Here is a 106,471-nt window from a genome sequence, read left to right as displayed (position 1 = left end):
TTCAGAATCTCTTTAAAACCAAACTGAGGGAGAAAAAGAGATTCAGAAACAGGAGCTGATGAAGAGGACCATGGAGGTACAGAGACAGCCTGAATCCACAGAGAGATCTGCAAGCAAGGACTGAAGTCAAGACTGATGACTCTCCTGATCCTGAGATTGAACACTATGATGATTACTCAGGTTTACAAGGAAGTCTTCATGTTGACTTTTATTTAATGAACAATAATAAATGATACTTAGAAAAAAATACATTGGGTATGTACGTTTATGAGTAAATTAAAAAATAGGTTCACCTGTAGGCTGCCATTTTTGTGCAATGCATTTTGGGTCGTAATGTTATCTTGCTGCACTGTTCTTCCTGCATCTTTTTCAAATGTACTCACAGTCTTCTCTTTGCTAAAACAACAGTTTCAAAATTATACAGACTTTTTGAATGAAACTTCATAGAAAGAAAAACAGCACAGCCATATCACTGTACTACATTTCTTTTGCAGTGTTATCCTGAAGAACTTTTAAAATTTCAAACTCGAGTGCAGTTTTAGTTAAGAGTAAAATGTGGAAGGAATTAAGAAAAGAAGAGAACTATTTTACTGAGTATCTTAATTTAAAAAATAATAATAATAATAATAATTGTTATAATAATATTGGTGTACTTATGGATCTGAACACTTGGAGATTTTTAAAATATACTGGCATATTATCATGGTAGAGGAAGATTTCTTAAATTGTCATCAAACTTTTTAAATTTTCATTGAAAGAGACAGAAAAAAAATCCCTTTTATTTTATTTTGATATCTAATTTAGAATACTATGACTCTGTTTTGACTTTTCCCCACTTCCAAGGGATTCAGAAGGCAGTTAATTGATTTTAGGCATGTTTCTTGAAAACTTTTGTCAAAGAACAATGGTGTTTGATCACTTAAAAGTGAATTGACTGCCTTTGAAGTCTGGACTTTCTATCTTTAGGAGTAAATGCATCTAAAGACACACCTGTGCTAAGCAGTCTCTGTATTTTTTTTTTTTTTTTTTGATCTCTTATTAAATGATTAAATGTGAAAATGTTTGTCTCTCATTAAACAGCATCTCTTTATTTTTATTATTTTTATTTTTTATTTTTTTGCCAAATAGATATGCTGTAGGACAGTAAATTAAACAGAGTTTACATGTGTATCTTCAAGGAAGTGTGTCACTCTGCAGAAACTTCCAGCAGCAGTCAGTTCAGTTTCTGTTCAGTGTGGCTGAGAGAGGTTTTATTTTCACTGTGTGAACCAATCATACTTGCTACAAAGATATTTTCCCTTACACTGGTAAACTGCTGCATGTTCCACCTGGACTCTTTTAATGGTCAGAGTGAAGTCAGAGTCTGATCCACTGCCTGAAAATGATGTGGAATCCCTGATACTCAAATGTTAGCAAAGTAAAGGAGAAGTTTAGGACTTCCTCCATCTTCCTGTTGGTACCAGTCCACATTGTGATAAATGCCTCCTGACTAAATATTGACGGTAGTCCTACAGGAGATGGTGACAATGGCTCCCAGAGCAGACCTCACTGCTGCAGGCTGAGTCACTGTGACCTGCTGTGTGAGGACATGGAGACTTAAACACAAAGTAGCGTCATGGTTTTTAAATTCTATGTAAAATGTCAAAGAGCCTGATAAATGGCAGGGCGTCATATTGCTGCTCTGTGTGGTAAAATATTACATACAAAATGGTCTTACCTGTCATTTAACAAATTCACACAGGAAAAAGCCCCTATGACTACATGTAAAATGGCAAATTATTTAATAATCAAAGTCATGTGAGGAGACACATAAACTGTAAGCCTCTGAAGCTTTGTTGAAGCATCTCTAACTTGTGTCTTTTCCACTAGAGACACAAAGAAACACAAAATGCAGCAGTGGTGAGAGGAAAAGGGAAATTACATTTCAAGGGACATGAGACATTCTTTGCATCACAGCATCTATTAGAGATGCCGTGACAGCTGATCATCAATCAGCTGTTAGACAGCTCTGCGCTGACTCTCTGGCATTCTCCCACCACTATTAAAATTTAGGAACCCTTGAAATAGTAACCACATCTTTTCACTTGTCGAAACACAAACATTTGAGTTAGCCAGATTTGTATGCTAGCATCTCACTGATGAGTAGACAGAAGAGGATGTGCACATGCTGTTGTAGTTTTATCACACTTACTGCCAACTTCTGACCTTGCACCTAGTTAACAACATTTAAATCATTTTTGCTGTTCTGTGTTTACACTGCAGATGTTGTTAAATTCTCTAATATGAACAAAGATCCTTTCTGAAGGAAGAGGAGAAAAATTATTCCACTTTCACTGAGTCATTTTCGTGCAGATGTGGCCTTATTTAATATTCAGTGATCTACTGTACCAGACTACTTTAACTCCGAACATTTGGGGTAAAAAGTTAGTTCAACTGCAGATAATTCTCCTCCCACAGATGGCAGAAACATTTTTTTAAAGATGTTTTGGCATCTAAGTTTTTTAAAGTTCTAAATAACTGTTGAAATACAACCTCAAGGATTTATGGATTTTTTTTTTTTTTATAACAGAGTGTGATCAGTATGCATGACAACTTTATGACATGGAGTGTGAGATGATGCTGATGTATTTTCTTCTATCTTGAAGTTGTGTTTTTTTTTTTTTTTTTTTGGAGTGTATGTTTATATCTCTTTAAATGTATTAGAAATATTTTGTTTAATTTTTACACAACAGACTGTTTTTGTTTTTACTTAGACATTCAAGGAATCCAGAGGGCTGTTTCTATGACCTTTGACCTGAAAACAGCTCAACACTCATGATAATGACAAAGACATTTATGAATACTTGAAAGAGACGGTTCACTTGAGGTTTGTCTTTTAGAAAAGATGCATTTTTGATAACCTTTCAATGTATTTACCTGATTCAGTCATTTCAGTATGTTGAACAAGTCAACCTTACATTTAAAGAAGCACATAATCTCTTAACCTACAGGACATAGTACCCCCCCCCCCCCATCTCTCTTTGCTGTGAGTCAAGTGAGGCCCAGCCTTACAGAGCTGTCCCACATCACAGACTAGAGCTTCACTTCCAACGGGGGTTTCTCTCCTTTAATGACACACTTTATCATAAACTCAGGGATAATATCGTGTTTAGTGTTTTATTGTGAAGGCCAGACGAGTACAGGAAGTGATGTTATTTTGTTTCCGGGTTTTGAACGCTCACTCCTTTTGAGTAAAGTGGATAATACAACGATCCGCAGGATTAGTTTAATCATAGAAACGTGTTCGAAGGTGACTTTTCTTGACATGCTCTGACTCTTGGATGTTTGTAAAATGTCCGTGTTTCAGGATTTCTCAGGTTTGTTTTCTTCCTTCTTCTATAAATGTGTTTACTGTAAATGTTCCAGAGTTTAGCCTGTAGCTAAGGTTTGCATCCACACACAGCACAGTGTTAATTGCAGCTAGATCCAGATTAAAGTATAACTTTGTTTTCTGGACTCGAGAACACTGTGCTCAGGGCTGTGTGATTATTTTTTTCGGAATTCTCATTTTTGTGAAAATAACCGTTAAATAATTTACCTTAAGAAAATGAGAGATATTCATATCACGCCAGTAGCTCTAGTTAGCCTTCTGCTCTGATTTGGCTCTGATCCAGGGCTTATCATTGTTGGAACAAAAAAACGAGGTGTGTGAAGTTGTGCAGCAGTCCTTACTGAAGTTGATACATAAAATCACAGGCTCTTTGAACTTGTCATGACTGATGGTATCATCCCTGAAAGGATCCCAGCCAAAACATTTCTGTGGATCAGGCCTCATCAACTAATATTTAACAAAGTCTGCTTCAAGAAAATGTCCTCAGGGGAATGTCTGGAGCATCATAATGTCAAACTTGGGACAAGTTTCATTCTAGTTCCTAGTTAACATTTGTTTATTTAATGTTTATTTGTATAGGGATAAGTATGAAGCAAGTGACCCACTGCCACTGTGCCCTAGTGATTTTTGTGGCTAAAAGTCAACTATGAGATGGTATAATTGTTTAAAACAAGGGATACACAGATTAGCCCTTTTTCATGACCTTTGACCTTCATCATAAATCAATGTCTGTAGCAGATATAACTGTGATGAAGATCACTCTCTTACATCGTCATATTGTTTCCCACAGTGCACATCCCTAGCCTCCCGCTCTGTTCAAGTTTCAGAATAGCAGTGAAATCCACAGCACCAACCCCTGCAGGCTAGTGAAAGCTGAAAAATTGGTCATATTTTAATGCAACAGAAGAGTTTCTAAAACTCTGTGTTTTTCAACAGTTTTTTAAGCATCACTAGTATTCATGGTTGACAAAATGTTTGAACCGTAACAGACGCTTTTTCCTGTTTTTCCATTTCTATCATCTTCTTCTCTTCCATTTCTGATAGCTTTGAACATTTGAGATCTGGGAAAAGGTTTGCCCCCTTACATCCTATTGCTTCTGCAACTCTTGTGACCACCTGCACATCTGCATGAAAAGTACAGTTTGACTATCAGTTGAATACAGTCTCTGTTTTAAGATAAAAGTTAGTTCGTAATGTGTGCTTCTGTATTTTAGTTTTTCCTGAGGAGGTTCAGCAGCTTTCAGTGAGTAAAGAAGAGGTTTCCCCTGAGCAACAGGAGAGGAGCTCCAATCTGAATCAGGACATTACTGAGCCTGCACACATTAAAGAGGAACTGTGGAGCAGTCAGGAGGGAGATCAGCCTCAAGGTCTGGAGGAAGCTGGTGTCAGCATTTTCACATTTTTTCCTGTCCATGTGAAAATTGACGATGATGAAGAAAAACCTCAGTACTCACAGCTTTGTCAAAGACAAACTGAACTAGAGACCGAGGTCAAGAACCAAGACTCCTCTGATGCTGAGACTGATGACAGTGCTGATTGGAAGGAGATGACAGAACAACAGCCAGAGTTAAACTCTGTGGAAAGCATCGAGACTAAGAGACCAATGAAAGATAAAAAACCACATAGCTGCTCTGAGTGCGGTAAAAGATTCAACCAAAAGAAACATCTTAGAGATCATATTAGAATTCACACAGGGGAGAAACCCTTCAGCTGTTCTGTGTGTGAGAAAAGATTTAACAGAAAACATAATTTGACACAACACATGAGACGGCACACAGGGGAGAAACCTTTCAGCTGCTCTGAGTGTGGGAAAAGATGTGGCCGTAAACATGAACTTACAGGACATATGAGAATGCACATGGGGGAGAAACCCTTCAGCTGTTCTGAGTGCGGAAGAGCATTTACCCGTAAAAATGATCTGAAAAAACATATGAGGATACACACGGGAGAGAAACCCTTTAACTGCAGTATGTGTGGTAGAAAATTTAGTGATAAAGGAAGTATGACTAGACACATGACAACTCATTCTGCAGAGAAGCCCTTTGGCTGCTCTAATTGTGATAAAAGATTTAATAACAAATCTAATCTGACAACTCATATGGCTCTTCACACAGGAGAGAAACCCTTCTGCTGCTCTGAGTGTGGTAAAACATTCATCCATAAACATGTCCTGACTAACCATATGAGAATACACACGGGTGAGCAACACACCTGTACTGAGTGTGATAAAAGATTTAACCAAAAAGATCATCTGACAAAACATATGAGAACACACACAGGAGAGAAACCGTTTAGCTGTATTACATGTGGTAGAAAATTTAGTGATAAATCAAGTATGACCAGACACATGACAATTCACTCTAGAGAGAAACTCTTTGGCTGCTCTAACTACAATAAAAGATTTAATAAGAAGTCTATCAGTTAAAAATTCACAAGTGTGCAGGGGATCAGGCTTAAGAGCCTCTTCAAAGCCAAACTGAGGGAAAAAAGAGAGACAAAAGTACAAGCAGAGTGAAGGGACTGTGGATGATCAGAACCTTTGAGGAACTGAGATCCAGAGAGAGATTTACAACCAGAGACTGAGATGAAGACTGAGGACTTTTCTGAACATGGTACTAATGATTGGATGGAGGCTGGAGACGCCTCAGAAATTGGGGAAACGTGTTATTCTGTGTGTGTGCATGTTTTTCTTTATTTCTTGTTCTTTTTTTAAAAAATTAAACCCACTTTCAAAAATTCTGTCCACTTTTTGTTCTTTTTTCCAATTCTATTATTTTGTGCTCTTGTTTTAATGATAGACTTGAGACAAAGGAAATCGTGTGACCCAATGGGAAAGGTGAACATTTCAAAACAAAAGCCCTCATGCTAAAATTTTTGCCTACATAGTCGTTCACTGTGTTTTACAGTATAGCAATAGGCCTGTTTGCTCTACACATTGTATTAAAAATGTTACTGGAAGAATGACTGGTTATTTAATGGACTAAATTAATATCAGGATGAAAAAAATTATCATAAACAAATAAGCATGGAGTTATTGATATGTTTATCCATGTACATGGCAGGTATCAAATTTTCAATTAATTATTGTATTGTTTGCTGGAAAGGCTTATTTATTATTGCGTGTTAAAAATAAATAAGTAAATAAATGAATAAGTGCATGATCTGAGAGAAAATGGGAAATCTGTGTACATGGATAAAAACAGCCCAAGTTTATTGTTTCATGTTAGAGTTTTTTCTCCTAAAAATAATTTAGTCCATTAAATCAATAGTACTCTTCCCACTTACCTTTTGAATATAATATATAGAGCACACAGGCATATAATTAGACTAAAACAGAGTGGATGACAATGTAGCCTAAAATTTTGACGTCAGGGCTTTTATTTTGAAGTGTTCACCTTTCCCATTGGGTCACATGTTTTTCTTTGACTCAGTCTATCATTAAAACAAGAAAACAAATCAGTGGAATTAACACACACACACACACACACACACACACACACACACCCAACCACACACACACACACACACAAGGCACTCCCCAGTTATGTTTTGTTAATGGTAACAAGGTATGTGTGTTGGATCAATAGCATTGGTGCTAGCATATATCCTGGCTAGGTATTATTGGGTTCTGATGTTGAAATTATGTATTTTTGCTACTTTTTACCCCTTTAAAGTAAAGACCCAATTAAAGCAGCTCTTGCCTGAAAAAAACAAACACACACAAAAAAAAAAAAAAAAAACACACCAAAAATAAATAAATAAATAAAAACTTTTTGCCGGTGTGTTAAATCATTCATTTAAGAAAACCAAAGAAACTAGACTGGTCCAGAGAATTCATTTTCTTTTCTTTTCTTTTCTTTTCTTTTCTTTTCTTTTCTTTTCTTTTCTTTTCGTAGTTGCTCTGATGCACCCTCCAGTACATCAGGTGGCGTTGTTACGTCTGACTGCTTTGCTCCCTTCCGCCATTGACCATAATGACCCGGAAGTGGTTGTATCTCCCAGCGCTAATCACAGACAGGTGCTGAAATGCAGTCCGCTTTCGTTCTACCTAACCGTAGTGGATTATAAAGCTCGTTTGTTTGCTCAGACTTGTTAGTGTGAATTTTTTACTTTCAGTCGTTCGTCTGAGAGCTGTTGGCTTTGTTTAAAAGCGTTAAACGTCTGAGCTGCGGCGTAACAGGAAGCTAATGCAGTTAGCTTTAGCGCTTGTTTGAACGGATTTTGTCTGAAATAAAAGTTTCTGGAACATTTAGCAAAGATGTCTCAAGTTCAAATGCTGAGATCGGAAGAGGAAAACGACCGACAGCAGAAACGACGGGACGCTGACGTCCAGTTACACAAAGCAGGTTAGTTCACTTTGTTATTTATTTACCACCATAATGAACTCCTAAAGTACAATAAATCCTCTGTCTGCTGTTTTAAAAGTGTAGAATAAACTGTTACGTCAGACCAACTAAAGGCACCCCTTGGTTAAAGCTTTTTCAAAACCTCTGAGATTTCTCATGAATATGGCATGAAGCTTAAGATGTTTAAAACTATTGGGTATTTAACTGTAGCATTTTCACATAGCTGATGGTCAGTGGTATCAGTTGATGAATTCAATGATGAAATCTTACTTTGAAATTCCCTCATGTATGTACAGATCCGTTTTAGTAACAGTGATATTAGTAAATATTCAGGAGTTTTGAACATTTCTGCCAACATTTAAAGCCTATATATTGGCAGTATATTTCATATAAAAGGCTTAATTATTGAGAAAAAAAATACAAATGAACCATAACATATAGGTAGTTGTCTAGGACATTGGTTCCCTAAGTGGAGTTTGGGAACTCCTGGAGGGTTGTGCTGTTCCGAAAACATTTTTGAAGGATTTCAAATTGCATATTTTACCCATTATTACAAAAAAAATGCATACATTTAGAAGAAAGTATAATTCTAAATAAAAAAAGAGTCAACAGGTGAGACTTAACCTGAAACAAAATAAATGTTTAAAACTTCCTTATAATGTAAGCCAGCACACGACTAGGTTGCATATTTGCTTTTGCAGATATCAGATATATTCTGGTATTTATAAATTAAGCCAATACAGATATCAACACCAAATATTGATTTAGTAAAGATCTCAAACTTCAGTTCTTAAAGAATGCAATTTAAAGTTTGAGCATTGACACATTTCAGTCCTTAAAAAAAAAAAAAAAAGGAAAAAAAAAAAACTTTAAAAGTGTAAGGAATGATGAATAAAGAAAAAGACTTCAGCTGATATAGGTCTGTTTGTCCAGCCTAGAACTCCACTAACTTTTGTGTTTGTATGGCCAATATTTGCAGTTAATATAGGCTGATTTTTTGTTAAAATATTGGTTATAAATATCATCAGAAATGTCTTTATCTGCAGATACTGATGTTATGCCAATTTTTATTTTACTTTAATAACTGCTGTATGAAAGCAGCACCACTCTCTGATGTTGCTAAGATTAGGCTACACACTCATATGGTCCCTCTCCTGTGATACTTAATTAAAACATTTTTTCAAAATAACATATCTGGTCTTGGTTTGATAAATGACTGTTAATTGTTGGCTTTAATGTGTTTCAGGTTTTTGCTACAAGAGCTGTTGGTATCATTAAGAGTCCTCACATTTCTCTCTTGGTTTAAATAAATAGATAGGTGATAAATAGATAGGTGATAAATACATTTATTTGTTGTAATAACTGACAGCAAAGTATGATATGTGCTATCAACAACTTCAGGTTTTCACTGTTCTTTTTTTTTGTTTTGTTTTTGTTTAACATTTATCTCCAGATGTCCAGCAGCTGGTGGTGAAAGAAGAAGAGGTTCTCCCTGAGCAGTTGGAGAGAAGCTCCAGTTGGAACCAGGAGGAGCCACTAGAACCAGCACACATTAAAGAGGAACAGGAGGAACTGTGGATTAATCAGGAGAGAGAGCACCTTCAAGGAGCAGAGGAGAGTGATATCATCGCGTTCACATTTAATCCTGCCTCTGTAAAGAGTGAAGAGGAAGATGGAGAGAAACCTCAGTCTTCACAACTTCATGAAATCCAAAGTGAAGAGAACAGAGATCCAGGGTACTTGAAAACAGAATCTGTTGGAGAGGACTGTGGAGGATCAGAAGCAGACAGAGACTTTAATCCAGACTATCATTTACAGGCAGTCACTCTTGACAAGACCTCACACCTCTCTGGATCTGATACTGATGACAGCGCTGATTGGGAGGAGAGTTATGAACCCCAGGAAGGTTTAACCCAAGTACAAAGCAAAGACAGAGCTGTGAGTGATGAGAAATGTGAAACTGGAGATACATCAGTTAGCTCCTCTGACTGTGCTTCAAGCTTTGGACATAAGAAATGCCAGAAAAAGCACAAAGGAGATAAACCATTCAGATGTTCTGTTTGTGGTAAAAGATACCCTCTTGAAAAAAATTTACGACAACACATGCGACGTCATTCGGTAGAAAAACCTTTCACCTGCTCAGTTTGTTCGAAAAGTTTTCTCTGGAGAGCAGAGATGGTGGCACACATGAGAGTCCACACAGGAGAGAAACCATTCAGCTGTTCAGTCTGTGGTAAAACATTCAAGCAAGTTGGATCACTTAAAAAACACTCTGTGGTCCATACAGGGGAGAAACCGTTTAGTTGTTCAGTCTGTGGTGAAAGTTTTTCTAATCGAATTAATCTGATAAAACATTCTTTTGGCCACACAGGAGAGGAACCTTTCAAAGGATTCCTGCAGATCCTTGAAAAGTCTTAAATTTGACATTGGACATTTAAGGCCATAAAAAGACTTTAAAACTCTGATTTTTGCAAGTGAGAGATCTTTAAGTTTAGAAGACATATTAACTAAGATATGTCTTTGTTCACTCTTCGTTTTCTAGACAACCTTCTACATTTTAATCATTCTTTTTTGTATGTAATGTTTGTCTACATAACATTCAACAGCATTTAGAGCACTGCTGCTGGTACATAACCTGTGTGTGAGCGGTTCCCAGTAAGAATCTTTCAGTGTTAGAGAGATATTACTGAACTAGTTAAAGAAAAGAAGAACGTTGTCAAGTTCTCTGTCCATATGTTCATACTCGCTCCCTCATGTCAGCATCTCTTTCCCTCACTATGTAGAATAATGAGTCGAGATATCCTGTTTGAATTGATATTTAGCAATATCTCATACTATTAATTAGCAATGATCTCATACTGGCTAATCAGCATTTTAGCGCATCATATGAAAATCCTGATGTTTTACCAGATGTTTTACCACCATTATGGACAAATTAATTAGCAAAAAAGCCTATGCTGGTAATAGAACAGCAGAAACAAGACAAATTATCTTTGAAGCTATAGTACTAGTCACGGATGCAGGTAGAGAAAGTGAGTATAAAAGAGTTAGCATGCTACAGTCAGTTTTTAAGGTTTTCAAACTGTTAGAGTGTATCAATTAAAGGGTGTATGCATTTAAAGTCTTTCTGTGCAACATTAACAAGTCAATCCCTGTTTGGGGGAAAATGGTACATTACACCATTTCATTTTTGGCATCATGCATTCTAGCTTTGGATAGTTTTTATTTTTTAGGTGTGAAAGCAGGAAACAGACCTCTCATGATTTGTGTTTTATATGAAACTACTCGATTTTAAAATGAAAATGCTTAAAAATGACAAATTCAAGTTATCTGGAATGTTAGCGTTATAAAAGATTGATCTTTTTTGATTGATAATCAGTTTTGTATTTCTTACTGAATTTCTTTCCACAAATTGTTGGATAAATATTCTCCAGAATTCTGTGAATTCAGTGTTGGGTGCTCCGCCAGACCCTTCTCATTTTATAGCACTCACCATGATTAAGATTTTAAGAATACACCGCTTTCCACATTATTAAGCAAATGACATTTTTCTCTTATTTTCCGAAATCTTAATGCAAATGACAGTCAGAGTATTTTTCAAGTCATCAGCCATTAGAGCATAATTCAAATGTTTTTGAACAAACTTCATGATAACCATTACTTTTTTAGAAATAGAAACCGCAAAATGCACTTTTCCACATTATTATGCCCAACAGAGTTTTAAAACATTTTTTTGGTTGAAAATGGTCATTTGTTTAATTTGCAGCATTAGGAGGTCATATTTACTGAAATCAAAGCTATTTCAATCAAAAGAATCTTAACAGGCCAAGTTCCATGTTAACATAGGAGCCCTTCTTTGATATCACCTTCACTATTCTTGCATCCATTGAACTTGTGAGTTTGCTTGAATGCTAGATGTCACAATATCCTCCCAGAGCTGCTGTTTTGATGTGAACTGTCTCCCACCCTCATAGATCTTTAGCTTGAGGATGCTCCAAAGGTTCTCAATAGCGTTGAGGTCAGGGGAGGATGGGGGCCACACCATGAGTTTCTCTCCTTTTATGCCCGTAGCAGCCAATGGCACAGAGGTATTCTTTGCAGCATGAGATGGTGCATTGTCATGCATGAAGATCATTTTGCTACAGAAGGCACAGTTCTTCTTTTTGTATCGTGGAAGAAAGCGGTCAGTCAGAAACTCTAGATATGTTGCCGAGGTCATTTTCACACCTTCAGGGACCCTATAGGGGCCTACCAGCTCTCTCCTCATGAATCTGGCCCAGAACATGACTCCGCCACCTCCTTGCTGACATCATAGCCTTGCTGGGACATGGTGGCCATCCACCAACCATCCACTACTCCTCCATCTGAACCATCCAGGGTTGCACGCCACTCATCAGTCAACAAGACTGTTTGAAAATGAGTCTTCATGTATTTCTGGGCCCACTGCAACTGTTTCTGCTTGTGAACATTGGTTAGGTGGAGCTGAATAGTAGGTTTATGCACGACTGCAAGCCTGTGGAGGATCCTACACCTTGAGGTTGGTGGGACTCCAGAGGCACCAGCAGCTTCAAATACCTGTTTGATGCTTTGTAATAGCATTTTAGCATCTGCTCTCTTAATCTGATGAATTTGTCTGTCAGAAACCTTCCTCGTTATGCCTTTATCTGTACGAACCCATCTGTGCTCTGAATCAGCCACAAATTTCTTCATAGTAAGATGATCATGATTAAATTTTCATGAAATATCTAATGTTTTCATTCCTTGTCCTAGGCATTACACTATTTGACACTTTTCAGCAGTAGGTATCCTTTTTCTTTCCTATATTGCTTGAAACCTGTGGCCTGCTTAATAATGTGGAACAGTGCATTTTGAGGTTTTTATTTAGAAAGAATAATAGTTATCATTATGAATTTTGTTCAAAAACATTTGAATTATGCTCTAATGGCTAATGACTTGAAAAATACTCTGTCATTTGCATTAATATTTTGGAAAATAAGAGAAAAATGTAATTTGCTTAATAATGTGGAAAGCAGGGTAGAGGCATTAAATGTGTCAGAAGTAGTCAAATTTAGGCATTTATGATTTTTTTTGCCCTAAATAATGTGACATCTCATAAACAGTACATTAATTCATTAAGTGCAGCCATGGTTCCATATACCAAGAAATGTTACATGCCTTTCATTTTTGACACTCAAAAAGTGGCATTTATTTTCTCAGTTCAGGTCTTAAAGAGTCTTGAACGTGTTTAGGAGCCTTGCTTTCAGTTGTTGACTCTTTTGCAAAAGGTTTTCTTATGAAACAAACCTGAGGCGACACCTGATCATCCCCATGAGGGAGAAACCATTTAGTTGCTCAGTTTGGGGTAAAAGATTCACACAAAGTGGATCTCTAAGGGTGCACTCTTTTATCCAAACAGGGGAGAAACCATTTAGTTGCAATGTTTGTATTAAAAGTTTCACTGAGGCAGTGTGTGTTAAAAAAAAACAAACAAAAAAAAAACGTCCATGTAAGAGCCGTAAAAATAAATGAATGAATGAATAAATAAAGCCTTAACATAATAATGAGATATAAAATATTAACCACACTGGCATAGTCCAACATTTGTTGATTTGGTTTTGAAATGTGGTTTGAAAACTTAACAACTGGACATTTTTTGATACTCCAAATTACTGGATTGTGTTCTCTGACTTTTTAATATTTTCTCATGTAAACATCTGATTTAAGTGATTGGCACATATCTGTATTAATATGTTTTATGTTTGTTGACAGAGTTTTTGATTTTTTATAAGTCTTGAAGTTGCCATCTTTTAGTTGTGTGGTTTGTCTGAAGGTCTAATGCTAGCTTTTGGTATATCAATAAACATTCACTTAACTTAATAAGATATGTCTTTCCTTACCTCTTGGCTTTATTCATTAGTGAAGGTACTCTAAAATCAGTTAAATTTAAAAATTGGATTTCTAGTAATATGTCAGAGATAAAATTTGAAATACAGAAGTTTTCATCAAACATTTACTTATGTGTTTGTTAAAAGTGTCAGTGTAAGAGGTTAAAAATTGTGTATGAAAGTAATACACAGACATTTAGTGTTAAATTACAAATGAAGGTTAAAATGTTATCAATACAAGAATTGGAAAAATTCAATAATATGTATTTTTTAAGTGATCAAAATTGTAAAAAGTTAAAAATTTGAATGAGAATCAAATATATTTATTATTTTACTTCTACATTTTAAATAGCGAGTAAAAGTTAGATTTCAGTCTCCTCCTCGTCAGCATGGTTTGTCCTTTATGGTTAGAGTGTTGTCAATCTTTTCAGTAAATGCTGGATATTAATGTTTTGCATTTATATGTAGAAGTATAGATACGTTTGTCTTGGACGCTCTCATTTTATTGTGAAGACTGGCTGTGTTGACAGGAAATGAGATTTTTGTTTCCGGGTCCTTGAGGCGCTTCCCCGTTTGGCACAGTTAGTATGTGTAGATGATGCAGCGTCCTTTTGGAGCAGAGTAGTCCTATAAAATGGGTTCAGAGTTGACTTTGGGCTACCCATTTTGACCCTTGGATATGTGTAAAATGTCCGGGTTTCAGGATCTTAAAGATTTATCCAAACGGCGGCTGACAGAGCTGTCAGGGCAAACAACAACATGTGAACACGAAGAAGAGCTTCACCGACAAGGAAAACATCTGGGTGTGATTTTAACATCTGAAATGAAGCTGCAGAGAGCAGGTTTGTTTTCTTTTCTTTAAATTTAAACTCGTTTTTTGTCAGTACTGCTGGGAGCTGAGCCTTTAGCTAACGTTCACATCCATACACAGCTCAGTGTTAGCCACAGCTAGCTCCTGATTACATCTTAAGTTTGTTTCTCCGACGTAAAAAATCTCTCCTGGCTGTGGTTGGTGGTTAAGTGTATGTTATAAAACTTAAAACCGGTGAAATTGCGTTTAGAATTTATACATATTTGAGGGAAGTGTATGTTATCACAGCAGGCCTGTTCTGTTTTAGCACTCTTCTTCAACTCAGAGGTGAATATTAAACTGTTCTCTCCACTGCCTTTTTCAAACATATTTAACTGAAACAGTTTTTTAAAAGTTAGGGCAGGTGGATTTTGTAAGAAAGTGGTTCTCACAGGACTTACATGATTTCATTTCAATCCTGAGGGACACACTGAGGGACAACCCTCATTTTCAACGCTGCCTAGATGTACAACAGAGAAGACACAGAAAAAGTGTGTTACAAACTAACTAAGATTGAATAAAATAAAGTCTTTAATGGCAGCTTACTGACTGGCAAGCCTGGAGAGTGTAGAATTGTCTGAGTTGATGGAAGAAGACTTCACATAATGTTAGGTGTTGAGTTATATTCAAATACAGAATTTGAATAAATCCAATAAAACTAAAGAGTGGTCTGTTTATATATATTTGGAAAAAAATACATGATGCTTTATTTTTCTGTTCCTTTTGGGTCTTATCCCTGAAAAAAAGAAAAAAAAACTAACTCTAAAACTAAAAAACCTAAACTAAAACAAAACATTTTTACTAAATAAAAACTAAACTAACACACCAACTAATCTTAACTAAACAAAATCTAAAAATAAGTTAAAACTTAATATAGATTTTAAAAAAAAACCTGATAAAAAACCCCAGTCTATTCTAACTTTGGTGCACACTGATATCCTGTACTATAAGTCAAACCTTGTAGGTCTGGAGAAGACATTTTCAAGACTAAAGCAGTGTTGTTTTTGTTGACTAAAAGCATGACTAAAAATGTTAGTCTAATACCCTTTATTCCACTAGAAAGACTAGACCAAGACTAGCTAGAAAATAGATCTTTGTTGATTTAAAAACTCTGACATTTTTTTTGTCAAGGAGACTAAATATTAGTGCTGGAGGTTGGATGCTCAAAATCTATGATACGTCCCCTCCGTATTTGAATAACATACCAGTGTTATTTCAGTATATTTTAAATGTATCAAAGCATTGATAATCTATTGATTTGAGAGTTTAACATTTATATTAATTTTACAGCTTGACTCATTAGATTCGTATGAAAAACATAAAAGCCTTTACTGAAAGTAACTAAAATGTGAGTTTTTGTGACTAAATCTGGACCACAATGTTTTTGAGTTTAGTCATCTAAAGTTATAAAAGTTAAAACAAATAAGCTAAATGTGACACAAAAAAACTGCACAAGGACAGGATCCAGTCACAGCCCAGACAGGCAGGTCGTTTATTTCAGTCCAAAGGTTTGGTACACAAAAAGGCAGAGCAGTAGGACAAACAAATCCAGAGGGGTAAGGCTAGAGGTAGAGTCCAAAAAACACAAGCAGGTCATGCATTAGAGAGCTAACACAAGAAATAAGGCTGGAACAAGGTGCAGGTAATTGGGGAAGGAGCAGACACATTAGGCGGGAAACATGAAAGGCAGGATCTAAAAGACAGACACAAGGGTAAATAACTTCAAAATAAAACAGGAAATAACCAAAAACACATGGAAAATAATCAAATGACCTTAGGTAAATTGACCAACTGTGTCAGAAATACAGGAAGTAAGTCACAAACTTGGAAAAAAAAATGTTTTTTGTATTTTCCATAAGAATAAATATGAGTTACATAACAGACAACAATTGTGGTTGATTTTGAAGACGAGGAGAAGTGTTGTCTCTGTCACATACAGGTGCTTTGAGTTTGATTCATCTCAGAAAGAAATAGTTGCATGAAGAGCCCAAAAAAGAAAATGCAAATTGCAACTGTCCTTAAATGTGATCCAATGCATGCTGTAGGGTTTTTGTAGAATAAAATGCATTTATTTCAAATGGCCAATATATATATTTGAAAGTCTTTTTAATTTTTTAAAACTATTTTCTATGAAAATTAAAGATAAATAAAATTTATTTGAACACTATTTAAAAAAACCATAATCATGAAATAGCTGTCCATTCAAGGCTATATGATATATTTGCCATATCAACCCCCAGCCTCCTGCTGTATCTCACTATATAAATCAGGGCACCATGCAGCATCACTTCCTTTAGGCTGATGAAAGCTGAAACTTGAACCACATTTGAAGGTAACAGAAGAGTTTGTTGACAGTCATAGTTGCCCAGCCTCTCCTGCTCATCATTGTCTTTCATTTCTGGTGGTTTTGATCATTTTGATATTTGGCTAAGCATTTTACAGTCTGCCATCTTGTTACTTCTGCACTGCTTCTTAACCAGGCAGCTTCCAAACTATAATACAGAGATCTGATGGTCACCAGAGTACAGTCTTGACCTGCTCTTTTTGTCGGATGTAAATTTTTTTGACAGGAGGTTTACTTTTTTGGGTAAACTTTAAGACTGATAATGTCATGTATTACTATTCCATGTTCTTTTTAAATATAAATCAATTACTCAAACTATATGCTTCTGTGTTTTAGTTTTTCCTGTTGAGGTCCAGCAGCTTTCAGTAAGTAAAGAAGAGGTTCTCCCTGAGAAGCAGGAGAGGAGCTTCAGTCTGAATCAGGAAATTACCATCAAAGAGGAACCGGAGGAACTGTGGAGCAGTCAGGAGGGAGATCAGCTTCAGGGGCCAGAGGAGGATGAAATCATCGAGTTCACTTTTATTCCTGTCCATATGGAGAGCGAAGAGGATGAAGAAAATCCTCAGTCCTCACGGACTCATCACAGACAAACTGAACACATGGAAACAGGAGCTGATGAAGACGGCTACAGAGGAGCAGAGGGAGTCAGGTATTTTGATCCAGAGAGCAATTTACATCCAGAGATTGAGGTAAAGACTGAAGACTCCTCTGAAGCTGAGACTGATGACAGTGCTGATTGGAGGGAGACAACAGAAGACCAGGCAGATTTAAACTCAGTGGAAAACATAAAGAAAATGGGAAGAAAGACTGATAAGAGAAAGAAAACATATACTTGCTCTGAGTGTGGTAGAATATTTAACTTCAAAAGTTATCTAACGTACCATATGAGGACTCACACTGGAGATGAGCCATTCAGCTGCTCTGAGTGTGGGAAAAGATTTAACAAAAAACATCGTCTCACGGATCATGTGAGAATTCACACAGGAGAGAAACCCTTCAGCTGTACTGAGTGTGATAAAAAATTTAGCCTTAAAGAAAATCTGACAAGACATATGAGAACTCACACAGCAGAGAAACCCTTCAGCTGCTCTGAGTGTGGTAAAAGATTTACCCATCAAAGATGTATGAAACAGCACATGAAAACCCACTCAGGGGAAAAACCGTTCAGCTGTTCTGTATGTGGTAAAAGTTTTAGCATCAAATGTTATCTGTCACAGCATATGAAAATTCACACAGGAAAGAAGCCTAACAGTTAGGGTTGCATGACTACATAATTTTTAAATTCAATAGTTATGTGATTAAAGTCAAATAATGATGATTAGTAAAGCAACAGAAGAAAGGGAGTACATAGCAACAAGCAACAATATGTATTTGCAAAACATAATCCATTTGCTGCTGACCGTGGACAGCTTGCTCTCATTTTCAAGAGAACAAACAACATCAATAATGTGAGCTTCAGCTCCCATTCAAGCACAACAGCAAAAAATATCAACATTTAGGGAAGCAAAAAAGTACTGCTCTGTCACAGTTTATGATTTATAATTCTAGTTTGTATGTTAGAAGCAATCGACATCAGTGTGAGCTTGCTGAAGGTTCACTTGGTGTTATGTCGTTCTGTAGATGGCCACAGAAAAAAAAATCTTGCTCATGATTACCAACTTGTACTAGTGGCAGAAACGGCCAAGGACCTTCTGCAACTCTTTTCTAATTGAACAAATCTGTCCTGATTGTGTGTCTACCATTTCAGAGTTCCTACTCCAAGGTGGGAGAATGCAGTGGTAACTAACAGTCACAGATTTCTCTGACTGCTGTGGAGTGCTTGTACTGGAGGGCTTTTGTTGGGTTGAAAGATGCATTTACATATTTTGAAAGTTACAGTAGTAGTGTTTTTCTGGTAACACATTCTATGAAGCCTTACTCTATAATACATTATGACACATTTTAAGCATACTTATCATGCATTATTATGCTCTCATAGGTGCTCATGGCTATTTATAATATGAGTGTGAAGCAGTCGGGTGAGGATCAGCACCTCCTAGTTCAAGGCCATGGTTCTCAGCCACTAAACGGTGGCAGTGCATCTTTTTCCCAAGTGAAGGAGTTCAAGTATCTCAGGGTCTTGATCACAAATGAGGGAAGAATGGACTGTGAGGTTGACGGGCGGATTAGTGTGTTGGCAGTTCTGCAGATGTTGTACCAGACCATTGTGGTAATTAAGGAGCTGAGCTGGAAAGCAAAGCTTTCTGTTTACTGGTTGATCTTTCTTCCAACCATCACCTATGGTCATGGACTCTGGGTAATGACTGAAAGAATCATGGGTTCAAGCAGTCTTAGCAATAGGGTGAGGAGCTTTGACATGCCGAGAGAGCTTGAAGTAGAACTGCTGCTCCTTCAATTTGAAAGGAGCCAGTTGAAGGTGTATGGGCATCTGCTCAGGATGCTTTCTGGACGCCTCCCTGGGGAGGTTTTTTTTTTGTTTTTTTTTGGCTGCGTCCAGCTGGGTGTAGACCCTTGGATAAACCCTGGACTCACTGGAGGGATTATATATCTAATCCAGCCTGGAAATGCCATTAAATGTTGATAGGGAAAGCTTTATCTGGACTGACATGCTTAGCCTGCTTCCACCATGACCTGGCCCCAGATAAATGGAATAAAATAAATGGATGGCATGTAATGGTGTGCATGTAGTTATAAACATTCATATTTAATCAGAATGCTTTATAAAAATGGTTATTTCACACTGTAAGATATTTTATTATGACTTGAAAGGTTGGATATCAGTGCAACATATTTGCTGGCCAATTGCTTTTTTTTGCAAAGAAGAGTGTATTAAGATTAAGAACTAGTTTTTTAAATATTGAATATAAAAAAGCCATCCTTAAATTGGCAACTGTCTTTTCTGGAATGATTTAAAGGAGACCTTAAAAACTTTAATGTTTAAAGAGTATTGTCTGTAGCTTTGATTAATAAGTGTGTAAAATTTCATCATCAGAAAGTTTAAATGCATGCTGAAATAAACAGCGTCTTTATCGTTATTGCATCAACATAATCTTAATATTTTTTACTTTACTTCAATTATACAATGGCTATTTACAGTGACATAAAACCAGGTTATTATGGATTAATGTGGGATTTCCTCTTGTGAAACCAATAAAGGAATATCGTATCTTATTTATAATACAGGGATTACATGACTCTACTAAGAGCAACTAAAGACCACTTACAGGGACTTATTATTATCTATTACAATAGTTATTATATCATGCTATAGAATGATTTTAATTTGTTGTAAGTGTGAGCGTCTTGATACAGTTATCTTTAGAACTACAGCAAATTTTGCACTGACACTCAGCCTTAATAAAATTCCTTATGGATTGTGATAATTATTGTTATAAACATTGTGAATATTTATGAACGCTTACAACTCCATGCACACAGGAAAAGTGTGTTGATAGTCCATAATAGACACTTGTGTTATAATGATCACTGTTATAAATCATTGTTATTATTCAAGAGTGTTTATAACTATGGTTAAACAGCATCATATGTGCATTATAATGCCTATAAGCATATATATGATGTTTTATAGGGGTAGGCTTCATAGAAAGTATTACCCTCTCTTTATAGTACAAAGTCACGTCGACTAGTTGACTCAGCTTTACAGCCCATACCCCCATCTGCTAAGTGTTGCAATATATTTGGTGCATGGTAAAGAAACCCCCCAGAACATGTCCAAAATGTTCACATCCCATGTAAACCAGATGTCTTATATGAAGCAAATGTTCCTACTTTGGGCCACAGAGTTAAACAGCTAATATTAAGAAATATTTTTGTCCACTCTCAATTTCATCAATAGCTTTGAATTCTGTAGTAATACAAAGTAGTGATTGTAGTGCGCCTTGTTGACTTGAAACATAGCATTTTTGGTCTAAAGATGTTATGATGCCTTAAATAATTGTTGAATGTTGTGTGCACTGAATGACTATTTCCCTTTCCTTTTGAATATGATGTGCATGTTTAATTTGCTTGTATTTTACACACATAAGGTTGTTTTGGATTTGGATTGTTAAACCAGTCTACTGGAAGAATGACTTTTCAAATGAACCCATGAATCATGATTTACGTTAATGTTCTGTCATTTTTTTTCTTCTTCATGTTTCTACATGCAGCCATAGTGTCATAGTGAGACAACACCTCCCTCTCTCTCAGTTCTGTTATCTATCTATTTTTTTTTCAATATAAGTTTAAACAATTTTTTTTTTCCAATTTTCCTTTGTCTTAACATTTTTGACTGCTGGGTTTTTCTCTGTTTAAATAATTTACTGTTATTCTTTAACTTGTACCCGAAAGTGACTTTTTGAATTAATGTAGACTGGCTATCAAAATTCATTTATTTATTTCTACAAGCATAAAGCTCTGAGATCCATCAGAGCTCAGCTGTCCCCCACAGAAATCTGCCTGCAGCAGCCGCCATCCTCCAAAGAGACCCACAGGGCTGACTGCCCACAGTTAGCTCTACTAGTGTTATGGTAATTTTTCTCTGCTGCTGGTCAGAAATGAAATACAGACTTCTGCCAGCCGACAAAGCTTTTATTTCTTTGCAAAGAAAGGTCAATCATCACACAAGCGGTCAGAATGAAAAAAGACCCTGAACATGGGGAGACTTAAACATTTATACCTGAGGAGTGCCCCCTAAGGTATGCCTCCCACCCCCTCTGTCTGCTGTAGGAATCCACACCAGGACAGGGCTTTGTATCCAGGCGGGGGGTTTAAGAGGTCTAGAAATCACACAAAAGGACCTTTTGATTCAGTCATGGCCCCAGGTTTTACGCCTACACAGGAACTGGCACAGTCACCTTTGCTGCTTCGTAGAATAGAAGAGCAACAGTGGGGGGTGTTGGGGAAGGAGATGAGACAAAGAAGCTAAAATTCCATTACACTAGCAAAAGTGAAACCAGTCAGCTGCAGTCTCTGAATGCCCAGCTGATTCCACTAGTCCAATTATATCACTATTATGTATATACATAAGGGACCCATTTTAGAGTCCCCAATCAGAATTAATTCTCACCTTCAGCTTCATCACTGTGGTATTACCGTCTCATATTATCTCACTGTCATTCATTCTTTAAGGATCTCATTATCTTACTTTCATTATTTGTCATCATTTTCATTTCAGCTGTCCACTATTTACTGATGTTATTATTTTCACTATTATTACTTGTCATTTTATCACCTGCTATCTCATGTATTTGGAATAATTATTCACATTAAAGGCAATGTTTTGTTTGTATAGTTCTGTTAAGAGTTTAAATGATCCCCGATGGAGAATTCACTGACTTTGTTCTGAGATAGAGTAATAATAAGCATTGAATTGTTTAGTTTCCTTCAGAAATGAAGGTTTTGCCCCTGATATCTACATGAGGAAACATTAAAAAGTATTATATTCTTGGACAAATAACTTTAAAACACTACAACCGATTACATTGTTTTAAAACAACTTTCTTAATTTAATAATGCTAAATTATCTCACTAAAAGTTGTAATATATTTCAATATATTTCACTAACACTCTGAGTTAAACTTTTATTAAACATGCAGCTCAGTTCTGTGAGAATAGACAGATTAAAAAAAGTGAGACATTTAGAAGCAGTTTCGTCACATCAGGCAAATCAACAAGCTGTATAAGCCTACTCTTATTGTGAAGGCCAAATGTGTGCACAGGAAAAGATGTTTGTGTTTCCGGGTCTTTAACGTTCTGAGCACAGTTAGCATGTTTGGACGATGCGGCGTCTTTTGAGAGCAGAGTGATCATAGAAAAGTATTCAGAGCTGACTTTCGTTTCCTTCCTTGACTCTTGGATGTTTGTGAAATGTCCCAGCTGGATCTTTCAGGTTTGTTTTCTTTCTTTTTGTTGTTTACTGTAAATGTTTCAGAGAGCTGAGCCTTTAGCAAACGTTCACATCCACACAGGGTTAGCCATAGCTAGCTCCTGGTTTGTTTTTGTGGACCTTATTGATGTTGTATGATGGCTTAGAATATATTTTATTCAAACTAACAGTGAAAATGCGTTAATTTTCACAACAATTTGAAGCACTTGATTAATTCCAGTAGCTTCACTGAGCCCCACGTGTCTGAGTTTGGCAGTGAACCAGGGCCTTGTGTTGTTGTTACTAACTAAGCTGATTTATAACATCACAGCCTATTGAAACTTGTCCAGACAGATATCAGTCCTGAAAGGATCCCAGTCTGTACACCAAACTGGCCCCTGTTTTACAAAGTTGTTTCAGTTCTTTGACTTGAGTACAGCATTTCGGAATTTTGAATTACTATACTTCCAGAACCACTAATAGCATCAGGAGCATCAGTAATATCTGCAATAACTTGTTTGGGAATTTGGGATAAATTCATGAACCTTATAATATCAAACATGTGATATTACTCAGTAGAGCTGGGCAATTAATCGCAAATGAGATTAAATCATAATATGTCCTGCTGCAATTTTGAAATTGAAGAGGGTGCAATATTTCTTTAACCTGAAATTTGGGTCAAAATACCAGTTTAGAACTTTTCTTGCATGAAAGATGTTATGCATTACTCATCATGCAAACACTCTAGTGCCGTATTTTTAGAATAGTGCACAAAAAAATCATATTTTCTTCATTTCTGTATGTTTTTTCTTATTAAATATGAGAATTATAAATAAAAAAAAGACAATCCCCTTTGTTACAACAGTTCATATCAAATGTAAAAAATGAGCAAAAAATCATCACAATTTGATATTTTTTGAAAATTGTTCTGCCCCAGTTCAATCTAATATTGTGTTGGTTACAATATACAATGAATTATTGCTTGTTTTTGTTGTAAAATGCATGGGATAAAGAACTTAAGAAGTAATTGGTTATTAAGTTGCAATTGCAATATTTGGGAGAAAAATCGCAATTACTAGATTATTTTCCCAAATCGTTCAGCCCTATTACTTAGTCCAGCTCATAATACACATTTGATTACAGCAATTTTTACAATGGATTTTATTCTTGTAATAGAATGTTATTGATAAAGTAGTAGGGATACAACTGCAACAGGTTTGATTGTTTTCCAGGCCTGTGTTTGATATCTAAATATTTTCTGGACACTTCTTTGAAACAATTAAGGCTACGGTGAAATTTAGATAAAGTTCCTCCTTCACAGCATCACCTTGTGTTACAGAAATTCATAACATTCTTGATCCTGTCCAAATTAGCACATTTTCAATTCTTATGCATTTTTAAAGAAATCTAAAGTAAATCCAACAATGTCACTCACATGTACAAATGAACTACACACCTGTATCTTAAAGGAACAACTATCACAGTTGTGCACAGCTACAATGGTGCCAACTCTGGAAATGCACAAATCCAACTTTTAAAGTTCTGATCCAGTGCACATGGTGAATTTACAGCCAGTGTTCCCCACTGTGCATATGGGACTGGAAAACATTTATGTGTAGAATCAAGTTTTCCTAACATAGTAAAACAACATTAAATAAATACTGAAGTAGGTACGTTGTCATCTAAATCTGTCCCACAATTTGTCTGCTATCTGAACTAATTAAGCCAGTACTCAACTAAAAGACTGGAGATTTTTGCAGCATAATAAATTAGCTTTAACCTTATTATGAGATATTACTCTGAGCCAACCGGTTTGCACATACCTATGCAGTATCCATATGATTTTCATGGTCACAGCACAGTAAGTATTTAGAATTGAACACAAAAAAATCTCAGATAGACCCACTTGGTTCATCTTGTCCTGTGCAAGAGAACATCATAGCATAACTACTTTTGAGACAACATGATTTATAGAGGTCTCCCGAAAATCAATCTATGGGTCCAGATAAGGACAGGCTCTCAGGGTTCATGAGACTTTGCTGTCTCTCTTCTGCTTTCTATTTCTCTGTATCAAACATTAACAGGGCCAAGAAAAAAAATATAGAGGAAGGTGACAACAAAGGATAAACAGTTAACTTGTGTAACATTTTTGCACTTGTTACACCAGTAATCTCTGTAGCTAGAAGCATTTTTATGTGTAGCTAATGTCTTGACAGGTAGGGATAGAACAGCAGCTTTAAACAATGAAGGCAGACAAAAAAAAAAAAAATGAATTAAAGCCTTTTGCTTAGTTTGCTGTATTGCAGAGATGGGAGAATCTTTGAGATTGTACAGCCTGCCAGGCAGATGCTCTACCTTGCTCTGTGACTAAAAAGGCTGTTAAGAAATTATTATAAGCAAAATAATGGATGAAGGGTGTTGTTTCAGTATAAAATCATTGTCCCTTATTGTCCTTACAGAGGAACCACAGGAACTGTGGAGCAGTCAAAATGAGGAGCACCTTGAAGGTCCAGGGAAGTCTGATATCATCAAGTTCACTTTTGCTCCTGCCCCTGTAAAGAGTGAAGCTAATGCAGAGAATCCTGAGTCATCACAGCTTCATCAACGACAAAATGAACAGATGGAAACAGGAGCTCACGAAGAAGAGTGTGGAGGACCAGATGCAGCCAGGCAATTTGATCCAGAGAGAGATTTACTATCAGAGATTGAGGTCAAGATTGAAGACTCCTCTGAACCTGATACTGATGACAGCACTGACTGGGGGGAGATGACAGAGCACCAGTCGGGTTTAAACTCAGTGGAAAACGTCAACAATAAAAGATCGAAGACTGATAAGAAATCCCACAGCTGCTCTGAGTGTGGTAAAGTGTTTTACCAAAAAAGTCATCTTAGAGATCACATGAGAATTCACACTGGAGAGAAACCCTTCAGCTGCCCTGAATGTGGTAAAAGATTTATACAACAGGGAAGTATGACTGTCCACATGAGAACTCACTCAGGAGAGAAACCATTTTGCTGCTCTGAGTGTGGTAAATGTTTTAGATACAAAGATTATTTGACACAACATATGAGAACTCACACAGGAGAAAAACCTTTCAGCTGCCCTGAGTGTGATAAAAGCTTTTTCCAAAAGGTTTATTTGACAGAACATATGAACACTCACACAGGAGAGAAACCCTTCAGCTGCCCTGTGTGTGGCAAAACATTTACCCATAAAGGAAGTAAGTTCAAACACATGAGAATTCACTCAGAAGACAAACCCTTTGGTTGCGCTGTGTGTGGTAAAAAATTTACCCAAAAAGGAACTATGATAAGTCACGTGAGAACTCACACAGGAGAAAAACCCTTCGGCTGCACTGAGTGCAGTAAACGATTCAACAAAAAAGACCATCTAACAAGACATTTGAGAACTCACACTGAAGAGAAACAAACAGTCGAAAAAAAAAACCTTCATCTGTACTGTTTGTGACCAAAGGTTTCCTTGGTTTTATCACTTAAGAGTTCACAAGTGTGTTGGTGGTGCTCCAGAGTCACTTCACAACCAAACTGAGGAGAAAAGAGGCACAGAAACTGGAGCTGATGCAGAGGACTGTGGAGGAGCAGAAGCAGGAACATAGGTATAAAGAGTAATTTAAAACCTGACAGCTTTTCTGAACCTGAGGCCAAAGACTGAGACGTTTCAGCCCAGCTCATTGTCTTAAACTTTGAACCTATACTGTATGTCATAGTTGACCATATAAAAAGATACAAAACCAATCAAGCAAACAGCCCTCCTTTTAGCCATGGTGTGCAACAGCTTTTCTATAGTAATATAAAATGGGAACTGTAGTGACTTTATAATTCATGCTAAGTCAATCACTGCATTTCTGGTCTTTAAAAAGTTAAGATGCCTTAAATAATTTATAAATGTGGTGTGTGCTATGAAATTATTTCCCTTTTTTAATAAGATGCATGTTTAATTTAATTTAATTGTATGTATTTAAGGTTGTTTTGTAATCATTCAATAGTCAAACAATATGAAGAATATCTTTATAAATGAACAAATGGGTAAAACGTATGATTTAAACTTCTGCTCTTTTCTGTCAATTATTCCTACATTGTTTGACCTTCAAAGTATTACATCAAGCCACAGTATCATAGTGAAACCATATGAACATTTTTGTGAGATGCCAAAGTCTCTCAGCTTTGTGAAAAGAATCAAATTGATGTCTCCAATCAAAGGAGAGGTAAATCCCCCCAGCCACACATGATGCATTCCCTCTCCAAGAAGATGAAGGTACCGGCACAGATCCACCACCTTAGTCTTCATTACTGTCTTATGTCAGCTTCCCTTAATGTGTGTTGTTTTCTGTCTCATGTGTCTCAAGATCTTCGCATGCAAACATGTTTGTCTTAGGGGTTTTTGCCTTTACCATTTTAAACAATTTGTCCAACTTTTGCACTTTAGGTGACCCTTTCAGTTAACATAAATTGACCTGTGGAATTGACTTTAAAGAAGTCTTTTGGCGGTCATTATGCTCTGAGATCCATCAGATCTGTCTCATCAACCCTTCAGATCCTGACTCTCACCTGTCCTCAGAGATAACCTCCATCTTCACATGAGACTCAATGGACCTCACAGAGCCAACACTCTCTCTAACTGCCTACAGTGAGCTTAACCTGTAAGAGTGAGGAGTAAACCAGACTGCAGGAGTCTAGGGTCTCTGAGATGAGACACTCATCTGCTGCCACTGCAATGAAAAATCACTGTGTTGTAATTAGGTTGCAGCTGTGATTGTCCAGCTCCCTGCTAAATATAAACAAACAAAACCTATGCTGAACCATTATCCAATCATATGATTCAAATTGTTTGTAATTATAATTTGTGTTTTTAATTTTGTAAATGTCATGACTATTTTTCCCTTGATTTCTCTTACTTTGAATTATCAAGTCAAAAACATTTGCAAGATGACATTCAATATGTAAAATCATCAGAACTACAAAGAAGAGGGAGTACATTTAAGCATGTTACTTCAAAATTAAATGCCTGATCTTTTACTGTCATTTTAAACGATTCGTTTTACAAAATGTATCCACCGCAGAGCATTTTAAGTTCTACTTTTATTGTGAAAGCCAGTTGAATGAACAGGACGCAGCGTTTGTATTTCCGGGTCTTAAGGACGCTTTCATCAGAGCTCATCGTCTCGCAGGAACAGAGTAGTCCTAGAAGTTATACATCGACTTTTTTCTCCTCCTTTGATTCTTGGATGTTTGTGAAATGTCCGCGTTTCAGGATCTTTCAGGTTTGTTTTCTTCTTTCTTTAAATTGTCCCCCCCCCACCCTATTTATCAATCTAACGTCCACACAAAGAGTGCAGCGTGAAACTTAGCTAGCTCCCGATTACCAAATAGCGTTATACTCTGAGCTTAAACCCTCTTTGCTAACTTCTGTTTTTTGGTAAAATGCGTCTTATTGAACTCTTTATTGTGAGAGGAAATCCGTGGTATAAATACAAATCTAATACGAACTGGAGGAACTTGTATCACAGTAGGCCTACTAGGCTTTATCTCATTTCTACTTTTCTTCCGCTTCATCTCAGAGGTTAACATTTAATTCTGGTATTCGCTCCTTTACCTTTATCAGACTTCTTAACCTGAAACATGCTACTTTTATGAGAACGTGATGAGCAGATTTTAAACAGAAACATCAACAGTATATCACGATGTTCTGACTATTGGTTTCCAAACTGTGTCCCAAGACACTGAAGAGATTCTTGGTGCAACCAAACTTTATAACTAAAGCTTTACAAAACTAAACATACTGTAACATATATTAAAAAGCTATTTTGTATGGATATGTTTACGGTGTTCTGTAGAAATTTGTCTTAATATGAGGCGTACCTTGGGCAAAAGTAAAGTTTTTAAGCCACTTCCATAGACTATCATGCATATTAGATATTTATTTTTTTATATATGTAATTTTATTTTCATTTTTCAAGCAACAAAAATTACACAGATGAGAATAGAGATATATAATTATCATAAAGACAACCCAAACAAGAAGAGGAAAAAACAGAACCAAACAAAAACAAAACTAAATAAATATACAACATAGAAATACAACAGACCCACATGGAAACAAACAAGCTAAGCCTCCTTACTTTCATGTCCTTTATCATAACTATAATGCCTATAATACAGCAAATTAAATATACTCATGTCTCTAACAATCCATGATGTTCCATATTTCAGGCATTGCTATTTATTCAACCTACTGAAAAAAAAACCTTCATCATCAACACAGATAATTCATACACAAACAACAGAGAGTACCAGAATGCTATACCAGTAAGATTAATTATTTGTTAAATGTATAACTTTATGAGCTCAGCACTTGTATTACTTTTCCTCATATGTTTTCAAATTGAGTCACTTTGGTTTTTTTTTGGTTTGTTTTTTTTTTTGTCAATGGCAATAAGCTTTTCCATATTCAAATAATAAGACAATTCATTTTTCCAGTGATTAAGGGAAGGAGGATATGTAGATTTCCAGTGTTTTAAAATAAGTCTCATTGATATGAATGAGGAAAAGAGAATGATCCATTTTTGTGGAAATTGCACACTATTGTTTGAAACATCTTGTAAAATACAAAGCGATGAATGGAAATTAAGCTTTGTCTCTAATATTGGATATATTCTAATAATTGCTCTTTTGTAATAAATTTATTAGATCAAATATAAAAATGCATAATCTCTAATGCTCTTTAATGGTTATACATGCAACATATGGGGGGAAATCTTGAGATGTTGATGCATTTGAAGTGTATTCCACAGCTGTGGAGTCTTTTCATGAGAACTGAGAGCAAAAACTGATCTGCAGAGCTGAGAGATTGAGGAACAGTGGAAGGGGTAAGAAGAGTGGTGAATTAGGCAAGTTTATTAAGTGATTTTAAAACAACTGGTAAATTTTAAAATCAGTTCTCAATGCCATCAGTTGTCAGTGCATTGAGGTGAGATTTGGGGACATTTTCCATGAGTAGGAGGTGCTTGATTGATTTCTGCAGTTGTCTGTGAAATAATAAATTACAGAAGTCTACAGGGCTGAAGTCTGTAACTGTGTTTAAGGGAATAAGACTGAAACAAGTTCAAAATATGCTGGTCATTCATGAACAATATTGTGCAGAGGAATCAAATAAAAGGTTAAGTTAGGTTTTTTCTTTTTTACCCTTCATTTAAAATTAATTCATTTTTTAAATAAACAGCCTCACACATTAAATATTTAACAGCTTAATCACCTACTTTGCTTTTCTCCTCCTTAACTCTCACACTCTCACTCTTGTATAGTTAGAGAAATGATCCTCAGTAACCGTGCAAAGCAAATGGATTGTCCAGATTTTGTTTGTCATCGAACAACTTGGAAAAGCTCTAATCTGAAAAAAACGTAAAGGCGATAAAAGCTGTATTTTTTTTAAAGTCAGACTACCATTGAAAAGCCTTAAAGCTGCACTGTTTAAGATGGAAACATTGCAGTTAGCATGTTTACATTATTGTTGTTTTTATGTTTCTATTTTTGTGATTTATTTCTTGACTTCACACACAGAAAAGGAACCACATGTTAGAAACCCTGGCTGTCTGTATCAAGGTCGACAACCTCTGTACACTGCAAATGCAAACTAACGTTAGGCCATTGACATCCCAGCATGTTCAAGAGGGTTGGTCTTAATTGTGTTGACCCTGGCCCCAGTAACAGGCCTGTCCACTGAAGGAGTGCTGTTAGGAGTGTAACTGTACTTGTGTTTGATTTGAACCACCATGGGCAGTGCGGTCATGTGACAAATACATCTGAGAGTAGGAAAAAAGTAAACAGCAGTTTCCACACCCCAGTCCCGCTCGCTATCACATTTAAACAACAGATGAAAAAGAAAAAGAGGAAGACGTACACAGCACAGCTAGTAGATCCATCAGCCTCTTCAGATTGGTTTTGCAGGGAAACTTCAGGTTCCCTGTGCATTTTTCATTAGAAACAGGTCAAACATGCTAATAAATAGGTGGCATCACTTGGATGTGCCAGTCACCAGAGCCCGACTGAAGATACCAATGTCAAAGAGCTCATCCTGCTGTTTTTAAAAAGCAGGGAGAGAGTCAAAGACACTAGAAGCTAACAGGCCACATTTAAAGACCACGCACAAATAGACTCAGACAAGTTTTCCACCACAGTTAGATCTCTCAACTGAGTGATAACCATAGCTTGACTGTGCATGTAAAATTTACTGACTGTAGCAGTAATTTGATATCTCACAGTGACTACACATTTCATCAATTCAAATGATCATTATGAGTCATTAATAGGTGCGTCATATTCTCACAATTTAGTAAAACTATTAAACATAACTCCAAAAGGCACTTGTTTTATTGTCTTATACTTGTACATGTATTTAATTTTGAAAAGTTTGGAGATTTTGATTATTTCAGTGTTTTTTTCTTCTTCTTAATTTTCAGAAATTTGTTTTGTTTTCCTCTTATTTCTGTTTCACATTTAATACACTAGAACAGTGTTACTCAACCCTGCTCAGCCAAAGAGCCAAATTGTTAAAAAATAAATTAGCAAGAGCCACAATCTAAAGTGGTGAATAGCAGAAATTAAAATAAGTCAAAGGTGGCAAAATGGTTAAAAAGCGGCAAACACTGGGAGAAAAGTGTCCAAAATGGGTGGGAAGTGACCAAATAATGAGTTAAAAGTGGCAAAAACGTTGCAAAAAAAGAGTGAAAAGTGACTTAAAAAAGGGGGAAAAAAATCAGAAAAAAGGTGGCATTTAATTGTAAAAGGCAGCTTAAATTGGCAAGAAGTGGCAAAAAAAATTGCAAAAAGCAGGATAAAAAAGGGGAGAAAATGACAAAAAGAAGTTGCAAAAAAGGGCAGAAAGTGGAAGAAATGGGTGAAAAGTGGCAAAAAAAAAAATGAGTTACAGGTCGCAAAAAATGGTCCAAAAGTGGCAAAAACTGGAGAAAAAAGAGTGAAAAATTACTAGAATGGGAAAAAAATCAGAAAAAAGGTGGGCAAATGGGCAAAAAGCATGAAAGAGTGGCAAAATGGGAAAGTAGTGGCATTTAATTACAAAAGGCAGCTTAAATGGGTGAGAAGTGTCAAAAATGGGCTAAAAGCAGTAAAATGGAATTAGCAAAAAATTGCAAATAAGGGCAATGGAAATATGCAGACAAAATAAAGCCTACTGCCTACTGTGTAAATGTGGGAAACAAACTGATTAATGTTACTTCCGATGGATAATTTAGGAGGTAATTTTTTCCTTTTTAAGGTTTTCTTGGGGAGTAATATTTCAAATTAAGACATAATAGAGCCACAAATAATCACAAAAGAGCCACATGTGGCTCCAGAGCCACACGTTGAGTATCACTGCACTAGACTAACAATGAAAACAATCACACCCATTTTTAGATAACAAAATGTGATACAAACTGTAATGTGCACAATTGTCATTTAGAAATAAAGAAAAATAGAGAATATGGATATTTTCTGGTTGAACAACATTGATACTGAACTGTGACCTCTGAACCATTACACCTCTCCTTTTTATGATGTAGGATTCACACACAGTAGAACAACATTTGTTGCACATTATTTAAAGAAGTGGTTGGATCATCTACAATACTCAGACTGCGACCTCGTACCTACTATGGATTAGTCAGAGCACTGATTATGTTCAGCATAACTCTTCCTTTCCTGTGATATTATTATTACTACTATTGAAGAAAAAACATCTAACACAGCTGATATTTCAGTTAAAAGTGACCCTGTTAAATGTGTTAAGGTCAATGCATCTGTGATGGTTGCTATTATAACTTTTATTTGTCATCACAATCTTCTTTTAGTTTTGTTTTGTTAAAGCAACTCTGATGAATTTATTTAAACCACACAACTGATGTAAAAATTAGTGATATGTGCTAACAGTAAGTTTTGCAAGGGTTTAAGGGTTTTCAAATGTATTTCTGTTTCATTTCTGTCCACAGATGTCCAGCAGGTGTTGATTAAAGAAGAAGAGGTTTTCCCTGAGTTTCAGGAGAGGAGCTCCAGTCTGAGCCAGGAGGAGCCACCAGCACACGTTAAAGAGGAACCAGAAGAACCATGGATCAGTCAGGAGAGAGAGCAGCTTCAAGGAACAGAAGAGGATGAAAACACATTTACATACACTCTTGTCACTGTGAAGAGTGAGGATGAGGATGAAGAAGGTCCTTTGTCCTCTCTGCTTTATGAAGAAGAAACTGAAGAGAACAGAGACACAGAGAAATTGAAAACAGAATCTGATGGAGAGGACTGTGGAGGACCAGAAGCAGACAAAGACTTTAGCACAGACAATTTTCCACAGCCACTTACTCCTGACAAGATTTCACATCTTTCTGGATCTGAGACTGATGACAGTGGTGATTGGGAGGAGACTGATGAACCTCAGGAAGGTTTGAATCCTCTGCGAAACAAACATGTAGCTGTAAGTAATATGACATGTAACACTGAAATCACATTGCTTAACTCCTCTGAGTGTGCTTTGAGCTCTGAACAAAAGACACAACAACAGAAGCACATGGGAATCCACACAGAGAAACCATTTAGTTGCTCAGTTTGTGGTAAAAAATACCCAAGAAGAAAAAATTTAAATCTTCACATGCTTCGTCATTCGGTAGAAAAACCTTTTAGCTGCTCAGTTTGTAAGAAAACATTTCTAACTAGAGCAGAGATGGTGAGACACATGAGAGTCCACACAGGTGAGAAACCTTTTGGTTGTTCACTTTGTGGTAAGAGATTTTCTCAACAAGGACATCTGACACTACATTCAACTGTCCACACAGGGGAGGAACCATTTATTTGCTCAGTTTGTGGTAAAAGATTCCCATGTAAGAAAAATTTTAATGACCACATGCTTCGCCATTCAGAAGAAAAACCCTTTAACTGCTCAGTTTGTAAGAAAAGTTTTATCTGGAGAGCAGAGATGGTTACACACATGAGAGTTCACACAGGAGAAAAACCATTCAGCTGTTCAGTTTGTGGAAAAAGATTTTCCCAACTTGCACATCAAATGCGACACTCAAGTATCCACACAGGGGAGAAACCATACAGTTGCTCAGTTTGTGGTAAAAGATTTGCAGAAAGTGGAAATCTTAAAAAGCATTATGTGGTTCACACGGGAGAGAAACCTTTCAGTTGTTCACTTTGTGATAAAAAATTCACCCAAAGTGGTGATCTGAAAAAGCATACTGTTGCCCACACAGGCGAAAAACCGTATAGTTGCAGCGTTTGTGATAAAAGATTCAGTCGACTTAACACTGTCAAAACACACAAGTGTGTTAGTAAGAGCAGTAAAAATAATGAGACTTTATAGTCCCTGTAAGAAAAAAAGATAAGTCTGGTGTGTGACAGAGCAAACTTCTGTAATAAAAAAAAAAAACTCTCAGAAGTATGACATTAAATTTAAAACTACATGAAAAATTTGGCAGTAATATCTGTTCTGGGGTGTTCTAGAAATGTCTGTTGAATGTATTGAAATCAGTCATGAGAAAGATGACCCCCTTCATATTTAACAAAAGTTTTATTATGTCATGTTGTCATGTTTATTTAAACGTGTATGCCTCCTAACATTTCAGTTTCTAAGTGTATGAATAATGGGAAGCCAGGACTCTATATTAATTTATATGAGATGTCTGAGTTTTTAACTTGCTGCTGAAGAAACTCTATTTCTTGATAGTGCTCTGTCAAAATAAAGGACTTTTATACATTTGAAACATGATCTTTTGTTGTGTGTGATTTGGTGGAAATGCAAAGTGTCTGGTATTCGACACACTGAGCTGAACTGATGCAACACTTTCCAGAAACAGGGAGTAACAGCTGCTGCTTTTAGAGAGCAACAGTCTTTAAAGTGAGATATCAGTTTGTTTGTTCCTTCTTTGCTGAGTAAATCTGCCTTGAGATAAACATTTACAACATCAGGTAGGGTGAGCATAATCCTCCTGAAATTGAACATTAACTCCTACATTTGATTTGCAGTTACTTTCAACTATGGAATGATGGCATAGTTATCAAACTGAACAAAAGACTGTTTCTATTAGTTTATTTAAGAGCTGAAGTTTTGAATACTTAGCTGCAGTCGTTTGAGCTCAGCAGCTTGTATTAATTATTATGTCATTCACCAAATCAAAATACTTTTCTTTATGTCAGTTTTCAAATTTTAGTTCAATATTCATAACGAACTCTGATAACATTTTTGTACTATATGATTTAATGTTCATGTCCATAATGCTGATGATGCATTTGCTATGAGATTTTTACATATTTTGTCGTCTTTTGGTCTTGTGCAACTTGTACAAAGGGCGACCCACCCACCATGGGAATAAGTTAGACATAGGGGGTCTAAAATCATCAAGGGTACTGAAAATCATATTTCCTATTTTGGAAACCTTATTTTAACTCGAAGGATATTCTATATAAATTTCAGTCTGGCTATTGATCCAACCATAGCACTAAAACTGCTTTATAGAAGGTGGCTAATATCAGTATTAAATTATTAAGAATAAAATAGAAAGATACTCCCTTTACTATTGAATGCCTTTCTGATTTCATCTTTCAAAATAAGACTTTTAAAAATTCACTAAGGTTACAAGACAAGTATTGTAAACTTGTCATCAACTTTATTCAACTTTATAACACCTGCAATTTATTAACAGTTAAATGTTGAAACGCTTCATACTTTTAATAAAATATGTCATTTTTTTCATGCCATATCAATCTACAAACTTTAATGAGTATGAATCAGAAAATGTGTGTCAGAAAACCTGAATCTGAAGAATAATTTGTTTTTGATTTGCACCATAATGGAGACACCAGGACAGTGGTTCAACTAATTTGCCTCTGTCACTTCAAGATGGTGGTCAGTGTTTCAGTGAATGGGGCCAACTGACCTCAGTTTAGAAAAACTGACTCTCAAAGTGTAAAGCACCAGTGAAGAACCAGGAGCCCCAAACTGCATAAAGGATTTGTTAAGTATTTATATTGTTTACACTTACATTATGTTTTCCAACTTTAATTTAAGCAGCAATGCATGTGATAGCACATTGGCCATCAGGTTTTGAGTAAATCTATACAAGGATTTGAAACAGTCGAACATGTAATGTGTCATTTCTAGCAGTATTTTTAAAAACAGAGAAAAGGCTATTGAGGGGTAGACGAAGCCCATGGATTTGTTAAAGGCATTGATCTAATCTGAGTTATGAACGTTGATATGTTTCATTTTTAATTTTTTTTTTTTTTTTAATTCGAAAAGTAGTCCGAGCTGCATTCCAGCACAGTAGATGGCGGTATGGCTGCCGAAACTGTAGCTGTCATCCTCCATTAAAACGAACAACAACAAAAACCGGAAGCGATTGAAACGTCGCGATGCTAACATGCTATCTGCTCCTGGTTCTACAATAGACAACCAAAGCCAACTAAAAAACCTGTTCGTTCACATTAACCTCTTAATATGAATATAATATTTCCACTTAACCATCTTTGTACCGCTAGCATTGCTTTAAGAGGTTTAACGTTGAAGTGAAAGCGGCGTAATACAAAGCTAATGTGAGCTGTAGCCTTTTGTTAGCTGTCAAAGCACTTGCGAAGCTGAAGACGAGTTATAAGAGACTCTCTCTGAAAGAAAGGTTTCCTGGACATTTAGTTAATATGTCTAGAGTCCAAGTGTTGAGATCTTTGGTGGACCAGAGGCTGACTGCTGCTGTTGAAGAGGTATTCGCGCTGTTTGAAAGAACCATAGCAGAATACGAGGAGCAACTTAGGAGATCAAAAGAGGAAAACCATCGACAACAAAAACTGCTGGATGCTGTTTTAAACCCTGAAGTCCAGCTACACAGAACGGGTTTGTGCTCTTAGTTGTCTATTAACCAAAATTTGGTACGTTTGAGAAACAATAAAAACCCATTTTTTTATGTTGAAATGTTTTGAAACTGTCTGTTGAGATGAAGTTAGAGTACAACATCACTGGTACTTTTCACTACATGTATCACTCCGCCTCCAGCTGTACCATGAAGTGAATTCAGAAGGTAACCTGGTCTGTTGAGTCTTAAACCAGAGTTTGGATAAAGCTGGCTCTCATTTAACCTGGCTAGACCTCCATGATAACTTAACTCATTACCTGGTCTGTTGGAGGTTATGTTCTGATCACCTGTAAAGTGTTGTTGTTTTTTTTACTTTAAGTCTTAAGTCCAAAGAATAAAGTTTGTGGAAACTTCTGGAATCATGTCTTATGCTTTAATGCCACAGAACAAGGCTATTCACATATTAACATACAGTCCCACTGTATGAAGCCTTCCTTGTTGAACTATTTCTATTCACGTTTAATTTTAGTAGGACGTCTCTACAATGGAAGATGAAAATGAAGGCACAACATCGTCAAAACTAAAGTTTTAAGGCTTGGTCAAAATATCCTGAAATGTCTGTTTAACATAACAAAAACATGGCTGATAGCACTGATGATTTGTCACCTATGGGCCTTAGTCTAAATTCATTCATCAATCTCATCTCAAGGTGATATTGTAAGGAAGGGGCAGGACAAGATAAGCTTCATTCCCCTTCTCAAACACTTCATTCATGCGTGTCTATATGCTGGTGGTATGATGCATCGACTGTGGAAGTTATATTGCACTTTTTGTTAATTTTTCTTTTTTATATTTGATTTGTACCAGATAAATAAAAGTTAAATAATGTATAACATCTAGTGCTGCACAAGTTATCTAATCACAACTGCCTGCAGAGAGGCCTTTCAGTTTACCGTAGCACCAGAATTAAACTTTGTAGAAGTATCTTATTTTCAGAAAAGAAAAAAAAGAGAAGTATTAAATTATTTTGAAAGCAGTACTGCAAAAACTTCAGGTTTTGCATTTTTATACTGCTTGATATGTGTTTGTTTTTGAGTGTAAAAATGCACACTTCAAAATTCTCATTATTCTCTGCATTTTCCTTCATAACCAAGCAAGTAGAATCTTGATACCATTTATGTATTTTATCGTGATCGCAATTGCAAATAACAATATTGTCCAATATAATCGGAATCACACATTCATGTAATCAGTTCAATAAATTAATTTGACTGATACTTACTAAAATATAAAAATTATTTCCATTTTTCATGGCATGAAGGCTATTCAGACTAATTACAATTCCTGATTATGATGCTGTTGAAATCATGCAAACTTTTTTAAAAGTTTGAGTGATAAAATGTGAAGTTGTTTCAACAGAAATAATTTCAGAAGTACATGCAGCTTTTTGAATGACATAAATGGTTGGTTGATTAATTAATATACAAATTTCTGCAATGTGTCTCCTTCAGAGAAGCAGCATCTTTAAAAAAATCTGCAATAACATTCATGTAATCATCGTTATTGTAATCTGAATGAATCAGATAGCTAGTAATACTTCTGTTATGTTTAAAACAAGCATCAAATGACATGCTTAATCTCCATTTCAATGTGAGCATGTTCTCAGCCTGAAGAAGGAATAGTTAACAAAGTTCATAACCAGCTTCATGAAAATGGAAATATTTAACCCCTTAAAGCCTGTTATATCCTGTTTGATACATACTTTCATTTACCAGTGTTAATTTTGGCAGCTATTTTTTAAATTTTAGTCTTAGTTTTAGTCTTTAAATGAAATGTTTTTTAGTTTCATTCACGTTTTAGTAATTTCTACAGTTTTTAGTTTTAGTCTAGTTTTAGTCGATGAAAACTCAAAACATTTTTTTTTTACTTTTAGTCCAAGCATTTATTTTCTTGCCTTAATCTGGTACCAAATCATGGTAGTGTGTTCTCTGCACTCTGCCAAACCTGGGGTCCCTGCTTTCTACAGCTGAGAGGCTGAATAGCTACAGATGCATTACATTTTGACAGATTTACCCACAGTGGAGAAATATCACAAATTTTAGATGTCTGACAAAAACTACATTACATTTTAGTCTAGTTTTAGTTGTCTTGATGAAAATTAAACTTAGTTTTTGTCAGTTTTAGTCATCACAGATATATTTTTGTTAGTCTTAGTCTAGTTTTTGTCATGAAACAAAAGGCTGTCGACGAATAGTTTTAGTCATAGTTTTAGTTGACAAAATCAATACTGTATGATACCTCTGTCTAATCAATATGATCAATAAATTACTAAATAGAAAAATCTGAATACAATCTAATAAATGATAAAAATGCCCTCAACTAGATTATCAGTTACCAAAAACACCTAATGTATCAAATGAGATACAAAAAATGTGTGTTAGATTTCATGGAAACTTGTTTTTTTTGTTTGTTTGTTTGTTTGTTTGTTTTGTTTTTGGATTTCAGTAAAAAGTGAAATAAACATTTCAGTTCCAAAAAATGAGAATTTTATAGCTATGATTTGTGTATTCAGGCTTTAAAGGGTTAAATGAGCCCAGATCTTTATTAAGCCTGCTTGCACAAACCTGTGAAGGTCGAATGTTTTTCATGGTTACCACCAGCCAGACATTCTGGTTACAGTTAATAGAATTTATGACAGGAAAGTTTCATCTTGTAATCAGTCTGAAGCCTCTGAATCATAGGTCAATAGAGAGATTGTGTTAACTGAAAGTAGTATCACACTCTGGGTTGTGATGTTGTACAGAATATCAACACTACTATGATCTTCTGTGATGATAAACACATGTAACCACAACATCTTGACAACAGTGCTGATCTTCAACATGACATTACTCCCTTCTTTATGCTCCTTCTCATTAAACCTCTAGAAAAGGAAACATTTGGTTGTGTTTCAGTTTAACAAGTGACCCTATCACAGGTGTTGCAAAAAGCCAAATACAGCTGGTTTTTTTTTTTTTTTTTTGGGGTTTGTTTGTTTGTTTGTTTGTTTTGTTATGAAAACTAAGGACAGTGTTAAAATCCTCACGATTCTCTCTTTGTTATGTTTCATAAAAACATACCTGGCTATTATATTTTGGAATTATACCATGCATAAAATTTTGTGAAAATCTTTGCTTACATCAAATTTGGGTTTTCAAAAGTATTTTTTGTTTTGATACTGTCCACAGATGTCCAGCAAGTGATGGTGAGAGAGGATGAAGTTCTCCTTCAGCAGCAGGAGAGAAGCTTTAGCCTGAATCTGGAGAAGCCACCAGAGCCAGCACACATTAAAGAGGAACCGGAGGACCTATGGAGCAGAGAGCATCTTCAAGGAGCAGAGGAGGCTAAAATCGATATGTTCACTTTCCCTCCCGTTCCTGTTGATAGTGAAGAGGAAGATGGCAAGAAACCTCTGACCTTACAGCTTCATGAAGACCAAAGTCAAGAGACCAGAGACACAGAGCATTTGAAAAAGGAAGCTAATGGAGAGGACTGTGGAGGATCAGAAGCAGACAGGGACAATAATCCATACAGTCATTTACAGGCAGTTACTCATGACAAGACTTTACTTTTCTCTGGATGTGATACTGATGACAGTGGTGATTGGGAGGAGAGTGATGGACCTCAGGAAGGTTTAAACCCCCAGCAAATCAAATATGTAGCTGTAGGTGATATGACGTATAGCCCTGGGAACACATCAGTCAACTCCTCTGAATGTGCTCCGAACTTTGGGCAGGAAAAACAAAAAAAGACACCCAGATTAACCTATACAAGAAAGAAACTATTTAGTTGCTCGGTATGCAGGAAAAGTTTTCCTTGGAGAAAAGCATTGGTGATGCACATGAGAATCCACACAGGCGAGAAACCATTTAGCTGTTCAATTTGTCATAAAAGTTTTTCTCAGCAAGGAAATCTGAAACAACACTTCACCGTTCACACAGGGGAGAAACCATTTAGTTGCTCTGTTTGTGGAAAGCGATTCACAAGAAGTGGAGGTGTAAAAAGGCACTCCATTGTCCACACAGGGGTGAAACCATTTAGTTGCTCAGCTTGTGGTAAAAGATTTTTGAGTAAGAACAACTTAGATGAACATGTGCAACGCCATTCGTTAGATAAACCTTTCAGCTGCTCAATTTGTAAGAAAGGTTTTATCAAGAAAGCAGAGGTTGTGACACACATGAGAATCCACACAGGAGAGAAACCATTTAGCTGCTCAGTTTGTGGGGTAAGATTTTCTCAGCCTGGAAGCCTGAAGCAACACCTGACTGTTCACACAGGGGAGAAACCGTATAATTGCTCAATCTGTGGAAAAAGGTTTACAAGAAGTGGAGGTGTTAAAAGACATGCTTACCTCCATGCAGAGGAGAAACCATTAAGTTGTTGTGTTTGTGATAAAAGATTCACACGGCTAGAGCATTTCAAAAATCACCAATGTGTTGGCGAGAGCAGTGGAAATCCAAATTAAGCCGTCCTTTTATTTCAATGGTCCATCTAAGATGAAGCCAATTAATCAATTAAATTATTTATTTGTGTTTTTATTGTTGTTATTTCTGTCGGTTTAAAGCAGATTTTCTGTTATGCTGCAACTGTGCTAAATAATGCTTAGTGCTTTGCTTATGGTGAAAGAATGTTAGATCTTTATAAATAATATAAAAAAGCATAAAATCAGCATTTACACTTTCTGTAAAGGCTCTCAGAATAAAATGTGCTATGACTTGGGGCTATACAAGTAAAGACTAGTTGGTTGTTTTATCTACCTTAATAATTATTCTCTTCGGTTTCACAGTTTGTATTTGTTTAAAAATGTTTTGAATAGACATAACATGTTTTTATCACCTACGCAAAATCTTGGTTGCTATTTTTTTGAGAAATTTTAAATGCTACTCATGAGTTACTTAACCTACCGCTAAGTTGCGACAGCATTGTCACCCTCCACAGAGCCAGTTTCCATACATGCATGCTGATGCTACACACCTGACCACATGGTCCCTCTCAGGTCTCTCAACCCAACTATGTACACTGATAATTAGTCCTGCAACGCCTCTAGCTTGCCAGACAGTGAACCCCAGGATCACCCCCTTCCATGCGAACACAGAGACATTCTTTATCTTACCTACCTTCCCACTGTCGATCACAGCTGTTCAGCTTCTGCCCCTAAATTTGCACATCAAAGATTTTTCCTGTCATATACTTCTTCCACAGCATCCTACCAAGGTACCATCAGTTCTATGAAATAAACAATTTGCTGACTGGCAGACCATAATACTATGTCAAGCCTTAGATTTGAGCAAGCTATTTCCTGAGACAAGAAAGTTTTTTTTTCTTAAATCTACCTACATCTCTCAATAAAGCACCCTTTAACTGGCCTTCCTACAAATCCTTCTTTGACTTTCTCTCCCGATCAAACTGAACAACTAACTCTCTTTTTTGTTGCATCCCCAATTTCACCTTCTGCTTTCTGTACCTGTTGATGAAATTTTCAAAACCTGGTCATGATGCCATATATACCTACCTTGTGGCAAACTGATCTTACACCTTACTACTTCCTCCTGTCGACTTACCTGCTCCGCTGCCAGCTTTCGTCTATCTTTTGGACCTCCTCACTAACCAAACAAAAGGAAGTGAAACATCTGAAAGCAGTTTAACCTTTTCTGAAAAAGACCAGCTGACGCTGTAACTTGCAGCAGTGGTTCTCAACGATGGGGTCGGGACCCCCATGGAGGTCGCGAGACACTGAGAGGGGGTCGCAAGATGCCCTAAAAAAACTAAGAACATTTTTGAAATTACACTGTTGCCACTTTACACCAATTTTGCAAAATTTTAACCAGTTTTTAACACTTTTCCCACCAATTTTGACACATTTTTGCCACTTAAGACTCAGTTTTCCCATTTCAAACCCTTTCCAACACTTTTTTCTGCCTGTTTTTGCCACTTCTAAACCAAGTCTTACCACTGTGCACCTATTGTGGCCTCTGTTGACCCTTAATTGTTGCCTCTAGTAACCACTTTTTACCACATTTTAATCCCATTTCAACCACATGTCACTATTTAATATACTCATTTTTGCAAGCTTAACCCATTTCTGCCAATTTCTGCCTGTTTTTCTGTCATAGTTAACCCTTTTTGCCATTTTATATCAAATTTTCATCCCATTTCACCAAAATTTCACCTATTTTTGCCAATTTAAAGTCATTTCAGCCCCTTTTTGATTCCCCTTACCACTATCTATGCCCATTTTTGGCGCTTTAACTACTTTTTTGCCATTTTTTGCTTATGTTTTGCCAATTTATGACATTTTTGCCACTTCTAACCAATTTCTGCTACTTTTAAAATCCAATTTCACCACCCTTTCCACCATTTTTGCCATTTGTTTAACCCACTTTATTTATTTATTTTAACAAAAGGGATTTAAATCCATTTTAAGAAGGCTATCTACCACACAAATAAATAAAAAATATATACTATCTTCTTTGGTAAGAGTGGTTATTTTTCAAATTAAAGCTCTCCCCTTCGTCCCCCCTTACAGCCAGCCTTGTCTGCACAAGATTCCAGATTGTGCATGGCTGTGTTCAACCACCTTCAGGTACAGTGGGGGTCCCTCTTGCACCTTTATTTTTGGGGTCCTGGGCTGAAAAGGTTGAGAAGCACTGACTTACAGGACACTGAACAGTTCACCTCCATAAACTTTATTAATCTCTAGTCTAGTCTAGTCTGCGTCTAGTGAAGCCCAGTCTGGCAGTGCTGTCCCACTCCAAATCAAGAGCTTCACACACAACCAGAGTTTTTTCTCTTCACATGACACTTTCATTCATCAATTTTGGGATTTTTTTTACCTCTAGTTACTAGTTTGCTTTTTGAGTGTATTCTGATTGAGTCTTTTATGAGTACCCTTTTAAAAAGAGAAAAACTGGTTCTTTAAATATGGATTAAAAAATTGTTTTAATTGAGAGTATGACCTATGCTATAATCAAACGTTAGAGAGCTGAAGCTTAACTTTTATTGTGAAGGCCAGATGAATGAACAGGAAGTGTTTTTGTTTCCGGGTCCCGAATGCTACAACCTGCTAATCACAGCTAGCGTGTTTGGATGATACGGCGTTCTGTAGGAGAAGAGAAATCCTCGGAACGTGTTCAGAGTTGACTTTTCTCTTTCCTCGTTGACTCTTGGATGTTTGTAAAATGTCCGGGGTTCAGGAACTTTCAGGTTTGTTTTTTTCTCCTTTTATAAACTTGCGTACTGTAAATGAGAGCTGACGTTTGCATTAGCCACAGCTAGCTCCTGATAACAGCACAACGTTGCTTTTCCGAACCGTAAAAAAATCGTTTACTGACTCGTGCATCCTACAAAACGTCGTATTATCAGTGAAAACATTCATTTATTATCATTTAAAATATATATATATATATATATGTTTTATTGAAATACAAAGACATACAATTGTTAACAGACACAAACATACAAAACAATAAATGCAGACAAATAATAAATATGTAAATCGTAAAAGAGAAAATAATCATAAGAAACAAAACAAATATTTCCAAGGGGAAGGCAGTATCAACTTAGGGAGACAAGGCACTAAACTTAACTGTTACAAAATTTATGATATGAACAATATAGCTCGTGAAATTTTAAGTATTTCTTCATTCCTGCACACTCACATTGTGTAAATGTGTTTGTCTTATTTGCATGGTCTTTAATGCTTTGGTCATTTCTGACAACTTAATGGAGGCCATCTAGTTTCTGAGTTCTGATATGAAAGCCGGTAAGAAAGGTTTTGAGCCACTGAATTTACTTTTATAGATGTGATATTTGCCAGTAAAATTAAAAGATTTATAATAAAAGGTTTGTTTCGGTCCTTGTCTGTAAATCAAAATCACCAAAAACAATATCTTTACAACAAAAGGAGAAGTCTGGAATTAAATGTGTGTTAAAGAGAGTCATCATTTGTGACCAGAGTTCCTCTGTAAATGAACAAGTCCACCAAAAGGTGTGAGGTGGTCTCAAGTGAGTCGTTGCAAAATGAGCAGTTTATGTAAATGTCATGTTTATATTTCTGAAGGAACACTTTAGCGGGGTAAAATCTTTGGATGCGTTTGTATGTGATTTCTCTGACCTGATGAGAGTGAGCAGCCAAGGGAAGTCTGTGTTTCTCAGCAGGAAAACAGCTCCAGGGGGACAACTTCAAAAACAATTAAATATTCCTTTGCAGTCACAGGGATCTGGTACTTTTCCAAAAATTCAGCCTATCCATATAACTTACTGTTTTGATGAAGTAACTGGCTGACAAGCATCATATTATTGTCAATCCAGTTTTCAAAAAAACAATGATTTACTTTTGTAGAGAATATATTTTTTATTCCAGATAGAAAATTTATGGGGTTGAAAAGTTGTGTTTGAAAATTAGAGACCAGGCTAAGAGCATCTGTTTATGAAAGTTTGATTGTAATTTTATTGCTGTTAAAGTTACATAATAAGAAGAAATCTGGAGAATTGCTTATGTCTGTCTGTAACTTTGACTGTTCTGCTGCCTATCTTGGCCAGGGCACTCTTGAAAAGGAGATTTTCAAGCTCAGTGAGGTTTTCTCCTGGTTAAATGAAGGTTAGATAAAAATAATAAAAATTCCTGAGATGATGTTGTCAGTTAGGCAGCTGGAAATTAACAAAAAGTCAATTCTTGATTTTCTTGAGCCATTATAACTGGACCATGTTGCTGGTCATTCAGAAACAGCTTCCTCCACACATCAACAAGATGAAAATTTTCCATCAAACACTGTAGGATGGGATTCATGGAAATTAAGTTTCTTGGTGGCCATTGTTCTAATATAATGTTGATTGCTACGTTGAATTTAACCCTATAGAACCCATTGTAGCGCTGGCACTACGATTAGCATATTTATTTTCAATGGTGATGTATTTGGAACCAGCTAAGGTAGATCGACCATTCTTTTTGCATAAAAAATCTGAGGAGTTACGCTAACATTTCACACATTCACAATGTTTCAGAGCGCTTTTTCGTCGCAGTGATGGGTTTGTAAAAATACATAATAAAGTGCGCATAACAAAAATCTTTATAAACTAGACCATTGGTATTTGCTGCACTTCCTACATTGAAATAAACATCATCACATTGTGGGCATGATTCTAATGCCCCCCCCCCCCCCCACAACAGGTTGTCTTTTCAGTGGAATACACCAAAGAACTTAGCCTGCACACATACTCGCCCTCGCTCTCGTTTTACCCCTACTTTTTTTACAAAAACACTCAGACACACACCAGACATCCATCACACACACCTTTGACACACTTCACCACATATGTAGTTATGGAGCCGCAAAAACCTGGTCACGCCTAACGGTTTTACAGCTAGCGCAAAGCTTTCAAACTAATTACAGTATCAGATGAAGAGTCCAACTACTCATCTGGCTCGGGTTTTTTTTACAGGTTACAAAACTGACTATATCTCAAAAAGCAAGTTACGTACAGACTCCAAATACTTTTCTTGTGGTTCCAAAGGATATTGTGCAACTTTTTTACATTTACAGATTTGAGGGATACAGCTGTGCAATTTCTGTATTTTGAAATATATGTGAAAAAACAAAAATGATTTTTTTTTTGTTTGTTTTTTTAGGTTTATTGCACTTTTAAGCAGTTTATTGTAGTAGTTAAGATGTAAGTCAAGACATATTATTAAAACTTGGGATATTAGGGTTATATTGATGTAAAGCAAATAAAAATACTCCCAAAAATTGCACTACAGTATGTAAAAATGTAAGAATATGTCCTGGCGGACTTGCACAATGGTAGGTTTAAAGGGTTAATTTTTGTTTCTTATCCTTTTTTTCTGGAAACTTAAAAAGAACAAATAATGTCATATATCACTATTCCATATCTGTTTTAATGTGAAAACAGTTTTACTTATTGTGTGATTTTTTGTTTTAGTTTTTCCTGTGGAGGTCCAGCAGCTTTTAGTGAGTAAAGAAGAGGTTTCCACTGAGCAGCAGGAGAGTGACTCCAGTCTGAACCAGGAGATTACTGAGCCTCCACAGATTAAAGATGAACCAGAGGAATTGTGGAGCAGTCAGGAGGAAGAGCAGCATCACAGGCCAGAGAATGCTGATATTATCAAGTTCACTTTTGTTCCTGTCTCAGTGAAAATTGAAGAAGATGAAGAGAAACCTCTATTCTCACAGCTTCATGAAAGACAAACTGAACAGGGGGAAGGAGGATCTGATGGAGGGGACTGTGGAGGAGCAGGAGCAGTCAGGCTCTATGATGCAGAGAGAGATTTACAACTGGAGACTGTGGTCAAGACTGAAGACACTTCTGAAGCTGAGACTGATGACAGTGCTGATTGGATGGAGACAACAGATCACCATTCAGGTTTAAAGTCAGCAGAAAAGCCTAAAAATACGATAAAAACGATGGATAAGAAACCACATCACTGCTCTGAGTGTGGTAAAAGCTTTAAATTTGCAGGTCAACTAAGAGAACATATTAGAATTCACACAGGAGAGAAACCCTTTGACTGCTCTGAGTGTGGTAAAAGATTTTCGCGGCAGGAAATTTTGACCAAACATAAGAGAATTCACCTTCAAGAGAAAAACTGTGGCCAGTCTGATTGCAGTAAAATACTTCAAGAGACCAAAGACGTGTTACTTCACACTATACAGAAACCCTTTAGCTGTTCTGAGTGTGGTAAAACGTTTCACCATAAAAGTAATCTGAACAAACATAAGAGAACTCATTTAGGAAGGAAACCTTTCAACTGCTTTGAGTGTGGAATAAGTTTTACACGCAAGGGAAATCTGACCAGACACATGTCTATTCACACTAAGGAGAAACTCTTGGACTCCAGTTTGAGCTGCTCAGAGTGTGGAAAACGGTGTAAACACAAACACAATCTAACTGAACATATGTTGGTTCACAATAGACAGGAGCTCCTCAGCTGTTTTGAATGTGATAAAAGATTTAGTCTTAAACATCATTTGATAAGACATATGAGAACACACTCTGGGGAGAAACCCTTCAGCTGCTCTGAGTGCAGTCAAAGATTTACCCAACAGGGTACTCTGACCAGACACATGCTAGTTCACACTAGAAAGAAACCCTTCAGCTGCTCTGAGTGTGGTGAAAGATTTAGTCACAAAACGACTTTGACCAGACACAGGAGAACCCATACTGGCGAGAAACCCTTTGACTGCTCGGAGTGTGGTAAACGATTTAGCCAAAAAGTTTCTCTGACAAAACATATATTAGTTCACACTGGACAGAAACCCATAAGATGTTTAGAGTGTGGTAGAAGGTTTATCCGACAAGATTCTCTAACCAAACATATGTTAGTTCACACTCAAAAGAAGGACGAATCTCTTTGACTGATCTCCATGTGTTTGAAGATTCTCTAAAAAGTCTTATCAGGTATTTGAAAGGGCTTAGAAACTATAGGCTGGTTTAGACCAAAGGTTTCCTTCAATATATCAGTGAAGGATTCACTAGTTTGATAATATCAGACTTAAGAGGCTCTTCAAAACCAACTGAGGAGAAAATTGAGAAATAAACAGGAGCTGATGGGAGAGAACAGTGGGAGATCAGAACCAGTTAGGAAATTCTATCCAGAGAGACATTTACAACCAGAAATTGAGGTCTATTATGACTACTATGAGACTGAGACTAAAGACTTTGATGATGATTGTACATCTGTGCTACAGTTATATATCTTTAAATATTAAGCAAAAATGGGTTATCCACTGTTAATATCATCAATGGTCTGAAGTAAATGGTACTACAATCTGATAACTGTGGTGGTTTGAGTATTAACAATTAATTGAAACATGATATTTCTGGTCTTTCCAGAGTTTTGATGCCTTTAAAGAAATGCTGAAAGTTGTGTATGCTGTGAGATTATTTCTGTTTTCTCATGAAAGAGGTATGATGTTTAATTTTCTTTCACTTTCCATTACGTATATATTCCGGTCAGAATCTGGTGTTGGCTCTTAGAGCAAGTTGAATCCATGAAATTCCTACATGAGAAGTTTGATGCCTGCCTCACTTTTTCTCCGCATGCTAAATCTGTCCAGAAGAAGCGCTACAGCGCCTCCACCTGCTGAGATAAGGAAGGATTTTTATTGTTAGCAAACACTTTTTAAAACACATGGTTAACCATTCACAAATTGAATCCATTCTCACCTTCAACATCTCATCCTGGTTCAACTCCCTCACCATTAATGATAGAGCAAAACTATCCAACAAAATCACTGGTTCACCCCAAACTCTTCTCTCTGAAATGTACACCCGTTCTGTTATCCAGAGAACCACCCTGATTTCAAAGGACTCCTCTCACTCCAGTGCAACTCTTTCCAGCTACTGGCTCCAGCCACGTGAGTTAAAAATACAAGGTTTCATGACCCAGAAAAAAAAAAAAATCCTTCATCCTTTCTACAATAACCATCCCAAGCAATATAAAATAGACTCTCCCACCCATAACTCCCCTGTTAAATAAGGAATTAACTGATTAACCACTTTTGTGGACTGCTGAGTTCCATTTTACTTACTGCTCCCAGGCCTGATTACTGCCAGTTTGTTGAATCCAGAAATTATTTAAATATAATCAAAGAGCCATTATCCACCGATGGAGAAAACTTGAAGCAGTGTTGAACCTTCCAAGGAGTGCTCAGTCTACCAAAACTACACCAAGAGAGCATCAACGACTTGTCACAAAAGAACCCAGAACAACATTTAAAAACCTGCAGGCTTCGCTTGACTCAGTTAAGATCAGTGTTTAAGACTCAACAATAAGAAAGAGACTGGGAAAAAATAACATTCATGGGAGTTTTAAGGCCTAAACCACATGTCAAAAAAAATTTTCTCTCTCTTTTTTTTAAAGTTTTTCAATCAGTCTATTTAATTAACTCCCGCTCAAGGTTCCCTGATGTCTGCTCAGCTGAGACCTGCTGACTGATGCATAAATACAGTATATCAGTAAAAATGTTTACTTTAACATGGAAGTCAAATAGAAAACATCTTGAAAAGGAAATGTAAGATATTGTTAAACCATTAAGACAACCAAGAAAGTAGATTTAATTTAACAGAAAAACATTTTAAAACATTTCTCTGTATTATGCTTACAGATTTTTTCATCTATTGGAGAATATAATCTACTTGACCATAACATAGGTCCAGAAGTTATTATTATTGTTTTTATATTTTTGTAATTTGTGTTTTGGTATTACTTTATTATTTTTATTAAAGAAAAAAATCTTCACGAAAAAATTTTTTTTTTATTTCTTTGCAATTAAAAAACATGATCTTTAAAAAAAAAGGGTTAACAAAAGGGTTAACTGTAAACTATCAAGTCAAATAAACAATTGTAAATCTGTTTTCCAATGCTACTCCACTCTTTGTGTAGTATATACTGTGGTTTTAACAAGTATCCTTATAATGGGAACACGTATATTTGAAAGATGGAAAGATGTTTAACTGTTTTTATTAGAGTATAATAGAACGTTACATATCCCAACCACCCCTTTTATTGTGAAGGCCGGATGACTTCACAGGAAGCGGTGTTTTTGTTTCCGGGTCTTGAATGCGTTTCCTACCACGTTCATTTAGTGTGTTTGGATGATCCAGCGTTATGTCGGAGATGAGATATCCTTGAAATGTGTTCAGAACTGACTTCTCTCGTCCTTCTTTGACTCTTGGATGTTTGTAAAATGTCCGGGTTTCAGGATCTCTCAGGTTTGTTTTCTTCCTCCTTTTATGAACTTGCTCGCTGTAAATGAGAGCTTAGCCTTTAGCTAACGTTATCGCAACAGTGTTAGCTGCAGCTACTTCCTGAAAACAGTACAACTTTTCTTTCTGAACAAAGTCTTATTGTGAGTGAAAAGACTCATTTATTCCTTTGAAAATGTGCTGCATGTCTTATTCCCGTACATCCAGTTAGCGCCACGTGTCTGTGAGTGTGAAGCAGGGCTTTTTACCGTTTTAACTAACAGGTGTGTGATGTTGCGCAGCAGTCCCATTTCCGCATCACAGTTAGAGGCTCTCTAACTGTAGATGTATGATGCCAACAATAACATTTAGGTAAGAATGATGAGTGTCTACCTAAAAAAAAAAACATCTTTTTTAATCCAGTATCATTCTGTAAAATCTAAGTGTTCTCCAACTCTCCACATCCTTCTAAAATCATAGTACATTATGTTGAAGATGACTAATTTCATGTCTGCTTCCTAAAAAGAGGGGAAACGTCTGATGGGTGTTTTTTTTTTTTACAGCTGAATTTCATGGACAGGATATGGAGTATGTGTAAAACTTTACCACAGAAAGTGTTGTTTTTTTTAGGGATTCAAACAAACTGGGGAAAAGTGATTACAGATATATTTCAAGAGCAGTTTTTGAGGAGACTCGCCCTGATTTCTCTGCAAGAAATACCACCGTGGAAGCTGCATTGGTCATGAAATTGCTGCGGGTCCAACAGGGTTTCATCTTACCTATCCGTACCAAAAAAGTGGAGCTACACACACAACAACAGGGGGTTGTACTGACGTCACGTTAGCGCGCGACACGGCTGCTCAGCTGCTCGTCTCCGGGCTGCAAAACAGGAAGTCTGCTCTGTGAGGAGCGGGCGAAAACGGGAGAAAAACGGACTAATGTCTGCGAGATATTTGGACTCGACGGAGATCCAAACTGCTTCCTAGTCTATTTTGATATCTGGCCACATCTCAAGTTTCCTGACGTTTATCTGGACCTGATTTTAAGAACACAAAGCAGAGCCCAAAGGCTCTCACCAGTCTGGTCTATCCGTGATGGATGTGAAAATAAATTCATGCTGAAGTTTTGTGAATACTAAGCCTTAGAACAGTCGATTCTCTGTAGTGCAACTGGTTATTAATCTACTTCTTACTCTAGGTAAGCTGTGAAAAAATCACTCTGTGGTTGTTGAACATGCTCGTAAAACTTCGGACTGAAGCCTATTTTAAAACGTACCGAAGAGTATTAGGGCCACTGAAAACTTTGAGACGATTTTGTTTTTTCACTTATGAGAAAAAAATCAGAATCCTGAGATTTAAGTTAAAATTCTTAGAAAAAAGTCAGAAGTCTAAAAAAAAAAAAAAAAAAAAATTGAGACGATTTTTTTTCACTTGTGAGAAAAAAGTCAGATTTCTGAGATTAAAGTCATAATTCTGACTTTTTTTTCTCAGAATTCAGATTCTAAAAAAAATTTTGAGATGATTTTTTTTTACTTGTGAGAAAAAGGAGTTCTGAGTTTAAAGTAAAAAAAAAAAAACAGAATTCTAAAAAAGATTTTGAGACCATTTTTTTCACTTATGAGAAAAAAGTCAAAATTCTGAGTTTTTTCTCAAAATTTTGACTTTAAATTCAGAATTATGACTTTTTTCTCAAGTGTAAAAATAAATTTCATCTCAAATTTTATTATAATCTGAATTCAGAGAAAAAAGTCAGAATTCTGACTTTAACCTCAGAGTTCTGACTTTTTTCCTCAGGATTCAAGATTCTAAAAAAAAATTAAAGATTTTTTTTTTTTTGCTTGTGAGAAAGAATTCTGAGTTTAAAGTCAAAATTCTGAAAAAAAAATCAGAATTCAGAATTCTAAAAAAGATTTTGAGACGAAATGTATTTTTTTTCACTTGTGAGAAAAAAGTCAGAATTCTGAGTTTAAAGTCAGAATTCTGACCTTTTTCTCAGAATTCTGACTTTTTTCTCTAAAGTGAAAAAAAAATTGTCTAAATTTTTTTCAGTGGCCCTAATACTCTTTTGTAAAAATGAAATCAGTGCACTCAGGATTTGAATTAATCAAGTTTGATTTTAACACCAGCTAAACTTTTACCTTATATTTAATGTGGCAAATTCTCACAGAACAGCTCTGAACTTTCATATTTTGTCGTATAAATTGTTCCAGACTAGACATATTCACTTATTAACGTGCAGTCACGACCCAAACCATCTCTGTACACGTATTCCATCAGCTGAGGAGCTGCACTGACAGTGGTTAACATAATTAAAATGTAGTTAATTTTTAAAAAGCCTTTTCAGCTGAAATAAAGCTGTTTAATGCTCATTTACTACTTATTCCTGTCACTCATCCTTTCTGTAACTCTGCGGCTGGACCAGCAGACTCACGCTGACTGACTTCATATGCATGCTTTTACCGCCTGCCCACCAAGTGAGGGCACGGGTGTCTGTGGAAACACAAACTATTTTGGGGTTTAGCATACCAAACTATACCAAACTGTACTGAATCAAACCAGACCCCCTGATAGAAACACAGCTATAATAAGGCTAGAGCTGACTGTGATGGAATCAATCAAATGTTAGGGAACAAAGGATTGATATTGTTCTTTTACAATATAAAGACTTAGAAAGGTAAGTCTGATAGGTGGATACATTTTAATTCATAAATAAGAGAGTATGTGATATTAAAATAAGTAGAAATATGTGGAAAATAAAACGTTCTGATATACAGTGCAACAAACATTTATTTGGTACACCTGGATGTGATGATGCACTTGCTCCATGCATCCCGATCAAAGTGTATTGTCTGTCTGCTTCACCGCAGACAAACAGTGTGACATTTTGTAAAAGCTCCATTAAAGGATTGCATGCACATAAACTGCATAAGAGTCAAGAAGTCACAGTCTTATTTATAAAACACAAGAGCATTAATGTTGACCTTATTGTGTCACTGGCCTATGAACATCTACACTGGTGTGATGCTGTGCACACAGAGACACTGAGCCATTATGCTGTCATTTGAGCAAAGAAATCACCCCCTTTCCACACAAACTAGAAACCTTGCAAAATGTTTTTATTTAATAGACAAGGACAGTGACGTTTGTACTCAAGAGCTGGTGGGAATGCACAGCAGTTTTTATGACACTTGCAAACACAAGAGTAATCAGGACAACAATTCCACCCCTCTGATAAAAGGTAGATCTGTAAAGCTTATACCTCCACTTTGATAGAAATTCAAAGTTGAAGGGATGGTTTTTTTACTGTGAACTTTTGGAGCTCCTCAGCTCTGGAAGCAGCCAAGCACATTTCCAGTTCAATGTTTTCTTTTGTAAAACTGTAAATATTAACAGTCTCAAACATCAAGTCCCCATCCACATGGAGACAAAAATGATATATTGCTGTTTTGTTTTGAAAAAGTTTTCCGCAAAGACGGGATTGTTTCAGGATATATCCGCACAAGGACGGAACCACTGAAAACGCTGTAGTGCATATGCCTGTGCATGGCGCTGTATTGCTGCCACGGAAATGCACCAAAAGAGAGAAGAAAATCACAGAAAACTGACAAAGTTTCTTCTAGTTGCCTTTCTGGTTGTTCTCTGCAGTATTTAAGAACATATGGTGTGTGCGTTTCTCGGTGGTGGCAAAGAAGCATCATATTTTGCTGTAAAGCCATAACAAGCTCAGTAGCTTCTGCAGCATGAACACAACCCTGTAGCCTGCCATTGTTGTTTTGGCTGGACCTGTGCAGGTGTCTTAAGAGAGCTACGCTATGTGTGACATAATCATTTCAAGAAACGGTAGTCGTTTACGGATTTGTGCACTCTGGGGCCCGTTTTCAAAAAGTATCTTTTACAGTCACCCAAAAAACGGTTTTTGTGTGGATGAAACTCCAATACGACAAAAAAATTCTGCATATGCTCCTGAATTCGTGTGGACGGGGCTCTAGAAATGGTGATAAAAAATTTCATGTTGAACAGAGTCTAGACTTCACCTAAAAGTAAACTTTCCTAACATGTCTTTTTTTTTAAATTTGGCATTACATGAATAAAAATTTCATTGATTGAAGGAAAATGTTCTTTTTGCAACAAACATGTACAACCTATAATTTCAAATATCACTTTTCAATGGTCTTGATATATACTGAGTTTCACTAAAAATATGCTTCTTTATTTTAGTTTTTCCTGTGGAGGGGGATCAGCTTTCAGGAAGTAAAGAAGAGGTTTCCCCTGAGCAGCAGGAGGGGGATTCCGCTCTGATCCAGAAGATTATTGAGCCTCAACAGATTAAAGATGAACCAGAGGAATTGTGGAGCAGTCAGGAGGAAGAGCAGCATCACAGGCCAGAGAATGCTGATATTATCAAGTTCACTTTTGTTCCTGTCTCAGTGAAAATCGAAGAAGATGAAGAGAAACCTCTATTCTCACAGCTTCATGAAAGACAAACTGAACAGGGGGAAGGAGGATCTGATGGAGGGGACTGTGGAGGAGCAGGAGCAGTCAAGTACTTTGATCCGGAGCCAGATTTACAGCCAGAGTCCGAGATCAAGAGTGAAGTCTCCTCTGAGGCTGAGACTGATGACAGTGCTGATTGGATGGAGACAGCTAGACACCCTTTAGGTTTAACTGCAGAAGAAAACATCAAAAATAAGAGGGTGAAGACTTCTAAAAAACCACATCACTGCTCTGAGTGTGATAAAAGCTTTAAATTTGCATGGCGACTAAGAGAACATATGAGAATTCACACTGGAGAGAAACCCTTTGTCTGCTCCCAGTGTGGTAAAAGATTTTCACGGCAGGAACTTTTGACCAAACACATGAAAATTCACACAAGACGGAAACCTTTTGACCACTCTGAGCATGGTGAAAATTTTAAACTGACTAAACACGTGTCAGTTCACACTAGACAGAAATCCTTTAGCTGCTCTGAGTGTGGTAAAACATTCAGCCGTAAAGGTAATCTCACCACACACAGGAGAGCCCATTCAGGAGAGAAACCATTTAGATGTTCTGATTGTGGTAAAATGTTTAACCATAAGAGTAATTTCACCAAACACAGAAGAGTTCATTCTGGAGAGAAACCCTTTAGCTGCTCTGTGTGTGGTAAGAATTTTAAACAGCAACACCATGTTACATTTCATATGAGAATTCACACAGAAGAGAAACCCTTTAACTGCTATGAGTGTGGCAAAAGTTTTCGCAGCAATGGAAATTTGACCAGACACATGTTTTGTCACACTAGAAAGAAAGTCTTCAACTCCACTGAGTGCAGGAAGGGATTGAGCCCTAAAGATCAAATGAGAAAACAGAAGAAACCTCACAAAGCAGAGAAGCAATTCAGCTGCTCTGACTGTGGAAAAAGTTTTAAACACAAATTAATTCTCAAAAGACATATGTTAGTTCACACTGGACAGAAGCGCTTCAGCTGTTTTGAGTGTGGTAAAAAATTTAGCCATAAACATCACGTGACAAGACATATGCTAACGCACTCTGGGGAGAAACCTTACAGCTGCTCTGAGTGTGATCAGAGATTTTCTCAACAAGGTTCTCTGAGTAGACACATGCTGGTTCACACTAAAAAGAAACACTTTAGATGTTCTGAGTGTGGTCAGAGATTTAGTCACAAAACAACTTTGACCAGACACAGGAGAACACATACAGGAGAAAAACCGTTTGACTGCTCAGACTGTGGTAAAAGATTCACCCAAAAGAATTCCCTAAAATTACACGTGTTAGTTCACAGTGGACTGAAACCTGCTAGATGCCCTGACTGCGGTAAACGATTTATTGAACAAGATTCTCTGATCAAACATAGGTTAGCTCACACTCAAAAGAAAAGTGAAACTCTTCAACTGTCCTGTGCTAAAAGATAGTCAGAAATGTCCTATCTAGCATTTGTGCAGATTTTTTTTTTTTTTTTTTGCCATTTTTTTTTTTTTTTTTTTTTTTGCCATTTTTGACCAAAGGTGTCCATCAGTTAATGTTTCACAAGTGCAATGACGGTCATGCTTCAGAGGCTCTTCAAACCAAACTGAGGAGAAAATGTATTTTCTTTTTTGCTTAGAGTAGTAAGATAGGCTTTTGTTTCTTTGCTTTTGCTAAAAAACTCAGTAAGTTGTAAACTCTAGGTTAGAGTCTCTTTGTGTTCTCCTTTTCCACTTTTGCACAGCACTCATTTAGTCCTTAGTTGCCTCAACTTTGTCATAGTTAAAAATCTTCCTTTTGGCAATAAATAACTTTAATTTAACCCCTTAATGTCTGTGCTTTAAGTTACTTCCCTTTCTTCTGACTAGCTGGTCGAAACATATGGTCAGTGTTGATGATTCAACAGAGACTGGGCAAAAATGGCATCCATAGGAGAGTTCCATAACCAAAACCACTGCTGACCAAAAAGAACAAAAGGTCTCATCTCACATTTGCCAAAAAACATCCTGATGATCCCCAAGACTTTTTGGTAAATATTCTGTGGACTGACGAAACAAATGTTGAACATGTCAAAGAAAAATGTCCTTCACTTCTTGAATAGTTTATTGATCTACGAAGACATATTGACTGACGCATGAATATAGTATAACAGTAACAATGCTTACTTAAAAAATTAGGTCAAATGGACAATGTCTATAAAATAAAATCTAAGATATTTTTTAACCAGTAAATCCACAGCGAATAAAAAGTAAATTTCATTAAACATAAAACTACAAGTATTCAATACAAGTACAATTATTTATAGAAATTAGGAAATAATTTTGTTCTCAACATTTCTACTCAAACATATACGTATAATAATATTATTAAACCATGCTTCATGAACAATGTACACTTGATGTGCTTTTTCTGAGTGATATGCATTTTTTAAACTTGTTTATGTACTTTCTATCTTTAGAATATGTTTGATTTCATGCATTTTCATTCTTTATATGCTCGACGTCATTGTAAATGAGGGCTCGCCCTCAATGATTTTAAGTCTAAATAAAGAATAACAAAAAGATGAATAAAATAAACAAATAATTGTACATCTTTTTTTGTTACTTGTCAACGTTGTGAATGGAATATGGCTGTCTATTAAGAGAATCCTTAAAATGGGAAAACGAGTACATGAAAATTGAACTTTTGTTGATTTGTTCTTTTAAAGAGTATAATAAAAATGTCGGATATATGGAACTCCGCTTTTATTCTGAAGGCCAAATGAGTGTACAGGAAATGGTATTTTTTTATTTCCGGGCCTTGACGGCTCTCTTGCTTAGCACAGTTAAGGTTTTTGGGCGATCAAGCGTTTCGTAGGAGAAAAGAAATTCATGACAGAGTTCAGTTGACTTTTCTCTTTCTTCTTTGACTCTTGGATGTTTTTAAAATGTCCGGGTTTCAGGATCTTTCAGGTTTGTTTTATTCCTCCTCCTATAAACTCGTTTACTGTAAATGTTTCAGAGAGCCGTAGCTAACTGTTCACATAACAGCTCGGTGTTAGCCGCAGCTAGCTCCTAAACATCAGACATGCTGACTATGATGGAATTAAACTCATGTTGAGGAACAGAAGATGATTGTTTGTTTACAATACAACGAGGCGAGTCTGATGGTGAATGGGTTTTTATTCTGAAATAAGAGATTACGTGAAATTAATGGAAATAAACTGTCTTCTTGAAACACGAGATACTGATCTCAGTGTTGCACTCGAGTCAAGGACTCGGTCTCGAGTCCGACTCCAGTTTTGATTTGGAGAATTCGTGACTTGTTTTGGGCCCGAGTGCTGATGACTCGGTCTTGGACTCGAGCTTTAACAGGACTCGAGGAGGAAGAGGAGGACTCGAACCTTTTTTTTAAGACTTTTTAATTCCGTAATATTTGTTGTTTTTTGTTTGAGAAAATCTCTAATAACTGATCAGTGTTCATGCAGCGCCCAGCACGTGCGTTCGCCTGAATGCGCGTTCACGTGAGTCTAACCTGCTGTCTGTTAAAACACCCAGAGGAGAGAAGGCAGGAGTAGCGGGCGAGCCTGGGTCTGTGAAGCAGCATCATGGGCGTAGCCCAGGGGGGGAAAGGGTGCTTATTCCCCGGGCCCAAAGTAGGGAGGGGCCCTTGAGATTACTGTATGGAAGCCCATTTGGGTCAAATAAAAAAGAAAAAAAAGTGAACGTACTGCAATTCTTGAAAAAAAAAAAAAAATTGTCATAATTATGAAATAAAAGGTCATAATTGAAAGATAAAAAAGTCATGATGATGAGATAAAAAGTCAGAGTTAGAGGAAAAAAGTAATGATAATGAGATACAAAGTCAAGATTATGAATTAAAAAGTCAGAATTATGACATGTAAAGTTATAATTGACTAAATGACATATTATCTCATAATTTCGACTTTGTATTTTTTAATTTGATTTTTTTTTTTATCTCATAATTTTAAATTTTTAATCTCATGATTGTGACTTTGGATTTCTTTTTATATTTCCGTACTTCCACATTTTTCTTTTTTAAGTGGTGGAAACGGGCTTCAATATGCCTACAATGAAAAGTGTGTTATTTAATTTTTTTTAAAAATTAGTGTCATTATTGTACCAAAAATGACCAAATGAATTAGTCAACAGACTGAAATTTGTATCAAAGGGAGAAAAATACAATTCTGGGGTGCCCCTGTCTTGAAAATGTCCAAATAGTGTCCAGCACTACAAAATAATGCAAGTAAATTTACCCTAATTTAGCCAGAGTAAAAAAATGCTCTTAAATTGGGAAATCATGGTCAAAAATACACCAAAATGCATATATATATATATATATATTTGTGAAATGATTCAACATTTGTTGCTTCACTAGCTGGCTAAGGGGAGCCCTTTGTAATATTCTTTCAAGGGGTCCTAAATCCCTAGTGATGCCCCTGAGCAGCATGACAGAGAGAAGAGCTGATTACTTGATAAGTATCTTCAACCTGTGGCTCTTCTCTGTATTCCCACTGTAATCTTTACAAGAAATTAAAATGAAATGCAGTTGGCCTACCTTTGAATTGCAGAAAATCTCCATCAGCTTCTGAATAGCTTAGACTCCTGATATTTGCTGCCTTTTGCTGCCATACAGTAATCCTCCTCAGTCTTGGACAGGGTGATATAAACCATGTAGTGAGTCCCTTTAGTTAAAAATATCAATCCAGAGTTGAAATCTGCATTTACTTCGGCGAGATAACACTGATTAGTGAGCTAAACAAGGTGGCATAAAGTAGAATTATGATGTGTTTAAAGACAGCTCAGACTTTAGAGCATTAAAGGGGGATGAAGTTAAGACCGTTTATGATGGGATCAAATGTCACACTGAGAAAATCAGAATTTTAGTTCTTAGCAAGAAATCTGAATAAATCCAGTCTTTTTAAGGAGAAATATTTACTTAATTAGCAGTTTAAGATAGATGTAAAGCATGAGTTCAGTTAAAAACATGTCTCATTTTTCCACCCTAAATACACAAATAATCTTTTTAATATAATATTATTGATGAAGAGTGTGATCATTAATGAGTGTTAATACAAGAGGATAAAAACAGTTTTAATAAAAGTGTGCTTCTGTATTTTAGATTCTCCTGAGGAGGCCCAAAAGCTTGCAATAACCAAAGAAGAGGTTTCTCCTAAGCAAAAGGACAGCGGCTACAGTCTGAACCAGCCGATTACGGAGCCTTCACACATTAAAGAGGAACCAGAAGAACTGTGGAGCAGTCAGGGGGGAGAACATCTTCACTGGCCAGAGAATGCTGCTATTATCAAGTTCACTTTGGTTCCTGTCCCTGTGAAGATTGAAGAAGATGAAGAGAAACCTCAGTCCTCACAGCTTCATCACAGACAAACTGAACAGATGGAAACAGGAGCTGATGGAGAGGACTCCTCTGGGGCTGAGACTGATGACAGTGCTGATTGGACACAGACAACTAGACACCTGTCAAGTTTAACTGCAGAAGAAAACATCAAAAATAAGAGAAGAAAGACGAAATCACATTGCTGCTCTGTGTGCGGTAAAATATGTAAACAGAAAGGGCATCTAATGGAACACATGAGGATTCACACAGGAGAGAAACCCTTTGGCTGCTCTGAGTGTGGTAAAAGATTTTCCTGGCAAGGAGTTTTGACCCAACACATGAGAATTCACACAGGGGAGAAACCCTTCAGCTGTTCTAAGTGTGGTAAAAGGTTCTCCCGACAGGGATTTGTGTCCACACACATGAGAACTCACACAAAAGAGAAAATCTCTGGTTGCTCTGAGTCTGATGAAAGATTTACCCAGACCAACAACATGTTAGGTCACACAACAGAGAAGCCCTTTCAATGCTCTGATTGTGGTAAGGGTTTTAGTCATAAAGACAATCTGATCAAACACAGGAAAACTCATTCAGAAGAGAAACCCTTTAGCTGCTCTGAGTGTGGTAAGAAATTTAAGCTTAGACATCATGTCACATACCATATGAGATGTCACACAGGAGAGAAACCCTTTAGTTGCTCCGAGTGTGGAAAAAGTTTTAATCGCAATGAAAATCTGACCAAGCACATGTTTTTTCACACGAGAGATAAACTACTTTCCTCCACTGAGTATAGGGAAGGATTTAGCCTTAAAGATCAAGTGATTAAACCAATGAAAACTCAAAAAACAGCAAAACTCTTCAGCTGTTCTGAGTGTGGAAAAAGTTTTCACCGCAAAAATAATCTGTCCAGACATATGTTTGTTCACACTAGACAGAAGCCCTTCAGCTGCTCTGAGTGTGATAAAAAGTTTAGCCTAAAAACTACTTTGACCAGACACAGGAGAACGCATACGGGAGAGAAACCCTTTGACTGTTCTGAGTGTGGTAAAAGATTTACCCTTAAACATCATCTGACGGTTCATTTGGTAACACACTCGGGAGTCAAAGCCTTCAGCTGCTCAGAGTGTGGTCAAAGATTTACCTTACAAAGTTCTCTCTCCAGACATATGCTGGTTCACACTGGACAAATGAGAGAGGCTCTTTAACCACTCTATGTGTGTTAAAGGACTTTCTGAAAAGTCTCATCAACACTTGACAGAACTTACAAATAATTTTGCAGCAATGTTTTCCTTGGATACATCAGTGAGCAATGCACAAGTGTTATGACAGTCAAACTTCAGAGGCTCTTCAAAACCTAATCTAGGAGGAAATGGAATCAGAAACAAGAGCTGATGGAGAGGACTGTGGTAGATCAGAACCAGAGAAAAAGGCCAAGACTGACAGATCTTCTGAACCTGATATCCAAGACTGTGAAGATGACTGTAAGGAGATCAGAGAACATCAGTAAATTTAAACTTTGAGAAATTATGAATGCCCCTTGGTGATATGAGCTGGTACACTGTTGAGACACCACTCTTGAGTATCGTGTAGATAACCCATATCAACATTAAATGTTATATCTGTTGCCAATGATTATAACTGTTTTACACTTGTCTGATTTTTGACACAAAACATTCACTGTTTAAAGCTTTTACTGAAAAAAGCACTTTAATGCCCAAACTCTAACAAGAGGGCCATCTCTCCACAAAACCTCAGTTTTGCCCCCAAACTTGCAGACATGATGCATATTCTGCCCCTTTCATTTTTTTCTTATTCTTCCAACTTTTTTTTAATATGTGTATTGAATGAATTTAACAACAGGGTTCAAACATTAAAGATTTAAAAAATTAAATGTAAGAAATCAGAGTTGTTGTGCTTTATTTAAAACAGGTTTACCTACTTTAGTCATAGAACAAACAGATCAACCCAACACAACCCCAAATTACCCTCCCATTCTCAAACAAACAATTGTAATGATAAGAAGAAAAATAATAAAAAATGAAAAAGATATACCAAACCAACAAAAAACAGAAAGGTGGGTGAGGCGGGACTCTTCAAATTAAGGTGTCTATCTGGGTTAGAAATTTGATATAAGAAAAAAAGGGCTCCCAAATGTTATGGAATGTTTTGGCAGAATCTCCTGCAGAGAATTTGTTTGTTTGTTTGTTTGTTTGTTTTTAATGGGTTTGGAATTGCATTCTTCCAACCTTACTGGATCTGTGTCTATACCGGCAAACCTTTAAACAGATTCTGCATCGGGTGTTGACATGGATCTATTTAGCCTGGAAAGATTGTTTTCACTCACACCACAGCAGAGTTAATTTTGGCAGCTATTTTTATTTTAGTCTTGGTTTTAGTCTTTAAATTAAGTGCAATTTAGTTTTAATCACATTTTAGTCATTTGTGTTCATTAAAGTTTTAGTCTAGTTTTAGTTGATGGAAATTCAAAACATTTTAGTCTAGATTTAGTCCTTAAAAATCCTCATATTTTAGTAGTATTAATCATGGTAGTGTGTTCTCTGCATTCTGCCAAACCTGGGGTCCCTGCTTTCTACAGCCGAGAGGCAGAATAGCTACAGCTGCATTGTTTTTTTGTTTTTTTTTTTTGGACAGATTTACCCACAGTGGAGAAAAAATGTCTGACGAAAACTACATTACATTTTAGTCTAGTTTTAGTCATCTTGACAAAAACTAAACTTAGTTTTTGTCACTTTTAGTCATCACAGATCTATTTTGGGTAATTTTAGTCTAATTTTTGTCATGAAAAAAGGCTGTTGACAAACATTTTCAGTCATAGTTTTAGTCAACAAAATTAACACTGCACCACAGGGCAGAAAACCTCCCAATTTTGAGAGATGCTGTAAATACCGAGCCTTTTAGGCCTGGGTTTCAGAGGATCCTACCACAGTTACAGAACAGTATGAAATGGACATATTTTCCATTAACACATTGGCAAATTGTATTCCTTGAGTCACTATGAGCTGATAGATGAACGTATGAATGGATTATAAAACCCTGTATAAGCCAAATATCATTTCTAGAGCAAGCTTGCTTATTTGAGCCACAGTGTACTGTAGTTAGTTTTAAGCAAATGTGTTATCTACTCTTAATGTCATCAGTAGGTCTGAAGTAAATAGTAATTCAAAGTACTAACTGTAGTGGTTTTAGTGTTAATACTTAACTGAAACACAGTCTGGTCTTTTGAGTGTTGTGATGTTTTATAATAATGATAACTTTATTTATATAGCACCTTTAAAAACAAATGTTTACAACATGCTTTAACAGACATAGCAAAAGCAAGAACTCAGGGATTCACAAGATAAACAAATCACTAATAAACCAAACAAAGTCATGATAATCAAACAGAAAGTCAGAACAAACTGAGACACAGATGTCTATGATATTAGCATAATTGAAAGGAAAGGGAAAGACATAGATGGTCTTGAAGGCAGTTAAAGTAGTAAAAGATGAAAATATTTAGGGAAAGACAGTATGATGTTATATGAAAGTAAAATCATGAACACACAGATAAGAAGATGGCATCACATCATTAGCAATAAAACACAAAAAAGATGATTAATAGCAGATAAAAAGTGAAGGAACAGGTACAAAAAAAAAAAAAAAACGAAATAAATAAAACTAAATAAAATTTGAATTTGATCAGATGTTAATAAGATGGCCACGGAAGGAAAGGTCAAGGTTATTTGCAGTGAAAGCAACAAAATGAATAAAAGAGTGATAATGAAATAAGTTAAAGAAAGCGTCACATAAAGGCAAGTCTTATATTAATGACAAATTTTGTATTTGCTATAATATTACCTACTTTTTCTGCTGACTGAGACATGACTGTTTAATTTACTTGTATATTTTGTTTGTATATCACTAAGCATCTGGTGTCAATTTTTGGAGCAGGTTGAGTTTTTCAAATCCCCATTGACTGGAAACTATCAAATCAAGTAAATAATTAAATTTAAATTTAAATATTTTTATGTATCTATTTATGTATTTATTTAATTTTGGTGTCTGATCAGCTCCTTGAGTGGATTCTGACTGTCAGTGACAGTCCAATCCAAAGATGGATTTTGTTGCTTTGTTTTGATTTAAAAAGAGTATAATCAGAAGTTGTGTAGTAAAAGATGTTTTATTATGAAGGCCAGATGTGTGTATAGGAAGTGGTGTTTTTATTTCCGGGTTTTGGCGGACCTTTTCCGCCGGGTTCGGTTTATGTGTTTGGACGATTCAGCATCTTGTAGGAGAAGAGAAATACTCAGAGAAATGTTCAGAGTTGACTTTTCTTTTACTTCCTTGCCTCTTGTATGTCCGTAAAATGTCCGAGATTCGGGATCTTTCAGGTTTGTTTTCATTCTTTTTCTTTACACTTTTTATTTACCTTAAATGTAGCCTTTAGCTAACGTTCACATCTACATAGTACAGCGTTAGCCACAGCTAGCTCCTGATAACTTAGATTTATCGAGAGTAAATTACGAGTTAAAACTAGCAGTGTGATCAAAGTGGTTATCAAAGAATAACTATCATCTGTAGATTTTTTGATGCGCTTCATTTTGAGATTTCAAAGACTTCACGGTCTCTTGAATCCATCTCCTGGATTTTGATGTAAGCTTTTTTCTGGGCCCCAAAAATACATGTAGACTGGTTTTACAAACTCACATGAACCATAAAAGAAGACCCGAGTCGTGAAGCTCACGTATAGAGCTAGTCCTCTGTCCCACAGCAAAGGAGTCTGCTTCCTCTGTCCCAAATCTGGAATCTGGCCTGCCTCGTTGGGATCAGCTGCAGCAGGTAGTGATGCACAAACAGGTTTTTTTCAACCAATAATTTCCTACTTCTGATGACTAAAATAACCAGTATTTTCTTAGGTAAACTTTCTCCAGTGTTCAAATGCCTTCGGAATCAGCCATAGGATGGAGACCCATCAGGTCCCTGTATTACCAAAGCAAGAGCTGTGTGTGCATCCTAAGCACAAAGTCGGACATGTTTCTGGTACATGTCGGCCTCCGCCAGGGCTGCTCCTTCATGGACAGGATCTCAGGTCGCATTTGAGGGGAGGAGGGTTTTTGGTTTGGGGACCTCAGAATTTCATCTCTGCTTTTTGCAGATGATGTGGACCTGTTGGCTTCTTCTGCTGCAGACCTTCAGCAGACACTGGAGAGGTTTGTAGCTGAGTGCAAAGAAGTTGGGATGAGGGTGAGCACCTCAAAATCTGAGGCCACGGTTCTCTGCCAAAAACGATGGATTGCTTCCTCCAGGTAGGGAGTGAGTCCTTGCCTCAGGTGTAGAAAGTCAGGTATCTTGGGGTTTCGTTCACAAGTGAGGGTAGAGTGGAACATGAGATCGACTGGCTGATGGTGCAGTGTCAGCAGTTCTGCAGATGTTGTAACGGACTGTTGTGATGCAGAGGGATCTGGACCGGAAGGTAAATGTCTCAATTTACTGGTCGATCCTTGTTCTAACATGGTCATGAACTTTGTGTAAAGACCAAAAGAATGAGATCGTGAGTTCACTTGGTCAAAATGAGATTTCCTAGGAGGGTGGCTGGCCTCAGCCTTAGAGATATGGTGAGGAGCTTGGCCATTCAGAGAAACTGTTCCTTTGTGCCAAAATAACCAGTTGAGGTGGTTCAGGCATCTGATTAGGACTCTTCCTGACCACCTCCCACTGGAGGTCTCTAGGCACGCCCAATTAGGAGTAGACCCCAGGGTAGAGCCAGAACATGTTTGAGGGGTTATTTATATCTCATCTGGCCTGGGAAGGCCTTGTAATCTCCAAGGAAGTGCTGGAAAATGTCGACGGGGAGAGATGTCTGGGTTGACTTGCTTAGCCTGCTTCCACTGTGACCCGGCTTTGGATAAGCAGAAGATAATAGTTGGATGGAGCAGTGGTTCTCAACCTTTTCAGCCCACGACCCCCAAAATAAAGGTTCCAGAGACCGGGGACCCCACTGTACCTGAAGATGGTTAAACAGTCATGCACATTCAAGAATAGTCATGTGCAGATAAGGCCGTCCATTAGGGAGATAAAGGGGAGAGCTTTCTGGCACCCAACCCAACTGGGGGCCCATGGAGGCCAGCAAAATGTTACGATGTCATTTTAGCAGACACTTTAATCCAAAGTGACAAATGTTTGAGAGCAAGAAAAAAAAATTATGGTCAATTGTAAAGTTAAGCCGTGATATTCATATTTTATATTTAACCTGAAAAAATAACCTCTCCTATTAAAGAAACAATCTTTTTTGATCATTTGTTAATTAAAAAGCCTCTGAAAAATATAAATCGCTTTGTTAAAAAATAACTAAAATGGATTAAAAATGCTGAAATGGTTAAAAATGGCCAAAAAAAAAAAAAAATTAAAAAATGGTGGAAAAGGTGGTGAAACTGGATTTTAAAATTAGCACAAATGGGTTAGAAGTGGCAAAAACAGGCATAACTAGTGGTAAAATTGAGTTTTAAAAGTGGCTGTTATGGCTTTAAATTGGCAAAAATGGGTGGAAATTTGGTGAAATGCGATGAAAAAACTATATAAACTTGCAATAAAAGGTTACTGATAAAGGAAAAAAAATAGGCAGACAATGGCAGAAATTAGTTAAACTAACAAAAATTGGCATGTCATTCAGTGAAATGTGATTAAAATGGGAAAATTGGGTGTAAAAAGTGTAAAAGGGGGTTAGTAGTGGGTCAATCATTGGTCGTAAGAGTCAAGAATTGGTTCAGAAGGCAAAAATAGGCAGAAAAAAAGGAGGTCCTGACCCCAAGGTGGAGAACCCCTGGGATGGAGGATGAAGACCCTGCTGTATTTTTGTGGAACATGTTTACAAGTCCAATCATGTTATCCTCCTCAAAAACACTGATAAACATTTACACTACTGAGGCAATGTTTTATATGTTGTTACCTCTTCTTCTACTTCACATACCACCTTGCAAAACATGTAGTCCTAGTCACGTGAGGATTTAAATGCAAAGTCCTCCAACAGCCAGGTTTTTACCTCTATAACTACCAACGAATTGGTGCTTCTCACACTGGGCAACCCCAGAAATGTTAGAATAAGTCATTGATGATCATTTAAAAATTTGCATTAGTGCATTAATCACTGAGGAAGCTGACAAACTATGGTAAAAGATTGCATGGTAAAAAGAGAGGGCCCTGGATTTCCCTTTTAAGTAAAATTTCCTGATATAACTTTTGTTTAGGTTAGGTTAGGTTAGGTTAGGTTAGGTTAGGTTAGGCACAATATCAATAAAAATTGATCATGGATCAAAGAGAAATGTCCTTTGTGGGAAACTTGTTAAACTAATGCCATCAATCATAACATTTATGTTTTCATTTTAGTTTAAAAACAAAACAGTTTTACTAAATGTGTGCTTTTGTATTTTAGTTTTTCCTGTGGAGTTCCAACAGCTTTCAGCGATTAAAGAAGAGGTGTCCCTTTATCAGCATGACAGAGGCTCCAGTCTGAACCAGGATATTACCAATTATCCACAGATTAAAGATGAACCAGAGGAATTGTGGGGTAGTCAGGAGGGAGAGCAGAATCACTGCTCAGAGAATGCTGATATAATCAAGTTCACTTTTGTTCCTGTCCCTGTGAAGCTTGAAGAAGATGAAGCGAAACCTCAGTCCTCACATTTTCATGAAACAGGTGCTGATAGGGAGGACTGTGGAGGAGCAGGAGCAGCCAGGTACTTTGATCCAGAGAGAGATTTACAACCAGAAACTGTGGTCAAGACTGAGTACTCATCTGGGAATGAGACTGATGACAGCACCAATTGGAAGGAGCCAACAGAGCATCAGTCAGGTTCAAACACAGTGGAAAACATTAAAAAGAAGAGAGGAAGGACTAATAAGAAATCATATCGCTGCTCCGAGTGTGGAAAAATATGTAAACAGAAATGGCATCTAATAGAACATAGGAGAATGCACACGGGTGAGAAACCATTTTGCTGCACAGAGTGTGGTAGAAGATTTTCCTGGCAAGGTGTTTTGAACAAACACATGAGAACTCACACAGGGGAGAGACCCTTCAGCTGTTCTAAGTGTGGTAAAAGATTTTCCAGACGGGGAATTTTAGCCACACATGTGAGAATTCACTCTGGAGAGAAACCCTTCAGCTGTTCTATATGTGGTAAACGATTGTCACGGCGGGGAGCTTTGACTAAACACATGAGAATACACTTAGAAGAAAAACTTTCTGGCTGCCCTGAGTCTGGTGAAAGATTTAACCAGACCAAACACATGTTGGTACACACAGTACAGAAACTCTTTCAATGCTCTGACTGTGGGAAAAGGTTTAGTCATAAAGGTTATCTGACCAAACACAGGAAAACTCATTCAGGAGAGAAACCCTTTAGCTGCTCTGAGTGTGGCAAACAATTTAAGCATAAACATCTTGTCACATATCATATGCGAAGTCATACAGGAGAGAAACCCTTTGACTGCTCTGAGTGTGGAAAGACTTTTAATCGTAATGGAAATCTGACCAGACATGTGTTTGTCCACACGAAAAAGAAACTCTTCAACTCTAAAGAGTGCAGGAAAGAATTTAGCCCTGAAAATCAAGGGGCAAAACAGATAAAGACTCGCACAGGAGAGAAACACTTCAGCTGCTCTCAGTGTGAAAAAAGTTTTAACCGTAAAACGAATCTGTCCAGACACATGTTAGTTCATACTAGACAGAAGCTCTTCAGCTGCTCTGAGTGTGATAAAAAATTTAGCCTTAAAACTACTTTGACCAGACACCAGAGAACTCATACAGGAGAGAAACCATTTGACTGCTCAGAGTGTGGTAAAAGATTTGCTTCTAAACCTAATTTGAAAAGACACATGAGAACTCACTCTGGGGACAAACCCTTCATATGCTCTGAGTGTGGTCAGAGATTTACCCAAAAAGTTTCTTTGGCCAACCATATGACAATTCACAATAGACAGAAACCTTTTAGCTGCTCTGAGTGTGGTAAAAATTTTACCCTCAAGCATCATCTCACAAAACATATGAGAACTCACTCTGGAGACAAACCCTTCAGCTGCTCTGAGTGTGATCAGAGATTTGCCCAAAAAGTTTCTTTGGCCAACCATATGACAATTCACAATAGACAGAAACCTTTTAGCTGCTCTGTGTGTGGTAAAAATTTTACCCTCGAACATCACCTGACAGTGCACATGATAACACACTCAGGAGACAAACACTTCAGCTGCTCTGAGTGTGGTCAGAGATTTGCCCTACAAGGTTCTTTGACCAGACATATGTTAGTCCACACTGAACAAAGGAGAGAAACTCTTTAACCGCTCTTACTTTGTTAAGGGACCCTCTGAAAAAGTCTTATTGAGCACTTGACAGGTTGTCTGTTTTTGAACAAAGGGTTCCTTCGCTATATCGCTAACTAATGAACAAACATAGTGATGGTCAGGTTTCAGAGCCTCTTCAAAACCAAACATAGGAGGAAATGGAGGGAGCTCATGGAGATGACGGTGGACGATCAGAACCAGATAGGAAATCTGCTCCAGAGAGACATTTATAATCAGGGACTGGGGTCAAGACTGAAGATTCTTCTGAACCTGTGATCGAAGACTATACTGACGATTGTAAGGAGACCAGATATCATGATGTCATGTATATCCCTTTGTGATATGAGACGTAATGCTGTTGAGTTTCCACTCTGTGTATCAGAGAGACACACCATATTACAAATAGAATACTTCATCATTTGCAAAGAAGTTGCAGATGGTTTCAAAATATCTCGTCTGATGTTTGACCCAAATCATTCAATGGTTTGAAGCTTTTAAAGTATCAAAGCACATTCATGTCCAACCACCTCCCCACAAACCCTTCTTTTTTGCCCCCACATCAGCAGACTTACATGATTTAATCTTATTTTAATTCTTCCAACCCAAATAGAGTGTGTCTGTATTTTATGTTTCTTTTGAAACCGTCTAAAGCAGTGATACTCAACGTGTGGCTCCAGAGCCACATGTGGCTCTTTTGTGATGATTTGTGGCTCTTTTATCTCTTAACTTGAAACATTGTTCCCATTTTTGACACTTCTTTTTTGACACTTTTATCCTGCTTTTTGCAAATTTTTGCCCCCTTTTGCCTATTTTTGCCACTTCTCACCAATTAAGCTGCCTTTTGCAGTTAAATTCCACTTAATTCCTGTTTTTTCACCTTTTTTTCTGATTTTTTTTTTTGCCCATTTTAGTCACTTTTCACTCATTTTTTGCCATCTTTTTGCCACTTTTGGACCATTTTATGTCACCTGGAACTCATTTTTTTTGGCCATTTCTCATCCTTTTTTGCCACTTTTAGCCAATTCAAGCTGCCTTTTGCAATTAAGTGCAACTCGTAGCCCATTTTCCCTTCTTTTCTCAGATTTTTGCCACTTTTTGACAGTTTTTTTGCCAGCTTGAACTCATTTTTTGGCCATTTCCCACCCATTTTTGCCACATTCTGCCCTTTTTTGCCATGTTTCTCACAGTTTTTGCTGCTCTGATCACTTTTGCCACCTTTAACTTATTTTGATTGCCACTTTACACCACTTAGATTATGGCTCTTGCAAATATATTTTTCAACAATTTGGCTCTTGGTTGAGCAGGGTTGAGTAACACTGATCTAAAGCGACATTTAAGCCTGATTTTGCAACCCCTGAAACAGATTCTGAATCTATTGTTTGCATGATTAATGCTCTTTTTTTTATTATAATAGAGTATAGTCTTCATTATAATATTAGAGTAACACTGCTTTATTATAGGCCATAGCGAACAACGATTGATTGATTGATGATCCCTTTAAGCATGGAACAACTGTTTTCACTCATAGTACAGATCTGAGAAATGTTGTAAATACTTGAGCCTCTATGCCTTTGTTTATTAAGACAAACCCACCACATAATTGCAGAATGGTTTCAAATGGAAACAAATACCATATATTCATTACCGAATTGTATTTCTTGAGTTGTAACTCTGGGTTCTCTTTGAGTATACATGTATGAGGAATAAACCATGTCTTTGACAATGGATTTTTTTTTGCTTGTTTTCCCGTGATGAAGAATTTAACAATCATACGTTAGGTATGTAAAGCCGTACTTTTATTGTGAAAGCCCAGTGAGTGTGCGGGAAGTGGTGTTTTTGTTTCCGGGTTGTAATGTTGCTAATTACAGTTAGCGTGTTTGTATGATTCAACATATTTTCAGACAACAGAAATTCTTTAAAACGTTCAGAGTCGAATCTTCTTTTCCTTCTTTGACTCTTGGATGTTTGTAAAATGCCCGGGGTTAAGGATCTTTCAGGTTTGTTTCCTTTCTTCTCCTATAAACGTGTTTACTGTAAATGTTTCAGAGGGCTATACCTTTAGCTAACTGTTCGCGTCTACGCATTGATAGCCGCAGCTAGCTGCCAATAACACAGCTGTGTCTTGTGTTAGGCTGTGATCCAGGTCCTTTTATTGTTCTAACTGTGGTGTGTGATGTTGTGCAGGAAGCTCCCGGAAGCTGATCTAACATCACAGCCTTTTATAACGTGTCCAGTCCAGTAACACAGTCTCACATTATTGCAGAACTACTGCTAGCAGTAGTAGCAGTAAGGCAAGGCAAGGCAAGTTTATTTGTATAGCACATTTCAGCAACAAGGCAATTCAAAGTGCTTCACACAGGACATTAAAATACAATGACAAAGGGAAAAAGTAGTCAGATAAATAATCACTGTGGTTCCCAGATGGTCTCAGAAGGCTATTGATTTGAAATGTTGTGGATCAGATAATGAATCTTGTTCTTATTCCATATTTCCTCCAAAAACAGCTGTTGCATTGTACTTCAGGTTGGGTCACACCCTATAATAAGCAAGGTCCATATTGGGGGCCCAAGCACTGACTTCGGAGCGTGGACCCTATTGTATCCGTGGGCTTTCTTAGATATTTGTTTTCTGACACTTTCTAACTTGTTTTGGGGGTCTTGACATGACCCTCCAGAAAATGGTTCCATAGGGGAAAATTTTTGTTGTTTTTATTTTTTTGTTAACATGGAACTTTGCCTGTTAAGATGTTTTTGATTGAAATAGCTTTTAATTTCAGTAAATATGACCTCCTAATGCTGCAAATTCAATGAATGACCATTTTCAGTTCTTTACAACTTATAAAATCTTTTAAAACTCTGTTTTGCATAATAATGTGGAACAGTGCATTTTGAGGTTTTTATTTTTTTGAAAAAATAATGGTTATCATTATGAAGTTTGTTCAAAAACATTTGAATTATGCTCTAATGGCTAATGACTTGAAAAAAAAAATTGACTGTCTTTTGCATTAATATTTAGGAAAATAAGAGAAAATGTCATTTGCATAATAATGTGGAAAGCGGTGTAGAGACGTAACTAGTCGACTGCAACTCCCACAATGTACTGTGGTAAACAACATGGCAATGCCCTGGGCAAAATGCCAAAGTAAGTCATCGATAATGATTACAAATGGATAAAATGACGATCCAATGATGTGGATTCAATCTGAAAAGACCCAGAAAAATCACAGAAGTTCTGGGCTTGCTAGAACGGCGTCCTTCAGGGCTGCAGAGTCATCAAGAGTAGCAAACCAATGACAAGAAAGTCGGCTTCAGAGGAACAAAAAGAGTGTCTATGACTGATGGTTCAAAAGTTATCACCGATAAAATTACAAACGTGTCTCTTCTTGTTATTTACGAGAACACCATCCTCAGAGACCCCGGAACGTCTGACAGGTTCAGGGCTCACTAGAAAATGTTCTGTAAGAGCTTCAAATGCATGGAGAACATAACCAGAAAGGCACAATGGAGAGGTTTCAGATTAAAAAAAGCAATTTAGTGTCTACAACCTATGGTTCAAATGTTACAAAGTGATTTATAAAGGGATGTGCCTGGGGCATGAATCCGTGTCGCGTGAGCTCTAAGGGTTAAACAACCAAAAGATTATATTTTAGGAATTTAAACAAGTATTTACAGAGAAATACAACACAAACTACATTAAACCATGAGATCAACAAAAAAGACTAAATACCAGAACAGATAAATAAGCTGTAAGCTCCTGATGATAATCAAACCCTTTCCTCATCCCTGTACCTGGTGTAAATCACTGCTTTATACCGCTTTTTAAACTGATTTATGTTTGGACATTTCTTTGGCTCCACATTCAAACTGTTCTATTGTGTCTCACCACAAGCAGATACACAAAAACTTTTTCTCGTTGTGCACACACTCCTTGTTTTAAAATGAAATTTTCCCCTTAAAATGTTCTTGTGTTACAAATACACTCTGGATCAAAATCTTAAGACCAGTTATAAAATTGCAAGAATTTACATTTTGCACTGTTGGATCTTAAGAAGGTTCTCAGTAGAGCTTCAAAATGCAAAAAGAAGAAATAGGAGTGAGACCATTTTTTTTTTTTTTTTTTTGAGTAAGCAATTTATTGAAAACAACAATTAAACTGAAATAGGCTGCTCATCAGCTGATCAAAAGTTTAAGACTACAGCTCAAAAAACCCAGAAAACACCCTCAAAACACAAATTAAAGTTTCAAAAAAGGACTCAGTGATGAGTAGCTCCACCGTTCTTGTTGATCACTTCAAAAATTCAATTCGACATGCTTGATGTGAGTGTTTCCAGGAGGCTAGTGGGAATGTTGCTCCAAGTGGTGAAGATGGCTTCACGAAGGCATCCACTGTCTGGAACTGATTTCCATTTTTGTAAACTTCCTTTGCCATCCATCCCCAAATGTTCTCAGTTGGATTTAGATCAGGGGAACATGCTGGATGGTTCTAAAGAGTGATGTTATTCTCCTGGAAGAAGTCCTTTGTCAGGCGGGCGTTGTGAACTGCAGCGTTGTCCTGCTAAAAAACCACACAGACGAGGGCCCTTAGTCATGAGGGATGCCCTCTGCAACATCACTCCACATAGCCAGCCGCCATTTGACGTCCTTGCACAACCTGAAGCTCCATTGTTCCACTGAAGGAAAAAGCGCCCCAGGTCATGATGGCGCCTCCACCACTGTGCTGCGTAGCAAACATCTCAAGTGAGATCTCCTTGTCATGCCAGTTACGTTGAAGCAATCAGGACTGTCAAGGTCACATTTTTCTCATCAGAGAATAAAACTTTCTTTCACCTTTCAATGTCCCATGTTTAGTGCTCCCTTGCAAAGTCCAAACAGACAATTTTGTGGCATTGAAGGAGACAAGGCCTTTGAAGATGTTTCTAGATTTTTAAGCCCTTCCCTCACAGATGTTGTCTGATGGTTATTCGGCTGCAGTCAGTACCAGTAACGGCCTTAATTTGGGTCAAGGATCATCCCGTGTCTTGACAGACAGCCAGTCGGATCCTCCGGCTCAGTACTGGTAAAAATTTTTTGGGTCTACCACTTGACTTTTTTGTTCCATAACCCTTGGGATCTTTGAAGAAATTCAAACTGCGTCCAACCTCAGCAGTGATGGTGCGTTGCGAGAGGCCTTGCTTATGCAACTCAACAATCTGACCACGTCAAAGACGGAAAGCTTTTTTGCCTTTGCCATCAGGAGGTTATGACAGTGTGAATACCTGAGAGAAAATGACATTGAATCCACATTTTTGCACAGATTTTGGCTTTTAAAGGCTCCAGGCTAAAGGCTTTTAAATTCCAGTTTAATTGTTGTTTTCAGTAAATTGCTTACTCAATTCTTTTTTTTTTTGTCTCACTCCCATTTTTTCTTTTTGCATTTTGAAGCTCTACTTAGAACCTTTGTAAGATCCAACAGTGCAAAATGTAAATTCTTGCAATTTTTCAAGTGATCTTAAGATTTTGATCAGGAGTGTACATGGGCCAGACGTGGCCATCAAACAGGTCAGGTGGATCAGCCACCATGTAGTTCCTAGAGCAGGAGAATGCAGAACTTTGCTAACTGATGGTTTTTGCAACATCATAGAGCCTATGGGTCATCTTAGAAACACTGAGGGTCTGAGGAAGTCCTGCTTTTAAACCTGCAGGTAGTGATGCACACCAAGTGTTTTGTGACATTGTGTATTCTGACACGTCCAGAAAAGTTAGAATAAGTCAGTGATGATAGTTTTGGTCATTTTAAAATGTTACCAAATCTAATAAAGTCTGCTATCAAGTTGCTTCTACATTGATCACTGAGACAACTCAGAAGCATAATATTTCATAGTGAACAAAGAAGATTCTAGATGTCCTTTTTATGTAAACCTTTCCGACAAAGCTTTTTAGATTTGGCACTGTATGGATAAAAAATAAGCACTGATTGAAGAGAAATGGCTAAAAATTATCACTGCATGCATCTTTGCATGTTTGTTTTATTTAAAAAAACAAAACAAACATTTTAATGAATGTATGTTTTTGTGTTCTAGTTTTTCCTGAGGAGGTCCAACAGCTTTCAGTGAGTGAAGAAGAGATGTCCACTGATCTGCAGGAGAGGAACTCCTGTCTGAACCAGGAGATTACCGAGGCCCCACATTTGAAAGAGGAACCGGAGGAATTGTTGAGCAGTCAGGAAGGAAAGCAGTATCACTGGCTAGAGAATGCTGATATAATCAAGTTCACATTTGTTCCTGTCCCTGTCAAAAATGAAAAAGATGAAGAGAAACTTCACTCACAGCTTCAGCAAAGACCTACTGAACTGATGGAAACACCAGCTGATGAGGAAAACTGTGCAGAAGCAGCAGCTTGGTATGATGATCCAGAGGGACATTTACAACCAGAGACTGAGGTGAGGAGTGAGGACTCTTCTGAAGCTGAAACTGATGACAGTGCTGATTGGAGGGAGACAACAGAACATCAGCCAGGTATAAACACAGTGGAAAACATCAAGAATAAGAGAAGTGAAACTTCTTGGAAGAAGAAACGATATCACTGCTCTGAGTGTGGTAGAATATATAAAATGAAAAAGCAGCTAATGAAACATATGATACTTCACTCAGGAGAGAAACCTGTCAGCTGTTCTAAATGTGGTAAAATGTTTTCTCGACGAGGGTATTTGACCAAACACATGAGAGAACACTTAGAAGAGAAACCTGGTCAGTCTGAGTGTGGCAAAGAAATTGACCGAACCAATCACATGTTAGTTCACACAAGACAGAAATTCTTCAGCTGTACTGTGTGTGGTAAAACATTCATCTGTAAAGCTTCCCTGGCCAGACACCGGAGAACTCATTCAGGAGGGAAACGCTTCGGATGCTCGATTTGTGGTAAAACATTTGACAGTATGGGTGAGCTGGACAAGCACAGGAGAACTCATTCAAGAAAGAAGCCTTTTAGATGCTCTGAGTGTGGTAAGAAATTTAAGAGTCTGGATTCTGTTGTTACACATCATAAGAGATGTCATGCAGGAGAAAAAAAGCCATTCAACTGCTTAGAGTGTGGGAAACATTTTAGTTCCAATTGTTATCTGAAAAAACACATGGATATCCACTCTAGAGAGAAACTCTTTAACTCCACTGAGTGCAAGAGAGAATTTAGTCTTAAAGATCAGGTGATGAAACAGATGGAGACCCACAGAGCAGAGAAACGCTTCAGCTGCTCTAAGTGTGGAAAAAGTTTTAAGAGTTCAACTAATCTGTCTAACCATAAGTTACTTCACACTAAAACGAAAACCTTTACATGCTCTGAGTGTGGTAAGCGATATCATCGAAGCAGTTCTTTGACCAAACACATGAGAACTCATACAGGAGAGAAACCCTTTGTCTGCTCTGAATGTGGTAAAAGATTTGCTGAAAAAATGCGTGTGATAATACACATGAGAATTCACTCTGGAGAACGGCCCTTCAGCTGCTCTGAATGTGGTAAAACATTTATTCAAAAACCTGGACTGACCAGACACATGTTAATTCACACTAAACAGAAATCCTTTAGCTGCTCAGAGTGTGGTAAAAAATTTACACTTGGACATCATCTCACACAACATATGATAACACACTCGGGAGAAAAACCCTTCAGCTGCTCTGAATGTGGCCAAAAATTTACACGACAAGGTTATCTGAAGGTCCACAAGTCAATTCACCTTAGAAAGAGTTGAAACTCAATGGATGAATACATGAACTCAAACAGGAGGGAGAAAGCCCTCAGCTGCTCTGACTGTGGTAAAAGATTTAAGAAGATTCTCTGACCAGACATGTTAGTTCACACTTTACAGGAGAGAGAAACTCTTTAACTGCTCTTTCTTTGTTAAGGGGTCTTCTGAAAAAAAAAAAAAAAAAGTTGTTTTTTTTCTTGCCCCTTTGGCTGTTTTTGATCGTTATGCCTTCATCACTTTAATGCTTTTATCACTTTTATTGCTTCTCTTTTGTGTACCTGTGCTGTTATATTTGATTTATTAATTGTTTGCCCCCTTTATCTAAATCTGACTACCCTTTACTGTTTTATCTTCTCTTTTTGCTTCTATTCCTCCTTGTTTCTATTTTAATTTCTCACATCTTAAATTTTGGTTCTCTTGATCTCAGCCTGTGTAGCTGAGTTCCCACTGCTTCCTGGTTCTTATGATGTCATAGTGATACTTGCATTCTGCTGAGATGCATGATGTCTTAGTTTTGTAATTAATTGATCTTATGGTGTAAATAGCTGAGTATTGATACTTCACTGAAACAGGGCATTTCTGGTCTGTTGATAGTTCCTATGCCTTAAATAAATACTGAATGCTGTTTGTACTATAAAATTATTTCCCCCCCTTTTTTTTTAAAGGTATAGATGTTTAAATTACAATTACTTTTATATTATCTCTATCTAACACTCAGCATGTGGTGCCAGCTTGTAGAGTTGTTGAGTTAGATACCTTTCTCACCTGTTTTTTTCAGCATGCCAACTTGATCCAAAGAAAGCACTTCCACCTGTTGAGGAAACAAAACACATTTTACCTGTGTTTGGTTTACTATTAAGAAACTAAATCATAGTTCCACCAACCCACAAAATCATCACTTAAAAATTTCTCCATTCTTTCTACTATAACCACCTTGAAAAATTTAAAATATGTAAAATATGCGCAAATACTTTCATCACTTGTTGCTTTTAATATTCTCCCCTTTATATGCCTGCACTTGGCATTTAATGTCTTAATACTAGTTTTATTTTTTTTTTGTTTGAAGAAAATCTTAGATATTGTCAAACCATTAAGTCCATGATGAATAAGTTGTACATTTAATTTATAGCAAAAAAATGCACATTGAGTTTAAAGTATACAAGTTAAATTATTTGTAAAAATGTTCTTTTTCGGTTCCAAAATTTTTACCCAAACATGTATAACTCAGGTTTTTCATTCCAGTAGAGACATAAATAAACTTGTCTGTGAAGAGCAAACACTAGCTTCAATCCTCTCATAAAGGTTCAGACCTCCCTTACTTCCTACTCTTTCAGAGAAAGACCCTCCATGTCTGCTTTTCACATATGATTTTATTAGAATTAACTATTTAAAACTTTCTCTGTCTTATCCTTTTATCCTGTGGAAAACAAACTCTTTTTCAGTCTTAGTTTCATTATTGTTGTTAAAAGTACGTCATTAGAAATTTCAGATATTTTTGATTTTTATATGCTTTGTGAAGAAAGTTTACCAGAAGCAATCCCGTCAAATGAACAATTTTCCACCGTTTGTTTTGTTACATGTCAGCTTTTTAAAAGGGTTATGACTGTGTTTGACGAATATGATTGTAATGGGAAAACAGGTTTGTGAAAGATGTTTATTTATTTATCATCAATATTTTAAAAACCGTCAAAGCTTTATGATTATTGTGAAGGTCGGATGTGTGTACAGGAAGTGGTGTTTTTGTTTCCGGGTCTTAACGGCTTTTACCCGCTGAGTTCTGTTCGCGTGCTTTGATGATCCAGCGTCCTTTAGGAGACGAAAAATCCTATCAAATTGCTCAGAGTTCCCTTTTCTCTTTGTCTCCTGGATGTTTCAACAATGTCCGGGTTTTCAGGTTTGTTTTCTCTCTTCTCCTCTAAACGTGTTTACTGGAAATGTTTCAGAGAGCTGAGCCTTTAGCTAACGTTCATACCCACACAGAGCAGTGTTGGCAGCAGCTAGCTCCTAAAAACACTGTTACTTTAATATTCATTATGGCCCTAAAGCCATTTTGGCACCCTAGGCGAAATTTCCCCAGCATCAGACCTCAGGAGGCGGGGAGGACAGATAAAGAAGTACCACAAATTGCCAGAAGAGATTGTAAAAAGTGGTTAAAGGTGGCAGGGCAGCTAAAACGGGCTAAAAGCGCCAAAATAAACTGTTAAAATGGGTTCAAAAGACCAAAAGAGGTGGCAAAATGAGCTGAAAGTGGCCAAATAGTGGCAAAAAACGGGTGGAAAGTGTGAAGGAAAGGAAAAACTACCCTAGAAAGTGGCAAAAGAAGTGCATAAAAAGTATGTCCTTAATAAAAAAAAAAAAATCTCTTCCAAGAATATATTTTATTTTAAATATTTATATAAGCCTTTGATATACATTCTAACAGTACTGATTTTACTGATTAAGTGTGGATAAACACAACAGCTACTCTGTTTTGATCTACATTTGATGGTGTTTTTTTCTGTAAAATACATCTCATTAAGTGCTTTACTTTTTAAAGAAAAATTAACAACTACATTTTTAGGAAAAGTATGTACTTAATGAAAACCTCTTCCAAGAATATATTCTGTTTTTCATTTATATAAACCTTTGATGTAAATTCTTACCATATTGAAACAGTTGATTAAGTGATAAACACAAGTTTATACACTTCAGAAACAGCTACTCTGTTTTGATCTACATTTGATGGTGTTTATTTCTGTAAAATACGTCTCATTAAGTGCTTTACTTTTTAAAGAAAAAATTGACAACTACATTTAAGCTTCAAAGAAGTCTCCAAAAGAGTAAATTTTTTCATGTTGCATATCAACACTTTAGTTTTTTTCAGTAGAGTCCAGCTTGTAGCCTACTTCACTCTGTCTGACAGCTTCTATTGAAGGGATTTGTTGATCCAACAAATCTGGCAAAAATCAGGCCCGGGTGTGGCCAGTAAAATTAAACTCAGCTTTCCGTGAACCAATCACAGTTAACTCATGGTTAAATGATGTGGGGTAATTACTTTTTCACACAGGGCCAGAAAGGTTTGGATTTTTTTCCCTTAATAAATAAAATCCTCATTTAGAAACTGCATTTTGTATTTACATGGGTTGTCTTTGTGAGATATTAAAATTGGTTTGATGATCTGAAACATTTAAATGTAATAAATATGCAAAAAAAAAACAGGAATCAGAAAGTTTCAAATAGTACATAGTGATAGTTCATATAGTCCATAGTCCATTTTCAAATTTTACTACGATAAAAACTTCAGGCAAAAATCAGTCAGAAGGGAAATGTTTATTTTTGTGAGGAAACTTAGACATCTTATCATTTTAAAAAAAATACCTTTTTTGTTTTAGTGTAGAATAAGCGGGGATGCATGATATTTGATTTTTAACGATATCGGATATGCAGATGTTTATAGATTCATTTTAGCCGATACCGACATTTAAATATGTTATAACTAAAAATTCTGTCTTTTTAACATAATTTTAGGTTTGAGGATGAAAAAAGAAAAATTTTTTGTCTTAAAACATACTTTAACCAATTAAAGCCTGAAAATACATAATATGGCCAGAAAATTCTGATTTTTTTTGGAACTGAAACGTTCATTTCACTTTCTACTGAAATCCCAAAAAATCTAAATTTCCTTAAAACTTTAAAAGTTTTTTTTTTTTCTTTTTTTTTTTTTTTTTTATCTGACTTGATATATAAGGTGTTTTTGGTAACTGATAATCCACTTGAGGGTTTTTTTTTTAATCATTTTTCAGATTGTATTCAGAGGTTGTTTTTTTTAGTAATTTATCATCATCTTTATTAGCAGACATAGAAGTCCATAAAAAAACAAATATTTATTTTAAATTTGAAAATTTGTAAAATATATGATCATATTAATTAGATAGAGGTATCATAAAAGTATGTATCAAATATGATACAACAGGATTTAAGGGGTTGATGTTTAAAGAATGAGAATGAATAAGGAAAAATATCTCAACTTACATAGGTCTGTTGGTTCAGCCTAAAACTCCACTAATTTATTAGTATATATGGCAGATATGCACGGCCAAAATATTAGATGTAAATATTGGCAAAAATTGTGATATCTGCCAATACCGATATCTGGCCGATAATATTGTGCATCCCTAAGAATAAGTTTAACTAAATGTGCACTTCTGTATTTTAGTCTTTCCTGTGGAGGTCCATCAGCTTTTTGAGAAAAAAGAAGAGGTGTTGCTTGATCAGCAGGAGAGAGACGCTATTCGAAACCAGGATATTATCAAGTCTCCATATATTAAAGATGAACCAGAGGAATTGTGGGACAGTCAGAAGGGTGAGCAACTTCACAAACCAGAAAACACTCATATCATCAAGTTCACTTTTGTTCCTGCCCCTATGAAGAGTGAAGAAGAGGAGGACAAACCTCAGTCTACACATCTTCTTCAAATAAAAACTGAACAGATGGAAAATGGATGTGATGGAGAGGACTTTGGAGAACCGAGTGCAACCACGTACCTTGATCCAGAGAGAATTCTACAAACAGAGACTGAGATCAAGAGTGAGGACTCCTCTGGGATTGAGACTGATGACAGCGCTGATTGGATGGAGACAACTGAACAGCAGTCAGGTTCAAAGCCAGTGGGAAAAGTAAAAAATAATGGTAGAAAAAGGGATAAGAGAGCACATCGCTGCACTGAGTGTGGGAAAAGATTTAAACGTAAAGGTCATCTTAATTATCACATGACAGTTCACTCATCAGAGAAACCCTTCAGCTGCTCAGAGTGTGGTAAAGGTTTTAAAATCCAGTGGTCTCTTAAGGAGCATATGAGAACTCACACAGGAGAGAAACCCTTTGACTGCTCTGAATGTGGTAAAAGATTTGCATCAAAACCCAATTTGAAAAGACATATGAGAACTCACTCTGGGGACAAACCCTTCATATGCTCTGAGTGTGGTCAAAGATTTGCACAAAACATTTCTTTGGCCAACCATATGACTATTCACAATAGACAGAAACCTTTTAGCTGCTCTGAGTGCGGTAAAAATTTTACCCTCAAGCATCATCTCACAAAACATATGATAACACACTCGGGAGACAAACCCTTCAGCTGCTCTGAGTGTGGCCAAAAATTTACCCTTAAACATCATCTTAGAGTGCATATGGTAACACACTCAGGAGACAAACACTTCAGCTGCTCAGAGTGTGGTCAGAGATTTGCCCACCAAAGTTCTCTGACCAGACATATCATGTTAGTTCACGCTAAACAAAAGAGAAAAAACTCTTTGACCCAGTGTTACTCTGCCCAGCGCAACCAAAGAGCCAAATCGTTGAAAAATAGCTTTGCAAGAGCCACAGTCTAAGTGATAAAAAGTGGCAAAAATGGCTTAAGTAGCACTAAAAATAAATTAAAGGTGGCAGAAATATTTAAAAAGTATCAAAAATGTGTGTAAAGGGGCAGAAATGGGGAGGAAGAGTGGAAGAAGGGTCCAAAAATAACAAAAATGGTTAAGAAGTGACAAAAAATGAGTTACAGGTGACAAAAATTGTCCAACACTGGCAAAAACGTGGCAAAAAAAATGAGTGAACATTCACTAAAATGGACACAAAGCAGTCAAGAGTGGCAAAAATTGGCAAAACATAGGAAACAAACAGTATTTAATGGCAAAAATTAGCTTAAGTGGGCAAAAATGGTAAGAACTGGAAAAAAAATTGAATAAAAGTGACAAAAATTGGATGAAAGTAGCAAAAATTTGAAAAAAGTTGCAAAAAAAGGCAAAAAAGGGAAACTAATATTTAGTGGCAAAGGGTAGCTCTAATGGGTGAAAAGTGGCAATGAATTGTGAAAAAAGGGCAAAAAGGTTTCTCTTAAAGGTTTCTGGGGGGATAATTAAAATTGAAGAAATCAAAGAGCCACAAATAGTCACAAATGAGCCACGTGTAGCTCCAGAGCCACACGTTAAGTATCACTGCTTTAACCGCTCTTACTTTGTGAAGAGACCCTCTGAAAAAGTCTTATTGAGCACTTGACAGATTGTTTTTGAACAAAGGGTTCCTTTGCTATATCACTTACTAATGAACAAACAGTGATGGTCAGGTTTCAGAGCTTCTTCAAAACCAAACATAGGAGGAAATGGAGGGAGCTCATGGAGAGGACGGTGGACGATCAGAACCAGACAGGAAATCTGCTCCAGAGAGACATTTACAATCAGGGACTGAGGTCTAGAGTGAAGACTCTTCTGAACCTGTGATCGAAGACTATGCTGATGATTGTAAGGAGACCAGAGAACATCAGCAATGTTCAACTCTGAGATATCATGTATATCCCTTGGTAATATGAGACATAACGCTGTTGAGTCTCCACTCTGTGTATCAGAGAGAGACACAATATTACAAATAGAATACTTCATCATTTGAAAAGAAGTTGCAGATAGTTTCAAGATATCTCGTCTGATGTTTGACAGAAATCATTCAATGTTTGAAGCTTTTAAAGTATCAAAGCACATTCATGTCCAACCACCTCCCCACAAACCCTTCTTTCTTGCCCCCACATCAGCAGACTTACATGGTTTAATCTTATTTTAATTCTTCCAACCCAAATAGAGTGTGTCTGTATTTTACGTTTCTTTTGAAACGCTTAAAGCAGTGATACTCAACGTGTGGCTCTAGAGTAACTTTGGTCTGTTACAGGCAATAGCAGAGAGTACGGTCTACACCTGGCTTCTTTGTTTAGTGTCATGAGATAACTTCAGTTATGAATGGGCGCTGTAAAAACAATGATTGATTGATAGATGATCCCATTAATCATGGAACAACTGTTTTCACTCATAATACAGATCTGAGAAATGTTGTAAATACTTGAGCCTCTATGCCTTTGTTTATTTAAGACAAACCCACCGCATAATTGCGGAGCTGTTTTAAATGGACACAAATACCAGATATTCATTGATAAATTGTATTTCTTGAGTTGTAACGTTGGGTTCTCTTTGAGTATACATGTATAAGGAATAAACCATGTCTTTGAAAATGGAATTTGTTGCTTCTTTTTCAGTTATGAAGAGTCAAACAATCAACGTCAGCTATGTAAAGCCGTACTTTTGTTGTGAAGGCCCAGTGTGTGTGTGCAGGGAGTGGTGTTTTTGTTTCCAGGTGTTAACGTTTTCCTGCTGATTACAGTTGGCGTGTTTGGATGATTCAACGAACTTTCGGGGACCGGAAATCCTTTGTAAACGCCCAGATTTTACTCTTCTTTGACTCTTGGATGTTTGTAAAATGTCTAGGATTCAGGATATTTCAGGTTTGTTGTCTTTCTTCCATAAACGTGTTTACCGTAAACGCTTTCGAGAGCGAAGACGTTTGCTAATGTTCACATCTACGTACTGATAGCCACAGCTAGCTGCTGAGTAAAAAATGATTTCAGTAAAAAATCCGGTTATAAGTGAAAACGTTCATCTTTTCTCTGTAAAACAAGAGTTGCTAGTCTTTTTCGTGTACCCCCAGTTAGTTCAACATACCTGTCCTTGGCATGCTACAGGTGTGGGTGAGAGCAGATGACAGAAACTTCAGGAGTGAGGGAAATGGTTTAGGATTCATGCGTGATTGGGGGAGGACTTTTTCTATCCCACGGTCCAGAATGTTCGGAGCTTTGCCATTTGATGTTATCGGCTGTTTTAAGGCTATAAAAATTGTCATTATCTAAGTCCCCATGATTCTTTGCGTGAAATATGGGCGCAACTTCCGGTCCCTTCTATCTAAATGGGACTTTGCATTGAATACGAGATGTGAAACTTGATTTTTTTAGAGCAGGTTGGACATTAAAATATGTGACTTTCGACTGCTTCACCTCAAACGGGACAATATTATTATTTCTCCGCCCTATACTAAAGAGTACAAAGTGACGACATTACCTCGGACAAACTAGGCAAGCATATTTAGCTAACTTTATTAGCTTCGTATCAGTTTAGTAACGATCACGTTTTGTTAACTGAGTTTGTACACCACCTTCAGATAACATTTCTAGTGTGGGGGGTTGCTGAAATACTTATTCCACCACTGTTGAGGCTAAATCACTTCAGTAAACCCTTGGAAGAATCGCGTTTTGCTATTATTGTTTCTGTACGAGAAGTTTCAACCACATTTATAGCAGTAGACCCCCCAGGATTAATGTGGTATCCACCTTATTTACTTACTTACAGCTTACAAAACAATGTGAACGCGTGATTACAAAAATATATTAATATTTAACAAATTCGCGGTGAATTCCTGTCAACAACTGTCGTTCGTAATTAGCATCTATCGTTAGCTGCTGTATTAACAAACATGTGTTTATGTATTTCCGCCTTAGCACCGGAAGTTTCGCCTATATTCAGATTTACAGTAGCGGCCCCAGGAGTAAGGTGGATAAAGGGGGGAACCTTTTTGTTTCTTTTGTTGACTTCCTGCAGGGCCCCAATGCCCACTGGATAATCGGCTCAGTTTTTAATATATAGCCAATAGGTGATGTTTTGTCAACATTTTTCAAATTTGAATTCATGTACACGCAGGACTCTTGCCATGGAGGAGAGACGAGGCTTGTTTGTGAGAGATGGTAAAACTTCTTGACACTATCAGTGTGCCACTGACACACATTACAGGAGCAACAATGATGACAGGCTTTATTTGGGAAATGCTGCTTCATCTAATTGAAGTTACATACTTCTAGAAGATGGATAGAGTGACCAAAGTGGTGATATTAAAATGTACTATTATTTGTAGATTTTTTATGTAAATGTCAGTCATTTTGAGTTTTTTAAGACTTCATGGCTTCTCAAGCACTTACATCTATCCCCAGAACATGATTTAAGCATTCTCCAGGTCCCCCAAAAACATGCTGATTGGTTGAACAAATTCCTGTGAAACCCAAAGAAGCCCTGGGCAGAGAAGCACAGGTAGAGAGTCTTTTGTCCCACAGCAAAGGAGTCCACATGGTTTGTCCTGAATTAGAGGTCCAACAGGAAGAGGTGAAGAGGAGGAGGATGGGGAACTTCGCTAACTTATGTTTTTTTTGTAACATCATAGAGCCTATGGGTCATCTTAGAAACACTGAGGGTCTGAGGAAGTCCTGCTTTTAAACCTGCAGGCAGTGAGGCACACCAAGTATTTTGTGAATCTAAACTGATAACAGATAATCTCATGCTCCTGATAACCAGTACCAATAAAGCACTCCAGAGGTGTAGGTACCACTCACTGGCATCAGCCGTCTCCTGGTGCCAATGCTAGCAGCAGCGCTTGTAGCACATGTGGCACGTACTGTACAGCCTTGTCACGTCCAGAAAAGTTACAATGAGTCAATGATGATAGTTTTGGTCATTTTAAAATGTTACCAAATCAAATAAAGCCTGCTATTAAGTTGCTCCTACATCGATCACTGAGACAGCTCAGAAGCTACAATAAAATATTTCATAGTGAATAAAAGACTCTAGATGTCCTTTTTATGTAAACCTCTCTGACTAAGTTTTTAGATTTGGCACTGTATGAATGAAAAATAAGCACTGATTGAAGGGAAATTACATTTTTGTGGGAAACATAGAATTAATGCTGTCAAGTATCACTGTATGATTATTTGCTATATTTAATTAAAAAAAAATAATGAATGTATGTTTTTGTGTTTTAGTTTGTCCTAAAGAGGCCCAACAGCTTTGAGTGAGTGAAGAAGAGATGTCCACTGATCTGCAGGAGAGGAACTCCTGTCTGAACCAGGAGATTACCAAGGCCCCACATTTTAAAGAGTCACCGGAGGAATTGTTGAGCAGTCAGGAAGGAAAGCAGTATCACTGGCTAGAGAATGCTGATAAAATCAAGTTCACTTTTGTTCCTGTCCCTGTCAAGAATGAAAAAGATGAAGAGAAACCCCACTCACAGCTTCACCAAAGACCTACTGAACTGATGGAAACACCAGCTGATGAGGAAAACTGTGCAGAAGCAGCAGCTTGGTATGATGATCCAGAGGGAGATTTACAACTAGAGACTGTGGTGAAGAGTGAGGACTCTTCTGAAGCTGACACTGATGACAGTGCTGATTGGAGGGAGACTACAGAACATCAGCCTGGTATAAACACAGTAGAAAACATCAAAAATAAGAGAAGCGAAACTTCTTGGAAGAAGAAACGATATCACTGCTCTGAGTGTGGTAGAATATATAAAATGAAAAGGCAGCTAATGAAACATATGATACTTCACACAGGAGAAAAACCTGTCAGCTGTTCTAAATGTGGTAAAATGTTTTCTCAACGGAGGTTTTTGGCCCAACACATGAAAAAACACTTAGAAGAGAAACCTGGTCAGCCTGAGTGTGGCAAAGAAATTGACCAAACCAATCACATGTTAGTTCACACAAGACAGAAATTCTTCAGCTGTACTGTGTGTGGTAAAACATTCATCTGTAAAGCTTCCCTGGCCAGACACCGGAGAACTCATTCAGGAGGGAAACGCTTTGGATGCTCAAATTGTGGTAAAACATTTGACAATATGAGTGATCTGGACAAACACAGGAGAACTCATTCAAGAAAGAAGCCTTTTAGATGCTCTGAGTGTGGTAAGAAATTTAAGAGTCTGGATTCTGTTGTTACACATCATAAGAGATGTCATGCAGGAGAAAAAAAGCCATTCAACTGCTTAGAGTGTGGGAAACATTTTAATTCCAATTGTCATCTGAAAAAGCACATGGATATCCACTCTAGAGAGAAACTCTTTAACTCCACTGAGTGCAAGAAAGAATTAAGTCTTAAAGATTTGGTGATGAAACAGATGGAGACCCACACAGCAGAGAAACGCTTCAGCTGCTTTAAGTGTGGAAAAAGTTTTAAGAGTTCAACTAATCTGTCTAACCATAAGTTAGTTCACACTAAAACGAAAACCTTTACATGCTCTGAGTGTGGTAAGCGATATCGTCGAAGCAGTTCTTTGACCAAACACATGAGAACTCATACAGGAGAGAAACCCTTTGTCTGCTCTGAATGTGGTAAAAGATTTGCTGAAAAAATTCATGTGGTAGTACACATGAGAACTCACTCTGGAGAACAGCCCTTCAGCTGCTCTGAATGTGGTAAAACATTTATCTACAAAGCTGGTCTGACCAGACACATGTTAGTTCACACTAAACAGAAATCCTTTATCTGCTCAGAGTGTGGCAAAAACTTTACACTCAGACAACATCTCACACAACATATGATAACACACTCGGGAGAAAAACCCTTCAGCTGCTCTGAATGTGGCAAAAAATTTACACGACAAGGTTATCTGAAGGTCCACAAGTCAATTCACATTAGAGAGAAAGTTGAAACTCAAGGGATGAATACATGAGCTCTAACAGGAGGGAGAAAGCCCTCAGCTGCTCTGACTGTGGTAAAAGATTTGAGAAGATTCTCTGACCAGACATGTTAGTTCACACTTTACAGGAGAGAGAAACTCTTTAACCCTTAGAGCTCACGTGGCACGAATCCATGCCACAGGCACACCCCCTTTGTAAATTGCTTGATAACTTGTGAACCTTAAGTCATAGACCCTAACTTGTTTATTTCCTGTAAGAGCTATATGTTGTGCCTTTCTAAATATGTTCTTCATGCATTCATAGCTCTTCCAGAACATTTTGTAATAAGCCTGGAACTTGGCTGACTTTCCAGGGTCTCTGCAGCATTGTCGAATACAACAGGAAGTGACACATTTTGTAAAAATGTTGATAACTTTTGAACCATAAGTCAGACACTTACTCTTTTTTTCCTCTTAAAGCTGACCATTTCACTGTTGGTTTGCTACCCTCGATGTCTCCGTAGCCCTAAAGAACGCCGTTCTAGCGAGCCTGGAACTTTGGTGACTTTTCAGGGTCTTTATGGATTAAATCCACATTGTTAGATCAATAATAAGCATCTTTTTGTCCATTTTTAATCAATTTTTGATCATTTACGTAGGCTTTCTTCGGTGGGTAGTGCCATATTTGTTGAGGGCAATGTTACATGCAATGCACTGAGTGAGAGACTGTCCTCCAATAGCAAGATGTTGCGTCTCTACTGCTTAAAGGAATGGCACAAATGAATCTAACTGCAAAAAAAAAAAAAAACGCATGGGCTTTTTTGTATATATGTAGGTCTTTTGAAAACCATTAGTCACAGAATATTTATCTTTTCACTGTTTTGTCCCCATGAGATGGGAGAAAAAGTCGGTGAAAAGAAAATGCTTGGTCACTGTTGTTTACTGTGTGTTATCAATACGAATCTTTGAGTTTTAAAATCTGATTTGTTTTTCCTTTGTCTTTAGAATCCTATAAATTTTTTAAAATTCAAGTGAAATTACTGTAGTAGATATATACTACACTGAAAAAGGATGTTTAGAGATTGACTGTGCAACACAGGGTTGATGATTTACAAGCTTTTTAAGAAGAAAGGTCAGGTGAGACTTGATGCCTGCACTCTGATAGATGCCTTGCGATGCCCTAGTTTTCATGGCATCATATAATGTCTGAGTTACTTTTTTTGTTTGTTTGTTTTTGGGGGGCATTTTTGTGCCTTTATTAGATAGAGGGGGACAGTGGATAGAGTCAGAAACAGGGTCAAGAGTGGGGGAGAGACATGCGGTAAAGGGCGAATCCAGGCCACACACGTACATGGGGAGCGCCTTAAACCACTAGGCCACCTGCTCCCCAGTGTCTGAGATCTTGATGTCTCCTAATGTTGTTGAATTATTATCTTCATCATATCTTTGATTTGATTATTCAAGTGTTTTGGATTCTGCTGCTACTGTTGGTGTCATTTTCTCTGTCTTCTTTTTGTTGGGGTTTTGTTGCTTTGTTCCGCTGTTTGCTTCTGCACATATCAAAGCGCTTTGTAATTCATTGTTTTTAAAAGTACAATACAAATAAAGTTTTTACATCGACAAAGTAGTTTCTTGCCCAACTTTGGACGACCGAGGATCTCTCCACAAAACCTCAGTTCTTGCCCCCACATTAGCAGACATCCACATTCTTGCCACTTTCATTTGTTTTATTTCTTCAAACCCTAATGGATGATGTCTGTAAATTACTTTTCATATAGAAACCCTCATTTATCGAGAATGCAACATTTCAGCCCACTTTTCCTAGTTCAGCCTAGTCCCACCAACCCACAAAATCATCAATTTAAAAAAAATTCTCCATTCTTTCTACAATAACCACCTTGAACTATATAAAATATGTAAAATATACTCTATTGAACACTTTAATCCCTTGTTACTTTTAATATTCTCCCCTTTATATGCCTGCACTTGGTGCATTTAATGTCTTAATACTAGTTTTATTTTTTTGTTTGAAGAAAATCTAAGATAATGTCAAACCATTTATTCCATATAGAATAAATTGTACATTTTATGTAGCAAAAAATACAAATCGAGTTTAAAGTATACAAGTGAAATTGTTTATAAAAATGTTCTTTTGGGTTCCAAAATGTTGACCCAAATATAACTCAGTCGTTTCATTCCAGTAGAAACATAAATAAACATAAATGTGAAGAGCAAACACTAGCTTCAATCCTCTCATAAAAGGTTCAGACCTCCCTTACTTCCTACTCTTTCAGAGAAAAACCCTCTATGTCTGCTTTTCACATTTGATTTTACTAAAATAAACTATTTTAAACTTTCTCTCTGTTATCCTGTGAAAATCAATCTCTACTTCAGTCGTTTAGTTTCATTATTTTTGTTAAAAAAAATACGTTGTAAAAAAAAATTCATATATCTTAAATTTTTATATGCTTTGTGAAGAAAGTTTACCAGAAGCAATCACCCCGAATGAACAATTTTCGACCATTTGTTTTGTTACATGTCAGCTTTTTAAAAGGGTTATGACTGTTTGACGAATATGCTTGTAATGGGAAAACAGGTTTGTGAAAGATTTTTATTTTGTATTTTTAAATTCCGTCAAAGCCTTATGACTATTGTGAAGACCGGATGTGTTATAAATCAGGCAGCAAAGGAAATGTGGCAGAACTCATGGGATAAGGAAAGCAAAGGCAGGGTATTTTATAATATACAAAAAAGCGTAGGGGGAAGGAAAAACTGCTTTGGGTGCAGCAGGAGGGATGCTGTAGTCATCACCAGAATAAGACTCGGACACTGTGGTCTTAGAAGTGGGCTGGCTCTGATTGGGAAACACCCCGATGGACAATGTGAATGTGGAGAGACAGAGACTGTGACACATGTAATGTTACACTGCAAGAGATACTCATCTCAAAGGAGGAAACTTTTCAGGAATCTGGGTGCAGCTGGAGAGACTGTTTTCAGCATGCACACACTGCTGAATCTGGAAGACTGGAACAATATGAAGAAGCTTCTGCAGTATCTGCACTCCATTGGAATATACAACAGAATATGATTAAGTATTAACAGAAATCGCATGGAAACAGTAGAGGGCAGCAATACGCCTTGGATGCGTCTAGTCTGCCAAAACCAAAGAAGAAGAAGAAGACCGGATGTGTGAACAGGAAGTGGTGTTTTTGTTTCCGGGTCTTAACGGCTTTTTTCCGCTGAGTTCTGTTCGCGTGTTTTGATCAGCCAGCGTCCTTTAGGAGACGAGAAATCCTATCAAATTGCTCAGAGTTCCCTTTTCTCTTTGTCTCCTGGATGTTTCAACAATGTCCGGGTTTCAGGGCCTTTCAGGTTTGTTTTCTTTCTTCTCCTCTAAACGTGTGTAATGGAAATGTTTCAGAGAGCTGAGCCTTGAGCTAACGGTCATATCCACACAGAGCAGTATTGGCAGCAGCTAGCTCCTAAAAACACTGTTACTTTAATATTCATTATGGCCCTAAAGCCATTTTGGCACCCTAGGCGAAATTTCCCCAGCATCAGACCTCAGGAGGCGGGGAGGACAGATAAAGAAGTACCACAAATTGCCAGAAGAGATTGTAAAAAGTGGTTAAAGGTGGCAGGGCAGCTAAAACGGGCTAAAAGCGCCTGAATAAAAGGTTAAAATGGGTTCAAAAGACCAAAAGAGGTGGCAAAATGAGCTGAAAGTGACCAAGTAGTGGCCAAAAACGGATGGAAAGTGGCAAGGAAATGAAAAACTACCCTAAAAAGTGGCAAAAGAAGTGCATAAAAAGTATGTCCTTAAAAAAAAAAAACTCTTCCAAGAATATATTCTATTTTAAATATTTATAGAAGCCATTGATATACATTCTAACAGTACTGAATTTACTGATTAAGTGTGGATAAACACAACAGCTACTCTGTTTTGATCTACATTTGATGGTGTTTTTTTCTGTAAAATACATCTCATTAAGTGCTTTACTTTTTAAAGAAAAATTAACAACTACATTTTTAGGAAAAGTATGTACTTAATGAAAACCTCTTCCAAGAATATATTCTGTTTTTCATTTATATAAACCTTTGATGTAAATTCTTACCATATTCAATTAACTGATTAAGGGATAAACACAAGTTTATACACTTCAGAAACAGCTACTCTGTTTTGATCTACATTTGATGGTGTTTATTTCTGTAAAATACACTCATACAAATACATCTCATTAGGTAGTGCCTTACGTTTTAAAGAAAAGAATTAACAACTACATTTTAATGACTAAATATTTACTGTTAGTATACAAGTTTTACAGAAGTCTCCAAAAGATAAAATTTTTCATGTTGCATATTAACGCATGTTAGGTTTTTTCAGTAGAGTCCAGGTTTTATGATTTCAACTTTGTACAATGTGCAAAGATAAGAAGATGTGATTATTTGACCTATTAAGGCACAGCCCAAAACTATACAGGGGGTTCCCCCCCAGCAATTCTTTGATTTAAAAGCCCTATTTTAATGCTATATTTGCCATGTGTTCTTGAATTTATTTGGATCATGTCATGATAAGTGGGCCAGATAGGTTTGGGTTTTTTTTTCCCTTAATAAATAAAATCCTCATTTTGTATATACCTGGGTGGTCTTTGTGAGATAATAAAATTAGTTTGATGATCTGAAACATTTGAATGTGATAAATAAAGCACAGACCAATTTTTTTGTAGTTTGTGAAACATATACTGTCCCTGTAAGTTCTTCCAACTCCAGGGTTTTACCTTGAAAACTACCAATGCCTTGTCCATTTTCAAATTTTACCATAATAAAAACTTGAGGCAAAAATCAGTCAGAAGGGAAATGTATTTTTTGTGAGGAAACTTAGACATCTTATAATTTTAACTATTCCTTTATTTATTTATTTATTTATTTAGTATAGAACAAGTTTAACTAAATGTGTGTTATTGTATTTTAGTCTTTCCTGTGGAGGTCCATCAGCTTTTAGAGGGAAAAGAAGAGGTGTTGCTTGATCAGCAGGAGAGAGACTCCAGTCGAAACCAGGATATTATCAAGTCTCCATATGTTAAAGATGAACCGGAGGAATTGTTGAACAGTCAGAATGGTGAGCAACTTCACAAACCAGAGAACACTAATATCATCAAGTTCACTTTTGTTCCTGCCCCTATGAAGAGTGAAGAAGAGGAGGACAAACTTCAGTCTACACATCTTCTTCAAATAAAAACTGAACAGATGGAAAATGGATGTGATGGAGAGGACTTTGGAGAACCGAGTGCAACCACATACCTTGATCCAGAGAGAATTTTACAGACAGAGACTGAGATCAAGATTGAAGACTCCTCTGGGATTGAGACTGATGACAGTGCTGATTGGATGGAGACAACAGAACAGCAGTCAGGTTCAAAGCCAGTGGGAAAACTCAAGAATAATGGTAGAAAAAGGGATAAGAGAGCACATCGCTGCACTGAGTGTGGGAAAAGATTTAAACGTAAAGGTCATCTTAATTATCACATGAAAATTCACTCATCAGAGAAACCCTTCAGCTGCTCAGAGTGTGGTAAATGTTTTAAAATCCAAGGGTCTCTTAAGGAGCATATGAGAGTTCACACAGGAGAGAAACCCTTTGACTGCTCTGAGTGTGATAAAGGGTTTTCACGACAGAGATATTTGAACTTACACATGAGAACACACTTGGAAGAGAAACCCTCTGATTGTGGTAAAAGAGTTAACGAGGCCAGTCACATGTTAGTTCCCACAAGACGGAAACGTTTTACGTGCTCTGATTGTGGTAAAAGATTTAGCCAAAAATGTAATCTGAAAACACACAGCAGAATTCATTCAGGAGAGAAGCCTTATAGCTGCTCTGAGTGTGGTAAGAAATTTATGCATAAACATCTTGTCACAAATCATATGAGAGGTCACACAGGAGATAAACCCTTTAACTGTTCTGTGTGTGGAAAAAAATTTAACCAACAGTATGATCTTACATGCCATATGAGATGTCACACAGGAGAGAAACCCTTCAAATGCTCTCAGTGTGGAAAAAGATTTAGTCGCAATGAAAATCTGACCAGACACATGCTTATTCACACTAGAGAGAAACTCTCCCCCACTGAGTACGGGAAAGAATTAATCCCTAAAGAGCAACTGATGAAAAAGACCCATGCAGCAGAGAAACGTCTTAGCTGCTCTGAGTGTGGTAAGAAATTTGATTATAAATATGAACTCATAAATCATATGAGAAGTCACACAAAAGAGAAACCCTTCAGCTGCTCTGAATGTGACCAAAGATTTAGCCTTAGATGTAATTTGACCAGACACAGGAGAAGAACTCACACAAGAGAGAAACTCTTGAACTGCTCAAAATGTGTTAAACGATTTGTCCGACAAGATTCTCTGACCAAACATATGTTAGTTCACACTCAACAGGAAAGAGAAAGTCTTGAACTGCTCCTACCGTGTTAAAAATCTCTGAAAAGTCTTGTCTAGCATTTAACAGAGCTTAGAGACCAATTCACTGCAATGATTTTACTAAAGGTTACCTTGGCCTCATGAATATATTCACAACTGGGATGATGGTCAGAATCAGAGGCTCTTCAAAACCAAATCAGGGAGAAAATGGAGTCAGAATCAGGAGCTGATGGAGAGGATTGTGGAAGATCAGAACCAGTCAGGAAATCTGATCCGGAGAGACATTTACAAGCAGAGACTGAGGCCTTCTCTGAACCTGAGATCAAAAACAGCAATGATGATTGTAAGCAGACCAGGGATTATCAGTAATGTTTAAACTTGGAGATATGAGTCTCACAGAGAGAAAGCATCTAAACAATAAAATACCTCATCTTTTGAAATGAAGATGCCACTGATGTAAAACTATTTTGCACTGGTTTGACTTTTTTTAAAGGTTTTACAGCAACAAAGCCCCTAAATGTTTAACCCTTAGAACTCACACAGCACAAATCTGTGCTGCAGGCACATACCTTTATAAATCATTTGGTAACGTCTAAACCGTAGGTTTTAGACTCTTAATTGTTTTTTTTTTTTAACTGAAAGCTCTTTGTTGTGCCCTTCTGATTATCTTCTCCATGCATTCGTAGGTCTTACAGAACATATTCTAGTGAGCCCTGAACTTGGCTGACTTTCCAGGGTCTCTGAGGACAGTGTTGTAATAAATAACAAGAAGTGACAAGTTCATAAAAAACTTTGAACCTTAAGTGATAGACACTGTTTTTTCCTATGAAAGCTGACTTTCTTTTCCTCCGTTTGCTACTCTCAATGTCTCGGTAGCTCTAAAGGACGCCGTTCTAGCAAGCCCGGAACTTCGGTGACTTTTCAGGGTCTTTACAGATTGAATCCACATAGTTCCAATAATAAGCGTCTTTTTGATTGATTTTTAATCAATTTTTGAATACTTACTTCAGCTTTGTACCCAGGGCATCACCATGTTGTTTACTGCAATGCATTGTGGGAGTTGAAGTTGACCAGTTGCTATACTGGCACAAATACTGTCACAAATGAATCTAACTGTAAATACAGGGCATGGACTTTTCTTTGTATCTTTGTAAATATTTTGAAAACAGTCAAAAAATGTTTACTTTTTCACCATTGGGTCCCCAAGAGACGCGAGAACAAGTTTGTGGAAAGAAAAGGCTTAGTCATTGATGTTTTTTGTGTGTTATCAATAAAAATCTCTGAGTTTCAAATTCCAGTTTGTTTTTTTTTTTTTTTTTGTTGTTTTTTTTTTTTTTTACCAAAGACTATGCTGATGATTGTAAGGAGACCAGAGAACATCAGCAATGTTAAACTCTGAGATGTCATGTATATCCCTTGGTTATATGAGATGTAATGCTGTTAAGTCTCCACTCTGTGCGTCAGAGAGAGACACAATATTAGCCAATAGAATACTTCATCATTTGAAAAGAAGTTGCAGATGGTTTCAAAATATGTTGTCTGATGTTTGACGCAAATCATTCAATGTTTGAAGCCTTTAAAGTATCAAAGCACAATCGTGTCCAACCACCTCCCCACAAAACTTTATTTTTTTTCTTCTTTTTTTTTTTTGATCATAATAGAGTATAGTCTTCATTATAATATTAGAGTAACACTCCTCTATTATAGGCAATAGCAGAGAGTACGGTTTAGACCTGGCCTTTGTTAAGTGTCATGAGGTAACTTCAGTGTTAAATGGGTGCTGTAGAAACAACGATTGATTGATTTATGATCCCATTAAACAGGGAACAACTGTTTTCACTTATAGTACAAATCTGAGAAATGTAAATACTTGAGTGTCTATGTTTTGTTTACTAAGACAAACCCACCATATAACTGCAGGACTGTTTTAAATGGACACAAATACCAGATATTCATTGAGAAATTGTATTTCTTGAGTTGTAACTCTGGGTTCTCTTTGAGTATACATGTATGAGGAATATCCCATGTCTTTGAAAATGGAATTTTGTCGCTTGTTTTTAGATATGAAAAGTCTAACAATCAGACGTTAGGTATGGAAAGCCGTACTTTTATTGTGAAGGCCCAGTGAGTGTGCAGGAAGTGGTGTTTTTGTTTCCGGTTGTTAACGTTATTCTGCTGATTACAGTTAGCGCGTTTGGATGATTCAACGAACTTTCGGAGACCAGAAATCCTTTAAAAACGTTCAGAGTTTACTCTTCTTTTCCTTCTTTGACTCTTGGATTTTTGTAAAATTCCCGGATTTCAGGATATTTCAGGTTTGTTTTCTTTCTTCCTCTATAAACGTGTTAACAGGTGTTGTGCCAGTTGTGCCCTACCTTGGCACAACACCGTGAACGTTTCGAGAGCTAAGATGTTAGCTAACGTTCACATTGACGTACTGATAGTCACAGCTAGTTACTGAGTAAAAAATGATTTCAGTAAAAAATCCAATTATAAGTGAAAACGTGCATTTTTCTCGGTAAAACAAGAGTTGCTTGTCTTATTCGTGTACCCCTGTCTGTGAAAGATGGTAAAACTTCTTGACACTATAAGTGTGCCACTGACACACATTACAGGAGCAACAATGATGACAGGCTTTATTTGGGAAATGCTGCTTCATCAAATTGAAGTTACATACTTCTAGAAGATGGATAGAGTGACCAAAGTGGTGATATTAAAATGTACTATCATTCATAGAGTTTTGATGATGAGTTTTTTAAGACTTCATGGCCTCTCAAGCTCCTTCATCTATCCCCAGAACATGATCGAATCATTCCCCAGGTGAGAATGGGGAACTTTGCTAACTGTAGGTTTTTGTAACATCATAGAGCCTATGGGTCATCTTAGAAACACTGAGGGTCTGAGGAAGTACTGCTTTTAAACCTGCATCTGTGCTTTGACCAGCCATGCTGAGGGTTTTTTGAAACGATACTGATAACAGATGATCTCCTGATTCTGATAACCAATCCTGATAAAGCACTCCACCTGTGTAGCTACCACTCGCTGGCATTAGCCGTACTGTACAGCCCTGTTGTGTCCTGATCACACTGAGCAACTCTAGAAAAGTTAGAATGAGTCAGTGATGATAGTTTTGGTCATTTTAACATTTGACCAATGCCTTTAAAGCCTGTTATCAAGTTGCTTCTACATTGATCACTGAGACAGCTCAGAAGCTACAATAATATATTTAATTGTGAACAAAGAAGATTCTAGATGTCCTTTTTTTGTTAGATTTGGCACTGATTGAAGGGAAATCAAATTTTTATGTCAAATATCACTGCATGCATCTTTGCATGTTAAAAAATAAGTTTTAACGTATGTATATTTTTGTATTTTAGTTTGTCCTGAGGAGGTCCAACAGCTTTCAGTGAGTGAAGAAGAGATGTCAACTGAGCTGCAGGAGAGGAACCCCTTTTTAACCAGGAGATTACCAAGGCCCCACAATTTAAAGAGGAACCAGAGGAATTGTTGAGCAGTCAGGAAGGAAAGCAGTATCACTGGCTAGAGAATGCTGATAAAATCAAGTTCACTTTTGTTCCTGTCCCTGTCAAGAATGAAAAAGATGAAGAGAAACCCCACTCACAGCTTCACCAAAGACAGACTGAACTGATGGAAATACCAGGTGATGAGGAAAACTGTGCAGAAGCAGCAGCTTGGTATGATGATCCAGAGGGACATTTACAACCAGAGACTGTGGTGAAGAGTGAGGACTCTTCTGAAGCTGAAACTGATGACAGTGCTGATTGGAGGAAGACTACAGAACATCAGCCTGGTATAAACACAGTGGAAAACATCAAGAATAAGAGAAGTGAAACTTCTTGGAAGAAATAATGATATCACTGCACTGAGTGTGGTAGAATATATAAAATGAAAAGGCAGCTAATGAAACATATGATACTTCACACAGGAGAAAAACCTGTCAGCTGTTCTAAATGTGGTAAAATGTTTTCTCGACAGAAGTTTTTGACCAAACATATGAGAAAACACTGAGAAGAGAAACCTGGTCAGTCTGAGTGTGGCAAAGAAATTGACCAAACCAATCACGTTAGTTCACACAAGACAGAAATTCTTCAGCTGTACTGTGTGTGGTAAAACATTCATCTGTAAAGCTTCCCTGGCCAGACACCGGAGAACTCATTCAGGAGGGAAACGCTTTGGATGCTCAAATTGTGGTAAAACATTTGACAATATGGGTGATCTGGACAAACATAAGAGAACTCATTCAAGAAAGAAGCCTTTTAGATGCTCTGAGTGTGGTAAGAAATTTAAGAGCCTGGATTCTGTTGTTACACATCATAAGAGATGTCATGCAGGAGAAAAAAAGCCATTCAACTGCTTAGAGTGTGGGAAACATTTTAGTTCCAATTGTCATCTGAAAAAACACATGGATATCCACTCTAGAGAGAAACTCTTTAACTCCACTGAGTGCAAGAGAGAATTTAGTCTTAAAGATCAGGTGATGAAACAGATGGAGACCCACAGAGCAGAGAAACGCTTCAGCTGCTCCAAGTGTGGAAAAAGTTTTAAGTGTTCAAGTAATCTGTATAGACATAGGTTAGTTCACACTAAAAAGAAACTCTTTACATGCTCTGAGTGTGGTAAGAGATATCGCCAAAACAGTTCTTTGACCAAACACATGAGAACTCATATAGGAGAGAAACCCTTTGTCTGCTCTGAATGTGGTAAAAAAATTTGCTGAATAAATTCACATGATGGTACATGTGAGAACGCACTCTGGAGAACGGCCCTTCAGCTGCTCTGAATGTGGCAAAACATTTATTCAAAAAGCTGGTCTGACAAGACACATGTTGGTTCACATTAAACAGAAATCCTTTATCTGCTCAGAGTGTGGCAAAAACTTTACACTCGAACATCATCTCACACAACATATGATAACACACTCGGGAGAAAAACCCTTCAGCTGCTCTGAATGTAGCCAAAAATTTACACGACAAGGTTATCTGAAGGTCCACAAGTCAATTCATCTTAGAGAGAAAGTTGAAACTCGATGGATGAATACATGAACTCAAACAGGAGGGAGAAAGCCCTCAGCTGCTCTGACTGTGGTAAAAGATTTAAGAAGATTCTCTGACCAGACATGTTAGTTCACACTTTACAGGAGAGAGAAACTCTTTAACTGCTCTTTCTTTGTTAAGGGGTCCTCTGGGGAAAAAAAAAAAAAAAAACATGTTTTTTTTCATGCCCCTTTGGCTGTTTTTGATCATTATGCCTTCATCACTTTAATGCTTTCATCACTTTTATTGCTTCTCTTTCGTGTACCTGTGCTTTTATATTTATTAATTGTTTGCCCCCTTTATTTAAATTGTACTACCCTTTACTGTTTTATCTTCCTGTTTTGCTTCTATTCATCCTTGTTTCTATTTTAATTTCTCACATCTAAAATTTTGGTTCTCTTGGTCTCAGCCTGTGTAGCTGAGTTCCCACTGCTTCCTGGTTCTTATGATTTCATAGTGATACTTGCATTCTGATGAAGTGTATGATGTCTTGGTTTTGTAGTACTGTATGATGCCTGCACTCTGATAGATATCTTGTGATGCCTTAGATTTCATGGCATCACATGTCTGAGTTCTTGATGTCTCCTAATGTTGTTGAATTATTAACTTCATCATATTTTTGATTTGATTATTCAAGTGTTTTGGATTCTGCTGATATTGTTGGTGTTGTTTGCTCTGTCTTATTTTTGTTGGGGTTTTGTTGCTTTGTTCTGCTGTTTGCTTCTACACATATCAAAGCACTTTGTAAGTTATTGATTGTAAAAGTACAATACAAATAAAGTTTTTGCACCAACAAAGTAGTTTCATGTCCAAATTTTGATGATAGAGGATCTCTCCACAAAACCTCAGTTTTTACCCCCACATTAGCAGACATCCATATTCTTGCCACTTTCATTTGTTTTATTTCTTCAAACCCTAATGGATGGTAACTATATATTACTTTTCATGTAAAAACCCTCATTTATCGAGAATACAACATTTCAGCTCACTTTTCTAAGCCTTGAGACAGATTCTGGATCTGTTGTTGACATGAATCTACTGAGCATGGAAAGTCTGTCTTCACTCACACCACAGGGTAGGAAACCTCTAAGATCTGATGGTGTAAATATCTGAGTATTAATACTTCACTGAAACAGGGCATTTCTGGTCTGTTGGGTGTTCCTAAACACTGAATGCTGTTTGTACTGTAAGATCATTTCCTTTTTCATTTTACAAAGATAGAATTAGATGTTTAAGTTACAGTTACTTTTATATTATCTCTATCTCACACTCATGTGGTGCCAGCTTGTAGAGTTGTTGAGTTAGATACCTTTCTCACCTTTTTTTTTAGCATGCCAACTCAATACAAAGAGAGCACTTCCACCTGTTGAGAAACAAAACACATTTTATCTGTTTAGTTTACTATTAAGAAACTAAATCATAGTTCCACCAACCCACAAAATCATCACTTAAAAAAAATCTCCATTCTTTCTACAATAACCACCTTGAACTATATAACATATGTAAAATATTCACAATTAAATACTTTCATCACTTGTTGATTTAATGTTCTCCCCTTTATATGCCTGCACTTGGCATTTAATGTCTCAATACAAGTTTTATTTTTTATTTGAAGAAAATTAAGATATCATCAAACCATTGAACCCATAGAGAATAAATTGAGCATTTAATTTAGCAAAAAAATAAACATCAAGTTTAAAATATACAAGTGAAATTGTTTATAAAAATGTTCTTTTGGGTTCCGACATTTAAACCCAAATATGTATAACTCAGGTTTTTCATTCCAGTAGAGACATAAATAAACATGTCTGTGAAGAGCAAACACCAGTTTCAATCCTCTCATAAAGGTTTAGACCCCCCTTACTTCCTACTCTTTCAAAGAAAGACCCTCCATGTCTGCTTTTCACATTTGATTTTTACTAGAAAGAACTATGTAAAACTTTCTGTTTTATCCTTTTACCCTGTGAAAAACAAACTCTGCTACAGTCTTAATTTCATTTTTTTTAAAAAATACGTTGTTACAAAGTTTCATATATTTTTTAATTTGTATATGCTTTTTGGCGAATGTTTACCAAAAGCAATCACGTCGAATGAACAATTTGCTACCATTTGTTTTGTTACGTCAGCTTTTAAACGGGTTTTCACTGTGTTTGATGAATATGCTTATAATGGGAAAACAGGTTTGTGAAAGATGTTTATTTATTCATTATCAAACGTATTTAAAAAAAATAAAAATAAATAAGTTAAAGCTTTATGATTATTGTGAAAGCCGGATGTGTGTACAGGAAGTGGTGTTTTTGTTTCCGTGTCTTAACGGCTTTTCCCCGCTGAATTCCGTTCGCGTGTTTTGATAAACCAGCGTCCTTTAGGAGACGAGAAGTCCTGTAAAATTGCTCAGCGTTCACTTTTCTTTTTGTCTCCTGGATGTTTCAACAATGTCCGACATTCAGGGCCTTTCAGGTTTGTTTTCTTTCTTCTCATCTAAACACGTTCACTGTGAATGTTTCAGAGAGCTGAGCCTTTAGCTAACGTTCATATCCACACAGCGCTGTGTTAGCAGCAGCTAGCTCCTATTAACAGTGTTACTTTAATATCAATTATGGCCATATAGCCATTTTGGCGCCCTAGGCGAAATTCCACCGGGGAGGGCAGATAAAGAAGTACCAAAAGTTGCCAGAAGAGATTGTAAAAAAGTGGTTAAAGGTGGCCGGGCAGATAAACGGGCTAAAAGCGTCAGCATAAAACTGCGGTCACGCCATCCATGCTTCGGATAAATGCAGTCCCATCATCCAGGCTTTAAATTCTGTTGCGCTCGTAGACAAACTTTTACGGGGCCGTGTCTGTGATGCGTTCAGTGGCATCCTGGAAATTGGGTTTCTCTTGGCAATTGGCTGGTGCAACAAATCCATGAATGGAAATCGAATCTTTCCAGTCGTGGCGGTCCCTGATCTTTTTTGAAACACGTCAAGATGCATCCAAAAGTTAATGTTCAATTAAATTTCAGACAATTTGACCCTGGCATTAGCTATTGATTTAGAGCAGGGATGTCAGACTTAACCACAACAGTGGCCGAATTCTGAATTTGGGTCCAACCTGAGGGGGATTTTGAGCGTTACAAGGTCAAAATGATAAGTTCAAAGGCTCAAAATCTGAGATAAAAATTCAAAATTATTAGCTCAAAGGGTTCAAAACATGGCATTTAACACACACACACACACACACATATATATATATATATATATATATATATAAAAGGCAAATATATGGGAAAGTTAAAATCATGTTTCTTAACAGTCAAAGTATGAGATAAATTCAGTCATCAGTGTAAAATGTCAAAGTGTGAGAAAAACATTTATATTTAGAGTTTTGGAGGTCAAAATATTTAATAATAGATTAATAATTAGATAAAATTGTGAATCGAAAAGGTCAACATATAAAACAAAAAGTAAAAACCAAAACTTTGCATCATAACTGTACATAACTTAACAAAATTAAGATTATTAAATGAAAATATAAATGTATTTTACCACATTCCTGACTTTTTATCAGATTATTTTAACTTTTTACTTTTTGTAATGGCTTAACAAGAATATTTTAAATTATCATGGTTAAGTTTACATTTTTTGACTGGAAGAAATCTGCAGACCTCAAACCTGTGGGCAAAAAAAAAAAAAAAAAAAAAAAAAGAGAGATAAGATCTGGAGGGCCAGGTTTAACAAGTCAGAATCTTTGTTTACAAATTCTTTCAAAATCATAAAACTTCACCCTGAAGGGATTTTGAAAAAGGTGTGTGGGTAAAGAAGGTCAAAACTCACAGAAAGGCCTTCTTTTTCTAAAATTCCTGCCTTCCTGTGGACAAGGCCTAAGCCTAAAGTTATATCTGTGTGCCTGACGTAAACACATCTCCCCCTCTCTTTCATCACAATGGTATGGTTTTTTGTAGTTTGTGAAACATACACTGTCCCTGAAAGTTCTTCCAACTCCAGGGTTTTACCTCAAAAGCTACCAATGCCTTGGCACCTCTTATGCTGGGGAAACTCAAGAAAAGTTACAAATAATAAGTTCTGATAGTTTTTTCCATTTTCAAATTTTACCACAATAAAAACTTGAGGCAAAAATCAGTTGGAAGGGAAATGTAATTTTTGTGAGGACACTTAGAGATCTTAAAATTTTAACTATTCCTTTTTATTTTATTATAGAACAAGTTTAACTAAATATGTGTTTTCTGTATTTTAGTCTTTCCTGTGGAGGTCCATCAGATTTTAGAGGGAAAAGAAGAGGTTTTGCTTGATCAGCAGGAGAGAGACTCCAGTCGAAACCATGATATTATCAAGTCTCCATATGTTAAAGATGAACCGGAGGAATTGTTGAACAGTCAGAATGGTGAGCAACTTCACAAACCAGAGAACGCTAATATCATCAAGTTCACTTTTGTTCCTGCCCCTATGAAGAGTGAAGAAGAGGAGGACAAACCTCAGTCTACACATCTTCTTCAAATAAAAACTGAACAGATGGAAAATGGATGTGATGGAGAGGACTTTGGAGAACGGAGTGCAACCACGTACCTTGATCCAGAGAGAATTCTACAAACAGAGACTGAGATCAAGAGTGAGGACTCCTCTGGGATTGAGACTGATGACAGTGCTGATTGGATGGAGACAACAGAACAGCAGTCAGGTTCAAAACCAGTGGGAAAAGTAAAAAATAATGGTAGAAAAGGGGATAAGAAAGCACATCGCTGCACTGAGTGTGGGAAAAGATTTAGGTGCAAAAGTTATCTTAATTATCACATGAAAATTCACTCATCAGAGAAACCCTTCAGCTGCTCAGAGTGTGGTAAATGTTTTAAAATCCCAAGGTCTCTCAAAGAGCATATGAGAGTTCACACAGAAGAGAAACCCTTCAGCTGTTCTGAATGTGGTAGAGGATTTTCCCGACAGAGATATTTGACCTCACACATGAGAACACACTTGAAAGAGAAACCTTCTGATTGTGGTAAAAGAGTTAACGAGGCCAGTCACATGTTAGTTCCCACAAGACCGAAATGTTTTACGTGCTCTGATTGTGGTAAAAGGTTCAGCCAAAAATGTAGCCTCAACACACACAGCAGAATTCATTCAGGAGAGAAACCTTATAGCTGCTCTGAGTGTGGTAAGAAATTTAGATATAAATATCTTGTCACAAATCATATGAGAGGTCACACAGGAGATAAACCCTTTAACTGTTCTGTGTGTGGAAAAAAATGTAACCAGCAGTATGATCTTACATGCCATATGAGATGTCACACAGGAGAGAAACCCTTCAAATGCTCTCAGTGTGGAAAAAGATTTAGTCGCAATGAAAATCTGACCAGACACATGCTTATTCACACTAGAGAGAAACTCTCCTCCACTGAGTACAGGAAAGAAGTAATCCCTAAAGAGCAGGTGGTGAAAAAGACCCATGCAGTAGAAAAACGTTTTAGCTGCTCTGAGTGTGGTAAGAAATTTGTGCATAAATATGAACTTATAAATCATATGAGAAGTCACACAAAAGAGAAACCCTTCAGCTGCTCTGAATGTGACAAAAGATTTAGCCTTAAATGTACTTTGACCACACACACAACCAGAATTCACGCAAGAGAGAAACTCTTGAAATGCTCAAAATGTGTTAAACGGTTTGTCCGACAAGATTCTCTGACCAAGCATATGTTAGTTCACACTCAACAGGAAAGAGAGACTCTTTAACTTTTCCTACCATGTTAAAAATTCTCTTTAAAGTCTTGTCTAGCATTTAACAGAGCTTAGAGATCAATTCACTGCAATGTTTTTACTAAAGGTTACCTTGGCCTCATGAATATATTCACAACTGGGATGATGGTCAGAATCAGAGGCTCTTCAAAACCAAACTGAGGAGAAAATGGAGTCAGAATCAGGAGCTGATGGAAAGGATTGTGGAAGATCAGAACCAGACAGGAAATCTGATCCAGAGAGACATTTACAAGCAGAGACTGAGGCCTTCTCTGAATCTGAGATCAAAAACAGGAATGACCATTGTTCGGAGACCAGGGAACATCAGTAATGTTTAAACTCTAAGGTGTTAAAAATATCCCTTGACAAAATTTTGATGCTACACTTTTGAAACAGCACTCTGAGTCTCACAGAGAGAAACCATCTTAACAATACAATACCTTATCTTTTGAGATGAAGTTACCACTGATGTAAAACTTACACTGGTCTGATTTTTTTAAGTTTTTACAGCAACAAAATCCTTTAATGCTCAGACTTTGAGAGTAGACCCCCCCCCCCCCCCACACACACACACACACACACACATACCAGCAGAAATGCATTCTCTTGCCTCTCCTGTCTCATTTTAATTTGTCTAAAGCTTTTGGACCTGTGTCTGTATTTTACTTTCTTTTTGAAACCATTAATAAGCCTGGTTTTGCAAACCCTGAGACATAATCTGGATCTGAATTACAGACGTGTATGAAATGGATATATCTTCTAATACTTTGATGAATTTGATTCCTTGAATTGTAACTGCGATTCAAGATGAAGAGTGTGAAAAGATATCAAAGATCCAGTTTACTTCAAATGTCATTTTT

The 106,471-nt window shown here is 36.9% G+C and overlaps 14 protein-coding genes and 1 long non-coding RNA gene across 15 annotated transcripts; 14 read left to right on the top strand and 1 right to left on the bottom strand.

Annotated features, from left to right (window-relative positions):
* The first annotated feature begins 3,293 nt into the window (after positions 1–3,293).
* On the top strand, positions 3,294–5,942 carry LOC121523462 (zinc finger protein 501-like). Its single transcript, XM_041808372.1, has 2 exons — positions 3,294–3,356; positions 4,585–5,942. The coding sequence occupies exons 1-2, from the start codon at positions 3,332–3,334 to the stop codon at positions 5,793–5,795; spliced, it is 1,236 nt and encodes a 411-aa protein (XP_041664306.1). The 5' UTR covers positions 3,294–3,331; the 3' UTR covers positions 5,796–5,942.
* A 1,441-nt stretch (positions 5,943–7,383) lies between these two features.
* On the top strand, positions 7,384–11,714 carry LOC121523466 (zinc finger protein 135-like). Its single transcript, XM_041808377.1, has 2 exons — positions 7,384–7,716; positions 9,170–11,714. Exons 1-2 carry the CDS (start codon positions 7,629–7,631, stop codon positions 10,132–10,134), a joined length of 1,053 nt encoding a protein of 350 aa, XP_041664311.1. The 5' UTR covers positions 7,384–7,628; the 3' UTR covers positions 10,135–11,714.
* Positions 11,715–14,193: 2,479 nt separating this feature from the next.
* LOC121523465 (zinc finger protein 37-like) lies at positions 14,194–22,026 on the top strand. The gene is made up of 2 exons (XM_041808376.1): positions 14,194–14,443; positions 17,132–22,026. Exons 1-2 carry the CDS (start codon positions 14,281–14,283, stop codon positions 18,049–18,051), a joined length of 1,083 nt encoding a protein of 360 aa, XP_041664310.1. The 5' UTR covers positions 14,194–14,280; the 3' UTR covers positions 18,052–22,026.
* A 520-nt stretch (positions 22,027–22,546) lies between these two features.
* On the top strand, positions 22,547–26,693 carry LOC121523467 (gastrula zinc finger protein XlCGF8.2DB-like). Its single transcript, XM_041808378.1, has 2 exons — positions 22,547–22,685; positions 25,121–26,693. The coding sequence occupies exons 1-2, from the start codon at positions 22,664–22,666 to the stop codon at positions 26,128–26,130; spliced, it is 1,032 nt and encodes a 343-aa protein (XP_041664312.1). The 5' UTR covers positions 22,547–22,663; the 3' UTR covers positions 26,131–26,693.
* A 1,147-nt stretch (positions 26,694–27,840) lies between these two features.
* LOC121523457 (zinc finger protein OZF-like) lies at positions 27,841–34,361 on the top strand. Its single transcript, XM_041808365.1, has 2 exons — positions 27,841–27,943; positions 32,666–34,361. The coding sequence occupies exons 1-2, from the start codon at positions 27,919–27,921 to the stop codon at positions 34,027–34,029; spliced, it is 1,389 nt and encodes a 462-aa protein (XP_041664299.1). The 5' UTR covers positions 27,841–27,918; the 3' UTR covers positions 34,030–34,361.
* A 1,716-nt stretch (positions 34,362–36,077) lies between these two features.
* Positions 36,078–41,677, top strand: LOC121523456 (gastrula zinc finger protein XlCGF57.1-like). The gene is made up of 2 exons (XM_041808364.1): positions 36,078–36,552; positions 39,739–41,677. Exons 1-2 carry the CDS (start codon positions 36,360–36,362, stop codon positions 41,013–41,015), a joined length of 1,470 nt encoding a protein of 489 aa, XP_041664298.1. The 5' UTR covers positions 36,078–36,359; the 3' UTR covers positions 41,016–41,677.
* Positions 41,678–43,618: 1,941 nt separating this feature from the next.
* On the top strand, positions 43,619–49,608 carry LOC121524274 (gastrula zinc finger protein XlCGF57.1-like). Its single transcript, XM_041809587.1, has 2 exons — positions 43,619–43,753; positions 46,490–49,608. Exons 1-2 carry the CDS (start codon positions 43,729–43,731, stop codon positions 47,920–47,922), a joined length of 1,458 nt encoding a protein of 485 aa, XP_041665521.1. The 5' UTR covers positions 43,619–43,728; the 3' UTR covers positions 47,923–49,608.
* Positions 49,609–50,150: 542 nt separating this feature from the next.
* Positions 50,151–57,084, top strand: LOC121523220 (gastrula zinc finger protein XlCGF57.1-like). The gene is made up of 2 exons (XM_041808009.1): positions 50,151–50,281; positions 54,472–57,084. Exons 1-2 carry the CDS (start codon positions 50,257–50,259, stop codon positions 56,163–56,165), a joined length of 1,719 nt encoding a protein of 572 aa, XP_041663943.1. The 5' UTR covers positions 50,151–50,256; the 3' UTR covers positions 56,166–57,084.
* A 452-nt stretch (positions 57,085–57,536) lies between these two features.
* Positions 57,537–61,908, top strand: LOC121523221 (gastrula zinc finger protein XlCGF57.1-like). Its single transcript, XM_041808010.1, has 2 exons — positions 57,537–57,668; positions 59,839–61,908. The coding sequence occupies exons 1-2, from the start codon at positions 57,644–57,646 to the stop codon at positions 61,257–61,259; spliced, it is 1,446 nt and encodes a 481-aa protein (XP_041663944.1). The 5' UTR covers positions 57,537–57,643; the 3' UTR covers positions 61,260–61,908.
* Positions 61,909–65,085: 3,177 nt separating this feature from the next.
* On the top strand, positions 65,086–69,666 carry LOC121523483 (gastrula zinc finger protein XlCGF57.1-like). The gene is made up of 6 exons (XM_041808393.1): positions 65,086–65,143; positions 65,210–65,360; positions 67,299–67,303; positions 67,484–68,590; positions 68,843–69,137; positions 69,543–69,666. The coding sequence occupies exons 1-6, from the start codon at positions 65,086–65,088 to the stop codon at positions 69,664–69,666; spliced, it is 1,740 nt and encodes a 579-aa protein (XP_041664327.1).
* Positions 69,667–71,257: 1,591 nt separating this feature from the next.
* LOC121524048 (zinc finger protein 436-like) lies at positions 71,258–82,675 on the top strand. The gene is made up of 3 exons (XM_041809223.1): positions 71,258–71,387; positions 75,449–76,369; positions 81,305–82,675. The coding sequence occupies exons 1-3, from the start codon at positions 71,363–71,365 to the stop codon at positions 82,477–82,479; spliced, it is 2,121 nt and encodes a 706-aa protein (XP_041665157.1). The 5' UTR covers positions 71,258–71,362; the 3' UTR covers positions 82,480–82,675.
* LOC121524051 lies at positions 75,771–81,703 on the bottom strand. The gene is made up of 3 exons (XR_005993084.1): positions 81,634–81,703; positions 77,875–77,920; positions 75,771–75,850 (listed from the first exon to the last, which is right to left on the bottom strand). It is a non-coding gene; the product is annotated as an uncharacterized LOC121524051 (long non-coding RNA).
* A 1,643-nt stretch (positions 82,676–84,318) lies between the features above and the next one.
* Positions 84,319–89,209, top strand: LOC121524049 (gastrula zinc finger protein XlCGF57.1-like). The gene is made up of 2 exons (XM_041809224.1): positions 84,319–84,413; positions 86,769–89,209. The coding sequence occupies exon 2, from the start codon at positions 86,813–86,815 to the stop codon at positions 88,454–88,456; it is 1,644 nt and encodes a 547-aa protein (XP_041665158.1). The 5' UTR covers positions 84,319–84,413; positions 86,769–86,812; the 3' UTR covers positions 88,457–89,209.
* A 2,431-nt stretch (positions 89,210–91,640) lies between these two features.
* LOC121524050 (gastrula zinc finger protein XlCGF57.1-like) lies at positions 91,641–96,050 on the top strand. The gene is made up of 2 exons (XM_041809225.1): positions 91,641–91,774; positions 93,375–96,050. The coding sequence occupies exons 1-2, from the start codon at positions 91,750–91,752 to the stop codon at positions 94,880–94,882; spliced, it is 1,533 nt and encodes a 510-aa protein (XP_041665159.1). The 5' UTR covers positions 91,641–91,749; the 3' UTR covers positions 94,883–96,050.
* A 6,158-nt stretch (positions 96,051–102,208) lies between these two features.
* LOC121523372 (gastrula zinc finger protein XlCGF57.1-like) lies at positions 102,209–106,154 on the top strand. The gene is made up of 2 exons (XM_041808236.1): positions 102,209–102,342; positions 104,119–106,154. Exons 1-2 carry the CDS (start codon positions 102,318–102,320, stop codon positions 105,606–105,608), a joined length of 1,515 nt encoding a protein of 504 aa, XP_041664170.1. The 5' UTR covers positions 102,209–102,317; the 3' UTR covers positions 105,609–106,154.
* The last annotated feature ends 317 nt before the right edge of the window (positions 106,155–106,471 follow it).

The sequence above is a fragment of the Cheilinus undulatus genome, linkage group 16, assembly GCF_018320785.1.
Source record: "Cheilinus undulatus linkage group 16, ASM1832078v1, whole genome shotgun sequence".
NCBI lineage: Eukaryota > Metazoa > Chordata > Actinopteri > Labriformes > Labridae > Cheilinus > Cheilinus undulatus.
Note: the sequence above shows the minus strand (reverse complement) of the source record. Positions and strands in the feature narration are given on the sequence as shown.

Coding starts and splice junctions, on each gene's coding strand:
- LOC121523462 (XM_041808372.1), top strand. CDS start 3,332: ATGTCCGTGTTTCAGGATTTCTCAG. Junction 3,357..4,584: donor CGTGTTTCAGGATTTCTCAG/GTTTGTTTTCTT, acceptor TCTGTATTTTAG/TTTTTCCTGAGGAGGTTCAG.
- LOC121523466 (XM_041808377.1), top strand. CDS start 7,629: ATGTCTCAAGTTCAAATGCTGAGATCGGAAGAGGAAAACGACCGACAG. Junction 7,717..9,169: donor CGTCCAGTTACACAAAGCAG/GTTAGTTCACTT, acceptor ATTTATCTCCAG/ATGTCCAGCAGCTGGTGGTG.
- LOC121523465 (XM_041808376.1), top strand. CDS start 14,281: ATGTGTAAAATGTCCGGGTTTCAGGATCTTAAAGATTTATCCAAACGG. Junction 14,444..17,131: donor AATGAAGCTGCAGAGAGCAG/GTTTGTTTTCTT, acceptor TCTGTGTTTTAG/TTTTTCCTGTTGAGGTCCAG.
- LOC121523467 (XM_041808378.1), top strand. CDS start 22,664: ATGTCCCAGCTGGATCTTTCAG. Junction 22,686..25,120: donor GTCCCAGCTGGATCTTTCAG/GTTTGTTTTCTT, acceptor TTGTCCTTACAG/AGGAACCACAGGAACTGTGG.
- LOC121523457 (XM_041808365.1), top strand. CDS start 27,919: ATGTCCGCGTTTCAGGATCTTTCAG. Junction 27,944..32,665: donor CGCGTTTCAGGATCTTTCAG/GTTTGTTTTCTT, acceptor TTCTGTCCACAG/ATGTCCAGCAGGTGTTGATT.
- LOC121523456 (XM_041808364.1), top strand. CDS start 36,360: ATGTCTAGAGTCCAAGTGTTGAGATCTTTGGTGGACCAGAGGCTGACT. Junction 36,553..39,738: donor AGTCCAGCTACACAGAACGG/GTTTGTGCTCTT, acceptor TACTGTCCACAG/ATGTCCAGCAAGTGATGGTG.
- LOC121524274 (XM_041809587.1), top strand. CDS start 43,729: ATGTCCGGGGTTCAGGAACTTTCAG. Junction 43,754..46,489: donor CGGGGTTCAGGAACTTTCAG/GTTTGTTTTTTT, acceptor TTTTTGTTTTAG/TTTTTCCTGTGGAGGTCCAG.
- LOC121523220 (XM_041808009.1), top strand. CDS start 50,257: ATGTCCGGGTTTCAGGATCTCTCAG. Junction 50,282..54,471: donor CGGGTTTCAGGATCTCTCAG/GTTTGTTTTCTT, acceptor TCTTTATTTTAG/TTTTTCCTGTGGAGGGGGAT.
- LOC121523221 (XM_041808010.1), top strand. CDS start 57,644: ATGTCCGGGTTTCAGGATCTTTCAG. Junction 57,669..59,838: donor CGGGTTTCAGGATCTTTCAG/GTTTGTTTTATT, acceptor TCTGTATTTTAG/ATTCTCCTGAGGAGGCCCAA.
- LOC121523483 (XM_041808393.1), top strand. CDS start 65,086: ATGTTTCTGGTACATGTCGGCCTCCGCCAGGGCTGCTCCTTCATGGAC. Junction 65,144..65,209: donor CTTCATGGACAGGATCTCAG/GTCGCATTTGAG, acceptor TGCTTTTTGCAG/ATGATGTGGACCTGTTGGCT. Junction 69,138..69,542: donor AAACCCTTCAGCTGCTCTGA/GTGTGATCAGAG, acceptor AACCAAACATAG/GAGGAAATGGAGGGAGCTCA.
- LOC121524048 (XM_041809223.1), top strand. CDS start 71,363: ATGCCCGGGGTTAAGGATCTTTCAG. Junction 71,388..75,448: donor CGGGGTTAAGGATCTTTCAG/GTTTGTTTCCTT, acceptor TTTGTGTTCTAG/TTTTTCCTGAGGAGGTCCAA. Junction 76,370..81,304: donor TTTTAGATGCTCTGAGTGTG/GTAAGAAATTTA, acceptor TCTGTATTTTAG/TCTTTCCTGTGGAGGTCCAT.
- LOC121524049 (XM_041809224.1), top strand. CDS start 86,813: ATGTCCACTGATCTGCAGGAGAGGAACTCCTGTCTGAACCAGGAGATT.
- LOC121524050 (XM_041809225.1), top strand. CDS start 91,750: ATGTCCGGGTTTCAGGGCCTTTCAG. Junction 91,775..93,374: donor CGGGTTTCAGGGCCTTTCAG/GTTTGTTTTCTT, acceptor ATTGTATTTTAG/TCTTTCCTGTGGAGGTCCAT.
- LOC121523372 (XM_041808236.1), top strand. CDS start 102,318: ATGTCCGACATTCAGGGCCTTTCAG. Junction 102,343..104,118: donor CGACATTCAGGGCCTTTCAG/GTTTGTTTTCTT, acceptor TCTGTATTTTAG/TCTTTCCTGTGGAGGTCCAT.